The 136,186-nt window shown below is 33.5% G+C and overlaps 18 protein-coding genes and 1 long non-coding RNA gene across 41 annotated transcripts in view; 9 read left to right on the forward strand and 10 right to left on the reverse strand.

Moving 5' to 3' along the window:
• Positions 1 to 1,819, reverse strand: part of LOC105972629 (serine/threonine-protein kinase SRK2I) — a 5,068-nt gene extending 3,249 nt beyond the window's left edge. The window contains exon 1 of one of the 2 annotated variants that reach the window (XM_012997602.2): positions 1,184 to 1,819. In XM_012997602.2, coding sequence (XP_012853056.1) covers positions 1,184 to 1,360 — 177 coding nt within the window. In that variant the 5' untranslated portion in view covers positions 1,361 to 1,819. Of the gene's footprint in view, positions 104 to 1,183 lie in introns of those variants that run through there. The other variant, XM_088821600.1, reaches the window with a different exon arrangement.
• Positions 1,820 to 3,995: 2,176 nt separating this feature from the next.
• Positions 3,996 to 8,161, forward strand: LOC105972660 (uncharacterized). Its single transcript, XM_012997642.2, has 6 exons — positions 3,996 to 4,442; positions 6,081 to 6,198; positions 6,289 to 6,463; positions 6,796 to 6,846; positions 7,451 to 7,620; positions 7,736 to 8,161. Exons 1-6 carry the CDS (start codon positions 4,126 to 4,128, stop codon positions 7,859 to 7,861), a joined length of 957 nt encoding a protein of 318 aa, XP_012853096.2. The 5' UTR covers positions 3,996 to 4,125; the 3' UTR covers positions 7,862 to 8,161.
• A 4,484-nt stretch (positions 8,162 to 12,645) lies between these two features.
• On the forward strand, positions 12,646 to 16,161 carry LOC105975554 (transcription factor HHO2). Its single transcript, XM_013000757.2, has 5 exons — positions 12,646 to 12,959; positions 13,188 to 13,417; positions 13,520 to 13,922; positions 15,393 to 15,469; positions 15,631 to 16,161. Exons 1-5 carry the CDS (start codon positions 12,647 to 12,649, stop codon positions 15,940 to 15,942), a joined length of 1,335 nt encoding a protein of 444 aa, XP_012856211.2. The 5' UTR covers position 12,646; the 3' UTR covers positions 15,943 to 16,161.
• A 6,262-nt stretch (positions 16,162 to 22,423) lies between these two features.
• ASL1 (ASYMMETRIC LEAVES 2-like 1) lies at positions 22,424 to 25,943 on the reverse strand. 2 transcript variants are annotated; one of them, XM_088821605.1, is made up of 4 exons: positions 25,738 to 25,943; positions 25,558 to 25,620; positions 23,618 to 24,813; positions 22,424 to 22,742 (listed from the first exon to the last, which is right to left on the reverse strand). In XM_088821605.1, exon 3 carries the CDS (start codon positions 24,776 to 24,778, stop codon positions 23,702 to 23,704), a length of 1,077 nt encoding a protein of 358 aa, XP_088677731.1. In that variant the 5' UTR covers positions 24,779 to 24,813; positions 25,558 to 25,620; positions 25,738 to 25,943; the 3' UTR covers positions 22,424 to 22,742; positions 23,618 to 23,701. The 2 variants fall into 2 exon arrangements, with proteins under 2 accessions (XP_088677731.1, XP_088677732.1); XM_088821606.1 differs by having other exon boundaries at positions 25,558 to 25,621; positions 25,741 to 25,793.
• Positions 25,944 to 31,499: 5,556 nt separating this feature from the next.
• On the forward strand, positions 31,500 to 35,969 carry LOC105972686 (mitogen-activated protein kinase kinase kinase 5). Of its 7 annotated transcripts, none has more exons than XM_012997679.2 (11): positions 31,500 to 32,254; positions 32,486 to 33,157; positions 33,240 to 33,327; positions 33,442 to 33,504; positions 33,589 to 33,752; positions 34,015 to 34,090; positions 34,497 to 34,556; positions 34,659 to 34,784; positions 34,888 to 35,064; positions 35,174 to 35,271; positions 35,370 to 35,969. In XM_012997679.2, exons 1-11 carry the CDS (start codon positions 31,812 to 31,814, stop codon positions 35,434 to 35,436), a joined length of 2,034 nt encoding a protein of 677 aa, XP_012853133.1. In that variant the 5' UTR covers positions 31,500 to 31,811; the 3' UTR covers positions 35,437 to 35,969. The 7 variants fall into 7 exon arrangements, with proteins under 7 accessions (XP_012853133.1, XP_088677728.1, XP_088677730.1 ...); XM_088821602.1 differs by having other exon boundaries at positions 31,502 to 32,254; positions 32,489 to 33,157; XM_088821604.1 differs by having other exon boundaries at positions 31,506 to 32,254; positions 32,489 to 33,157; positions 35,186 to 35,271.
• A 455-nt stretch (positions 35,970 to 36,424) lies between these two features.
• On the forward strand, positions 36,425 to 39,340 carry LOC105972718 (peroxidase 10). Its single transcript, XM_012997699.2, has 4 exons — positions 36,425 to 37,558; positions 37,745 to 37,936; positions 38,027 to 38,192; positions 38,776 to 39,340. Exons 1-4 carry the CDS (start codon positions 37,343 to 37,345, stop codon positions 39,180 to 39,182), a joined length of 981 nt encoding a protein of 326 aa, XP_012853153.2. The 5' UTR covers positions 36,425 to 37,342; the 3' UTR covers positions 39,183 to 39,340.
• A 106-nt stretch (positions 39,341 to 39,446) lies between these two features.
• LOC105972708 (peptidyl-prolyl cis-trans isomerase CYP40) lies at positions 39,447 to 43,167 on the forward strand. Its single transcript, XM_012997691.2, has 9 exons — positions 39,447 to 40,027; positions 40,642 to 41,142; positions 41,250 to 41,337; positions 41,444 to 41,487; positions 42,175 to 42,279; positions 42,372 to 42,447; positions 42,655 to 42,692; positions 42,769 to 42,840; positions 42,937 to 43,167. Exons 1-8 carry the CDS (start codon positions 39,857 to 39,859, stop codon positions 42,820 to 42,822), a joined length of 1,077 nt encoding a protein of 358 aa, XP_012853145.2. The 5' UTR covers positions 39,447 to 39,856; the 3' UTR covers positions 42,823 to 42,840; positions 42,937 to 43,167.
• LOC148768303 (uncharacterized) lies at positions 43,087 to 44,108 on the reverse strand. The gene has a single exon (XM_088821607.1). The coding sequence runs from the start codon at positions 44,041 to 44,043 to the stop codon at positions 43,087 to 43,089; it is 957 nt and encodes a 318-aa protein (XP_088677733.1). The 5' UTR covers positions 44,044 to 44,108.
• Positions 44,109 to 44,675: 567 nt separating this feature from the next.
• Positions 44,676 to 46,869, reverse strand: LOC105975564 (patatin-like protein 3). Its single transcript, XM_013000768.2, has 6 exons — positions 46,524 to 46,869; positions 46,261 to 46,442; positions 45,957 to 46,140; positions 45,669 to 45,830; positions 45,227 to 45,529; positions 44,676 to 45,095 (listed from the first exon to the last, which is right to left on the reverse strand). The coding sequence occupies exons 1-6, from the start codon at positions 46,704 to 46,706 to the stop codon at positions 44,868 to 44,870; spliced, it is 1,242 nt and encodes a 413-aa protein (XP_012856222.2). The 5' UTR covers positions 46,707 to 46,869; the 3' UTR covers positions 44,676 to 44,867.
• A 3,027-nt stretch (positions 46,870 to 49,896) lies between these two features.
• On the forward strand, positions 49,897 to 54,113 carry LOC105972724 (Phosphoglycerate mutase family protein). Of its 2 annotated transcripts, XM_088821608.1 has the most exons (8): positions 49,922 to 50,207; positions 50,466 to 50,568; positions 50,879 to 50,929; positions 51,031 to 51,141; positions 51,770 to 51,901; positions 52,376 to 52,451; positions 52,542 to 52,820; positions 53,705 to 54,113. In XM_088821608.1, the coding sequence occupies exons 1-7, from the start codon at positions 50,029 to 50,031 to the stop codon at positions 52,763 to 52,765; spliced, it is 876 nt and encodes a 291-aa protein (XP_088677734.1). In that variant the 5' UTR covers positions 49,922 to 50,028; the 3' UTR covers positions 52,766 to 52,820; positions 53,705 to 54,113. The 2 variants fall into 2 exon arrangements, with proteins under 2 accessions (XP_012853160.2, XP_088677734.1); XM_012997706.2 differs by lacking the exon at positions 53,705 to 54,113 and having other exon boundaries at positions 49,897 to 50,207; positions 52,542 to 52,947.
• A 4,361-nt stretch (positions 54,114 to 58,474) lies between these two features.
• CRK (CDPK-related kinase) lies at positions 58,475 to 62,624 on the forward strand. Its single transcript, XM_012997716.2, has 11 exons — positions 58,475 to 59,503; positions 59,937 to 60,067; positions 60,164 to 60,205; positions 60,326 to 60,434; positions 60,588 to 60,666; positions 60,843 to 61,139; positions 61,260 to 61,372; positions 61,460 to 61,567; positions 61,655 to 61,717; positions 61,821 to 61,988; positions 62,088 to 62,624. Exons 1-11 carry the CDS (start codon positions 58,904 to 58,906, stop codon positions 62,226 to 62,228), a joined length of 1,851 nt encoding a protein of 616 aa, XP_012853170.1. The 5' UTR covers positions 58,475 to 58,903; the 3' UTR covers positions 62,229 to 62,624.
• Positions 62,625 to 62,969: 345 nt separating this feature from the next.
• Positions 62,970 to 65,722, forward strand: LOC105972742 (zinc finger CCCH domain-containing protein 62). Of its 9 annotated transcripts, XM_088821615.1 has the most exons (11): positions 62,970 to 63,193; positions 63,284 to 63,414; positions 63,566 to 63,683; positions 63,937 to 63,998; positions 64,091 to 64,142; positions 64,237 to 64,339; positions 64,479 to 64,577; positions 64,680 to 64,812; positions 64,937 to 65,157; positions 65,238 to 65,291; positions 65,382 to 65,722. In XM_088821615.1, exons 1-10 carry the CDS (start codon positions 63,075 to 63,077, stop codon positions 65,262 to 65,264), a joined length of 1,065 nt encoding a protein of 354 aa, XP_088677741.1. In that variant the 5' UTR covers positions 62,970 to 63,074; the 3' UTR covers positions 65,265 to 65,291; positions 65,382 to 65,722. The 9 variants fall into 9 exon arrangements, with proteins under 9 accessions (XP_088677741.1, XP_088677738.1, XP_012853177.2 ...); XM_088821612.1 differs by having other exon boundaries at positions 64,937 to 65,291; XM_088821614.1 differs by having other exon boundaries at positions 62,974 to 63,414; positions 64,228 to 64,339; positions 65,382 to 65,518.
• Positions 65,723 to 66,735: 1,013 nt separating this feature from the next.
• LOC105972767 (NAD(P)-binding Rossmann-fold superfamily protein) lies at positions 66,736 to 69,164 on the reverse strand. The gene is made up of 5 exons (XM_012997749.2): positions 68,772 to 69,164; positions 68,433 to 68,692; positions 68,250 to 68,343; positions 68,052 to 68,163; positions 66,736 to 67,268 (listed from the first exon to the last, which is right to left on the reverse strand). Exons 1-5 carry the CDS (start codon positions 68,905 to 68,907, stop codon positions 67,061 to 67,063), a joined length of 810 nt encoding a protein of 269 aa, XP_012853203.2. The 5' UTR covers positions 68,908 to 69,164; the 3' UTR covers positions 66,736 to 67,060.
• Positions 69,165 to 75,267: 6,103 nt separating this feature from the next.
• LOC105972773 (Transducin/WD40 repeat-like superfamily protein) lies at positions 75,268 to 89,058 on the forward strand. 2 transcript variants are annotated; one of them, XM_088821616.1, is made up of 25 exons: positions 75,268 to 75,480; positions 75,566 to 76,011; positions 76,116 to 76,225; positions 76,947 to 77,112; positions 77,563 to 77,663; positions 77,791 to 77,863; positions 78,007 to 78,142; positions 78,620 to 78,780; positions 79,469 to 79,593; positions 79,677 to 79,776; positions 80,338 to 80,434; positions 80,572 to 80,623; positions 81,399 to 81,500; positions 81,571 to 81,717; positions 81,812 to 81,974; positions 82,055 to 82,285; positions 82,367 to 82,521; positions 82,971 to 83,099; positions 83,246 to 83,363; positions 83,454 to 83,649; positions 83,814 to 83,925; positions 84,004 to 84,158; positions 85,286 to 86,702; positions 86,958 to 87,152; positions 88,149 to 89,058. In XM_088821616.1, the coding sequence occupies exons 2-25, from the start codon at positions 75,879 to 75,881 to the stop codon at positions 88,617 to 88,619; spliced, it is 4,845 nt and encodes a 1,614-aa protein (XP_088677742.1). In that variant the 5' UTR covers positions 75,268 to 75,480; positions 75,566 to 75,878; the 3' UTR covers positions 88,620 to 89,058. The 2 variants fall into 2 exon arrangements, with proteins under 2 accessions (XP_088677742.1, XP_012853209.2); XM_012997755.2 differs by lacking the exon at positions 75,268 to 75,480 and having other exon boundaries at positions 75,488 to 76,011.
• A 411-nt stretch (positions 89,059 to 89,469) lies between these two features.
• On the reverse strand, positions 89,470 to 96,924 carry IMP4 (Ribosomal RNA processing Brix domain protein). Its single transcript, XM_088821618.1, has 11 exons — positions 96,481 to 96,924; positions 94,361 to 94,626; positions 93,786 to 93,931; positions 93,594 to 93,677; positions 93,252 to 93,361; positions 92,640 to 92,690; positions 92,036 to 92,179; positions 91,864 to 91,953; positions 90,920 to 91,026; positions 90,274 to 90,355; positions 89,470 to 89,832 (listed from the first exon to the last, which is right to left on the reverse strand). The coding sequence occupies exons 3-11, from the start codon at positions 93,895 to 93,897 to the stop codon at positions 89,734 to 89,736; spliced, it is 879 nt and encodes a 292-aa protein (XP_088677744.1). The 5' UTR covers positions 93,898 to 93,931; positions 94,361 to 94,626; positions 96,481 to 96,924; the 3' UTR covers positions 89,470 to 89,733.
• On the reverse strand, positions 95,100 to 96,270 carry LOC148768304 (uncharacterized). The gene has a single exon (XM_088822622.1). The coding sequence runs from the start codon at positions 96,268 to 96,270 to the stop codon at positions 95,212 to 95,214; it is 1,059 nt and encodes a 352-aa protein (XP_088678748.1). The 3' UTR covers positions 95,100 to 95,211.
• LOC105972790 (ternary complex factor MIP1 leucine-zipper protein (Protein of unknown function, DUF547)) lies at positions 96,803 to 100,211 on the reverse strand. Of its 5 annotated transcripts, none has more exons than XM_088821617.1 (10): positions 100,066 to 100,211; positions 99,437 to 99,549; positions 99,239 to 99,343; positions 99,039 to 99,155; positions 98,615 to 98,938; positions 98,191 to 98,534; positions 98,002 to 98,104; positions 97,757 to 97,903; positions 97,540 to 97,650; positions 96,803 to 97,278 (listed from the first exon to the last, which is right to left on the reverse strand). In XM_088821617.1, the coding sequence occupies exons 2-10, from the start codon at positions 99,497 to 99,499 to the stop codon at positions 96,976 to 96,978; spliced, it is 1,617 nt and encodes a 538-aa protein (XP_088677743.1). In that variant the 5' UTR covers positions 99,500 to 99,549; positions 100,066 to 100,211; the 3' UTR covers positions 96,803 to 96,975. The 5 variants fall into 5 exon arrangements, with proteins under 5 accessions (XP_088677743.1, XP_012853225.2, XP_012853227.2 ...); XM_012997771.2 differs by lacking the exon at positions 100,066 to 100,211 and adding an exon at positions 99,678 to 99,911; XM_012997773.2 differs by lacking the exon at positions 100,066 to 100,211 and adding an exon at positions 99,641 to 99,836.
• Positions 100,212 to 102,328: 2,117 nt separating this feature from the next.
• Positions 102,329 to 102,856, reverse strand: LOC105972822 (uncharacterized). The gene is made up of 3 exons (XR_001174197.2): positions 102,772 to 102,856; positions 102,583 to 102,662; positions 102,329 to 102,461 (listed from the first exon to the last, which is right to left on the reverse strand). It is a non-coding gene; the product is annotated as an uncharacterized LOC105972822 (long non-coding RNA).
• Positions 102,857 to 104,093: 1,237 nt separating this feature from the next.
• On the reverse strand, positions 104,094 to 109,570 carry LOC105972828 (uncharacterized). Its single transcript, XM_012997813.2, has 3 exons — positions 109,321 to 109,570; positions 106,793 to 108,539; positions 104,094 to 106,036 (listed from the first exon to the last, which is right to left on the reverse strand). The coding sequence occupies exons 1-3, from the start codon at positions 109,368 to 109,370 to the stop codon at positions 104,129 to 104,131; spliced, it is 3,705 nt and encodes a 1,234-aa protein (XP_012853267.2). The 5' UTR covers positions 109,371 to 109,570; the 3' UTR covers positions 104,094 to 104,128.
• Positions 109,571 to 136,186: the final 26,616 nt, after the last annotated feature.

The raw sequence follows: 136,186 nt of genomic DNA on the forward strand, positions 1-136,186 counted from the left end.
AAAGTATCAGTAGGTAGGAGAGATTGGTGAATAATGAGACGGTTTTGCACTCGGTGCGACTCAGCTACTTTTTAGCTACCACTTTGTAGAGAGAGATATATTTGTTTTCAGCGCTCAGAAACGGATGGGATTTATTGCAAGCAATAGGATGAAAAAAAGTAAGTGATGACGACGATGATAGTGTCCTTTTGCGCTAGTTGAAATTCAGTAGATACGACAATTTTTTCTCAGCTAACGGTGATGTATTCTAATTTATTATCTTTGTATTCACTGAGAATTCCGAAAGGCAACAAAGAAAACAATGACCTCAAACAATAGTGCGAAATAGCTTCCCCGTAGTAAATGACAATTGTGCCCTTGCTCAAATAACCTTGAAGCGAGTGCTCAAGGTCAATCAATGATCCTAAACCATATATTAGGTCTTGCTCAACATATAAGATCAACTGCATTTTCAATAATCTAAAGTGATTTCAGCATTTTTTTTTTCTGTTAGTCCCTCGTCTAGAAAGCAAGGGTACCTCAAACAATTTTTTTTTCTCTGATCTTCTTTACACAGCAAATTACCTATATGTCCTTCTATCGATGTTCACAAACGACTTTGCATTGATTTAAATTCATTAGTCCTAAGAACTATATATCAACTTGTTCATGTTCATGTTCATGTTCATGCATATGCAGTAGGCCTTTTGGGAGAAACTCTTGGTGTATTCGTAATTACTCTGGCTAATATTTTACATGCATGAATTGAGCATCATTTCTTATTAACAAACATGGAACACCATTGATTAATTAATTAATATGTTCAGGCTGTGTTTCTCTGTAACAGGAAATAATCAGAAATGTTAATCTCATCCAAATGCAAGCTTCGCATCAATTATCCCCAAAAATGGAAATTGTATATCTATAAATCCGCCAAACACCAATCACATACCGGGGGGAATCAGCAAAATTCCCCAAAATAGCCATTCCTTATTTGTGCAGACAAAATTAATTGCATGCTTAACAATACCAGCTTTAATACCAACTCAAAAGCGGTTTCATGAAAAAAGGCAATAGAGACAAGCTAAAGCAACACACACACACACACACACACACACACACACACACACACACACACACACACACACACACACACACACACACACAAAATTATCAAATTGGCGAATATAATCACGGAACTAACCTTGTCGCCTCGCTCAATATACTTAACCGCAACAAGCTCTTTTGTCTGTTTATCTCTCATCAACCGGGCCACACCGAAGTTACCCGACCCGATATCCCGGACGAAGTCGTACCGATCACTGTCGTGCATGATCGGCATATCCATACCCGGCCCGACTGTTATCGCCGACCGATCCATTTTTCACCCAACACCACCAGGCAGTAAAACCTAAACCCCCGGATTCGAGAATTCAAACTCAGTTAACTCACATTACTCCGCCCTCTAAACGACAGCGTACTGTTTGTCGGCGGATAACCGGCAGTTGACCCGACGGGGAAGAGCAGATCGGCGAGCAATAAGTCTGTTTTGCCCTCGGGCGTCGCTAGATAAAACAGAGTTGGAAGGGGGCTGTTTGCGTACTTTTACATGTGTGGAATAACAGTGAGATTATTGTTTCTGGTGCATCAGCGGTTGGCGAATGATGGAATTGTGTGTGCTCTGTAAATAGCAGTGGGGGACGATGGAGAAGAAAGTGAAGCTGGTGGTACGGCGTCGTTTGGTCGAAGTTGCATACGACGACGTTTGAGCCAACGCGATGCTTTCCTCTGTAATCCGATTGGTCACAGAGTTTTGCAGTTTAAACATTTTGTGTGGAATGACAAAATTAACCCTTATTCGGATAAACTTTGGCGTGAGAATCGATGATGGGCAAAACTCGTAATTTTGCTTCCACTTCCGAGTTACTGTCAAGTCAATGAGTCATTACCAAATTTTGTGAAAAGTCTTAATTAACCTTGCCGTCTCTAGTATAGAGTTGACTAATATTATTTATAACAGTTGACAATTTAAAATGGTTATGTATATAAAATTGTTTTAATCATGACATAAATTTATCCTCTTCAGTTTTATAGAATAGGTCACTTATAAAAAAAAATAAGTTTGGTAACTCAATTTTGTTATTTTCAAAAATAAAAAAGAGCAAATAGGAAAATAAGTTTTAAGTGTATTTATTCACATTAAAATGAAATGTTTATATTTTAAATAATAATATTTCAGATTATGATGTAGGCAATTGGGCATGGTGCCAAGTCCAGCCCATACATTAGTGATGAATATTACGTGTAAGTTGTAAGTATGGCCTTCCTTTCTTTTAAAGTCATGTATATAAGGCTTTAAAAGAAAGGAACATGAATATTGTGGCCCAAAATAATTATATATATATATATATATATATATATGATTTTAGCTAGTAAATTATTTTTGACCTGGTTTAGTTTTCTATATGTCTTGAACTATCTTGAATGTCTTTCACTTTATATCAGAATGACAACTGAACTTGATTTCCATTTAAAAAAAAACATTACTAGTCATAAAACGTGTTCTACCGACAGAACATGTTCCAACAAACTTTTTTGAAAAAAATGTGTCCGACAACGTATTCAGGCAACATCGACTTTATATTTGTATTCGTTTTGTTTTGAAATCACTATACGTCACAACGTTCTATCCAAGGAGAGACATTGACGACGAGAAAAGACATAAAGATCAAATAAGAAGAAATAGGAGAAGAAGGAGACTTCCACAAACTCATGTTGCAGTTAGAGCCGTTGGGTATCCTATTTCAAAGGGTCGAAATTTTGTTCTTAACAAATTGCTTGGTTGTTGAAAAATAGTTTGACCAGCGAAGTTTGGTATGTAGCTCCACACTTTTCTCCTAAAGTAGCAAGAAACTCCTGCAGAGTTTCATAGTTCATGATTGAAATGACAATGAGGTGATGATTCTTTGGCGACAACATCATAGCACTTCAACTAATGGTTGTTGACTATCACCAGATACGTCCATTTTTTCAGGCATAAGTAGAGATCTAAAATGATCGCAGTGTAGAGAGGTTGAGCTACGGTGGCTCAAAAGTGGGGCATATGTTAAAAAAAGTTAAAAAGAAAAAAAACAAAGGTCCAAACAAGATAAAAGCCCTCATAATGGGTTAGGCCCATTTTCATGAAAGTGTAGTGGGGGGATGCTTAAAAGCCCAGCACAAAAGGTTCCTTGATTCGGCAAAAAGCAAGTCCCAAGCCGCTTTAGAATCACGTGATTCAGCTGCCCTTTTTTCCCAACGGCAATTTGGCTGCGGGAGACGGGCATCTCTCGCCGTAGGGCTTAAGGCTGCGTTTGGCTCGATATATAATTGAAAGCGCACCGAAAGAAAAAAAAAAAAGAACATGGACAAAATCGTAATAAGTTGGTTATATTTCATTTATGTACATTATATATTATAAAGGGAAATTCCAATTTCCTCCTTTTTATTTGGGTAGGCAACACTTTATCTTATTTTATTCTTAATCGCATCGATTTGCTATATTGTTTTTGAAAATTGTTTTAATGTGGTCTTTCGCTGTTAGTTGTTAGACATTTGACATTAACATTATTTTATTTATGCTCTGAAATTACATAAACGCCACATCTGCTAGTTTAAATAATTATTAAAAAAACAATTAAAAATGAAAAACAGAAAAAAATAACAAAAAAATTCAAGACAACGAGAAAATATAGTCCACGATGCCACAATTTATTTTTATTTTTTAATTTTATAATAATTATTTAAACTAGGAGTGGTGAATTTTTGATAATCTAAAAGCGATGGCCATATTTATACAATTTTTTAAGTACATGGGATAAATCGATGCAATAAAAAATAGAAGGGGTAGATTGATATCGCGTCAAATAAAGGGGGAAAGTTAAATTTACCGTATTATAAATTGCTAAAATAGATAGATACTACGACTGTAATTTTGTCAGAATTAAATTGTAAATAACTGTAGCAATTAAATTCCCAAAGTAACCCCCAAAAGCCTGAAAAATCCACAAACGAACCGGTGGCATTTCGAAAGCAGCGATAGATACCCGTATCCAAACCTAGAGAAAACCGGAAAAAACAGCAGAGCACGAACCGGAGGGGGGGAAAATGGTATCGGATTCGGAGCTGATCGAGCGGCTGCGGGAATTCCTGAGCACGTCGGACCTGAACACGACCACAACTGCTATCGTACGCCGGCGGCTCGAGCAGGAGTTCGACATCGATTTGTCGGATAGGAAGGCGTTTATCAGAGAACAGGTCGATGTTTACATGCAGAGCCAATTCGAAAGTGTAGCCAATAATGAAGATGAAATTAATGATGAAGGAGCGGCGGAATTGGCGGAGGAGGAAGAAGTAGAAGAAGAAGAGGAAGGAGAAGAAGAATCGGTTTCCTCTAGTAACCCAAAAGCTTCCACCAAAAAACGGTTGGTTTCTGAAATTTTCGATTTTTTTTTGTCATTTTCGATGTAGTAGTTCAGTTGCCGTTCCTTTTTCAGAAATTTTTGAGTTTAATTTCTTATATGAAATTGAATAAATTAATTTCGGTTTATATTTTCCGTGTTTACTGCCGATGAATATATGGGAACTATCTATTTTGCAAAATATTAGGGAATTTAATTAATTGTTGGTTAAGGTTGGGTTATGAATTAATTAACTGAAGATGCATGTTCTTGAAGTTGTGCTTATACACACACATACACACACACTCTCACGTTTGTTGCACTTTTGGAGCTTAAGTGGTTAACTTGGATCACTCTGTGCGTTAATGTTTTCGAAGTTTGTTTTTGGTTTACTGCTTAGAGTTCTTCACTGATTTAGTTTACTTATTTTTCATACTTGGCAACTCTGATTATCTATATAATCTATCTGCATTTGGGTGCCTTTGAGTTTTCTTGGTCCTTTTAAGTTTTGACTTTGTCCTCACCTTTTCAATAAGTTGATAAAAGCTACTTAAGCCAGCACTGAAGCACGTATTGTAGGATACCTTGTTCACATTTGAATTAATATTAGGCAACTCCAGTTTGAAGTTCCATCTGCTGAAAATTCAAGCATTTGGATTCAATAGACAGATGTTCTTGTTTTTAGCTATAATGATTTTCCCAGAATTTTGTTTCCTGCATATGTAAACCAAGTCATATGTAAACGTAGTTTACTTGAAATAGATTCCCTCTCACCATAGGTGATTGAGGATCTTGATCTTTTCCTCTCATGGCACAACGACAAGCCAATACACCAATGAAAATTCTGACTAAGGGGAGTGGATACCTTTCTGACCAGGGAATAGATCTTTTGATGACAGGAAGTTTTGGCTCCTCGTGTTTCTAGGATGAGTCCAATTGCATAATATTATTTTTAGCCTGTATTCCATTTTTTTTCAACATTTTAGTTGGTCGAACGATTTTGACAAAAATATCTTTTTGTTTTCATTTAGTGAGTTCAATGTACCTCTTTGGTAATACAATACCCAGCCCTTGCAGAATACATACACGATAGCTTCTTGATTGCATGCATTCAAACAGAGATATAGTATCAGCAACAGTTGGATTGCCTCAAAATTGGTTTACTCTAGTTGTATATTGCATTTGAATCAGATGTGGGTGGATAGCAGCTTCTCGAGTGTGTACATGTCCAAACAACCTAATCGTGTATCCAGACAGAGACATAGTTTTTGCAGCACGTGAATTGCCTCAAAATCGGCTTACTGTATTTTTATATTTCACTGTGCTACTATTATTGCTTATATATTTCAATGTGTTCAAGGCAAATGAAAATTTCTCTTTCGAACACACATTGATTGTCGTTTACATAATTTAATTTGTTAACACTTGAATGATGAGAACACCTTGCCAGCCTGCCATGTACTAATTTACAAAAAGATATATACTACTGATATCTGCAATGTCATATAATGCTCAGATTTTTTAGTAGCTGCAGTCCCTATTCTGCCATCTGTTCTTTGGATCGTGACTTGTTACATTTGGTAGAATTATGACTTATTATATTTTGTAGAATTACGATTCCTTTGCATATGAAAGCTTACATATGTACTCTTATCTTGTTAGATCTAAAAAGAAAAAGGAGGTCAAGAAAAGAAGTGGAGGAGGAGGGTTTACCAAGTTATGCACCCTTTCCCCAGAGCTTCAGAAATTTACGGGAGTACCTGAATTGGCTCGTACCGAGGTATAACAAATTATGGTGCTTTGTACTTTTTCATAGCTATTTGGGGTAAAATTCTGGGTTAATGTACCTGCTTATACTGTTTTATAACAGGTTGTGAGGCAGCTGTGGAGTTATATTAAAGAGAACAATTTGCAAGATCCGTCAAATAGGAGAACTATCATTTGTGACGATACATTGCGCAACCTTTTTGAGGTAGATTCCATAGATATGTTCCAAATGAACAAGTCCCTGGCAAAGCACATATGGCCCTTGGGTTCTGATAGTGGTATGATTTTCTCACATCAAATTTACTTAAGTGACAGTATCTGCTCAATATAAATTTATTCCGTTCTTGAATGTTTTTGTAGAAAATTGTTTTTAATATAAAAAAGTGTTTGATACCATTGTTTTGGTTAGTTATATCATTGGTATGTGCATGCGAATATGGCTGTAAAATTCTGAAGAACATATTGAATCCCTATGATGTAATGCTTTTCATCACGCAGCAAATTTTCCTTGTTGAGTACTGTTTTGTTATCTATTTAGCCTTTCCATCTTTAGCTGTTTCCTTCGAACTCCACTTGTATGATTTTCTGAAATGTCTTTAATATCAAGCAGCTCCGGTGAATGCTGCACCTGTAGAGAAACGGAAGCAAGAGAGAGATGAAGGTAGGAATTGTGTTCTGAGCTCTTATTATGCTATGTTGTTTCTTAGAGAGTTAATTAATTGTTTCTTCTTGTTGAAATAGTTTTGGGATTATGTTTCATCCACATTCTTACAATGGTTTTAAAATCCGGATCGTCGATTGAACATAGAATGGAACAACCAACTAGGTCACATTTGGATCGGTTCAACTCATTTTTTGTTTTATTTTTAATTCTTTATAAATATTTTTGAAGTAAATGTCTTGTAAAAATACATTAGAAAGAACCTATTTATCGTAAATCATCAACTTATAAAGGTTCCAGTATCAAGTTATTAATAATCCACAATCACACTTCAGAATAAAGGGAATAAAACCGAGTTTTGGTCGTCACATTCCGTCCTGTTGTCTATAAAGGGAAAATGATAAGAGTAGAGGAAGAAATGGAACGAGATATGTTCCTGTATGGTTCAATTCATTTTCTGTATCAATTATCAAAGAGTATTAATTAGATAAATATGGACCGAGCTAATGCTTCTTCATTGATCCTGCTCTTTATTTAAGAGTTACTGAACTCTATTAAAATTGTGCCTTTATTTATTTTCTCCCCCTTATTCTGTCTGTATCAGATGAAGAAGAGCCAGAGAGAAAAGAAAAGCGTCCAAGGGGTGCAGCTTTTCTTGTTCCTCTAAAACTGTCTGATGCTTTGGTGAAGTTTCTTGGCACCGGAGAAAGTGAACTACCTCGTTCAAATGTTGTTAAGAGGATCTGGGATTACATCAAGTTAAATAACTTGCAGGTACTCATTTACATCATTTTTCAGTCTTTTTTAAGTTTCGTCTTAATAGTATTTTTGAGCTTATTGTTTTACGAAATCTAAAATTTTCTCTCTCCATTCCTTTATTTCCTCGAAGGATCCGTCTGACAAAAGACAAATATTATGTGACGAGAAGTTGAAAGAACTTTTTAACGTGGACACGTTCCATGGGTTTACAGTTGCGAAACTCCTAACTGCTCATATCATAAAGCCAGAAAAGTGAGTTGCTCGTATGTAATTCTGCACTGACAGCCAATGAAGCACTCGTTTTTTTTTCTTGTTTTTTTTTTTTTTGGTCGAGTAAAGATGTTGTATGAGGCTGTCCTCGTTTTTGTTCTTCCCTTAATTTATAGCACAAAAGAAAGATTTGAAAAAAAAGAAAATCCAAATTTCCCCTGTCAACTTCTTGAAATGTCATCTTGTAACTTCTCTCGGTGCTAAGCCACCTATCTAATGAGAAATGTAATTACAATGTATCACTGTATTGCTCTAATTCTCATTTCACATTTTCATGTTTCTTCTATTTTATAAGACTTGAAGTTTTTGAATTGTAGTGATATACAGACGTAACGTATTTTACGGAATCTATACATCAAGAAATGTAGGTCAACTTTATCATTTCGACCTGTTTTCATCTCAAGCATGAAGAAGGATAAAAACACTTGAAGGTTTGCACTTTTTCCTTGTACTTGACATTTCTTCATCTCTGCAGCTACTGCATATTATATTTCCTCATTCTATGATTCAGCTCCTGCTTCAGTTGCCTACATTTGATGATTTTATCTATATTGATCTTACGAGGCTTCCGATTAATGGTAAGTACGTTTCTTGAAAATTCGGAAAGATGGTTAACGATTATTAGTGACCGTTACTAGAATCGTCTTTCTTATGAATCATTGGCTGAGATTTTTTTTTAGAGTGCAAGACACTAAAGCGTGACAGAAGATTATGTCTGCAATTAAGAGCTACTCAAGATTTAGTTAACTTGAGCGAGCATAGAATTTTATTTCCTTACGGTGGATAAATTAGAATACGAGCTTTGTTCTTTGACTGTTCAAATTTGATGATATGAAAACAGATGCAAAGTGGGAAACCACGTATTTTTTTCATACAAAAGAGCAGGCACGAGGGAATCAAAAGCCATAGATCCTTTCTACTGGTATCGTACGCCACTGCTTTGCTATGTGGCGAATTGATTGTGTTTGAAAATCTTAAATCGTTTTCTTTTTTCTGGGACTTATCGTGTTGTCTGATTTTTAGTGGATCACGAATCACCAAATAGGATTGGTTCTTAGGCTAAGAATTCTACTGAAAAGACGATCAGGAAATTCTGTGCCATTGGTGGTGGTACTGAGAAAATATTCTGCCGTAAGGAGGAATTTTCGAAAAGATTTATCCATCTTTATTTTGCATCAAATTATGCTTTCGGGCTAATCCCTTTTAACTAGATGGGAAGATTAATCTATTACGTTAAGAATCCGAGTACGAATTTGAGGTGGGAAAGTAATATTAAGACAGGATTAAGAATAAATACAGTTTCTTTAGTACAGCTTCTAACACATAACCTCGTTTCAGATATAAAGATCTGATTCTGCTTCATCCACATTTGACTTTCTCCACCATGATTTAAGCAAAGGTTAGTTTAAATAGCATTTTAATTTATGAATTCTTGGTTGCATTAACTAAATTAAATAAAGTGTGATAGAGTCGGCATTTATTTACATATATATTCAGCAAAATATACCTTTTATTGCCAAAAGGGAATAATAAAGTTTAAGTAATGGTTAAAGAAAGGTAGAAATTGATACTATTTTGCACCGTACAAAACTTATAAAAATGCACTTTTTTTAGCACCATTACTGTGTGTATATTGAATAAAAGAAAGAATCACTGACAGCCGTCCGATTTTGCCAAGGCAGAATCATGTACCAAGACACGATTTGCCATTATAAAGTTCGCATACATATGCATTTGTAGCAATAGTTTTAATTTATTTTTATTTTTATTTTTATTTTTCTACTGAAAACTATTAGTATTAATTTTTTTTTATAAATTTTTCATGTTTACGGAAGAATATTTTTGGATGCCATATTGTGGGGTTTAGCCAATGGAATATCTAGATATCATATGAATGGTAAAGACTAAAGACTTCAATATTTCATTTTTTTGAATGAAAATTATATCGGCCACCCTTGAGATAAGGTCAAATTACAAAAAAATCCTTGTTGTTTGAATAATTACAACTAGGCTCCTCTATTATGAATCTTCTTACACGTTCACACTTATGGTGTCAAATTCAATAGAATATTCTAGATTTTGTGAAATGTTCTCTAGTATGTACTGATTTTGTGTAAAAGTGCAGTTTTTGATGTACCGCAATTTGATATTTTACACGCCAAGAGACACATTGTATGATCACCTTGTTTCAAAATATGGAGCTCGAGTGGGGTAAAACGAGTACAAACTGGAGAATATTTCACATAATCTAGAAAATTCCGCTTAATTTGACGACGTGTAAAAAGATCCATAATTGATGGGGTGGTTGCAATTACTCAAACATTAGGGATTTTTTTCGTAATTTATGCTTATTATTATTAATATTATTATTGTTGTTGTTATTATTATTATTATTATTATTATTATTATTATTATTATTATTATTATTAAGTTATTATTATTATTATAAAAGTTGAATAGGGAGTACAGTTTCAGTTATGAAAAAACACGAGGGATTCTGGAAGGAACGATTATTCCCTGGAGAGAGAAAAAAGCTGTAACAGGACAAACAAAGACTTGTAAAGAATCTCAGACCCCCACCCAGTGACCCAACTACGTGTCAAGTTTTTATTGGTCTAAACAATGGTTTTATTTATGCTTTTTAGAGATCCACGGTTAAGGAAAATCTGATTCCAAAATGGATAGTGCTAAATATTTCGTTAAACAAAAAAAAAAAAGTAAAGCCCATAAAGAATTGGTGTGCTCCAAAGAATCTTTTTGTGTGTGATCATGAAGAAACCCTAATTGTGCGTGTGTGTGTGTGTGTGAGAGAGAGAGAGAGAGAGAGAGAGAGAGAGAGAGAGAGAGAGAGAGAGAGAATATTGGTATTAAACCCCAAAATCGTAAATAGCAATTCTTTTATTTATTTATTCATGACTGCATGTAAATTAGGGTTTCTGAATTGATGATTCCTATATAGCTTGAGTTAGATTCAATAGTTTCTGTATTTTTGCCGAGTTACCGAGTTAAGATTAGATCATTAGTGATTCAATCCTCAACAATTATTACTAACTAAAGTGAACCAAAATTAAATTATATTACATGCAAATACCTATTTTTACATTTCGCGCAATTTTCGAATCAAATACTATACATAAGATCACTTGATTATCAAGAGCAATTCACACATTGAAACTAGTGTTGAATTGCCATGTTGAAATTGAACAATTTTATATTATTATTAGTATGTGATAATGGGATATTATTATCAAGATTAAATCTACACAAATTAAATATCACTAATTTTGGGATTTAAAAATGGGATCAAAAATTATATATGTAGCTTTCAATTTCATATAAAAAGTAACAAAATAAAAATTATAAATAATAATATATAAACATTTGTGGCTTAGTACCCTTATTACATAGGGCCGGGCCGGGTTAGATACACTATTTCTTTTTTTCCTTTTTTTCTGAGTGCGATCCGACCTGTATTGCTCTGTACGCTTACGGATAAACATGCCATGTATCACAGGTAATCGGCATTTATTTTTATTGCCGTTGTATATTTAAAATATACTAAAAACGGCTATAATTAAATCACGTGAGATTTGAGATAGGGTAAAACGGAGTGACAGCCAAAACGTGCAAAATTCAAAATTAATGCGGAATATGTCATTATAATTACTTGGCTTATCAACACAATCGAATCCGAAAATTTGGAAGGTAAATTGAAACTAATTTCATTAATGACTATTTGTATTGATCGAGTGAGATATATATTATGAATTAGTGAAAAAAGGTCTTAAAATAATTTATATTTCATGCATAAAATTATAAAAGGTGACTAGAAATTCAATAACTCATTGTCTTTGAGATAATCTAGAGATTATTCATTAATAAAAAGTTACAAGAAAGCTTCATTAATTCCTTCAATGAGAGCCACTCAACTATTAGCCATTTTATTCCTTTTTCCAAATTATTAATTTATTTATTTTGAGGGGACAAATTTTATTTAATTTGACCACCCAAATTCTCCTTTATTTTATTGTATCCATCCATTTGTTTCAAGGAATGAAACTTTAAAAATAAATAAATTTGATTATATCCCTTCAATTTTCCTGCATATCTATTGAATCGTCAATCATCAATGATAACTAGATTATGCACATAAATGCAATAATCCTATTCAACAAAGTTGAGATTAAAAATAAATAGAATAAAATAAACATATATAATCCTAGAAAAAGTGATTATCTTATGAAACTGATTTCTCTTTTTTAAATGGTTTGTTTGTTGGAAAAGTGAACCTAAAAAGTTACAAAGAATCTGATCTCTAATAAAATCAAACAAAGTTTCATTAATCCAAATAACCAAAGATTAACATGAGCAAAAATCAAATAATTAAATTATATTTCATTTTTTTTAATTGAGTTAAATCTTTTCTCAGTCCAAAAAGACATCTTTCTCCTCATCATATGCAGCGTGGACCAGCAAAAATACCCCCACTATCCCTACCCTTTTGGGAATCTTCAAAAATCATGTAATTAGAATCCAACCCCATGCGAAAAAAATATATTACAAAAGAACCCCAAAATTTGAATAGGCAAAAGAACACGCTTACCACATTACAAAAATTATGCGACGAGCCGAATGTGTGAATTCATAACATAGAACACATCGAATCTTTTTTTCTTTTTTTATTCGAGAAGAATCACTTGTCCCAAACTTTTTGTTATTTACATTTTTGCCCCGCTATCCTCCCACTCACCCTCACTGTACGCCTATATAAATGATTCTCCACCCACACCCTCTCCATGCATATTTATCTGGGCTGTGTAATAACAAAACCACACACACACACACACACACACACAGAATGGGTGAGAATTATTTGAAGCAAGTGAATGATTCTTCTTGTGATGGGGGATCAATTTTTTTAGCGAAGACCATTTCAGATATTCTGACAGAGTTGTCAATGATTCATGATTTTTCCAAGAAAATGTCGAAGCTTGATTTTTATGTCCACTCTTTTCAAGAAGAAATGAGAAAGATCCATGTTTTCCAACGCGAGCTTCCTCTCTCCATGCATCTCCTGAAAGATGGTATCTCTCTCTCTCTCTCTCTCTCTCTCTCTCTCTCTCTCTCTCTCTCTCTCTCTCTCTCTCTCTCTCTCTCTCTCTCTCTCTCTCTCTCTCTCTCTCTCTCTCTCTCTCTCTCTCTCTCTCTCTCTCTCTCTCTCTCTCTCTCTCTCTCTCTCTCTCCACCCTTGTATAATTTTTTTCATGATTTTTTTGTATGTTCATGGATTATTTAATTATTTGTTTATGAAGCAATTGAGAGATTGAAGAAGGAAAGTTTGAAGTGGGAGGAGAGAGAAAGGGTACCAGTGATGGAGGAGTTCATACCGCTGAAGAGTGAATCTTCTTACGATGAAGGAAGGGCAAAACCGTCAAATATCAGTCAACAAGAGGCGAAGAAATGGATGAGTTCTCTTCACCTCTGGATCACCCCTGTTCAGTACGAGGAAGACAACAATAATCAACACTCATCCTTCAAATCTGTATTCATTATTAACTCTTAATCTCTAATTAACCCCCCTAATTTTTTTTAATGAATCTGAATCTTATTTAATTTTTGTTGCCTTATTTGCCCTTGAGTTCAGAGGAACAAAGAAGAGGAATCCAGTGAGAGCCAGAGCATATTCAGGAACAGGGAGGGAGGGGCATTTTCGCCATTTAAGAAACCATCCGGTGTGGGTGTGGGTGTGGGAGTGACAATTAAGGAAGAGAAAAAGGCGGTGGCTGTTGTCAATCCAACGGTCCACGGAGGCGGCGGCGGCGGTTTAACGCTGTCGATTCCAGTGGAGGCTGACGTGGCAGAACATACGACGACAGCAGCTCAAGATTCGATTGTGAAAGATGCTCCTGATCAGGGTTTCATGATTAAGAAGACGAAACTGAAGGAACCGCACCAGGACGAACAGCAGAGGAAGCAGCGGCGCTGCTGGTCGCCGGAGCTCCACCGGGTCTTCATAGACGCGCTGCAGCAGCTCGGAGGCGCACAGGGTAAGTGTTTATTTTTAAACCCTTAATTAATTCTAATTTAATTCATCCCATTAAATTCAAATGAAATAATTAAGAAAAAAATCTAATGTGTATATTAATTGTGAAAATTTGTGAATTTGGTCATGTATATTGGCTCCTTATCAATTTAGTCCTCTTAAGTTGTCTTATTTCAATTTTACATGCAATAACTATGCAAAATTTAGCAATTTTAGTCATATTTCACTTGAACTCGAATTTTACCTGTTGTTAAATGATGTAGCAAACAAACTCGTCGATTTTTTATTTGTATGGACATTATAAAACACAAATGCTATCACATAATCAAAATTCTATTAAGCGCCCGTATTAAAATCCATGAAGTTTATGTCTAACTTCATAAAATTAAAAATTCATGCGAACATAGGACCAAAATTACTAAAATTTCAAAGTAATTGCATGGAAAACTAAAACATGAAAAATTAGAGGACTATATCCCTAAATAGACCAATATAGAGGACCAAAACTACAATTTTCGTATATTACTTCTCTTTACCCACATTTGGTTGCGAAAAACATTTGTCTAAAAATTAAGAGATTATTTATTTAACCTCGCTTCTCGCTCGTGCAACATATAAATGGATTTTCATAAAATTATTCAATCTTATTTTTTGCTTAATCCTTTTTAATTTGGCTTAATTCCACTTTGCACCCTTGAAATATACCATTTTGGCACTTTGCACCCTCGAAATAAATTAATAGCACTTTGCACCCTCGAAATACAATAAATCATGCATAATGCACCCCAAATGATTTTTTAAAGCTAAAAAATATAAATTTAATATTTGTAGTTATATTTTTTTAGGATGCCAAATGTCAAATATTTTTTTTATTCATCAATCATTTTGAAACTATAAAGTTCAAAATTAAAAATACATTCCATCAACATATTTAAAAATTATATTGTTTTATCAAAATAAAATATTTTACGAAAAAAAATCATTCAGCTATTACGTTATCAAGTTATCTGAAAATTATTTTTTCTTCCAAATATTTTCACCTAATATTTTACAAACAGTGACATAAAAGATCCACAATCGAATAATTTAGTGATAAGAGATTATTTTTTTAATTTTTCTTTTGTAAGATAATGTAGTTTTTTTTTAAATAATCCGGAGTAATTTTTATTTTTTCGCACTTTGTCCGCTCGAAATTAGGTTTGAGGTTCAAGAAAACAACAATTTTTTTTTTATTTTGTACCCCAAAAAGAAAAACACCAATGAAAAATAAAATTGCCTTTATTATTCAATTGAGGGTGCATTGTGAATGATTTATTGTGTTTTGAGGGTGCAAAGTGCTATTATTATTTTTCGAGGGTGCAAAGTGCCAAAATGGTATATTTCAAGGGTGCAAAGTGGAATTAAGCCTTTTTAATTTCTTAGTAACCAAACAAGTCCTTAATATAATAAACATTTGAGTGTGTCCATTTTGCAGTTGCCACACCTAAGCAGATTAGGGAAGTGATGAAAGTTGAAGGCCTCACAAATGATGAAGTCAAAAGCCACTTGCAGGTGTGTGTGTGTATATATACATGTATATATATATATATATATATATATATATATATATATATATATATATATATATATATATACATAATTGATTCAAATTTAATTAGGGCACATTTTTTTTCATGCAAAGTTTAATTTGTGTGTGTTATATATAAATAAAGAAATACAGGCTCCACGTAAGAAAGGTGCCGGATCCATCGTCTGCCCCGGCGGCCAGGATGAATATGATGGGAATAATCCCATGGTTCCGACAAGACTACGAACATGGAGAATCGTCCAATCGAGCAAAGACAAATTGTTTCTCACCGCAGCAACATTTGCGTGATGACATGGCAGGGGGATCCACGTCAGCTGCTCAAGTGGGGTCCGCTACAACTACCGAAGAAGGTGAAAGCATCGAAGAAGCCGATGAGGATGATCAGAAGTCGAAGAGCTGTAGCTGGAAGGGAAAATCGGCCGAGCACCCGTTTTAGGAGATTGAAAAAGAAAAAAACATGAGATCGATTTTTTTGCAGGTACAATTAACATAGGAGAAATCGAAATCATTTACCGAAAATTCGGATAATAAATCTGGATATTTTTATTGCGGAATTATCATCAAACTATTTTGGGAGTTTAAGTTTTTGTAGTATAAATTTTATGGTGAAAACTTAATTTATGGATTAAAGTTATATGGTTTGGTTTTGAAAGTTTATGTGGTTTGTTTGATATTGTTTTTTTCTTTTTCTTTTTTTTTTTTAACTTTTTTATTTAGTTGTTTATTTATTTAATAATAATTATTATAATCTAATGTTTTTGTTTACATCTTACTGTAGAGTTACATGTAATATCTATTTAAATCTAAGAGCATCTCCAACCGGACACCGTAACACCATTTTTTCATCTAATTTAGGTGTTTTTAGCCTCCCACCTAAAATTCATATATCACCATTACACCTAAAATTATAGAGATTTGGTTTTAGCCTCCAACCGTGGTCAACCCCCATATCACCAAATACTCAAATCCTATTTTTCCACCAAAATTTTTGGTGAAGAAATTTTCATCTCCCACCGGTTCACCATTTTCCTATTTTTTCCACCAAATCCTATTTTTCCTACCAAATATAGAGGTGAAAATAGGATTTGCCGTAATTAACACCATTTTATTAAGTACCATATAAAATGACGATTTTAACTAATTGCACCCGATTACCAACTTATTAGCATACTTATCGTAAATACATTGGTATTAATTATTAAATTAGTTTTTAAAATATAAATACATTTGTTATTATTAACAAAACATTAACTCTAAAAATATAAATATGCTTATTTTTAATTAATTTGTTTATTTTGTTGGTATCAACGTTTATTAGTTCGTTTCTTTACTTAACTAATACGCTAATTGCTATTAATAAAATACAATAAACAATAATAGAATAATTAACAAAACACACTTTAATTGATGAAATGCAGGACAGGACATTTAAATTGAAATACATAACTCATAAAATAACAAACAACATAACGTGATAACAAAACATGATAAACAATAACACAAATTATATAAATTTAAATCATAATAAACTGCTTATTTAAGTTCTCATGCCGTACTTAATAGTCTCTATTGTCATAGTTGTTGTCGTTTGGAGATTCCGGGACATAAACATCTTCATCGGTTCCTCCACTTCCCCATGTACTTAATAGTCTCTGTTTATGTATGATTTTATTATATTTAAAATAATTTGAGTTCATGTTATTTCTTGTTTAGACAATTTTTTAAGATTAATAACATAATTTTTAAATTATTTAGTTGAGAAAATTTATTACTTAGCATTGGTTCTATAATTAATATTTACGAAATAAAATTTTATAAAATTACGATTAACATTAGATTTATAGTTTTGGGGTATATATGGTGAAATGTTATTAGAGACCAAACCAAATTCCATTTCCTATAAGTGGTGAAATGGTGAAATATTATTATTTTAATATTTGGTCTAAATTTTGGTGATAGCCATTGGAGACCAAAACCACCATTTTTCCACTAAAAATGGTGGAAGAGTAAAATGGTGTGCTACCGGTGGGAGATGAACCAATTTTTTCACCACCATAAATAGGATTTGGTGAAAAAATGGTGAAACCGGTTGGAGATGCTCTAAGGCAAATTATGGCCGCCCATTAGTTATGGTTAAATTACGAAAAATCTCCTCATGTTTGTGTAATTCACATCCTTAACTATGTAAATTTATGGATATTAATCCGGTAAACCGAACCGAAATTTCGGTACGCCAACATTTCATACCGTTTACCAAACTATATATACAATTTGGTTCGGTAAATAACCGAATTACATAAATTTTATGTAAAAATATTGAAAAGGAAGGGGTGATGTAATTTCCTAAACAATAGGTTTTTTTTTTTCTCATAATTTGGTCGTATCTCATGGAGGTGACCATAATTTGCCCTAAAATCTATTTATCTGTTATTTAATTTATTTACGAACAAAGTCCAGATTGACCATGCAAATCAATGGGCTTAATAAATTGGGCCCATATAAATTTTTATCCAATACATATTCGGCCTGTTTTAAATGAAAGCCCAAAAATTGATTCAGGGATCTTTTCTCCAGGCCCATATTAAAATATATATAATCTCTCAATATTTTTCATATGTAGGTATTTCTAAATATATTATAAATATATAAAATATTGAAGGGAGGAAAAAAAAAAGCCCAACAAGGACAACCCAAAGATCAAAGTCCGGTTTCGGTAAAAGGGCACATAGAACCTTGACAAGGAGAAAGGCGTCTTTTAATCCTTAGTCCGGTTTCGGTAAAATTCAAGATACGGTTTCTAACTTGACCGTAATATCTACGTCAGGAAATCATTTCAGGTGTTGTAGGAACCGCGTCCAGTCGATGATCCTCAGCAAAAGATAAAGATTTGACGTCGTTCCTGCGACACTAGGAAATAAGGCTGACGTCGTAACACTGACGAACAAAGTTCGATCACCGATACAAATGGATGGATCAACTCATTGTCAAAGCTTTAAAACATTAGGATAGAGAAAACATATATTTTTTAAAATAAATATTGGCAAAATGATACTTTTGGTTTCCTTGTACAATGGGAAGTATATCTTTTATTTTTATTTTGTTTCTAGCTTTGAAATTAGGGATTTTTATGCAAAAGTCCCCAACCAAGCATGTTTATTATTCTAGGTTTAGGGGACATATCTCTTTTACCAATAAGCCCATCCCTTTAATATTTATTATAACTAAAGGAAACATTCATGTATATCCCAATATTACCCTCAACCATTTATACCCAATTCTTAATTGTAATCCAAATTAATCAATTTTGTCCATAAAAGTTCAATTTTGACCACAAAAATTCAATTTTGACTTTTTTTTGGAGTATAATTTAATATGCTCCAATTTCATCCTTAACTTAATTTAATCTCAATTTGACCCCAAATTTCACAAATTATTAAATTTTGACCCACAAATTTTTTTTTCAAAAAATATTTTTTTTTTCAAAAACTTTTTTTTTGCCGCCGGATTCCGGCGTTGACTTTTTTAATTTTTTTTTTTTTTTTTTTTTTTTTTTCTTTCTTCCGGATTTTTTCGCCGGTTTCCAGCGTTGACCGGCGGTCAACGCCGGTCTCCGGCGTTGACTTTTTTTTTTTTTTTTTTTTTTCTTTTTTCTTTTTTTTTTTCTTTTCTTTTCTTCCGGATTTTTTCGCCGGTTTCCGGCGGTCTCTTTTTTTAGTGTTTTTTTAAGTTTTTTGTTTTGTTTTGTTTGGTTTGTTTTGTTTTTTCCACGTCCGCCGCTAAACGTTGACCGTAATTGTGCTGTCACTGACAGTAAATTAACGTAATTATACTGTCAATGATAGTTAATTAACGTAATTGTACTGCCGTTGACATTACATTTATGTAATTGTGTTGCCGTTGACAGTAAATTAATGCAATATTATATTTTTTTATTTATTATTATTTTTTTTTATTTTTTTTTTATTTGTTGACAAGTCAACGTAATTATATTACTGTCGTTGACAGTAAAATAACTGTAAACACAATAATATTACTGTCAACAACATCAATATTATTATTTTTTTGTGGTGTTTGTATTAATATTACTGTCTATTATTGTAATATTACTGTAAACACAATAATATTACTGTGGTTGACGGTAATATTACTGTTTGTTATAGTAATATTCCTGTCAACCACATCAATATTATTCTTTTGTTTGGATATTTTGTTTGTTTGAGTTATTCACGGAGTAACGTAATAATATTACTGTCTACTATTGTAATATTACTGTTGCTATAGTAATATTACTGTTGCTATAGTAATATTACTGTCACTCACAGTAATATTAATTTCTTTTGGTTTTTTTTATTTTGTTTACATTTGTTGAACGGACAACATAGTAATATTACTTTATTATACAATAATAATGAATTTTGTTGTGTTAATATTAATGTGCTAGAGATTAATATAGCAATATCACTGTGTTAAACTATAGTTTAGTTATTTTTACTGTGTTTAACAGTAATATAGTTAATATTACTGTCATTCAAAGCAATATTGTTGTTTAAACGGAAAAAAAAGTTACAGAAAAAAAAATTAAAAAAAAAATAAAAAAAGTCAACGCCGGAGACTGGTGTTTACCGCCGGTCAACGCCGGAATCCGGAAAAAAAATCCGGAAGAAAAAAAAAAAAATAAAATAAAATAAAAAAAAAAAAATTAAAAGTCAACGCCGGAATCCGGAAAAAAAAATCCGGAAGAAAAAAAAATAAAAAAAAAAAAATAAATAAAAGTCAACGCCGGAGATTGGCGTTGACCGCCGGTCAACGCCGGAATCCGGAAAAAAAAAATCCGGAAGAAAAAAAAAAAAAAAAAAAAAAAAAAAAAGTCAACGCCGGAGACCGGCGTTGACCGCCGGTCAACGCCGGAATCCGGCGGAAAAAAAAGTTTTTGAAAAAAAAAATTTGTGAAAAAAAAAAGTTTTGGGTCAAAATTGAATAATTTGTGAAATTTGAGGTCAAATTGAAGTTAAATTAAGTTAAGGATGAAATTGGAGCATATAAAAGTAAGAGGGGTTATTTTAGTTCTTTACATAAATCTGGACCATGTGTGGACTTATTGGTAAAGGAGAATATTGTCTGGATCTCTTTATGAATAAGTTCCCACTGATGGGCTTATTTGTAATATGCCCTTGAAATTAATGTTGTTCTTTTATATATTGAAATCTTCTGCTCTCATATTTATCTGAATTTTATGTACGAAATAGATTTATAATTTAGAAAATAGTCTTTTTTTTTTTTTTTTTTTTAATTCACACTTTGTCACACTCATGTGACATGGGCCAGGTACCACCATTAAATGGTCACATACTATAGTCCAGATTGAAAGTGAAAGGAGGGCATTTATTGTGTGTTCAGATATATATATATATATATATATACTTCTTTTTGTCCCTGCCACAATCAAATAGTAGTTAGTCACTTAGGCAATTGTCATAAGGGCATCTCCTATCGATGGGGGCGGCTCCCCCGGGGCTCCCCGACCCCGACCCCGACCCCAACCCATTTTTTGTCCAACCGAACAATCTCTTTCTTCTAATTTTTTCCAACACCACTCTCACCATATAATAATAATAATAATAATAATAATAATAATAATAATAATAATAATAATAATAATAATAATAATAATAATAATAATAATAATAATTTCTTATTTTTTGGGCCAATTAAAATAAATAAAGAAAATATACAAAGAAAAAAAAGAAAAAAAAGAAAAATACTAAAATGAAAAGAAAAGAAAAAAAGAATTAATGTGGAAGAAAAAAAAAAAAAAAAAAAAATGGAACAAAGCCTCATACGTGAAACACACGTGAGGCACTGGAGAGTGAGAGCCCAGGGCTTCTCCCTGGGCTCAAATGACACCCCCAGCCACCCCAACCCCTCACCCCAGTCCCACCCCAGCTCCCACCCCTACTCATTAAACATATCAGCCCCTCCCCCACCCCACCCCAACCCCACACATAGGAGATGGCCTAAGGGCCACTGTCTTTTTTAAAAATTATTTTAAACAAATATACACGTAAGCATAATTTGTTTGAGTAGATAAACTTTAATTTGATGAGAATTCTTGTCACTTTATATTTCTAATATGTCATTAAATGTTAATTTTTTTTTCTGTTTTGACCTTGTTATTTGAATTCTCAAAATATTTAATCTCTTTCATAAATTATCAAATGATAAAGGTTATTTTAATTATTTTATATAATTGTACTAAAATCAAGCCACGTTTATTCGACTTCTAAATACTTGTGTCAAAGATGAAAAGAGATTAGTATGCCATTGTTAAGAGTTTCTTTTATCTTCCGCGGCACGTGCGGGTAAACATAAAACAAATGCCTATAGCATTATATTAGTAACGACTACTAGACTCGTTAAAAGGCCATTAGTCAATGATTTTCAGGTGATTTACTTAATTACGAAAATAAAAATAAAAAATAAAAAATAAAAAATAAAAAAATGAAGGTCAACCATCCAAATCAGCAACGAAATAACACCTCTCACATGGGAATCCCTATTTACCAACTCAAATCTCATCTTCTTGGACCGTACAATTTTTATAATGTTTGCTATTAAATTCTTGTCCATTGTCAACACGCACTCCCATACTAATTGCAACCATCAAGAACCAAAAAAGCCTATAAATTACCTCCAACTTTTTTAATTAATAAAATTAAGTAATACTATTAGTCTATTTTATCTTTACAACAAAATGAAATTATTAATATAGTGAAATATTAATATAGTTGGACTAGTACAATTCTATTAATATAGCGAAATATTAAATTATCAAATTAATAATTTAATATATTTTCATTCAATCGAAATTATAAAAACAAAATATTATTTAAGCGAGATTATTAATTATCAATAGTAACTTCGAAGAAAAGCAATAGTTAGTATAAAAAAAATGGAGAATGTACCGGCAAAAAGAAGTAACCTTTAGAATGTAAACGGAAAGAGAACAACTATTGTTTGAAATCAACGCTGCTCCTACGTTTTTTTTTTCAAATGTATTTTTCCTCCAGAAATTTGTCTTTTTCGAAGTTCCAAAAAAAAAAAAAAGAAAAAAAAAAACTGGTAATTACGTACAAGTGACAAAATTACAAGATTTGTTTCTCTCTCTATCCCGATCTGATGAGTCTTTCTCTCTCTCTTTCTTTTTCCTCGCTACGCTAATCTCCGCCCTAAGCTTTGCTGAAAATAGAATTCAAGTTATTATTATACATCTCCATACTATATGAAACAAGAAATATTATTCTATACAATTTCAATGCAACAGGACAAAGTTTTTCTACTATAATTATATATGTATATATACACGTTGACAAATTGATCAAACATGAGGGTTTCAGTATTTCAGATCTAGCTAGCATTAAAAATAGAATAATAATAATAACTTTAAAAAAAAATAATATTGTAATAAATTATGATGAGAAACGAAAAGGAGCATTCGTGTACAAAAAATATATTCAGGAGGTTATTTCACTATCTAGATGTGACATTTTGAGCATATTATTATAGACTAGGGCAAAATCCAGCAGAATCATAACAACACCCTATTGCTAATTCATTTTTCTTAGTGAATGTGGCCAGGCAGCATAGCATGTAGTGGGAAGAACTAGCTTTCTTTTAACAATTAATATACATATTTTTGACCCATTTATTACACAACTGCATCTCTCTCTCTCTCTCTCTCTGCAGAATAAAATATGCCTAAATATGGCTCCAAAAACTAGCATCCTCACTAAAATGCAAGAAAACAAAGAAAAAGTGAAATTAGGGTTCATAGGGTTTGCAAGAGTTATGATTACTGAATTTGTGACATGTCATCTAAAAGGGGCAGTGACAAGACAATAATTCTCATAGCCAACCCACCTGCTTGAAATTTAAACCAGGTAGTTAATTTTGTGCCTGCCTTTTCAATTAATGCAGTAAAGCCCTATTCATGTTACGTTACACAAGAACAATAATCACAAGAGACAAACCCCAATTCTTCCCCGGCATTAATAATGCGTGATCAAGATATTGACAAAAATTAATAAATAAATAAAGTAAGGGAAAGTAGTTACCTGGATGGAATATTTCCGTTTGATGAACAAAAGCTCGGAGGAAGATATATGGAAATTATGGAACCAATTACAAAAATTAATGATTTAAATGCTCCTGCCCTCCTCGCTCTTAGCTCTCATTGGCTGCTGCTGCTGTTGTGATTGTGTGGCATGCGTTTGAGCTGCTGCTGCTGCTAATTGGTGCTGCTGCTGCTGCTGTTGATGATGGTGAGCTGCAACGATATGTTGTTGTTGTTGCTGCAAAAGATCTTGCGGCTGAAGTTGAATCTGGTGTGGGTGATGAGAGAGCATGTGTGTTTGATTATGAGAGTGCTCTTGCTGCTGATGTTGAATCTGGTGATAAGGGATTGTTTCGTAAGCATTTCCAAGGGCTAACGACGGCTGCGCCGCCACTGGCGCCGCCGCCGTCACCATCTGGTTGAATCCGGTGGCTGTGACTGGACCACCCACTTCGTCGTCGTCAAACCCATTGTTGAACCTCACTAACTCACTGTGCTGCTGCTGCTGATGATGATGATTCTGTTGGTGCTCGAAGGTTCTCAGCATCTCCTGCTCTCTAGCGGCGGCGGCCGCCGCCATTGCTAACTGCTGCGCCTCAAGAAACTGCTGCTGTTGCTGTTGGTGGTGCTGGTGGTGGGGGTGGTGAGGGTCGCCGCCGCGAATCATGAGCTGGGCGGCACCGTGTGGGACCCCAGTCGGAGGGCCCATCATTTGCTGGACATTGTAGGGCACCATCTGGTAGGCGGCGGCGGCCGCCGCCGGGTTGAAGTTGGAGTGGTGTTGCAGGAAACCCTGGTTGTTCAACATGGGCATTAGGGCGGCGGGGCCGATGTAGGCGGAGAGTTCCTTCTTGGCGGAGTCCAACTCAATCTGGACTTGCTTCAGCCGCTGCTGGAGGATTGAGATTTGTCCCACGCAGCCGTACACCGGGTCGCGGAGGCGCTGCTCCGCCTCATACGCCAGCGAGTTAACGGCGTCCTCGCGGTGGGCGGCGTTCAGCTCGTTCAGCAGCTTGGCCACGTTGCTGGCGCCGAACACCTTGTGGACGTTGGTGAACTTCTGAGGATTATCCGGCGGAAAATACGGCGCGAACACGCACTCCTGCGTGCACTTCCGCCGGAGGCACTTGCACGCTGCACATGGGGAGTTTGACGACGACATTTTCTTCGTCTTCTTCTTCTTTAAAGCTTCTTCAACTGAAGAAGACAACACCATTATTTTTTATTATTATTATAATCAGTCAAACACACACAAAATTTTCATCAATGCGCCTCTGTGACTTTTTTTTTTTAACGTTACACTGAAATCTTGAAAAATGATTTAATTATATCGAAGAATATATATATAGAGATGCACATGCGTAAGAGATTTAAATAAAAATAAAATAAAAATAATTAGTACTATTTAATAGGGTTTGGTTCACCGATTAAAGAGAAGGGTTCTGAAGCAATTAAAGAGGAGAGCTGTTAAAGCCGACATGGAAAGTCAATAAACTCATTCTTAAAATCAAGTCACCGTTTTATATAAGGTAAGTTCAGAAGAATAAAATTAATTAAAAATTAAAAAAATTAAAAATTAAATGGAAAAGTTGGAGGAGATGAATAGATGATGATGATGGCGACGAAACATAGGGTTGATTATGAAAAGATTTTTGTTTCTCTCTCTTCTCTTTCTCTCTCTAAATCGAAATCAACTTGGAATGCAAGACAGACCTGGTTTAGTACTGAAGAATTTTCCAGATCCAAAAAAGGTAATTAAAATTAAAAAAATCAAAATTTAAAAATTAAAAAAAATCCGTATAATCTTTTCGTTACGCTGAATCAAAACGACGAGATCTTTCTCTGTCTTTGAAAAACCTAATCTCACATTCAAATCGACAAATCAAAAAAAAAAAATTGGGAAAAACAAACAATTTCAGAAAAAAAAAAAAATAATCATACCGTCTTCGATTAATTGAAGGAAACACTCGAAGAAATGACTCTCTCCGCGAGTGTTTACGACATCTGCAAAAAACGAAAAATAAATATATTTGAAGAAGAAAAAAAACACAGAAGAAAACTGCTACAGAACGGTTTGTTCGACGTGAAAAAAAAAAAATTGGAAGAACAAAAAAAACGAACCTTTTTTTTTTATCGGAGAGAGTGAAACCTAGGGTTTGAGTTCGATCCGATCTTCAGCTTTCGCGATCCCGAAACAACGAAATGGTTGAACAATTTAAAATTATATATAATATATATATATGAACTTTTGTATGGAAATTACAGACTGAGAAAGGGAGGAAACATATTGAATGAGAGAGAGAGAGAGAGAGAGAGAGAGAGATCATAACCGGAGGGCGGAGAGTCTACGTCATTTTTATATGTGTGTGCGTGCGTGTACGTGTGTGTGGGGTGCGCGCGTGTGTAAGTAATTTGTAAGTATATATGGTGTGTGTGTGTGTGTTGCATTTTTTATGGATTAATCTGGGCCGTGGGTGAGTTCAGTGAAAGCATGCTCTGACCGTTGGATTATAACGGTGGGTTAGGGTCCCTGTTAGCAATATTTTACTCTGAAGGAATGTTAAATGTATGCTCTGCGAGTTGCCTCATTGTCCCTCTGTGCTGTCTCTTACTCTGTTAATTTCCAAAACTGCCCCTTTTGTTGTTCACTTTAACGCCCTTATATTTCACTTATTTACAATTTTGGCATTGTTCTTTTTTTTTTAATTACTATTTTTTTTTTATCATGATATTATATGTGATAAACTTTTCTTTTAATAAAAATTACAATTGAATTTTATAACACACAACTAATAAAATTTGTTATTAGTTGTTTAGAACCGGTGATGGAGGTGATCGAGTTTGTACGAGTCGTTCTGCGTAACTGAATTATGAAATATCGTCCAACTGTGTATTAAGTACTTATAACTGTCAAGCTCTTAAGAGCCGTTATACATAATTGGATTGTGAAACGGTTATCCATTGATATAATAATTGAAGATTTAACCGAGTCGAGCTTTTGCGATCGATGAAATCTATAGAAGTCGTTATACGTGATTGGATCATGAAACGGTTATTAGTTGATATAGCTATAGATTAATTAAAGGTGTAACGAAGTCGATCTCTTAAGCTCGATGAAATCTATAAAAGTCGTTATACATAATTGAATTATAGGTATGTTGGTTTATTGGTTTATTTCCAAAGTCATCAATTATGTATAACGACTTTTTAATATAGATTCCATCGAGGTCAAGAGGTCGAATCAGTTACACCTTTAATTAATCCATCAACGGATAACCGTTTCATAATTCACTTACGTATATAACGACTCTTAGTTAAACTTAATAGATCTATGTAATCAATACACTTTTGGATGATATTTCATAATTTAGTCAAGCATAACGACTTTTGTGATTTCATTGAGCTCAAGAGCTCGAATCAGTTAAACCTTTAATTAATCCATCAGTTAAACTTGATCGCTTCCAGCACTACCTCTAAACCAAATAACAAATATTTTCTTTTTAAATAATTTTTTTTATCAATACTTTCAAATCTTATAGTAGTTCGACTTATTTACACATTTGCGTCGACTTAATGTAAATAAATCGAACTTTGGAAAGCTCGAGCTTGAACTTATTTCTTGGATATAATTGATGGCTTGGTAAAGCATAAATTATAAAATGATATAATGAGAACTATTGTATTAGTAAAAAGTAAAAATGTAGATATTATATATTTATATATATTGGAAATTGCAAAATGTTTAATATATGTGTGTAAAAATAAGAGTATCAAAAACTATGGGTGAAATTGTCTAATATTAGGAAATGTAGGGAGCACAAAATAAATATAAAACAATTGATCTATATTATGTAGGGCCCATGATAGGGGGAGACAAAAAGGACGTAGTGAGTCTGAAACAGTGGCTCAGCGATTGCGTGCAGACTCACCACATTACATTCAATGCGCAACGTACAACTCACTTTCTTTCAGACAAAATGTTTTCAGACGTTAATTGCAATTTAATTCCCTCCCTTTTCATCTCACACTTTTGCCTTTCATTTCAAATTTGTGCTATCAAATTTTTTTCCTTACAAAGAAATTTAAAATTAAAATTACAAATCATGCGAATCGGATCAATAATCTAATATTAGGATTCTTTTTTAATATTTATTCAATGATTTATTTGAATTTAGGATCTCAACAGCCATAATCGTAATAGTTCAATCAATCTCATTAATTCCATACACACTTACTAAAACAAGCCATTCATACATGTGATTTTGGAAATTAACTTATTTTTTTGTAACTTGGTCAAAGATGAAGAATTTTATTTATTTATTTATTTATTTATATAATTTAGCATTTAATTTATCCAACATTTTATTTATTAAATTTCATTAGATCTAAATTAGTATAGAGATAATTACGTCTGGTCAATTTTTGACCCATCAAATACATTGTCAATCTAATTGTTTTTAGTTTTGACTTTTGACTATAGGTTTTTTAATTAATCCAGATTAGTAATTAGATGACTAAACGCATAATTGGTCATGGTTATATATATATATATATATATATATATATATATATATATATATATATATATATATATATATATATATATATATATATATATATATATATATAATATATATATATATACACACACAGGGAAATACGTCGAATAATTTTGAATCATCATTCAACACATACACTCATGTGTATTTGTGTTTAGTGCATGATAAATTATATTAATCTATAATTCAAATAATTCAGTGTATTATATTAGATGTAGCATTTCATAACCCGTTTGTTGTATAGAAAATAAATTAGTGTTTTGTAATGGGCCAACCCAAGGGGTAAGCCACACGGCCTACACCGTTGGCCTCCGAAAAATATGGGTTTTTATTTTCAATAATTTTTTGTTTAATATTTTGCCAATCAAAAAAATTAAATTCAAGTTTTTTTTTTTTAAATTAAAAGTTGATAGGGTATATAGAAATAAAGTCTTTTATTGCGTAAAGTGGAATTACCTTTATGGGTTTGCTAAAATCATTTTTCACCTATTTGACTTTTGATAATACCCCGGGGACTGCGAGGGTAAGTTGAGTCACTCACGTGCATGGATTCATCTTCAAACTATTTTATTTATTTTTTTAATTAATTAATTAATTTTTTTTTTTTTTTTTTAATAATTTCTTCAATGCATTTTCATGAAGGGAAACAAGGTACACACGATTCACTATTGTTTAAGTAAGATGTTTTATTAAATTATACTTGAAATCTTTCGTTTTTAAGTAAGATGTTTTTATTAGAATTGCTAGTATTTTTCCCGCGATGTGCAGGCTATTATTTCAAAAGTAAAAATTAGAGAATTTGTAGGGAGAAAAAAAAAACAAAAATAACAATAATTACAAAAATGCTATCGAAAAAACTGGAATAACAAAATAAAAATGGCAAACCATAAGAAAGAAAGAAAAAAAAAATAGAAAATAGAAAATCAGTAGGGAATTTTTTTAAATTTTTTTTATACAAAAACAAATTAGCGTTGGGCTAGCGTTAACTGGGTTTTGGATTAAAGTTATTTTTCAAGAAAATGAATAAAACAAAAACAAATTTAATTTTTATAATTTTTAATCATAAAAATAAATAAATTAGGCTAGGATACTACTACCATCTTCTTGATTTCCTAATAAAAAAATAAAAAAATAAAAAATAAAAAAATCTATTTATAGGGTGTGAAGGACCTACTTAATTTGGTCATTTCTTAATCAGTTGAAATAAGCTGCGATGCAGACGGGACTTTTCAAGTAGGAAAGCATAAAACATCCTCAATTATCACATCACCTCTTTTATTGCAACATTTCACACACACACACACACACACACACACTTCCACTACGTGACAGGACGAGGGTCAATTAATTAATTAATTCGGCGCTGATTAATTAATTATTGTCCTACGTGTAAATATAATTTGAAAGAAAAGAGTACATCTAATTTTATTACAGTTTCTTTTTAGGAGATGCTAGTAAACTAGGGGTCCAAATTAAGTAGTACCACAAAGTACAACCCTTACCCGATTGGTCAATTCATGTTTTGTGGGAGAGTTCGTGGATGTAGATTGAATCACTCATACACCCGATATGGCATAACTCTTTTTCCACTTATTAATTTATTTATTTTAAAATTTAAATGGCTTAATTTCACTTTGCATCTTTTAATAAAATTAACAGTACTTTACACCCTCAAAATACTATAAATCAATCACAATGCACCATATGCGTACTTTTATTTTTCAGGTTGCATGATAACAAATTAAATTGTTATTTTCTTTTACGTCGGATATAATTCTTTTTGTATTTTTCGGAATTTGTTTTGCAATCTTCATAATATTATCAATTAAGTTTTTAATGCACACAAAGAATTATAAATGCCCACAATTTAAGTCCAATGGCCCAAACGTATGTTGCAATACTACTGGATTTTGGGCTTCACCTGTGGACTTGGTCAGATTTTGTGTCTTTCTTTTTTAATTATATTTTAATGTTTTATTATTTATTATAATGGTAAAATATTAGGCGGTGGAAATTGGTCGCGCAATCGAGTTTGAATCAATACTATTAAAAAAAATTATTTGTAAAACTAATTATTTTTTTCCAATTTTCGGGCCAAACAGTTTTCGAAAAGTCGGAAATCAAAATTTCAGAAATCACAACGAACAATCTGTTTGAAAATAGAAAAAAAAAACTGACGAGAATCGAAAATTCCATTTTTTATTGCACTCATAATATAAAAAAAAAATTATATATATATATATATATATATATATATATATATAATAACATTGGTATGATAAATGCATTATTTTGGAGAAAAATATTTTAATAATTTATTTTTTATTTATTAATAATTATTTTTAGGCCACAAATTAACTCTGATGGACCAATCGTTGTAGCTTACTCGTGATTCGTGGGCTTGAGCTGGGTGGACTCGGTCAGATATGGAGTATTTTTTATTTTTTTTTCTTTTATAAAGGAAAAATTCTGGATTTTGACCATAGTCAACGAGCGCAATAACCATAGTGTTGGACCGGAGATCTGTTTAAATGGTCAAACTTAAGTAAAGATTTATTTCATTTGGAGGTGAAGTCTTATGTGATGTAATATATATATATGAAATTCTAATTTTATTTTATAATTTGATGACGTAAAAAATAAATCACCTAGTGTGTTGAAGCTGGGAGAGCAAAGTAGGTCACGTGCTCACGAGCTAGATAGTCCTGAGAACTTTAATTTACTCTAGGATCCTGCGAACAGAAAACACGTAATCTAAGCCGGGGGTTGATCCGGCGGAAACCCCTCCGACGCTCAAGTCAGACGTGAAGATTGTTGGTAATTGTAGAGAGAATTCCAAAAGAGGAATTGATTGAATAAATATAAAGTACCTTCATTCAATGAATTTAAGTTCTATTTATACTTTATTGATTGGGTCGAGACAATTTATCGGGTCCAACCTTATTTGGGTTTGATTGGGCCTCTGTAGAAATAACTATTAAGTTGGGCCTGTGGTCCAGTAAATGTGGGCTATTGGGCTGGGCCAATAGGCATATCATTATAATTATTATTTCCCATTCAAATAATGTAATTTATTAGTTACTAGATTTATGAGTAGGTTTTATTATTATATATTTATTTAACAAATATATATATATACACCCCAAAAAATAATAAAAGTGAAATTAGATGTTGACCTTAACAAAGAATATTTTCTTCCTTCAAATTCTCTTATTAATTTCTGACCAAAAAATAGAAAACAGAAAAAGAAAAAGAAAAAAAAACATATATATATATATATATATATATATATATATATATATATATATATATATATATATATATATATATATATATATTGTTTTACGTATGCTGTAAACCGCGTTTCTGCAGCGTTAACATTTTTTGGAGAAAATTACAACGGCCCCACCCCCACCACCACCCCCGGTGGGGTTTTCTTCTTCATTATCGGCCATATGAAATTCCTATTTCCTCAATTCCGACGGAAACAGGAAATTCATTTGGCCGGTAAACTATTCCTCCCGGCCACCGTGCTAATTATGTAAAATCACTATTAATCCAACATTGTAAAAAAAAAAATTAAAAAAAAAAATAAAAACAAACCGTTTGATTTTGTGATCGGCACCTATAAAAACCATGCATTGGTGGCAGGGCGCGTTTACTTCTACGTCGAAGTCGCAATCCAACGACGACAGCGTCATCGGCGGCGGTGGTTCCGCCGGAGCCAGCAGCTACCCCGCGAAGCCAGGCTTCTTCTCCTCGCGGCGGAACCGCCTCCTCAGCCGCGCCAGGAAATTGCGGCAGGTGACAGAGAACGACGTCGAGATGTGGCGGTCCCCCGACCATTTGCAGAATATGCCCGCCAGGTCAGCATTGGCGTCCACGTCGCCGTCGCCTCAGCCGCTGCCGCTGCCGGAATTGCACGTGCTGCTGCAGCGCGACCCCAAATTCGCCTCCTCCAGCTCCTGCAGCGTGCCCCTTCCGTCTCCAGACGCTATTCAGATAACGAGAGGATCCGATGACAAGGAGAGGGAAAGAGAAAAGGAAAAGGAGTCATCGGAGATTGACGGAGTTAAAAGGTAGCCTGTAAATAATGGAAATTATCATTTGTTGTGGAATGACTTCTACGTGTTCGATGAAATGCGTGTGCGAAACCTGATGAACTTTTTTTCTTTGAGCCAAAACGTTTTTAAATTCTTGCATGCAATTATATTATGTTGATGCAAAGCTTGTCCAAGCATTCATCATTACAACTCTGTGTGGCATAATATTAATTCACTGTTACGTTTCCCTTCATTCACATGTTTCAGCAGATTAGTACGCCAAGATTCAAGAACAAATACAGAGAATTCGGAAAATCGGCAATCTAGGAAGTCACGGCACAATCAGAAACAAAAATCCTCGGACGGGTACAACTTCAACATTCCCATCAGCGCTCCGACCAGTCCTTATTCAAGCCTTGTTGTGTCTCCCCCAAGGAGTGATATGTGGGCATCTCACTACCTGACCCCACCCGGAGTTTTCCAAGTTTGGTCAGCACCGGAGATGCCACATTCAGATGGGAATGTAGGCCTAGGTTTCTCTTACCAAACGCCTTACGAGAAAGTTGCATCTAGTGTTGATAGTTCTCCTCTTCAGAGTCCAAGAATTAGTACTCACAAGCCGGCCTCACCGTTAACACGGTGGGAAAGTAATGTTCAGGCCTCTGTACATCCCTTACCTCTTCCTCCAGGGGCTGCCGTTTCTTCTTCACCGCCCACTCCAATATCCCCTGTCAGATGTAAATCCGAATTTTCAGGAGCTTCGTTACCTTCACAGCTCACAGTTAGACATGAATTTACAGGAGCTAACATTCCTTCACTGCCCTCTCCGATTTCCCCTGTTGGGAATAAAATTGAATTGATGCCCATTAAATCTCAATGGCAGAAAGGAAAGCTCATTGGGAGGGGGACGTTTGGAAGTGTTTATGTAGCTTCCAACAGGTATGCATGGCTAAATATAAACTTTCAACCTGCGAAAAGTTACGTGCACTATTGACGAATGAATGCTTGTTCTTGTCAATAGAGAGACTGGAGCATTATGTGCCATGAAAGAAGTCGAGATTTTACCTGATGATTCGAAATCTGCAGAGTGTATGCGGCAATTGGAGCAGGTTTTCTTCTACTTTATTTGCATCTCATGATTCAAACTTTTGGTATTGGTTTTTTTTTTTTTTTTTTCCCCCCCTTTAATGCATGATTTGCACTTATTTTTTTATTCTTTTCAGGAAATTAAAGTTCTTAGCCATCTAAAGCATCCGAATATCGTGCAGTATTTTGGTAGTGAAATAGTAAGTAAAGTTTATTCACGAAGATGGATTGAAACTATTGCTTTTCTGCTGCTGCAGTCAGATTCTCACTTTATGTTGAAACAGGTCGGCGACAAGTTCTACATATACCTGGAATATGTCCATCCTGGTTCAATCAATAGATTCATCCAAGACCATTGTGGAGCTATTACAGAAGCTGTTGTTCGCAATTTTACTCGTCATATTCTCTGTGGATTGGCTTATTTGCATAGTAAAAAAACCATACACAGGTAATAATCCATATGTCTTATGTTTATTCAGAGGCAGAAATATCCTCCATTGGAAAAATAAATTCAAGAGGTAAGCTTATAATTTTGAATGATGGTAATAAAAAGAAAGCAATAACAAAAAAGTGTAGATTAGTGGCTGTAGCTGCAGAACTGATATATATCTGGAATTGTTTGCCGTTCGAAATTTAAGAAATCAGAACATGAAATTAAACTTTTACTTGGATTTTTCGTTCTTACTGGTTTAGTGTCAATTGTTTTCTAGGGATATCAAAGGCGCTAATCTACTGGTTGATGCATATGGGGTTGTCAAGCTTGCTGATTTCGGGATGGCAAAACATGTGAGTTATGATTCACCAAATATGATGCTCTGTCTACCCTTATAAGCTTGCTTGTGTTTTTAAATTTCGCCTTTTAATCTGGAATTTGTCATATCATTTTTGGATCTCACTCATTTCACCAAATATTGAAAATGCTAAATTCAAATATATTCGAATACAGAGTATTGACTACTGACTTTGATATATGCTATAGACCATTTTATTCTTTGTCAATTGTGATTTTGATCTTGAAAAATTAAGGCAACTTAAAGAAATTCTTGCTACTTGCAAAGAAAGCAGCTCTTCTTTTTCGCTTTCCCCCCCATAAATCTTCCCAATTTTCTAGTTGATATAATGTTTTAAAGATTATTTCAACATTTGTACACTTCTGCTACGTGAATTTGAATGTGTAATTTTGTCTTTACAGCTGAACGGGCAAACGGCAAATCTGTCATTGAAGGGGAGTCCATATTGGATGGCTCCAGAGGTACAAAGATACTGCAACATCAAACCTTTTTCTGTTTTTTTATCTTTTCTTAATAATTCAATCGTTGCTCAAATATGCTAACACCCTCTTAACTCGTTGTAGCTCTTGCAATCCGCAATGCAAACAGATGCCAGCTCAGATGTTGCTTTAGCAGTTGATATATGGAGTTTGGGTTGTACAATAATCGAAATGATGAACGGAAAGCCTCCTTGGAGCGAATATGAAGGGGTATGCAAGCACCACATATTTGGTTCAATGTGCTCATTCTCATGATTTAGCATTTCACTTTATAATTCACAAATATAATATATACATATCAATTCTTTTTTAGGCGGCAGCATTATTCAAGGTTCTAAAGGAGACTCCACCGATACCACAAATAATGTCGGCAGAGGGCAAAGATTTCTTGCAATGCTGCTTTCGTAGAAATCCAGCTGAAAGGCCAACCGCCAGCCAGTTACTAGATCATCCATTCTTGAGCAACAACACTAAAGAGACAAAAAACACGGTAATTTACATTTCACTCTCCTGTTAGTTTTTTGAAATGCAAAAAGCTCCTTATGTTTATAATGATAATTGTGATTTATGCAATAATTCACAACAATAATTCACAACAGGACAATTTGCAGCTTTCGAGGGAGCGGCCGAGGCAAAAAGTAGACCAATTGTCGGTTCCATTTGACACACAGATGAGGAAGGGGAAACTTAGTAACAAGTAAGAATTTCTCTCACGAAAATTTGGTTTGTCGTGTTTGGGAAATTCGAAAAAAGTTGGCATTTTTTTTTAACTATGGGATATATGTGGCGTAACAGATTCACGCACGATTCTTTTACTCCGGTAAGAATATCCAACGATGCCATCTTCAGATACCCCATTTAGCAGTGGCTCCACTTCCTCTTTTTATCCCCACGGAAGCTCTCGGAAAGTTATCTGGTTAGAATGAAGAACACATGAAAACGCATATTTATATATATGGGTGGAGTAGGGGTGGGGGATTTAGGTGTAGATATAATAGGCTTTGTATAACCCCTTGGAGAAAGAACAAACAAGCTGCAAAATTTGCTGCTCTGAGTTTGAAAAAAAAAATGTACAAATAGTGTATATTATTTATACGTTGATCTTTCACCAGCTTGCTGAATGAAATCAAGTTGATGCATAGGAATTGTTTCTGAAACAAGTTTTTTTTTTTTTTTTTAATTTACTGTGTGTAGTAGTGTGTGTGCTGGTGTAAGGTGAGTTTTTAGACTACTTAGTTTTTTTTTTCTTTTTTTTCTGCTTTGTTGTTTTTGTACATGATATACACTGTAGGCAGTTTTCAAGGGGACAGATTTTCCCCTCTACATCTGTGTGGGTACTATTTTCTTGTGTTGAAGAAGATGAATATGAGAAAATAATGAATTTTTAAAAATAAACTAATTATAAATAGGGTATATTACGATAATTACAAATATCACCCTCAACTACGGTCAAATTACCCAAACATGAGGGGTTTTATCGTAATTTGACCATACATCAGGGCTAGTTGTAATTTGACCCTAAATACTAATGATATTTGTGTTCTATAAGCTTCATAATAAATTTAATTTGGGCCATGATTTTATCTTAAAAAAGTTTGAGCGGCCCAATTACAATTTGAAAAAATATTCCCCCGATTCCTGAAAATTCGCTCCTCGTTTGGGTTTTTGTTCTCCCAAAACCCTAATGAATGAAGAACGAAATTATCCCCAAATTTCCAGAAAGTTGGAGATGTCTGTCACTTACTCCCCAGCTCCAATTGAAACGGTAGCTATCAACCGCGGGTGGTGGTGTTCGAATTTCCGGTACGTCTCCACTTCCCTTACCTTTTTCAAATTTTCCCACGTTTTTTTTTTATAATAAATCAAAATCCGTTTTGTTTTCACTGAGTTGGTGCCAAATGCTCCACTTGGTGGCTTTTGTTTCGAAATTTTATACCAAATTCACTGTCCCTGTATCGCCGCCGCCGCCGCCTGGTTGACTTATGTCTGCAAATGGCTGACATCATTATGCACTGTGTTCAACTAGTGATAGTGTGTCGACCTTTTTTAATTTTTTTTTTATTTTTTTATTCGATATTATTAGCTTTTTACAAGCAGTTTGTGTTTTGGGTAGGAGTTTAGCTACGATGAACTTTTTTATCAAGGTCAACTGAGTGGGGCTTAATCTCCTGAATTATCATCTGTGTTGTGTGGTGTGGCAGAAAAAAAAATGTTGGTTTCAATTATTTACCAAGTTCAGTATTTCGCATTTTATCTGTGTCGATTGATTCACTGTTGTGTTTCCATCGCTTGAAACTCAGTTAGATCGACTCTAATGATTAACATTCTTTAATCTAATCACGAGTGTCTTAATTAAAAGACTGTTAATTAGATTTCTGAAACTCACTACAGTATAATACATAGAGGATTATAATCCAGTACGTTTCAATGTGTGTCTGTGTGTTTTATTTTCGATGAAATGACTAGGTCCCTTCTTTTCACCTCGACTCACTGGAGTCATCAAATATCACGAATCACTCTTTTTTGTAATTTTTCAAGAGATATAGTTAGTCAATGCGAGTCTTTCCTGTAAGCCACTACTCGTGACTTGCTTTTACCATATTTTATATGTCACTTGATAATTTTATAACTCATCGAGTTCGTGGAATTTCGCCAAACTTAATTGAAAGGGACATACATCTTAAGTTGATCCTCCTATAAATTGCAGCTATTGCTGCTTGTTAAATACTATCCACTAAAATTTGGCATTTCCTAATTCCTTTGAAAATATGAATAGGAACGCTTCTACACGTTTCGTTATTCCTCTTATTTGCCTTCTGTCTCTGCTCGCGTTTGGGAGCAGTCAACTTGATTACAAATTTTACGATAATAGTTGCCCTAACCTGTCAAAAATTATCAGATACGGAGTTTGGTCCGCCATAGCTAATGAAACAAGAATTGCTGCCTCCCTTTTGCGCCTTCATTTCCATGACTGTTTCGTTAATGTAACTAAATCATCCCCATATGGTTCTTTGATGTTGAGATTTTCTTACGACCAGAAAAATATTGAAACAAAACGAAAAAATTGCGTTTCCTTTAACTGACCAATTTTTTTTTAATAGATCAATTTGGCTTGTTACAGGCTCGTGTACTTATCTCATGTATAGATTTTCTATCTTTTGCGCATGTAGGGTTGTGAAGGATCTATCTTACTTGATGATAGCAGCAACTTCACGGGAGAGAAGAATGCATTTCCGAATCGAAATTCAGTTCGCGGGTTTGAAGTGATCGATGCAATAAAACAAAACCTCGAGAAAGCTTGCCCATCCACTGTCTCTTGTACTGATATATTGACTCTTGCTACAAGGGATGCTGTATTTCTGGTATAAAAAAATCTAACTGCTCGAAAGTTTTTTTGAAGTCTCGTTTTTTTTTTCTTTCCTTGATTATTACTTCTGTTTCAATGTCATTAGAGTGGTGGGCCCTTTTGGCCTGTGTCATTGGGTCGTAGAGATGGCTTAACAGCAAGCGAGGCTTCGGCAAACACAGACCTCCCTTCACCTTTCGAGCCCTTGGAAAATATTACTGCAAAGTTCATCTCGAAGGGGCTCGATGTCAAAGATATGGTAGCTCTTTCAGGTATTGATTATGAATTATTTAATTCTTTGAACTTAGTAAAATAATTTAATCATGTGCTCCCTCCGTTTCAAAATAAATTGTACTCATACATATTAAGAAACCTAATAAACAGCCTCCTTTTTAATGGAGAATCCCCAAATTGCCCTTTACAAACCTTGAAGAAACATAATTTAGTTGTACAAAGAACAATCAACGATAAAAGGGCAAAATTGGTAAAAAAAATATTTTGCCTTCAAATTCTGAAGTGACAATTAATATTGGAATTTTTTTCGGCCTTCTTATTGGACGATCATCATACATCCCGAAAATCGACATTCTTGATCAATGAAGAAACACCCTTTTTTGTTGGTGGCACTTATTTTTGAAACGGAAAGAGTATTGAAAATGAGTATTGCAGGTTTTCGAAACTCCTTTTTATCTCTTAAACCAAACTGATTTACCTCTGTCCTACTTTCTCGGGGTTTAAAATTCAAAGACGAACGATAAGCTTTTGTTGTTCTAATCCCATAATGCAGATATACATATATATTCAAAAACCAATAATGTAATTTGACAAGTAAAGGCTTATTGAAACCCTGTGCAGGTGGCCACACAATCGGCTTCGCTCAATGCTCAACATTTAAGCAAAGGCTTTTCGACTTTGACGGGGCCGGAAATCCCGACCCATTACTCGACGCAGCACTGTTGGGCAATTTACGCGGCATTTGTCCGAATCAAGACAATTCGGACACGAATTTAGCTCCCTTCGATTCTACATCGGCCAAGTTCGATAACAGCTATTTCAAAAGCCTTGCAAATAATTCCGGGCTTCTACAGTCAGACCAAGCTCTCATGGGTGACAATAAAACTGCTGCTGTAGTTTTGAATTACAGCAAATTCCCCTTTTTATTTATGAGGGATTTTTCTTCCTCTATGGTCAAAATGGGTAATATTGCTGTTCTTACAGGGCAGGATGGGGAGATTCGTAAGAATTGTAGAGTGGTTAATTAAATTAAAATAAAAATAAAAAATGCCAGCGTGGAATTTAAGTTATTAAGATGAAATCGATTTTCATATTTCTAATAAATGATAAAAATACAGGTAATTATGATGTATTTATTTATTAAAAAAAAAAACGGCTTATTATGATTATTTATTGAAATCTGCAATTTATGAGTATTGAATATTCATTTAATATAATAAAAAAAAAAAGGAGAAATGAAATAAATGTAAAGTTTGTGTGGATAAAAACAAAAAACTCTTTTCATGCTGTTTGTGGGCTACGTGACAAACAAACCCATGATCGCGTACGGATAGTGACCTTTCAGCCCGCCTATATAATAATAAATAAAAAAACAGTTTGTACGTACAGCTGTACAAGGTTGTACCTCACACAAAAACACACAGTACACACAGTGACTGACAGTGAGGAGTACCTTCCCCATTTCCGCGCCTCTCCGTTTTACATTCTGCGCAAAAGCTATACTACCAAACAAAGAATGTTCGCCTTTGCTTTTCCCTTTCTGCTTTTCGTCTCCTACACCTGAAAACCTCGTTCCTCTTTTTCGCCTTTTTCCGCCTTCGTTAATCCTACCGCTCGCTTTCGGCCGCGGCGGCGCTTCATCGGCAGCGTGGGGAAGGTTTTGTCGGTTCGGTGTTTTTTTTTTAACGGCGGCGGAGAGAAAATGGTGAATCCGCGGTGCTATTTGGATATCAGCATTGACGGAGAAATGGAGGGGAGGATAGTGGTGGAGTTGTACAGCGATGTGGTGCCGAGAACCGCCGAGAATTTTAGAGCCCTATGTACCGCAGAGAAGGGCATCAGCCCTCGCAGCGGCGTTCCCCTCCATTACAAGGTCTTCTTTTTTTTTTTTTTTTTTTTTATATCTACTTCTGTATTTGATGGTGTGCATGTTTTTTTACAGTTGATGCTTCTTTTTAGAACATATAAATCACTTATTTGTTTTTTTTTTTTTTTGGGGTTGGAGATTCGTTTTGCGTGAGTTTTCTCCATACAAGTTATGCCTTGGAGTAAAAGGCAATGTGAATGTGATTTTTGCTGTGCAAAAAAATCCAGATATTACCTAGGGATTTCAGAAGTTATCCGAATGGTTTGTTTCTAAGATATCGACTACATTTCGATTTTAGGTAGCCATCCATTCAGAGCAGTTGTTGTAGGAAAGTGATCCACAGTATTTCTGTTCACGCATTTGAAAGGGAAAGTGAAAATCAAGTGTGTTATTGCTGATTTTTATTTTATTTTATGGTTTCAATTGAGTATTAGTAAAATATTAATCTCTACATTCTCTGTTATCCCTAGCAATTGAAGCTTTCAGCATCTTTTCTAATTTTTTTATAAAGCATGGAACAATTTAATTTTCAGACTGTGAAAGCTCTATCTATTGCTTCCTTCGATAATAATGCTTATAAACTTGTTACAAATGTGATTTAGTTCAATGTTTGAATACAGGGCTCACACTTTAATAGTATTATCAGAGGTTTAATGGTGCAAGGAGGTGATATATCTGCTGAAGAGGGAGTGCCTGGAGAATCCATTTACGGGGAGAAATTCGAAGACGAAAATTTTGAGCTGAAACACTCGAGGAAAGGGATGTTGTCAATGGCTAACTCGGGTCCGAATAGTAACGGGTCTAAATTTGCCATTCTCACAAACCAGGCTACTCATCTGGATGGAAAGCACGTTGTCTTTGGCAAGGTTATCAAAGGATTAGGGGTCGTTCGCTCGATTGAGTATGTCGCGACAGTGGGGGAGTACTATCCAACTGTCGATGTTGTCATTGCCGACTGTGGAGAAATTCCCGAGGGAGCAGATGATGGGACAATTAACTTCTATGGAGATGGTGACGTGTACCCTGATTGGCCAGTGGATTTCGATGCTAAAGTAGACGATGTCTCGTTGATTATTAATGCTGTTGACTTTATCAAACTCCTTGGAAATGAGTGGTTCAAGGTAGTTTTTTTTTTTGTTTCATTTTTCTCTTTTACTACCGAATCAGCTTTTATGTTGTTATAAGCTTCTTCAAGTTGTCAATGCTATTGGTATTTTTGCATGTACAGAAGCATGACTATAAGATGGCTATCAGAAAGTATCGTAAGGCTCTCAAATATCTGGATTTATGCTGGGAGATGGAAGGCATTGATTCAGGTTTATCTCATATCTGCTGCAGAATGCTAATTTAAGAATGTTTAATTACTGAATATGCATAAGATGATTGTATTAGCCTAATTGTGTTATATATATGTTTGTACAGCATCTCTGATGAAAACAAAGTCTCAAATCCTTACAAATAGTTCTGTAAGTAGTTGCTCTCTCTCTCTCTCTCTCTCTCTCTCTCTCTCTCTCTCTCTCTCTCTCTCTCTCTCTCTCACACACACACACACACACACACACACACACACACACACACGCACGCATGAGCTGTCAATGGTCAAACTTCATAATCTATGCTATATATAAATCACTGATTGTGAGATTCCGTGACAACAATTTGGTGGATTCTTAATGAGATCTGTAGCTGTCTGAATTGCTTGATTTCTGTGGTTTCTCTATTCCGAGTTTAGATTACTCCTTAATCTTCTGTGTTTTCAAAGCCATAGTATTGATAAATATGTGCTGTCTATTATATTAAAATATGTTCCCCCTAAACTATGCGATTGCACGCTAGAATAGATCAAGATAATGAAATTACGTGACACCTGAAAAGATCAATTTATCTACTTGTATTTTCCAGCATAAAGCATAATAAAAACTCAACTAGTTCAATTACCCTGATTATGTAGTTAAGCAGATTTCCGTAATTACGTTAATTTTATGTCGTGATAAATGGTTATATAGCAGGTGATCAGAGTTTTATTAAGCCATTTGGATATTTCTTACTGAACTATGCATAGTGGAGTGCTTTAATCGTCACTTATTTTTTTCCTGGTAGTTCAGCATTGCTCGTTTTGTTGTGCCATAAAATATTTGGCTTCCTCACTTCAGGTCTGCAAGTTGAAATTAGGAGATCTTAGAGGAGCATTGATGGATTCGGACTGTGCAACTCGTGATGGGAAAGATAATGCTAAAGCTTTCTATCGCCAAGGCCAGGTCAGCAACTCGATTTTTAATAGTGTCCCCTGTATTTTTTCTCTTATGGGGAAAGTCGTGCGTAATTGTTGGTTAAAATTTAATTCCTTCAGGTACATATGGCACTCAATGACATAGATTCAGCAGTTCAAAGTTTTCGGAGAGCTTTAGAATTGCAGCCAGATGATGGTAAGAAGCATGTGCTGTCTTTTTGTATTAATAGGATAAAAATCATCTATATTCTGAACCATACATTGTGTTGCAAGAATTCTTCTGATTTACATTGCAGTTTTTTGAAGAATTTTTTTAGAACTGTTTAACAATTTATTAGTATTTTAGTAACTAAACACTTCTACATGACCGGAAGAAATGAAAGCTTATTTTTCGTTTTTTTAGGTGGCATAAAGAAAGAGCTCTCTATTGCAAAGAAAAAGGTAAGAACCAACTTTGCACGTACAATTTCGTCAATCGCATGTAGTCAGCTGTTTTAAATGGTTAAAATGTTAGCAGATTGCTGATAGGCGCGACATGGAGAAAAAAGCTTTCTCGAGAATATTCCTGTAGAGAAGCGTTGCATTTTGGGTAGGTATCTTTCATTGATTTTCACTTTTTTTTCCCTTTCTCCGAGTATTCTCGACACAAACTGATGTTCCCGGTCACCTTTATCTGTAAATGCAGGTTACTGATATCTTTTGGACTCGTGCTGAAAATTCTCTTACTTGTTAGATGAATTTCAAGACGACGTTGTAATACATTCCCGAACCAAATTTTGTCACAGTAATTACTTCTAAGCTTAGGGATTATGTCTGAAAGAGAAAACATGATCAATCATTTAAAGTATTTTGTTAGATTTCGGACTAAAAACTTCTTCATTCGAACAAAAAAGGACGATTTCCTTTTCTTGACTAAGTTTCTGTTGTTATTATTTACGTATTGCTGTTCTTGATTCATCTTACTCACTCCGTCGTTGGATTTAGTTCCTACTCTGGTATTTACCTTTCTTGACTTTTCGTTACGAATTGTTTGCTCCATCATATTCCTTTGGCGATATTGATTCTGCAGTCTCCTAAAAGCCGAGTCTCGACTTTTCTCCGCTGCAACTTTTTCCTCCACAGATACCGAAATCCGCCTCTCTGCTAGAGAAGTTTGTTCGCTAGCATCTCTTCTTAAATAATCGTACTCCCCTCGACTTAGCTGGACCATGACATTAACAGCCTCCGAATTATTGATGTGCCAAAGCGCTCGAGCTGCTGAAGCGGCGAAAGCTTCCGATTCCAGCTGTACGGCTTCGTGAGTGAGCTTCAACGCCTGGAGGCTCTGTCTCTTGAGCCGCAACACAGGTTTTAGGTTCGATCTTCTTCTCCGCTTTTGATCTGTTTTCAATTTCAATTGCTCCATTTCTTGTTGCACTTTGTGAATAGCTTGATTTTTGTCATTGATCATTATACGAAATTTGTCTTCTTCCTCCTTTGTTGACCTGATGCACATTTCTGTAGTTCCTATCTGAGCTTGAATCTCCGAAATTGTATAATTTGCTTTGGAAACTCGTTCTTTTACACTTGCTAAATCCGCCTGCATTTTTTCAAGCTCGTCGATTAAGGGTCGTGAATCTAACCATGACTGCATCGCATCATCTTTAGCCTGTTTGAGATTTTCCTTCATCTTTTCCAGTTCCGTAATTTCGGCTCTCGATAATTCGATGCTATCTCTGATATTATTACCATCCAACTCCATTTTTTTTTCTTGGAAATCTATTAAAGTTTGATTATTATATACTGTGTGCATATATACATCTATGTCTGCCTTTCGATTTTATAGTGTTCTTCGACTTGCATTGTATTTAGTTTCTTGTTTTTTCTACCGATTTATCTGCTAATTGACGAATGAAAAGCTTGTTTCTGTGAATAGCCTGTCGTTGGAATTCTTTGTTATTATAAACATTTGGTTCCATTCATTTGACATTTTGTGCTAATTGTACGGCACCACTGTCTTACTATACTATGATGTTTTTATTTTTTTCCGGGTTTTTTTGTCCAAACGTGTGCAAACTTAGGTCTGAATACCGGTTAGGAAAATACTAAAGCAGTCTCGATTATTTCCTCCATATAGTCCGGACATCCAAGAAAGCTGTTTATTATCTGTCCTCAATAGTTGTCATGAAAAATAAGTTGTCGGAAAACGAAAGCGACTATTATCATTTCACAGTTTGTTGCGCATTATGTAATATAGATTCATACATATTTTACAAACATACATGCGTTTGTGACTGTAAATCGAAGAAGGTAAAAAAATATTCGGTACTAGATGCAGTAGTATCATGAGCTTTGTGCTATGGAAGAATCCTATGTGTTAAGGCCTTGTTTGGTAGGATTTCAATAAGATGTGGTATTTTTTGACTATCTATACATACAAATATAAGCAAAAAGTGACTATGTAATTAGTATTATTATTTGATTTTTTTTTTTAATTATTATCATTTATCTCTGTTTAACCACGCACAATAATAAAAGAAAAATATAAATTTATATATAAAGAAACGCACAATAATAAAAGAAAAATAAGAGTAATAATGTAATTATAATTATTTCCAAAAACAGTACTCTTAAATCTTAATTGTTCGTTTGGCGGGACTTTCTTTCATCAGATAGAAGCTTAGCGAACCGGGCCAGAGCCTCTGCATTAGTCCCCTCTCCTTGAACCGGTTCTTGCCTGCCGGTTTCCAAATTCACTCTAGAAACCGGTTTTTTCAGCAAGCTCTGACCAATCTGTACAAGCGTCTGCATATTCTTCACCGTCGCAATATCAACAGAGGATGTATCCCCCGCCAAATTATCCTCCTTTTTTTTTTTTTTTTTTTTTTTTTTGTCCAAAATAAATAAATTAATTAAGGGGGAAAAAAAACATAAATATCAACCATGTCAGCGGAATACGAAGATAATAATAATAATAACAATAATATTAGTCACACCTGAATACGAAGATAATTCTGCTCGTTGCGGCGAGATTGAAAAATGGTGGAGACATGAATATCAACCATGTCAGCGGAACCATCTCCGTAAATATTGACCAATGGCGAGTCACCGTCATAGAATACCCAGCTAAGTACCCCCCACTTGGAGGCATCTTTCGCGTTGTACTTTTCTGCCATTTTAGCAACGCCGGAGCCCAAAGACAGCACCAGCATTCTGGTGCTGTCCATTGGCTCCATGTCTGCCACTTCAAATTTCCCCGACAATATTTCTTTCGATACTTCCGTTATAGCCACAAGCGTCTGTAATAATAACGGTTTACCACAATTAGTACACACGTGTTATTTTACTGGCAAAAATATGAGGGGGAAAAAATATAGAAAGTGGCTAAAATACCCTTCACGTAAGAGCGATATTGAGTTATTAGAAACAAATACGTACAGGATTGTTGGCTGCCATGGCACCATCGATGAGATTGAACTCTCGTACATTCCCTTGCGGGTCCCTCGTTTCGAAATAATGAGCCGGGAAATAAGTTGGAGCAGCTGACGTACCAAGGGCGACATCCGACATTAAAGCATTCTTGGATGCATTTGCTTTCCCCTGATTTTTTTTTTTTTTTTCAAAATTAATCATATATATAATTATTTGTCTGGTTTAAGATAAGATGATCATATATATAAAGATAATTTGATGTAATATAATAAGATGAATTAATATTTTACTTACATCTTTGGTGGTGAAGATAGTAGGTTGAAGGCGCTTGATATCAAATGAAGGAATAACCACATTGGTTAATGCCTGGCTCACTGTGATATTACCTAATAGCCCCTCTACCAATGTTTTCAGGTACTTCCCGTCGTACTTTGGCCCCGCGAATAAATTCGTAAGTGTCCCAACAAAGTTGTTCCGTCTATCATATTCAAAAAAATAATATACGATTATTAGTTGATCAATTTTAGAATAGTCGTAATAATTCTTGATCGAAATACGCAATGTTTTTTTTTTTTTATCAATATTACAAACGACGAACCGGCTCTCGGGGAAAATCTTGGGGCAATTTTCCAAGTAGAAGCTTGTAATATTATTTGCAGCATACATAGGACGATTGTCCGGGCCAGGAGCTGCGAGCATCGTGGTAATAAGACCACCCGTACTCGTTCCGGCAATTACATCGAAATAGTCAACAAGTCTTGCATTTGGACCGTCTAGTTCCTGTATTATATTGAAAAATATTGTTACGAATCGACGAAAATACGAACGATCGTAGAATAAAAATAATATACGATTAATTACCTGGAGTTTGGATTCGAGGTGGCCGAGGATTGTGCCAGGGATGATGCCTCTAACACCACCACCATCAATGCTTAATATTGTCACCTTTCTTGATTTTGTTTGAGCATTTGAAATTGGAATTAATTGTGAAATTTGGATAATTATTAGCAGATTAAGTGCTAATATGAGAGCCCTTTTCTCCATTTTTTTTTCTTCTTCTTCTTCTTCCTGTCAAGGTAATGATGATTAGTGAGGTGTAATTAACCTCAATTACCTGTTGAACAAAGGAAGAGAAAGAAATTAACTGAGTTGCTAATGATTAATTAGCAGATGTGAGTAAAGAGTTAGCCTCTAGATTATTTATAGTAAGTGTATGCAGGCCAATAGAGCACTATTTATTGGCAGGAAATAAAGCATTATCCTGTCATTGTTTGGTGCATGTTGTCAATTATAATAATAATAATAATAATAATAATAATAATAATAATAATAATAATAATAATAATAATAATAATAATAATAATAATAATAATAATAATAATAATAATAATAATAATAATAATAATAATAATAATAATAATAATAATAATAATAATAATAATAATAATAATAAAAGAAATATTATTATTATTATTATTATTATTATTATTATTATTATTATTATTATTATTATTATTATTATTATTATTATTATTAGTATTATTATTATTATTATTATTATTATTATTATTATTATTATTATTATTATTATTATTATTATTATTATTATTATTATTATTCTTCTTCCACAAAATATGAAAATTTTGTGAAACCTAAAATTAAATGTTGATGAATGTGTACGGAAGAAGAAATTGAAGGAAGATATTCAAAGAAGTTTGGTTTTGCAAACAAGAAGAGCATTAAAATGGTTTGGTCGTTTCTTTTCTTCATTAAATTTTAAATAACAGAATTTTAACAAAAAAGGAGTTGTTAAAAAACACAGAAGACTTGTATCTAATTAAACGAATCAATTTCGAGAAGATTGAATATTCGTGCATACTCGAACTCTAACCAAACTTCATAATTTATTGAACGAAAATTACGTGTTCAAACTCTGATTCGCCAATATATATTATACTAACAAATCGAACTCAAACGAGTTTTTAATAAACGACTTCAGTGTGGGCATCGAGTAATTTAGTTCAATATTCATCATTAGAAATATGGGTGTGTGATCGTGTGTGTGTGTGTGTGTGTACATCTTACTATTATAACATAATATTCGATATATTTCATTTTCACCGAATACAACATCTACGATAAATTCGTCCACTAAAATGATTTCCACACCAACTTTAGTGATTTGAAATGTGAATTGGAACTAACATAGTTGACGAAGGAGTCGATGCCAATAAAATGTGCACATCAAATCGAACAATTTAATTTCTATATCCAATAATCAGTTTACATGTATTTTTTCTCCTTCGTTGAAGAGATAAGAACCTAAATTCGGTTTACTTTAATCATTCAAGAAATTAAGTGGATGAATACCTAAGTAAATATGTTAGAATTTTGAACATTTTGAACAAATTGATTGACTAATAACTTACTTCAAAATTTGAGAAACAATTATTTCTTGAGTAAATTACAACCACCACCACTGAGGTATGGTCAAATTACGAAAATCCCTCTCTTATTTGGGGTAATTATAACTACTCCTCAACTATAAATATTCTTACACGTCCATCCTTGCGGTTTCAAATTTAAAGGAATCTTCTAAATTATATGGAATATTCTCAATTTTATACCCGTTTTATCCCATTTGAGTTCCACATTTTGAAGCAAGATGATCATAAGATGTGTTTTTTGACTTGTATATATCAGATTGTGGTGCATCAAAAGTGTATTTTTTTCACTAAACGAGTACAAAGTAGAGAACATTCCACGGAATCTAGATAATTATGTTGAATTTGACACCATAATGGTGGAGGTGTAAGAAAATTCATAATTGAGGGGTAGATGTAATTATCCAAACAAGAGGGTTTTTTGTAATTTGATCATAACTCAGGAGATGGTTGTAATTTACCCTTATTTCTTATATAGTACTCCCTCTGTTCCACAATATCTGTCTCTTTTTAAAAATATTTTTGTTCCATATTATCTGTCACTTTAGATTTCCAATACTGGATTAAATGCATTTTTCCTGTTTTAACCTTATTAATGAAACTCTATTCATTAATTTTCTCTTATAAATCATTAAATATTAAAGGTTGTTTTAGGTATTTTTATATGATTTTTCTAAAATCAAGATATATTTATTGAGTTTTTTAATCTTTGTGAAAAGTGAAAAGTGACAATTATCTAGGAACGGAGGGGAATATTTGATTGTTGTCAAGATTATTTATGTAATTAATTGGAAATTAAATGGTAAATACTGCAAATAGTTCTGGTTTCTAGATTGCAATAATAATTCTAAATCCTTTTTCATACATAAATAAATTTGTAATAACATTCCCATGGTGGCGTTGTGCATTCTTTCTATTTTGAGTCGGACAGTAGAACGTTCCGACACAGAGATTTAATTGAAGTCAACAAAACGCGCTTTCTCGGGTGACAATTAAAAGCGTGCTACACATGAAGACCACTTATTTTTTTCAACGTTTTTAATTTTCAAGATAAATCCATTTACCAAGTTCTTATAATTTTATCATGGTTTAATTTTTCATTGACCTAATTCTACTTTGCATTTTTAAAATGTAATTTTGGTATTTTACATCTCTAAAAAATTAATAACATTTGGACCCTTGAAACATAGTAAGTTATTCATAATGCACATCAATTTTTTTTTAAATATTAATGAGGGCAAATATATTTGTTTAGTGGTGTTATTTTCCATCAAATTAAAATATTATATTTCTCCGTTTTTAGTTATGAGACGTTTCGAAAGTGAAAAATTAGAGAATTAGTAGAAAAATATAAAAAAAAAAAAATTGACGAATATGCCGCCTAGATATTGTTTGTTGGTAACAAACTATTTGACTGGAAAATTGGAGATAACAAAAATATTTGAGTGAATTAGGATTCTTGCGGGCAAATTTGATTTGCTATGAACCCGTATTAGAGAAAAAAAAAATTGAAAATAGGAAATTAAAAAAAAAAGAAAGAAAGAGAGAAACGAAAATTAAAAAAAAAAAATTAAAAAAAATGAATATGCATTAGGGTAAATAATTTTAAAAAAGAATTTAAACGTTTACGTGACTATATATAAGAATAAAAATTGAAACTCTGTTAGCCTGGCCCAGATGAAGTGGTAAATGTCAAAACTCGTACCTTGTCCGGCCCAACTCTAATAATTTTGTATTATTTATTTATTTTTTTGATAAATCAAATAATATTGTATTTGGACTTTCAATATGAATTTTGATAATGAAATGACAAAATAATAGGCCTCAAACAGGCCTGCACAAAATGGCTCGGCCCGGCCCGTAATTGTAGAATCCCGGTACTGCACAACGTACAAACCTGTGAAGCACTCGATTCTCATGCCATGAACGCACTAAGCTTGAGTAGCGTAAAATCTCCGAACCATTACCCCATTCCTCCGCCGCTGCCCACTATCCTCCGTCGCCTGAAACCGCTGTTCTTCAGAAGAAGCCCCAAAATCTACCAGCCGTTCTCCCCAAACTTGTTGATCGCCTCCAGTTTCATGGCTGACTCAAACTCCAGGTCCGTATTTATCTCGGTAAATAGTGAAATTGTTCAATTCCGATTGTTAACGATGCTTGTTTCCATATTTGTTCCATTTATTAATCGTTCCAGACGCGGAACGATGATTGTTTTTGTTTTCTGTAACCTGCTAATTTCTGATTTTGGTTCGATCGAAATAGCTCGACTCCCTAAAATTGGGGAATCGATGATTTTAAACTTTTTTTGAAAGTTTCGCCGGAAGCAAAATAAGAGTTGTTGATTTTGAAATTTCTCCAGGGCTTCTGTTTTGGCTGATTCCGCAGAGAATGGTCCAAAATATGCGGAGATTATTGTAATTCGTCACGGTGAAACGGAATGGAATGCTGATCGTAGAATTCAGGTGTTGTTTCCTTGCACTTTCTCTATAGATTTCTCGTGTCATTGTGTAAACGGCATTCAGTAGAGTAGACAGATGAAGCAAAGCAAATAACTGCAGTTTCATTGAAAATACTCCTGTTGTTGAAATTGGATTACGAATTGTAGTGCACTAAATATGCAGAAATCTGTAGGATTTTTCAAATGTTTTATTGCAAATAAACTTTCCTGAGAAATTAAACTGAAATAAGAATCGGTATACGAGCATTTTCACGTTCCAGTTGATAGTATTTCGTCGATACTTTTGTTACAATTATTGTATTTATTTTTCGTAGGGGCACTTGGATGTGGACTTAAACGATGCTGGGAGACAGCAAGCAGTTGCGGTATGTCATGATTCTTGCAATCTCTGGTGTACCTTTTTTTTTTTTTTGATAATTAAAATATAGGTATTGCATGATTTTGAATATTTTATTACTTGATTAAGGTGGCTGATCGGCTTTCAAGGGAGCCTAACATATCTGCAGTATATTCATCTGACCTGAAGCGAGCATCTGAAACTGCCGAGACAATAGCAAAAGGCTGTGGTATAATTGAGGTATGAATTCAGGATCAACTTTAGCTTTGGATGCCATCACTTTTATCCTTTTGAACTAAAGCAATGGAGATACGTAAGCACTTCTTTTTACAGCCAATCAGTAGCCCTGGAAAAGGTCAAACTGATCTTTTGCTAATTTTGATTGAGACAATTTCTTTGAGTTTCGGAGTTCATTGCCATATTTAACCATGTGAATGGTGTTAGTATTCAGTGCATAAACAAAGGGGATTACCTGGTGAAACCATGTTCGTTTCAAAATGCAGTAACGTAATAATTTTATGATATTTCTTACCTTACTTTTTCACAAATATTTTACTTAGGTCATGAAATCTATCAGTTCTTTGATTGGTTGTTTAAGTTTGAAAGGTCATTTGTGTTTTGTCTAAATTACAACACTTCTTAATGGATGTTGTCATCGAAGAGAGCTTTTGCTATATATCACATTAATCAAAGATGGGGAATGTATTTAACCATTGCAACACCACTAGGATTTCATGTTCAACACTCTCTTGCTATGTATATGTTGTTACACACAGACATGCTATATATATATATATATACTCCTTTCGTATGTGGGTGCTGTTAGTGGTAATGGATCATTCTGAATGATCTGTGTCGATGTAATCAGGTTACCAAAGATCCAGCCTTCCGTGAAAGACATCTTGGATACCTTCAAGGCGCTGTGTTACACGAAGCTGCCAAAGTTAATCCAGATGCTTACCAAGCATTTTTATCTAACCGAGACGATCAAGAAATCCCAGTATGCTCTCTCTCTCTCTCTAAAATGTATTTCTCATAAATTGCTATACTATCTTCCAATCTCCTTACGTTTAATGTAAATTTGCCTTTGAAGGTTCTTTCTATTTTAGGGAATTTCATTTGTATATTAAGTGCAAGAGAGCTATTTGGTTCGCAATTATTTGTCTTGCAGATACAGTGTTTCCTTAGTTTAAAGTTAATTCATCCAGTTAGGCAGAGGATTAGCTATCCATCCTACTGTAAACTACTTTTATCTTATAAACTATATGAAATAATCCTTGATCCACTCAATCAAAATGATTATAAACCCAGTGCTATGTGGTTTCGTTACATGAAATAATCCTTGTTCGGTTATGCAGTATTTGTAGCTAAATTTGTGGGAAAACCATCTTAACAATGGATATATTTATTTTAATTTTTGTGGCAATTAAGTTCCGATTGCTTCTTTTTGCACATAATCCACCGACACATGCAGGGTGGTGGAGAGAGTTTTAATCAACTATACGAGCGTTCCACATCAGCTCTGCAAAAGATTGCAAAGAAACACATCGGTAAGTTTTTTGCTCAATCCACAACATTAACACGAAACCTTTCGCCAGCCGTTTTTCAATTTCTGAACAATCGAGGAATAAATAATGCAGGTGAGAGAATCGTTGTAGTCTCGCACGGTGGTACGATTAGAGCCCTTCACAAAAGGGCTTCGCCACATAGGCGCTGTGCTGCGAAGGTTTTAAATACTTCCGTCAATGTATTTCACCTGTCTGATGAAGGCAAATGGAGCATTAAATCGTGGGGTGATGTGAGTCACCTTAACCAGACAGAATTTCTTGAGTCGGGTTTTGGCGGGGATAGAAATTCTGGCTAAGTTAAGTTCCATTTGCTTGATCGATTTGCAGATTATTGATGAAGCCACTCAAAAGGTATGAATTTTTTAGACTCTATTATATTGGTTCTCCTTGTTCATTTCTAGTTATGTATGTAAGAATACACAACCATTCATCATGAATATTAACTAGAGTTAAGTTATTTACCTTTATGATTCGGAAACGAGAGAGAGACCTAGGGGTGGGAATCGGACGGATTAATCAGCCCTTCAGAATTTCTTTATATTTTGCAAGTGAAAAACTAATTTCAATTTTCATTCCAAAATTTTTGGAAAAATCGAAAATTAAATATGAAAACCAAAATTTCAGAAATTGGAACAAATGAACTTGTTCCGAAATCAAAAAATTCCGGATCCGAATCGGTAAATAGGGAATTTTTGTTTTTCTTAGTCATCTATAATAGAAAATACATAATAATATCGATATTATAATTTTTCTTTTTTTTTTTTGATGAGTTCCGTTTCAAAATAAATTTGAAAATGGAAAATCGGAAGTTAGAACTTTTGGAATTCAGAATGAAAAATATTTCGAATCGATTTTGTTTACTAATTAAAGTTTAATAAATTAAGGTTATGATGAAGTTTTATAGAGTCAAATTTCTAATGGAATGTTCTTATAAAACATAAAAATAAAAATAAAAATAAAAAATCGAATGGAATTGAAAAAAAAAATATATGAATTTTGTTGAAATTTGAGGGTTGGGCCCATTAAGGTAAGTGGGGTGTGTGTGTGTGAGTGCAATGTAACAGTAGAGAGGATGAGGAGGGAAGGTTTGCATGCGCGTCGTTTTAAAAAATGGGGCCAAGACAGCCATAGGTACATAGTTATGTTACCACCATTTAAGGTTCTTTATTTATTATTTGGTCCCTCTCTAAGATGTTGACATCTTTTTATGTTTCCCATCACATATGTTTTTTCAGTTAACTTTCTCTGCCTTGTACTGACAAAGAGGGTCTCTTTGGTTTTTATGGTGGTGGGTCCCATTTAAAATTACTCTTTATTTTGACTTTGAATTCCAATACCCCAAGCACAAATCATTCAACATAATTGCCACTTTTTTTCTTTTTCTCCCTCAAGTCAATTGCAATATAAAGACAGATTAGCGTGCAAGGAATCTATTATATCGTGATTAATGGACTAATTCAGGATCTTTTAGCTGTTGTTGGGTTGCGATTTTGTTCATCTGAAATGTTAAATGTCGTTTCAATTTTATTAATTCCATTTTGATTTCGAATGTGATTTTGACCATTTTCTATTCCGAGTTTGGCAAAATTCAGAAAATGAAAATTGTAGTCCTTTTAAACAGCTTTCTATGACAACTTGAATCAACTAGATCTGATATCACGTGACAAAGTTATACATCGAATGAGTTACATTTTGAATTTTAGAGAACTAATAACATCAAAATGTTGGTGGTGTTCGTTGGTTTGTCCATATCTTTCTCACCCGACATCCAATCTTGGTGATTCAAGTTGGATTAGAAAACTAACTTACACAACTACAAATTATGTATTTTAGGTTTTGCCAAATTCAGTCCCAAAAATGATCAAGATTACTTTTGAAGTCGAGACGGTATTATTTAAGTTAAAACGACATTTATCACGTCTCTTTGTTAATTTGTTTTTACATACCTTTCATTCTTAATTTGATGATTGTTGATAGTGAAGCATGCGGTAATGCATAAGCCGGACAACTATTTTTTTACTACTTGATTATAGAGTATGTGATATTGAATAAAGAAAGTCAACGAAATAAATAAAATAAGCATCATATAAGTTCAATGTATAACTTTGTAAAAACGAGTTACTCAACTGAGTTGTGTATATATAATTTTACCAGAATATTTGGCTTTTGTAACTGATTTTTTGTTAATTAGGGCTCTCTTTATCGTTAAGCTAGAGAAGTACGCACAGTTAATTAAATTTTGTTAATTTAAATCATTTATTTTAATATTTTAAATTGAATATTTATCAATTGATGATATCTTGACGTAATAATGCATTTTTATCTTATTTATTATTCGACTAAAATAGGTACGTAATTATTTATATTTCCAAATCGGATTCCAATAAGAGTGTTGCTTGTTTGGTGAAAGTTATGAGATGATTGAATGGAATGGAGAAAAATTAAAATTGGATGACTAAAGGAAAAGTGAAAGGAAAAAGGTGTCAATTTAGAATTCATGAGGTTTGCCACTTCTAAGAAGTTGTGGCTAAATTGCAAGTAATTTAAAATATTTTATATCAAAATTGAAATTATATATGAATTTGATTTTTGACTAGTTTTAATTATGGAAAACACTAATCGTGATATTATCATAAAAGCATGTGATAAAGGTGTTTCAGTTTTAATAATATCGTTTCGACTTCAAACACGATTTTAACAATTTCTTAGTTCAAATTTAGCAAAACCTAAAGCACATCTCAGAGTTACTATTTTAATCCAACTTAAATCACCAAAATTGGATGACGGGTGCGAAAGATATACACTAGATGAGTGAACACTGCCTATCGATATTTTGAGTTATCTAAAATTCAAAATGCGACTCATTCATGCATAACTTTGTCACACGACATTCAATCTAACTTATTCAAGTTGGACTACAAAGCTAACTCATAGGACTACAGTTTTCTTATTTCAAACTTTGCCAAAATCAAGCTAAAAATTAGTCAAAATCAGATTCGAAATTAAAATAATATTAATAAAATTAAAATGACATTTAACAATTTCCGTTGTCATAAACCACCCATATAGAACAAAAACGGCATACATCAAGTCTTCATGAAGATTATGTCCGAAAATACCTAATCCACAAGACAGTAGTTAGATTTTTTTTCCAACTTAGAATAGAAAATAGAAGATGCCGCCATCATGCCAATCGTATTATGTAAGAATTTTCCTTTTTTTCTTTTTAATATTAAATTAAATGTCGGCTTCCGATTAGCAAAACATGAGATTCAGCAATTATATTATTATATATTGTGTAAATAAAAAAAAATAAAAAAGAGAGAAAACTCATGCTCAAAAAATTCGAGTTCGAGCTTTTGTCGAGCCGACTCATCGAGCTCACGAGTAGGCTCAATTCATTTACACCTCTACTCATGAGCATTGAAAAAGTACCGGTCCAATTTAGACATAAATTTAAAATGGAAACATGCGTCTTCTTACCCAATTCTCTTCGATTTAATGGCAAACAAAGTACATGGACCAAAAATTTACTCCATTTATTAGGTCGTGAATAGCTTGAATAAGTGGTTATATACAATTAAAAACTAGGTCTATTAGTGAACATGGAGTAGACCAAAATACTGCAAACATAGGTCTTGGGTTAATAAAATACTATACTTATTAAAAAAAAAATGATGTGATAAGGAACATCAAATTGGATTCGAATTGCAAAAGAACTACTTGATTCGGAGAAGAGTTATTTATGGGCATTGGTGGAAATATCGAAAGAAATTATGGAAAAATAAGGGTTTTCTACGAACTCAAATTGTATTTGAGTACGAAACGAACTCTATCTCAAGTGAAACGGCGCAAGGAACAAAACTCATCAGCAAAGCTCATGAATCACGTCAAATTTCAGCAATCCAACGCCGTTTAGACTCCTAAAAGTTCGTTTTTGCTATTTTAGGTAAATTTTAGAAAATTAATATCAAATCATAAAAAAATCGGATTAAGATTCCGTAAATTGGGTTGTTTCCAAACTTATGAGATCTACTAGAATCAGACTCTAACTCGTTTTTTCCGGTTTTGGTAATTTTTAGTATCATCTTAGTTTAATTAGGGTTTTCAGATTTTTAGTATAAATAGCTACCTTAGGACTTTATTTTGAGAAGAATTTCGAATTTTAATAAAATATTTAGAGTTTTCTCTATTTTCTGGTGATTCCAGAGTTTTCGGTGGATTCCGAATGTTATTTTGTTCTATAGAATTAATTCGTAGAAATTAATTCTTTACCGTGCTTCCGTTTGGCGTCATGATGTTACAAATAATTAGATTCTCCGGCAAATTTTACAATCGAATATGCATATCAATGGATCAATAACACTACAAATATATAAGATTACATTAATAAAACTGGTTTATTTTATGTTACACCTGATGAACTTCACCAAGTTATATCATATCATACATGTGTATGTATTGATGTGTACATATTTGACACACATTCGAATATGTGTGACTCTATGTAAATCAAACATGAAAAAATTAACTCGTATTCCTCTGAATGTACCATCTATAATCCCGAATAAAACCACTCTAGTATATACTATATCCTATAATAATACCATTGGCATTTGCAATATTTCTTGGATCACAAAAAATTCTTACAATTTGTAAACTTGCAACCAAAACCTATGTTCTTGCCTAGGATAGATCACACATAAGCCCACGTGGTGTGAAGATTGTAATTAGGGGTATAAGCGAGGTGAGTTCGGTTGTTTTGTCGAGCTCGAACTTGAAAAATTCGAGCTCGATTTTGTTGAGTCAACTCAACTCATTTACATTTCTAATTGTAATAATATTGTAAGTACCCTATTATGAGTATGTTATCCACCATGTGTCTTGAAAAGTCAATTAAACCATTGTAATCATGTAATGTGCTTAGTAGCAAATACACAAATCAAGGTAATTTATTAACAATATTATATTATATAGAATTCAAAAATTAACCAATAGGAAAGCAAAGATAGAAAAGTAAAATTTGAATAATAAAATGATTCCTGCAAGGCAAGATGAAGACAAGTCGAATTGTCTATTCTTCCATCCCCTTTTGTTTTTGGCCCAAATATATCAGACAAAACCTTACTCATTTTCAAGATTTTAAGCCTGTCTTATATTGCCCACTTTCCACCGTCTTTCATAATACTATATTCATATTTTATTTTATTTTGGATTAATTAATAATTTTACAATACCTCCCAAAAGTGCTTAGGTCACAACAATTCAATCATCTACATGTAGTTTGAAAATTGTTTTATTTTTCAATTTTGGCAATATTCCGTTTGAAATGACAAGATAATAAATGTCGTTTTCAAATTTACGATTACTGTTTTAACTTCAAACTTGATTTTTTTTTACCATTTTCGAGTTTAAATTTGGCAAAACTCAAAACACGAAATTTGTAATCATTTGATTTAGCTCTTTTAATCCAATATGAATCAACAAGATTGGATGTTGGACGAGAAAAATATGAATGAATAAATATGTCACCCGACACTCTATCTAACCGATTCAAGTTGGATTAGAAAGTTAAGTAAATGGACTACAAGTTATGTGCTTTAAATTCTGCAAAAACCAGATTCGAAAATGGTTAAAATCACGTCTTACGTCCGAACAGTATTAGTAGAATTGATGCGACGTTTAGCATTTCAGTTTCTTCCAATATTTTCCGAGAGTGAAAAACTAATTTCAATTCCGTCCAACGAAAATTGAAGATCAAAATTTCGGAAATTGAAATGTAAAAAGCTTGTTCAAAAATCGATATTTTTTGTTACATATAATATAAAAATAAATAATCTAATATGCATTTCAGTCCGCTTAAAAATTCGAAAAAAATCAAAATTTCCAAATTCAGAAAGAAAAATATTATTCCATAATCGAAAATATTCGAATCGGCATGGGTGAAATTCGCCGTTAGAAATTTCATCCCTAGTTAGAAATTTCATCCCTAGTCGTGTGACTTCTCTTATTAATTAAAAAATAAAAATAAAAATAAAAAACAAAAAAATCAGTTAATAATCCAATCAAATCCAGCATATCCTCGCCACGTGGAATTTCCAACTGTACAGGCTGGACCACACTGCCCCTACATTCATGATCTTTAATTATATGACAACTTTTTCATTAAACCAAAATTAATTACCAAATTCTATATGTTATTTCATTTTCCGCCCTCTTTTTTCCTATTTCTTGACAAAAACACCCATCTTCTTCTACTTTTATCATCTTCTTCAACAGATCCTTCCTCCAGACAAAATTTCAACCCCCAAATATAATGTATTCAAATAATTGAGAATTTTTTCTTGGGTTTGCGCATACAAACCTAATTTAAAATCAATCAGAGGGCAAAATTATTAGCATTGTTTGTTGTAATTTTTATTTTTGAAGTGAAAATGGGAATATGTACTTCAAAACCCAAATCCTCCCCAAAACCCAATTTTCATTCATCAGATGAAATCAAACCCGCCGGCGTTCGAATTCAGGATAAGGAGAACACAGTTTCGTCGGAGAATGGTAATAACAACGACGGCAACGCAACAAGTTCTGGCAATTTTGAGGAGAAGAAAAGGAGCGAGGGGAATCACGAAGGAGGTAAAAAATCGCCGTTTTTCCCGTTCTACAGCCCTAGCCCGGCTCATTACCTCTTCTCGAAGAAGTCTCCGGCGAGATCTCCGGCTCCGGGGTCCGGTACGCCCAGGAGATTCTTCAAGCGGCCGTTTCCTCCGCCGTCTCCGGCGAAGCACATCAAGGCGGTGCTGGCGCGTCGCCATGGCTCCGTGAAGCCGAACGAGGCGGCGATACCGGAGGGGAAGGAGGTTTCCGATGGGGCGGGGTTGGACAGAAGCTTTGGGTTTTCGAAGAAGTTTTACGACAAGTATGAATTGGGGGAGGAGGTTGGTAGAGGGCATTTTGGATATACCTGCCGGGCCAAGTTCAAGAAAGGGGAGCTCAAAGGGCAGGAAGTTGCCGTTAAGGTTATTCCAAAAGCAAAGGTTCTGACAATTTTTTTTTTTAATTTTTTTTTTAATTGTTGTTTGGTGTTGTTTAGTGATTATCTGCTTGATCTTGATCGTGTACTGTGGATTATAGGATTACTTGTTGATTCAGACTTGAAAAGAGATCTGATCTGTAGGTTTACTTTTGTTTCTGTATATATTTTTGTTGAAATAATTTCAATCTATATAGGTTACTTATGAATTTTGATGCACCTTCGATTCTAGCTAAGGACTGAAATAATCGATGTATCTTATATGTAGACTGTACCGCCTAAATTCGATTCATTCATTTAGTGTTGCGAATCGTGTCTTACGGAATCCCATTAACAAGTATATCATAGTTTTCAATAGGAAAAACCTTACGGTAGATGACGGGCAGTAATATCCAAATTTTTTTTCACTGATTGTATTTCGACTTTTGCTTTTGTAGATGACGACTGCTATTGCTATTGAAGACGTGAGAAAAGAGGTGAAAATATTGAGAGCTTTGACTGGACATAGCAATCTAATACAGTTTTACGATGCGTATGAGGACCAAGAAAATGTCTACGTTGTGATGGAGTAAGCTTCCACTGTTGATTTTTAATATCGACCAATAATATTTCGGAATCATCTCGTTGAAAGCAGTTCCTCACTTGTAGACTTTGATATATCCAGGTTATGTGAAGGAGGCGAGCTTTTAGATAAAATACTCTCGAGGTACTTCTTTGATTTTCAAGGGAAATTGTTCTTCAGCTAGGAAAACAAAGTTTTAGTTGGTTCTTTAGTTTTAGTTTTATATATTTCAGCAAAATAAAATAAATCAATTTTGTCTTACAGAGGTGGGAAATATGCCGAAGATGATGCGAAAATTGTGATGATACAAATACTGAATGTTGTTTCATTCTGCCATCTCCAAGGAGTTGTGCACCGCGATCTTAAACCCGAGGTAGGATTTTGTAGGGTAAATGCTTATTAATTCGACATGTGGCGTTATTGCAAGGACAGTTTAATATTTCAAGAATCTTGCATATTTTGTTATGTTGGATTTGAAGCTATTCTTTGTAGCTTGTTTTAACTACAGCGTGTTTTACTTTATCAGAATTTCTTGTTCACAACCAAGGAAGACACTTCACCATTGAAGGCCATTGATTTCGGTTTATCAGATTTTGTGAAACCAGGTTCGTCCCTATTTATCCATCCCAACCCTCGTCTGTTTGTCAAGATAGGATTAACCAAGATAAATTTACACAATCGTACAAGATTAACCAAACATCAAATAACGCACGATAATGTAATTAATCATGGATTAAAACAAAAAAGAGAGCCCTCATAGTGTAAAGTTGTTTTGCTGCAGATGAAAGGCTCAACGACATTGTTGGAAGTGCATATTACGTAGCACCAGAAGTATTACATAGAGCATATAGTACAGAGGCAGATGTTTGGAGTGTTGGTGTAATAGCATATATCCTTTTATGTGGGAGCCGCCCTTTTTGGGCCCGAACGGAATCTGGAATATTCCGTGCCGTTGTGAAAGCCGAACCGACGTATGACGAACAACCCTGGCCCACCATGTCTTCCGAGGCAAAAGACTTTGTCAAACGTCTTTTGAATAAGGACCCTAGGAAAAGAATGACTGCTGCTCAAGCCATTTGTGAGAATCCTTTTTTAATTCTTTTTCGCTAAATAAATTAAACAAAAAAAAAAGTTTGATTTAATAAGGTTCAGAAATTCATGAATCAAAAAAGTGTGTTTTTTTTTTTTGGTGTTTTAGGTCATCCATGGATCAGAAATACTAGTGAAGTGAAAGTGCCGTTGGATATACTCATATTTAAACTTATGAAGGCTTATATGAGGTCGTCTCCCCTCAGAAAAGCTGCTTTACGGGTGTGTAATGCAATCATGTTTACTTTCCTCCGTCATACATTATTTTTGTTTTATTTTTTTAAATTTATTTGGCTGGATTAAATGCAGGCATTATCGAAGACGCTGACAGTTGACGAACTTTTCTATTTGAAGGAGCAATTTGCTCATTTGGAGCCAAACAAAAACGGCACTATAAATTTAGACAATATCAAAGCGGTCGGTGATATTTTTCGATTTTTCAGAGTCTATTAGTAATTAGTAACTAATTAAAGTGGTCTCAGCCTTTTCTTTTCATTTTGCCAGGCCTTAAAGAAGAATGCAACCGATGCCATGAACGAGTCACGCATTTACGATTTTCTTGCTTCAGTACGCTCCTTATATAACCCATTGTCTCCACTTTGCTGTGATAATTTTCTTTTTTTAATTATAATTCTGAATTTATCGTGTTTTTTTTTTTTTATCATGACAGCTTAACGCACTTCAGTACAGACGAATGGATTTTGAGGAATTCTGTGGTGCCACATTAAGCGTTTATCAGTTAGAAGCCCTCGACAGATGGGAGCAACATGCTCGTTGTGCCTATGAACTCTTCGAGAAAGATGGAAACAGAACCATCATGATTGAGGAATTAGCTTCGGTAATAACAATTTTATTTATTTATTTCCAAAAAATTAGCCAGTCTCGGTTTTCTGTTTTTTAAAACATATATATAATTTTTTTTAAATCTTTTTTTCAGGAACTTGGACTGGGGCCATCTGTTCCTGTACATGCTGTACTTCATGATTGGATAAGACACACAGACGGAAAACTCAGTTTCCTCGGATTTGTCAAATTACTGCACGGTGTTTCGAGCAGGTCTCTTGCTAAAGTACATTGACACTTGTGAGAATTCGACTTTCAGACACAATTACCGTTGTACCCCTACATGCCTGATAATCTTCTCCATGCAAGAATAGGAAAAAAGGCGGATAAGAGAGGAGACAAAACGAGATTAGTCGGGCTGATTGATTAGCCCTAAGTAGTTGCAGTACAATTTGCATCCATTGTGAGATGAATAGGGAGGAGGGCTATTAGAAGGCTTTTGCTTGATATTGATGAAGCTGAAGAAGTCATTCGATTTTTTATTATTTTTATTTTTATTTTTATTTAGCATGGTGGTAACGAAAGGGCTGTAATAAGAGGCTCTGTAGTAGTTAATTAGTGTTGTGTTTTATTGCAGCTGTAAGAGCATACAGATGAGCTGGTTAATGAACATTCTTATTTGATCCTCTAACACACACACACACACACACACACACACACACACATATATATCTATATATATATTGTATCTATCTTCTAGCTGTTGATCTTTTTATTCTCCTTCCCCATCTGTCATTGTGGAAAGTTTAAATTCATAAATACTGAATATACTGCACTATTGTTCAAACATTTTTTTTTTCTTTTTAAGATTTAAAAATAAAAAATAAAAATATATTTTAGATCAAATAATAGAATATGTTCTTCAAAAAATATATATAATAAGATATAATCCAAAATTTTAAAAACAATATCAATTTCATTTGGTTTAATTAAGAATACCGAATTAATTAATGAAAAGAAATTATGACGCAGAATTCAAAAACCGGTCCACGGCGCCACCCATGGCAGAATTCAATTCCTTTGATTTATTTCGGGACAATTATTACACTGAAACAAGTGATCGCCTCGCTTGGTAATTTGAATGGCTGGTGAGACATCCAGGAAACGCAGTTACATCGAAATCTCATCGGAATCGGAATCATCTCCGCCGGTGAGCGATGACGACGCCGACGAGGAGTTCAGTTCTTCTTCCACTTCTCGGTATTTTACGCCTCTCGATAGTTTTTCCCACACAGATATGCGCAATTTCGTATGCCGGACCGATTTGATTTTTCCCCCCTTCTTCTTCAGAGATGATGATAGTGATGGGAGTGAGTGGGATTATTCAGCAGACGAAGATGCAAAGGACGACGATGAAGATGAAGATGAAGATTGTGCTGACGTAGATTCCATGTGCAATAAAGTCACTCATCTCGTTCGAGGTCTCTGCATCTTTCTAATTAACCATGATAATAGTGAAAAACTCATTTAATTGTTGTATAAAACAGTATTTTCTGTTAAAAAAATTGAATTCGCCGGATGTAAGAGTATGTGCATTTCGGTTTATTGGCTTGTTTTGTGTGGGTGATGCAGGGGGGAGTGATCTCCAAGAACTAAAGTTGGTGGAATGTAAAGCATATCTTCGAAGACATGGCTTGAGACTGACAGGATCTAAAGGAGAGTGCATTGGAAGAATTAAGGAGCATTGGAGGTCAGTTTTGGGTTGTATCGATGAGTTTTGGCCAAACGTATTGTGCGGATAGGTTCTTAACTGCATAAGGTGTTCGTTTGAGTAGTCTTCTTATCGATTGCTGTGGACAAAGTGTTAATTCATACTTAGCCATTTTTGGAGTTGAATTCCTCATAAGAGTGCCTATAGTTTGTTTTAGGCCACGGTGGCTTTAAAAGTGTCGTATTAACGGTATAATGTATTGCATTGAGAGACGTGAATTTTCTCACCGCAGGGTGAAAGATGGAAGCGGTGAAGCATTCTATCCCAGATCATCATTCATAATTAACTGCACTGGTCTGCCTTTTCAGTCCATACATTTTGATTTATCTGGAAACTTTAGTTTGAATTTATTAGGTTTTTCAGTTCCTTGGTATTTTTCTTCTCAGGTGATGTGTGCATGGGAGATGTCGTCTTGTTCAAGCAGAAAGTACATCAGAAGTACCAAATCTCACCTAGTTTGTAGTTGTTTTACGGTTTGGTTTGATTTGATTTAGTTTCTTCTTGATTGATAACATTACATTAGTTGGAACAGTTCTGACAAGATTCCGAGAAGCAGAAGTCTTCGGTGGAGGACTGTTGCTGGGAGGGTTATCAAAGAAAGTTATGGTGCTGCCAAACAACAACATACTTTCACGGTAAAAGACTTTTTTAATAGTAGATGGTACTTGTTGAAAAAACAATTAAAGCCTAGAAGGTTAATTAATATGGTTGAGGAACTACTATTTGATCCTTTTCGCTATCCTTTTTTTTTTTTTTTTGTGGTTATTAAACCAGGTTGAAGTGCTGTGGAGCAGAGGGACGAAGATGCTTGATCCACTTTTCCCTTTACTAGTGAAGGGCCGCAACCTCTATAGAATGAAAACTTTTAGACAGGTTAATTCATCTTCGACTTCTAGAAAATCCAACCAATATAGTTCAATATACTACTCAATATATATATACATATATATATTTTAAATCCTTCTGTTGTATCAGCGTTGGAAAAATGAGGAAGAAAGACTGGAAGTACTTTCTGAAAAGCATAAACGAGGAGCTGCAGCAAGAACTGTAAGAGATACGAGAAAGAAAAAAGCTGTCTCGAATAAAGATAAATCCTCTGCATACAAAGGTATACATACACATCTTACCTTCTTGTCCAAAGGGAGTAACCATATGTATCTTGCTTTTTTGTCTCTTATATACATCACCTCAAATATGACTAGTTTACGTAGAGTTATTGTTGGTGGTGATAGGTGCCAAACGTTGTAAGAATTTGCATCACTCAGGTCCATCTCGAACAAGAGAGACGACTCACTCGAAGAAGAATTGTCTAAACAAACACGGAAAGGCAGCCAAAAACAAGACCCACAGTCCTGGTCAAAGTTCCGCTACTTCTGAAAAGTTTAGTTCAAAACAAAACGGAGGTCCATCTGCACCTAACTGGAGACATCCGAACTTTATTCAACCTGTCCAAGTAAGAGAACCCCCTTATTTGGAATATAATAATTACCCTTCCCAAAATATTTACCATTTCCGCCCCGATTTTTTCCCAAGTGGACTGCATCAATTTCCTCCTCATAGATTACCTCACTCCAATCATCTGCCAAGGTATGGACCGAACCCTATTTCAGAGCGGAATGAATTTATTCAGGGCAGTTTCATTGACCCTCGTTATTCACATTCTAATGAGTTTTACAGACCAACGGGATCCCCTAGGCAAATGAACAATGACCGAACATTTTATTCCTCAGCTAATGACACTCGTAGATGGAGATGAGTGATTATACGGTTTAAATCTCTGATGCAATCCCTGATCTACACATCTACAAAGGTACTGAATTTGGGCAGTTATTGAAAATTCTACTCTCTTTTTTATTCCCTGAAAAAATGTATTTTACTAGAACTTGTATTTTACTGTATACAAGTTCTAGTAAACTGATACATTATGGTCTGAATAGTTGAAAACTAGTAGAATGTCCAGGAACCAGGTGAAAACATTAATCGGTAATTCCACAATAGGTTCTTTTACTTGTTAAAAATCGATTATGATTCATTTTGAACATTAAAGATGTGTAGTCCGTTGGGTCGAAAAAGTAACATATTTTTAACTGAGTAGTGAACAATTTTTACGAGTACCGTTTTTAGGAGAGGTTAACATGAAAAAGAAGAGTTGGTTATGTACATCAATAATGGTAATTAAAAGCACAAGTGTCATAAAAAAGACACAAAACTGTGCCAATTAATCTACGACAAGAAGAAACCCACATAATCATAAATTCGAGATTGTGAGTGAGTGATTGCAATTTGCACATGGATTATATATTCGGCAGCCCCCCCTCTTTGTAATGTTGCTCTCAGATTCACCGTAGCATAATCATCTTTAGAGGGGCCCCTACCCCCCACCCCAACAGAAATGACGGCTCTTAATCATACAACATTTCCCAGTACAATTTGTTATACATCCCCCCTCTTCCTTTTTTTCTTTCCTTTTCTCAGTACAATTCATCATATGAAAATTGAAAATAGTTCATCATATATATATACACATACAAGTCCAAAAGTTATCTCATAACTCAATAACTAAAGCCTCCTGTGTAATTACATATCACCCCTTTGAGGTCAAACCTTACCGGCTATTGTCACTCGATAAACTACGCTCTCGTGCAACAGTTTACAAACCACAAAAAAATTCGTACTTTTACTTTTGAATCATTACTTTGGCATTGATCCAAAGTTAGAAACAATACAAGTGTTGCAACCAATAATTGATTAGGCCAAAACCAGTCGACAAATATTGAGGTAGTGGTCCATGTGTGTGTGTGTGTGTGTGTGAATACTTTGATATGGTATCAAGTGAATCGAAGATTGAGTGAACCAAATTGCAACACGAATACATACTCAGTCCACCCACCCAAGCATGCCCCGTTTCTGGGCCCCACGTCACTTTCTCACCCTATCATGAAATACTTCGTCACATCATTCATACATACTACCCATATTAGGAAACAAGTTAATTACACAAGAGGGGCCTCTCCCCACATGCCACGAGCACTGATCATCAAATTAAATTACTCGATATTCGATTCAAATACATTTGTCGAAACAAACTTCACGCAAAGTCTACATATGAATATTTGCTTATATAATGTAAGTGTTCAAACTAATCCAAACTGACTCGAGGAGTCGAGTGACGTGGGAGCAAATTTGGATTACATATTATATGCTATATATATATATATAAATTATGTCACATGATGCTTAATTTAGTTGCTCATGGATCATATTATGAGATGACAATTTTGTTAATTTATAACGTACAGCCAAATGAAGTAGATAGGTTCATGAATGGGAATATGTTTTGATGATCTAATCGGAACTCAGACGAGCCTGGGCCCACCTGGACGAAGATCGATCTCTTGGGTCCACGTGGACCTGTCCTGAACATGCAACTGCCAATAAGTTTGCGCCAGCACATCAGGGTCCATTACACCATCCCCACCTCCTCCTCCTCCTCCATGTTCCCCTACTGAAGAAGATGAAGATGAGGTCCACCTAATTTGCTGTGGGGTCGATGACACTGTGCTCCTGCCCATTTAAAAATAATAATTATTACATACTAGAAAAGCTTGTAAGATTCTAACATATAATAAATTAAATAAATAAATAAAATAAAAAATAAAAATAGGATAATTTTGGGACTTTATTCGACAGCATAAAGTCCGATTGTGGCAATTCATCATTTGTTTTCTTTCTATATTTTTTTTTTGGTGTGGAATTCAGACACTATATATGAGTCAAGAGGAATCAATGACAATGAATTGACAGTACTTGATCTACCTTGGTATGAGAAATACAAAAAAAAATAAAAAAATAAAATAAAAATCTAAATCCCGTTTGGGGGTGGATTTAACTTTACACCCCCCAAAAAAATCTTTTTGGTGGATCTTATCCACAAGAAAACTAGATGTGGATATCTTTGCTACACATCTACAAAAGTAAGAAACATCATATATAGATACTAGATTGTTTTATTTTGATTTTATTTTTGTATTATTTTGAGAAATTTCAATTGGTTAGGAGAAAAGAGTAACGAGATTCTCACAGGATCTCTCATACATCAAGAATCTTTCAAAGTTTTGAATATGCAAAAGTTTTTGGAAGAAAATAAAAAGTCAATTAGGGTGAGAAAAACTTGATGAATTGTCTCAAAATGCACTTACAACTTTGAAGTTAGATATCAATAATAATAATAATATGTTTGGTTTGGGCAAACACCACCTAACTAAAATCTAAAAATGAAAGTAGTTAAAAATGAGAGAGAGAGAGAGAGAGAGAGAAATAGAGAGAGAGAGAGAGAGAGAGAGAAACCTAGGTGCACCGATAACGCCGTCAATGATGACGTGAGCAACGTGGACTCCCATGGGTTGGAACTCTCTAGCAAGGCATTGTGATAAGGCTCTCGTTGCAAACTTGCCACAACCTTTATTTAATTAAATCCAAATCCAAAACCAATAATTAACGTTGGTAAGCATGATTAGTGTTTATTATATAAGGATTAGTACTTACATAAATCGGAGTAACCGGCAATGCCGTTAAGCGAAGCCGAACACCCCGTGAAGAGAATAGTCCCTTTCCTTCTATCCACCATCCCCGGCAGCACCTTAACATGTATTTTTTTAATATTATTAAAAAATTGAAACACGGTTTATGGAGAGAGAGAGAGAGAGAGAGAGAGAGAGAGAGAGAGACCTGTTGGGCGCAGTGGAAGGCGCCGACGGAGGAAACGGCGAGGGATTTCTCGAAGCGGTCGAGGCGTATGTCGGCGAAGCAGGTGGGGTTCCACGATATCGGGTGGTACGCGTTGTAGACTAAAACTTCCACGAAACCTAGAGAGAGAACACCCTCGAACGCCTCCTTGATGCTCCTGGATTCCGAGCAGTCGATCCGGATCGCGAATACCTGCGCCTTCTCTTCTCTCGCTATCTCATCCGCGAATATCGACAGCCTACCTGCTTGTTTATTTTGTGTGTGTGTGTGTATCAGTGTGTGTATCAGTGTGTGTGTATCAGTGTGTGTAAATGAACAGACCTAGGTCTCGAGCGAGGATGGCGACGGTGTAGCCTTCGTGGGCGAATTTCCGGGCGATTGAGCGGCCGAGCTTGGGGCCCACGCCGACAATGGCGGCGATTCCTTTCTGCGAGGCTGAACTCGCCATGTTTCGCATCTTCAATTTTATATTTTTTTTATATATGTATATATAGGCGGCAATATATATAACGGTCAGAAAACAGTGAAATCCAGGATATATTCCGAAAAATCAAAATAAATAAAATAAATTAAGAGCGAAAATCGGTTAATTTCTGGATTGAAGCATTTGGCGATGGGGGAGAATTATGTTTATATATATAATATAGTGATGGTGAATCTTTTCTACACTAGCTTTTCTTCTTCCTTTTTTTCTGCAATTGCTTTCTGAGTGACAATTATATACGGTTCAGAGGCATTTATATATATACTAGTAATGATTGATGAATGGACTTTTCTCTCTCTCACACACACACACAAAGAGAGCGAGGAGAGAGAGAGTGTGTCAATGTCAAAACTCAAATGACACGGCAGATTATATATAATATGAGTAAACTGCAAAAACTACCCCTGTGTAATCTCGAAATAGCAAAAACCCCCCTGTGATAAATAAACTAGCAAAAACCCCCCTGTGAAATTATTTAAATAGCAAAAACCCCCCTATGGAACTATTTGAGGGTTGACTTGATATAAAAAGACACAAATACCCCTGGAGTCTTGTAATTAATAAATTCTTATATTTTATAAATATTTTAATTATTTTATTTAAAAAATAATCAATTTAGTTGTTTACTATTTTTTTTAATTTCTAAACAAATAAATTAAAAAGAATAAATATACATATAATATGTATATATATAAATACATTTTGAGGGACAATTTTGTCATTTCAAGTCTAAAAAATCAGCTGGGGGGGATTCTGCCTTTGACTAAATTTCACAGGGGGGTTTTTGCTAGTTTATTTATCACAGGGGGGTTTTTGCTATTTCGAGATAACACAGGGGTAGTATTTGCAATTTATTCTATATAATATATATGTTGGTTTTAGCTTTACTTTGACATGACTATTAGTGAGCTAATTATATATATTAATATATGGGGATTAATTAAATAGCATAATCATCAAATCAATTATATGTCATGACTGTTGTGTTTAGATTTTGTGTGAGGTTGAGTTGGCGAACGTGTCGTTTGTCTGGGCATCCACGTCGGCAACTAAACGACAGCTGGACTTTGCCCTTCATTTCTTTTTTCTTTTTCTTTTTTTTCTTTATTTGTGGGAATTAGGAATTTGGCAGGGCTCTTCGGTCACGGGGAAAATATAACAGATCCCTACATCTTATTTGGAGTGAGACGCTACACATAATTATTTATATCGAGTGTATTTAAATCGTAAATTTAATTAAATATTTTTGCAAATAGAGTCTAACGATTGCATTTTATTTTATACAATTTTAATGTTATTTCATTATCTCAAGTGCAACAATATATACATATATGTAACCCCTTCCAAATATTTTATCGAACCCCATAAATGAACTCCCATAATATATGCGCACCGGATAAAAAATTCGTTCTCGTAACCAAGGCGAGCGCGGCGCGGGATAGGGCTCCAATTATTTATTTATCTACAGTTATTTAAGATTATTTACCCTTAAAAAATCTAAAAAAATAAATTTACTTAGCTTATTGTTTTTTTTTTTTTCGAAATATTTGTCAAAGTTGAATACAACAACTAATTCAACTTATTGCACAATTAAGTAGTTGCTTTCCTTTTAATCCTTCCATCAAACATGTCGAACCACTGCACAAAAGTTCCGAGGGCGAGAGGGATTTTGCGTTTTGATACAAATAGTTGCTTTCTTATTATACTAAAGAAAATGTTTTTTCAAGGCTAAATATGCTTATTGTTTCTAAAAAAAAATAGACATATTATATTGGATTTTTAATACACTCGATAAACATTTCTATCCAATATATATATATATATATATATATATATATATATATATATATATATATATATATATATATATATATATATATATATATGCCTCTCCTAGGTAAATATGAATGGGGACAAGTTTCCTACTTTGGTACATTAGTTTTGTCTTAATGTAATAAAAATATTTGGGAAATGGGAGAGAGTCTGTTCTTCCAGTTTCAGTTCTGCTGCTGGTTATTACACTAATGTCTTTTTATGGGTCTTTTTTCTTTTATTTTTTTCTTCTTTTCTTAACATATTTCCTTTTTTGGATAAGTATCACATTATTATTATTATATAGGATCGATCTTTGATTCTTCATATCATATCTCTCTATATTTTATATATATAATATTCTCCATACTTTCCAGCTAGCTGCCTCCCTCTTTATTTTCCTTCTTTTATATGATTATTATTATTTTGTGTGTGTTTTTTTGGTGTTAAGGTTTATAACAATTGTAAGAATTGAAAATTCATTTATTATTTATTATTATTATTATTACCTATGATGGAGCATTCAAGTCTTTCGATACTCGGTGTAACATACAATGTAATGCAATAACTACACTGTTAGTCATGCATTATGTGATAACAAAACACTAAATGAATTTCTCGTAATTCAAAAGGATATGAACACTTGAAATTTGCATGATTAATTAATTCAAATTAAAAATAAAAAATTATATATACATACATATTCGGACCAACACTTGATAATATTGAGTCGTTTTCAATTTCATTGCATATTTTTTTTTCCGTTACTTTTGAGCAGTGAAGCAAATGATTTGAGATGCAATAGAGGGGAAAAAAAATATGGATTGGGTGTACGGTCACTCTCAGCATATTCGACATGATTAAAGGCGTCTCTTTCCCTTTGTTATCCACATCGATATTATTAATAATAATAAATATATAAAAGTGAAATAATATTAAAATGGTAGGAGAATTTATTTTATTATTATTATATATATATATACACCTGGCATGTATGAGCTGGAGAGCAGAGTCCGATGATAAGGGGCACCGCCATATATATATATATCTATCTCTTCATTGAATTCACATGGTGGCACGAGTCATTCTCGTGGCGGTTTGTCAGCCGTGGCGGTGGTTCAAGAAGCATAAACCACCGTGGTCATCTTCTTATTTAAGAAATCCATCTCTAGCTTTGGGATATTAAAATTCATAATTTAACATTATTAGTTTTTATAAGTATTTTCTAGAATAATTTTAATGAAAAATGTGGCTTTTTTAATCTCAATAATAGAAATTTCACTTTAATTTCATGTTATAAGAAGTAGGGTGAATTATGAAAAAACCCCTACACTTAGATATTAAATTACAAAAACCGCCTCCACCTATTCGTAATTACCAAAAACCCCCTGAGGTTTGTTTCCGTCTTACACCAACCCCTTACGATGTGACTTTTCACACATTTTTTTTGTCATTACAGGGAATAGACTTTTTACTCAATTTCAGATATTTTCTTTTATTTCTTACATATTTAACAGAATGTATAATAGATTGTCCATATTTTCTGTTAAAAAAACTCGATCAACAGTTAATCAGATGGGAATTTTGGTTATATGGATAAGTAGGGTATTTTTTGTTATTTAGCCTAAGTTCAGGGTTTCGTAATTTACCCTAAAAAGTATTCCCACAACTAAATTGAAACGAATAAAATTAATTGTGTGAAGGGTTGACTGGGACATGTTGACACTATGATCTTTACACTTTATGATCGAATCAATATCATTTGTGATTTTTTAGACTATCAACGTGTATTAAGGACGAACCTTTAACTATAGTATTTTGAATCCCATCCTTTATATACTATTTTTGTGGTGCCAATATGCATATATATTACACAAAATTAGGGGTAGAAATGGAATGGAATATTCGAATTATGTTAAATCCAAATCGAAAATATTCACACACAGTTAAACCAATAAGTTCTATATGTTACGTTCGATAGCCATCCCTACACAAAAATATTCACACATAGCTATTTCCGACTACATACTACAGTATCTCAAGTCTTGTTACTTGGTAATGTTAGTCGCAGTGAATTAATTAATTAGAACTTATTCAATATGTAGTAAATCCAATTAATTTTTAGATTCGCAAACACTTGCAGAAAAAACGAGTTCTTATCAATTTTATCATCTAGCTATTTTAGGTATACAATTGCTTGCATAATCTTATTTTGGTTAACTAATTATATTTTGGCAACCAAACAAAGTCGTAACATATTATAAATCTTCAAATAATTACTTGCCCATAAAAATATTTTGTTACCAATATATTTCAAATTTATTGTCACTATATTCTTTATTAAATAACTATTGTAATTATAAAATTGGTACAATATAGGTCAAACGACTTCTAGACCTGAGATCCAAAAGGATTACTCTTAAAAATAAATAAAAATAAAAATAAAGAAAGCTTATGATTGGCATTTGAATACAAATGATTGGGGGAGCACATGTAATGTAAGTACACCACTTGGTATTTATTATTTAATTTCCATTGGTTGTAAAGTTGTTTCTTTATAATTGGTAGTTGAATATATAAAATGGGCAAATGTTCCCTCTTTTACCCTCCTTACTTTCCATTGTAGGGCTAACGTATATATCAACATCGCTATTGTGCTTTAAAGTAGCCTGCAATACAGTGACATGCACACAAAAATATAAAATATAAAATAAATAAAAATTAAATTGATTATTAGATAACACGTAATAAAGTATTGATAAAACTTATAAAACATAGTATTGTTTTTCTATTCCTTTTCACTTTTTCAATACACTATTGTAAAGTAAAAGTATTCCCTTTTCCTTAAATTATATAAACTAGCATTTTTTACTGTGCGATGCACGGGATATTATCTAAATAGTAAAAAACAAACAATTTAATACATAATAAGAAAATATAGTACACTAATATACTAAAATTTAATAATGCAGTATTATTCATAGTTTATATAACATTAGTTTTTTTAAATCTTACATATTAAGATTTATAATCCAAATAAATAGACTAAGATTTAACAAATCGAATTTCTAGCTTTATCTCTTAAATTTTTGAGATATATTGATGAAAAATAGGAGATTAATAATTGTTGAAAATTATAGTTAAAAAATTAATAGAGAAAAAAATATTAAAAATAAATAATTACATAAGTACAAATAAGGTAGGATTCGGGTTAGTTTTAATTTTGATAATTGTTAAAAATTATAGTTAGAAATTAGTAGGGAAAAAATATTAAAAATAAATAATTACAGAATTACTATTAGGGTTTTTTAGGATTGTCGAGCGTTTCTTTTTTTTTATATATATATATATATATATATATATATATATATATATATATATATATTGTTGTTTTTTATATATTTTATTTTTTCAATTGATGCGCGGCGGCCACTTTAAGCTTGGTTTTAGAAGTCTTTCGAGTCAAAAAATTGACCAGGAGCGTCCAAGTCACTGCATACGAGCTCGACATTGATCGAAAGAAACTTATTTGTTCATCTGACCTGCAGCACAATAACATTAATTGTCACACTAAAATAATAAAATTGGCTCGACTCATTTACATCTCTAATGGTATGTAATACTCAAAAGCCATGACACGTGCCTCTTGAAAACATAAACTATTTTTTGGGTTCTCTCTTTCCATTTCTTTTTTATGTGGGCTCGGTGAAAAATAGCTTGAATACAAATCTTTTGATTTAATGACATAAACCCCATAGTAAAGTCCAAAATTCGATTCCATATATAAATTTTTAGACCCAAATTCTTACAGAATCCTACAAAAGTATATTTACTTGGGCAATCATTGTATTAAATTTACAAATTGTCCAATAACATAGGTCCTTGTAACAACTCCATTTGGGCCCAATAGTAGAGGTCCAAATAATTTTGTATTAAAAAAACAAGTACAAATAATTTAAATTTTGGACTTACTACGATATAATTTTGGAACTATAACTATAACTACAGTATTAAGAAATTGGGAATTATAACTATATATTGGGAGAAACGAGCAACTACAATGGAGTTATTAAATGGGGTATCAAAACCCTTAACTATCATTTTGATAATTCAAGTTAGAAATTTTTCACTCCAGCGAATTTATCAAATGAGTTTCTATTTAGATATTTTAATTTTTGGGATGTAAAAATACACCCGGAAGAAATAATACCAATTGGAAGTTACACAACTTAACCACTTAAATAATCAATTAGAAAATGACATGTGTTAATTAAAATATATAATCACATTATTTATTTTTTATTATCAACTATTTGATATCTATGGTTGGAGCAAATAAATTTATTTAGGTATCAAACTAAAATATAAAATATCAAATAAATATTTGATAATTCATTTTGATATTTATGGGTTGGAGTTGCTCATATATATATATATATATATATATATATATATATATATATATATAATGGAGAAGAAAACGAAAGTACAAGATGAATTGATGAAAGATATTTCAGACATTTCGAATGGGTCGGGAGCTAATTGTAATCGAAATTTAAAATAAATGAAAATTACGGCCATCCCCTGGGGTATGACAACTCCTTTTAAATATTTTCACATAAAATTTATGTAATTCGGTTATTTACCGAACTCGTATATTCAGTTCGTTAAACGAATTAAAGAAAGAGTGTAGTGTTCAAAATGAATTTACTATCTAAAACACACATTACTTTTGTAAGTCATGCTTACTTTTTCCGTTGTAATAATTAAAATAAAAAATGGCTGAAGGGCATAATTGTCTTCTAATTTACATGTGCAGAAAATTTCTCATCATTCAAGCTTCGCCAACCAGGCTTCGACGCCATTAGAGAAAACCTTCAAGATTAGTGGATCCAGAACAACTGCCAAATATACCCCGATTCTTCATTTGGGGATCATCTCTATTAATTTCTGGCCGGAGAAATCCTTTTTAGCACTTCCCAAAAACCCTAGCATTTCCGATCTCCCTTTATTCCGATCGGAGATCCTTCATCACTGGTTCTCGAGTTCGTAATTCAATTGTATATGTTTCGATTGGATTTGTAGTTGTTGTTGTTGTATCGACGTAGTGTAGGGAATTGATACCCCTTCTCATGGAGTGGGCGACGGTGCAGCACTTGGATCTCCGGCATGCGGGTCGGAGCTCCAAACCCTTACAACCTCACGCCGCCGCATTCCACCCGACTCAGGCACTCGTCTCCGCCGCGATTGGCACTCACATCATCGGTACGCTTTCTTCAATGTCCCTCCATTTTTCTTCTTCTTGGAAGTATCAAATATAAACGCGGACAAGTAAATTGAAATTATTATTGTTGCGTGTGTGTGTACAGAGTTTGATGCTTATACCGGAAGCAAGATCGCATCCGTGGATATAGGCTCACCTGTTGTTCGTATGGCGTATAGCCCCACCGCTGGCCATTCACTGATTGCTATACTTGAGGTCGGTGTTCAGTCCTTTTTACCTTGCAAAAACCCCAATAAGTATGAACAGATGTAGAACTGAGAATGAGAAGAAAAAGTTTTTGTTTGATTAGGTGTGAATGCTTAGATTGACCTTAATTGAAGTTCTGAGACTAACTAGGGTAAGTACTTGAATTATTTTGATTGTTGTGGTGGCATGAAATATCTTTGTTTCAGATAAATTAATTGATTAACTAGTTAAGGGTGAATGGAATGGATCAATTGTGTAACATAATTAACTGAGATAGTGTCAGAGAGTTTAACTTCCCGTTCCACTTGTCCAAACACAATACTGAAAACATTTCTGTCCCTTTTCTTCTCCTCAAACTGGACGTTGAACAAGTGAGAGAATTATAGATAATGATCGATTTAAAGACTTGTAGTTTTCTTACATCAGATCTCGTGCTCAATACTCTCTCTATCTCTCTCCCCCTTTCTCCTTGTTAATATTATGTTATAGTATTCAATTATGCTGGCAGACTTTTGCTTTCTTCTCATTAGTATGCTATTTCAATGGCCACTGATTGTAGAGCTTCAACAATATTCAAGTCTTTCTAATTCTGTTTATCTTCGTCGAACTATATTTTTATAATTATTTTTTTAATGATTTTTTTGCTTTGCTATTTGTACTTATCGATACAGGATATAATTGTCAATATGATCTCCCCTTTACATGTTGATGTCATCTGTGTTACATACAGGATTGCACGATCCGGTCTTGTGACTTTGACAGTGAACAAACATGTGTGTTACACTCACCTGAAAAGCGGACGGAACAAATATCTATTGATACAGAAGTTCATCTTGCCTTGACTCCTCTTCAGCCTGTTGTATTTTTTGGTTTCCATAAGAAGATGAGTGTAACAGGTTTGGCAAATCTGATCTAGCTTCTTTTAAACATTTTCTGTTTCCTGAGTGGATAAGGATATTTCTTTCCTTACAAATGCTCATAGGAAAGAGGGGTTGTGGGTGAGATAAGCGGTAGACCAAAACTGTTGTTTCCCACAAATAAGTTCACATTAGTCACATGGTGGATTAGTACATAGCTTTGGCTTGCCACATTGTGTTGTGCGACAATTCCAAAGATTAATGGTAACTGGGAACAGGATGATGAAGAAGCTATTACTACATTCTCTTTTCTGTTTCTTTAATGATAAAAGTATGATGATCTATAGATGCAAGTGGATGTTCATACCATGTCAGTTACTGAATTTGTCACTAAAGAGGACTATGGCAATGTTACTCTGTGCAGTAGTCATTACTCAGAGTTACTTATGTACATTTTTTTCTGAATGCATTCATTATTGGTTGTGCCAGTTGTCGGAACTGTTGTGGGCGGGAAAGCACCAACCAAGATAAAGACTGACCTGAAGAAACCTATAGTCAACCTGGCTTGCCATCCTCGCCTTCCTGCTTTGGTAAGAGTTCTAATTGGAACGTGACATCTCAAAATACCGCATAGTTTATGTTATTTTTATTTGCCTATTTCAAAACAGTAACCAGAGTTTATGGAGCTGATGTTTGTCTCATTCCTTCTGTGACCAGTATGTGGCTTATCAAGATGGTTTAATTCGAGCTTATAATATCCACACATATGCTGTTCACTACACCCTACAGCGTAAGAGTTGAACAGCGCTTCTATGCCTGTATATATTTTTTTTCTGCCAAAGTGCATGATGGTTTAGCTTCACCTTTGATTATCAGTGAAATGTTCACTAACTTTCATATTGGAAATCTAATTTGTTGATGATGCCTTTTCAGTTGATAACACAATCAGGCTACAGGGTGCTGGAGCATTTGCATTTCATCCAACTCTGGAATGGATTTTTGTTGGTGATAGACGAGGTACAGTTTTGGCATGGGATGTATCCACCGAAAGACCTTTGATGATTGGAATGTAAGTTAAACATACATCTGTCTGTATCAGCCTCCTCCCAATCACAACATTTTTTTTCCTATTACTACGTTTTTATCACCCAGTTATCTAGCTGAGACGGAATCAATACACCCTTCATAAATCTGTTCACCCTCATTGTATGATGACTCTCATTATTGACTCCATTAATTGTGTTTGTCATCCTCCATATTTTATGTTGGCATTTTTTTCCTTTATTAATTGTGATTGACTGATAAGAAGTAGAGACTGTATATTAGTTGAGATGGCATAAGCACGACTCTTGTCTGCCAGCTTATTTATAAGTTGGGATGGCATAAACATAACTTGTGGCTTTCAGCTTATGTTGGAATTTTTCACACCTTGACAATTTGCAAGATTCGGTATTTTGAGAATATTATTGTTCAACTGTATTTGGAACTTTAATGTGTATTCTTTGTTCTTGAGTAATGGTGTTGTGGTTTTGACATTACATTCTAGTACACAAGTGGGTTCACAACCAATCACATCAATTGCTTGGCTCCCAATATTGCGGTTGCTTGTTACTTTGTCAAAAGATGGATCCGTTCAAGTTTGGAAGACCCGAGTAGTTGTGAATCCTAACAGACCTCCAATGCAAGCAAATTTTTTCGAGCCTGCTGGTTAGTTGAATATTATATTTTTCTCCTTTGAACGGTAGTATTAATACTGTATAATGGTGTAGCAATGGTATTATTTTAGTGGTCAATATCCAAATATCATATTTTTTAGAAGTTCAGTAAGCATTGCATTATTTCTTGCACGGTCCCTTTTGACAAGTTTACTCTTGTATTAGAGTATTTTTGGATGTCCTTTTTTGTAGACAAAGGTAAGCTTTTATTGTCTTGATGAAAGAAATTTCAGTTTGAAGATACGATGATATTTTCACAGTCAGATAAGGAAGCCGCAGCTTCTACGTGATCTAGTTTCTAGTAATTGAGACTTGGTCAATGAAGTAAAGAACATTTTGATGTGATGAATCTTGAAATATACTACTGTAATCTTGATGAGCTTAAGTATTAAGATATAGAAAATCGAAATACTTTCCCCTATCTAAAAATATTCACATGATTACTTTTCCCTTCGAAGGTACTTCTACCCAAAGTTTAGTGGTCTATATTAAAAAGAAGTAAAAGCAATATTTCATGTCCGTTGTTTTAACTTTTGCTAAATTCAGATAATCCTGACATTTTAATTGAACTACGGTCAAACATCAATTTCTGATTCCTCCCTCTTAATAATCTACCATTTCTTTCAAACTTATGGTGTGTGTGTATATATCATTGATTCTGCTCATATTTTATCTGGCAGCTATCGAATCTATCGACATCCCTCGCATTCTATCTCAGCAAGGAGGAGAGGCTGTTTATCCGCTCCCGCGAATAAGGGGTTTGGAAGTGCACCCAAAGTTGAATCTAGCAACAATACTTTTTGCAGTAAGTATGTTTGTACTCCTCAGATGTGGATCTCATAATCAGAAGAATTGAAATGTTATAAATAGACTTATGATTCTTAATAGGGCATGGGTGGGGGAGACAACCGCAAAAACAGAGCTGCATACACTAGAGAGGGACGGAAACAACTCTTTGCTGTTCTGCAAAGTGCAAGGGGGTCCTCAGGTGATTGTTTGGATTTTTATACTTGATTGATAGTTTATTTTTATACTTGATTGATAGTTTATTTTTATACTTGATTGGTAGATTGCACTTAGTTTTGGTGATTGGACTCGATTTCTTGTGGATGCATGTCGTTACTGATATTGATATCTGATTTGCTTTTGTTGTTATTTCTTTTGAACACTCTGCTGTATGAGGAACTTCATTTTGAGTTTGATATATTTCTGTGGAGAGTGTTACTCAACTCCTGATGCATTATACATGTATTGTCTTGTCTGCAGGTAGGTTCTCAACTATGAGAACAATTGTTATTTTTTATGTCACTAATGCTTGTGTGTCAACTTTAAAACCCGAGCCGGATTGTCATTTAGCTGGATTTTGCTTTGCCAATGAATATAATAATTGTACCAATATTCTGTCACGACATACTGCTTCATGGTCTGACATTTCTGAGAAACAATTCAGCCTTAATCATTTGCTTGGATCTTTAGATGGTATCTTTTACCTTTCAATTGTTAAAAGTGCAGTTTTTCTTTTTGTTGCTAACTCCGATTTGTTGAGCAGCGTCTGTATTGAAGGAAAAACTTGTCTCCCTTGGTTCATCGGGTATATTAGCTGATCATCAACTGCAGGCACAGCTGCAAGAGCAGAACGTGAAAGGGTGAGTAAATCAATTGGCATGATTTACGCACCAAAATTTATCATTGTTTCACCAAATGTCATTACTCATGAATAGACTTTTCTGGACTGTAAGACATCTTCTTATCTCATTATTGACATCCTGTTTTGTTTTGTCAGCCAAAATCAGTTAACAATCGCAGACATAGCAAGAAAGGCTTTTCTTTACAGTGTACGCTAGTTTTCTCCCCGACGCTATTCTGTTTTGCAGTTTCAATTTTTTAATATCTAGGGCAAGGGCATCAGAGTAGTTGAGTAAATGGTCCTCAAAGTCGAATTTCGTCTTAAAATTCAGACTGATATAAGTTTGCATTAAATTATTACGGTACCAAATCTAGGTCCTGGTGTCAAATTCATACTTTGTCTGCTGATGACTTCATTTTAAGGTATAGACAAGGGCAATGTGCTCAATCTTAGAGTTAATAAAACATAAAATTGGGTTTTTGTATCTTAAAATGTTAGAAAATAATATACGTAGAACTATGGTTGATCTCTGTAGAGAAATAAAGATAATATATAGTTTTTGGATAAAGATAGACTGGTTTTTGCAGAAATATATAAGTACTCTAATTTGAATATAATATTATTTTTTTCTATTTTAAATAAACTTGTGAGTAGGTAACATCAATAAATTCATCAGAAATATTGCAGGATCTTTGTTTGCGTCAATCTCTTAATCAATTAAAATAACAACTCAAAACAACAGTAGAAGTTATCAAATTAAAGGTCATTGTTATTCATAATGGTCACTTCTATAATTATTGGGTATCAAGTAAATGTTTGTACTATCCACATTATCTAATTGATACGTCTTCCAAATTTATAGTGTAACTAACCAGTAAAGAATAAGTTGAACTTATAGATAGCTGAACTCATTACACATAATATTTTGCTTGTGTACATATTTTCTGCGACATTGAGTTATCAGCTCGTCCTGGTTGTTGCAGCATTTTATGGAAGGCCATGCAAAGAGTGCTCCAATATCTCGATTACCTCTGCTTACTGTATTGGATACTAAACATCAATTAAAAGACTTTCCTGTTTGCCAGGTAGTTACACATATATTATTTGTACCATTACATGTATAAATAAGAGACTCTGATTATCTCAATTTTGCAGCCACTTCACCTGGAGCTAAATTTCTTCAGTAAAGAGAACCGTGTTCTTCACTATCCTGTCAGGGCTTTTTATGTAGAAGGACCAAACCTCATGGCTTATAATATTACATCTGGAGGTGAAAATATCTACAAAAAGCTTTATACTTCGGTAATATTCAAATTCAAGTTAGTTATTTCTTAACTATTGTTCATGGTCATACCACTGGCCTATGAGGATCTGAACCTCATCTTTCTATTTTCAGCTTCCTGGAAATGTAGAAATCCATCAGAAACACATTATTTACAGTAAAAAGCAGCACATATTTCTTGTAGTTTATGAGTTCAGTGGTGGTGCAAATGAGGTAGTTCTATACTGGGAAAACACGGACCCCCAATTCGCAAATAGTAAAGTCACAACAATTAAAGGTATGTACTGTCTTTGTGCATTCTTATTGAATCTGAGTGCATACTAAGTGATTAGTTCGATACATTTTGTGAATTTTCAGGTGCAGATGGAGCGTTTATTGGTCCTAATGAAAATCAATTTGCCATTCTTGATGAAGACAAAACTGCAGTTTCCTTATATATGCTACCAGGAGCCGTCTCACAAGAATCCTTAGAAAAAAATGCAGCAGTTCGTGAAAACCAGTCTGTGGAAACCGAAGCTACTTCTATTAAGGGCCCCGTGCAGTTTATGTTCGAAAGTGAAATTGATCGTATCTTTTCTACCCCACTAGGTGTTTAGTGAAGACCTCTGTTTATATTTTTCTATACTCGAATAACTTGACTAGTTCTGATTCAGACCTTTTCTTTTGTAGAGTCAACTGTGATGTTTGCTTCTCATGGCGATCAGATTAGCTTGGGAAAACTCATCCTAGGATACCGTCTTCCTAGTAATGATGGGCATTACATCTCAACAAAAGCTGAAGGGCGAAAATTCATTAAATTGAAAGTAAATGAGAGTGTACTTCAGGTATTATTCAGGTTCTAGTCTTGACTTACTGAGAAAGAATATTTCCTTCTGTCTTAAGTGTCTTCCGGGCCTTCTAAAAATCTTGTAAGATGTTGCCGGACCTGTTCTGTTTTGTGGCTTGAAGATATTGTTACTGACTCAAGAAACATACAAGAGGAGGATATTAATTGCACACCCACGTTGCAACTGGCGCATGACCAAAATCAAAATTGTTGATTAGGAGTTTGCTAGTAGCACTAATAGATTCATTGCTGGTATTTTTTGTAACCACGAATTCTGATATCCGTCAAGTAATTTTGTTCAAAAAGATATTGATCTTCAAAAAGTTTTGGTTTGAATTAACCAACTTCCAACAGCTTCTAGGTCATGTCCATCAAAGTGTTTTTAATATAACTGAATATAATTAGTTTGATGCTTCTTATATACTGTTCAAAATGGTCTTGTTTTAGGTACAATGGCAAGAAACGCTCAGGGGCTTTGTAGCTGGAATATTGACGACACAACGGGTCCTCATTGTTACAGCTGACTTGGACGTATTGGCTAGTAGTTCTGCAAAATTTGATAAAGGACTTCCTTCAATATCCTTTGTGCCTTCTGATCTCTGTTAACACAAACTCCCCACCCCAAAAGAAAAAAAAAGAAAAACTTATTTGCAATTGCTAACTGTTTGTTCTTATAGTATTCATGTTTTTTTAATACATATGGGCCCTTAACCATTGATTACTTCAGATCCCTGCTATGGCTTGGTCCGGCACTTCTCTTTTCTACTTCTACTTCTATTAACGTTCTTGGTTGGGATGGAAAAGTTAGGACCATCCTCTCAATCAGTATGCCTAATGCAGGTTGATTACTTACCTGTGGCCCAAAATGAGTAGATGTCTATAATTCAAGTTTTTGACTATTTTCTATTTCGTGATTGTGCCTCCATATAGTGCTGCTTGGAGCTTTGAATGACCGTCTGCTTCTCGCAAACCCTACTGATATAAATGTTAGACAAAAGAAGAAATTTGAGATCAAGAACTGTCTTGTTGGGCTTCTTGAACCTCTTCTCATTGGCTTTGCCACAATGCAGCAACACTTCGAGCAGAAGCTTGATCTGTCGGAAGTCCTATATCAAATAACTTCAAGGTTCGTTTTCGTCTCAAAGATTAACTTTAATAATTAACACTATTATTGGCTTGTACGCATAATTGATAATAGGCTGACTTTGTTGCAATTTTTGTCTTTGTTATGCCGAAGTTTTTATCTTAAACACTTTGGAAATCTGACATATTGAGTACTGTCAAGTGAAGGTTTGATAGCCTGCGTATTACTCCAAGATCACTCGATATTCTTGCCAGAGGTTCTCCAGTTTGTGGTGATCTTGCTGTATCACTATCACAATCAGGCCTGCAATTCACCCAGGTGCATTTTTTAACATTGCTTTGTATATCAGTATCAGCAAATCACCGTGTTAGCCAACCTTTTGCTTTTCTGACTCAGGTGTCAAGAGGAATTTATGCAATCAAAGCACTCCGCTTTTCTACTGCTTTATCTTCTTTGAAAGATGAGTTTCTGCGATCAAGAGATTATCCTCGATGCCCCCCAACTTCACATTTGTTCCAACGATTCCGCCAGTTGGGATATGCATGTATCAGGTTCTTAGCTACAACTATCCTTTGCTAGCTTATGAAAAATCTAGGGCCATTCTTTGGAGGATCAATTAGCTAAATTCAACCAAGTTTGTAGTATTCTATTTTTTTTTTTTGATCGGTAAATGTGAAATATATAGATCAAAACGGACTTTACAAATACACTGGGCATACCCAGGTAGTGTAATCAAAAAATATATATCAATGCCTATACATGAACAAGACCCCACAGGTCAAATGCAAAACAAAGATCAAAAAAAAAAAAACAATCAGGGATGCACGATTTGCAACGCTGATTGCGGAAACAAGGCAAAAACCGTCTTGTAAACGAGTATCTTGATCTTACGCACCATCTCAGCAATCCTAGGCGTCTCGTTCTCAATAATTTTCCGGTTGCGAGCACTCCAAATCTAAAAGTTTGTAGTATTCTAATTTGCCCTTGAAATGGCTACAAGGGTGTACTACATGCAGTTTTGGTTTAGATCATTTTACATTTTTGATCATGATGAATGTTTGAAATGACATTTTCATTATTCTTTTAGCTAGACAAAATCTTATGCTTGGGTATTTCATACATTTTTTCCTTTTTAAAAAAAAAAACCCTACTATATAGCTTCTATAATAGATCGGGTGTTTTAGCAAATATGGCAAGTTGAATATGGGAATCATGTGTTTTATAATGCTTGCCATGATCTATAGGTCTAGAATTTGTTTTCACATAAAAACATCGATGTTGAATTGAATCACTGTCATAACATCCCTGCATTTCTTTTGGGTGATGTTAGTTGAAGGATAACGTGGAAACAACTTGATGCAAGTACCTTCTTTTAGATTAATGTGTATTATTTTAACTAACGAAATCTTATAAGGTATTTAGTTTTGTTAATTATTTTTTTCCCTAAATTGCCGTAAATTGGAACAAATGGTGACTTAAAGTGTATAGCTTTCTTCTATGTATCTCCAGTGGTGTCAGTATCTTTCATATAGCTTTAATCTTGCTTCTAAATGTTCAGTGGTTTCATCTGCTCAGTTATTAGTATGCAAGTTTATATCTTCTGCTATTATGTGCTTCGTTAGCTTTGCTCTATAATGTTAATCCACTTCTCACTGTATGATAATGTCTAATTGCGCAGATATGGTCAATTTGATAGTGCAAAAGAAACTTTTGAAGTTATATCAGACTTTGAAAGTATGCTTGGTCTGTTCATATGCCACCTTAACCCCAGTGCAATGCGGCATCTCGCCCAAAAATTAGAAGAAGAGAGCAGTGATCCAGAGTTGAGGAGATGCTGTGAGAGGATCTTGAGAATCCGTACAGGTGGGTGGACACAAGGCATTTTTGCGAACTTTGCTGCTGAAAGTATTGTCCCTAAAGAACGTGAATGGGGTGGTGGGAACTGGGAAATTAAGACGCCTACAAATTTGAAGGACATACCTCAGTGGGCACTGGCTGCAGAGGTGATGCCTTACATGAGAACTGATGATGGTACTATCCCTTCCATTATTACAGACCATATTGGTGTTTATCTTGGTTTGGTCAAGGGAAGAGGTAATGTTGTTGAAGTGAGAGAAGACAGTTTAGTGAAAGCAATTAAAGCTGAAGGTGGTATCAAATCAAATGGAGTTCAGACATCTCTTACTACCTCGATTTCTAACCCGCCCAAAGGCGTCACTGCTCCTGAATCTATGGGTGGTTCGCTGATGGGTCTCGAAACTCTCTCCCAACAGTTTTCAGTTTCCAATGCTACCGATGCTCAGATAAAGGCTGAAGAAGAATTTAAGAAGTCACTATATGGTCCTGCTGATGGAAGCAGCAGTGACGAGGAAGAAACCTCGAAAACCAAAAAGTTACGTATAAGGATCCGTGACAAACCAGTTGCATCTGCTACAGTTGATGTCAACAAAATTAAAGAAGCCACAAAACAGCTGGGTCTCCCTATGAGTAGGACCAAGTCATTAACTGGTTCATCACCAGAGCTTAGCCTACTTGGACCTCAACCTTCAACCACTGGAACCGTGAAATCTCAAAATTCTCTTCCTGCTGATATTTTCGGAACCAATGCACTGGTTCAACCACCACCTCTCTCACATTCTAATGCCACAGGACCAGGTGTTGGGGTTACTGTTGGGCCAATACCAGAGGACTTTTTCCAGAACACAATATCATCCCTTCAGGTTGCGGCATCGCTCCGTCCACCTGCGCCGTTTCTGTCAAGAATGGATCAAAACTCTCAAGGCGTTGAAAATAACAAGGTCCCATCTAACCAGGGTAGTACACCTGCACCTGAGATTGGCCTACCTGATGGTGGGGTACCTCCTCAAGCTACTCAACAAACTGTTCCATATGAGTCGATTGGGCTTCCAGGTGGTGGTATTCCTCCACAATATTTGCCTCAACCTGCTGCTCCATCACAACCACATATGCAAACGGTACAACCTCCTGTCTCTGCTCAGCCCCTTGATCTCAGTTCACTTGGACCCGGGTCAGAACCATCTGGAAAACCTCCTGCGCGTTCAGCTTCGCCTCCAAAATCTGTGCGTCCTGGGCAGGTAAATATTTCCCCCAATTGTCGTGCATGGATTGTATATCACTTCTTGAAAGTTTACAGCAAATACAAATTTACTGGTGTATTATGTGTGTTGAAGCTCTGACATAGTTGTGAACTTTCAGATTCATTTATTTGTTACTTTGTGGGATTCTAAAATTCTACAGCTCTTTTGGGGGTGGGAGGAGGGGGAGAGGTGATAACTGGTTTGATTGAATCAAAGTACACTCGAAATATTTAAGGTTTCCTTTTGTTCCAGGTTCCACGTGGTGCTGCTGCTGCAGTTTGTTTTAAGACTGGACTTGCTCACCTGGAGCAGAATCAACTTTCAGATGCACTATCTTGTTTTGACGAGGCTTTCCTAGCTTTGGCCAAGGATCAATCTCGTGGAGCTGATATCAAGGCACAAGCTACAATTTGTGCCCAATACAAGATTGCTGTTGCTCTTCTTCAGGTATCACCTTTTTCTGTTTGCTGTTAATTTTTTTTGTATATAAATATCTAGTTTCCTCATCCACACTTTCTTTGGACATGTCAAGGAAAATCACGTGTCAGAAGAAATTTTATTAGGGTCACGAAGGATGGGTTAACTTTGATGGTTAGGCTAATGCTATGTAATGCCAAGTTTTTAAGATCTTGGAAATTAATATAACCTTATGCATGAATTTCGTCTAATCAGCTGTCATTACATAGCATCTACGTTCTTACTGAACAACAACGTACGAGCAATATCCAGTTTTGGTCTCTGGTCAAAAAACCTAAAAAATTTAAAGAACAAACAAAAAGATGTTAATTCCTCTATAAGATTTTGAAAAACATTTGAATGTGTTCAATTCACTGTTGTGGGTAAACGTGAATGACTTTTCCGTTCCTTTCTAATGCCTCTTCACAGCCTCCAGCATCACCTCCCCTTGTTCCGTGTACATCTCTTCTTAACCTGACACCAACTTCAAAAAGTCTTCCAACATTGTTGGCCGTGCTAATAAATGAGTCCTTGTTTGAAATCACTCGTGGACAAATGTTTTCATATATTTAAATCTAACATCAGTAACTAATAAACTAAGACGATTGAATTTAACTAGAAAAACCATCTCTGCATATATTGGAACATTTGTCAATCACTGCTTGTGCATTATTAGTTTATAAAAACTTGTTTATCCATAGTATAAAATATCAGGTTTAGTTGCATGGAGTATGTACATTTCTACTGGACAAACAATCATCCACCGCACACCCACAATAACAGCATATATATATATATATGCTCGTATCCTGGATACAAATTATATTGATCTTTGTATATTTAGTCTCGAACTCTCCTTCTATCCAGATACTAGATCAAAATGAGTTTTATATCTTTGATATTAGTTAGAAAGATTGTAAAGAAAAAAAGGAATATTTTCTGCCTCAACTTTTCTAAATGCTGTATTATTTTTACGTCATACCGCAGGAAATAAACCGACTGCAAAGAGTCCAAGGCCCAAGCGCCATAAGCGCAAAAGAAGAGATGGCTAGATTATCACGCCATTTGGGTTCATTGCCTCTTCTTGCACAGCACAGGATAAATTGCATTCGCACGGCAATTAAGAAAAACATGGATGTGCAGAATTACGGATATGCCAAACAGATGCTCGAATTACTCCTGTCCAAAGCACCTCCAGGCAAACAAGACGAATTGAGAAGCCTAATTGACATGTGTGTTCAAAGAGGCTTGTCCAATAAATCAATCGATCCGCTCGAAGATCCCTCGCAATTTTGTGCTGCTACACTAAGCCGTTTATCGACAATTGGATACGATGTGTGTGATCTCTGTGGTGCGAAATTCTCTGCCCTGTCAGCACCTGGGTGTATTATATGTGGCATGGGAAGTATTAAAAGATCCGATGCAATTGCTGGACCTGTTCCTTCACCGTTCGGTTGAGGTTTAACGTATGCTGGACTTCTCTGAAACCTGCATTCACACACAATGAAGGCACTTCATACTAGAGTCTGAAAAAGAAAAATTCCGAGTGTTCTGAAATTTCCTCGCAGTATTTAATTTTTATCTCTGTTGTACATTTTTTTGTATTGTTTTGTTATATTGTTCCTCACTTCCTCTCTCACTAAATTTGCCTATAGTTTGTAATATTCTTTATGCCCATATTTTTATTATGCTTTGTCTGTAAGCAGTTGTTTGCAGGTTCCGGCTATTTGTACGAAAGGCGTGTTTTTGTATGTGTTTTGAGGTTTGATGTAACTAGTAGAGGTATAGGTTGGTTTGTTTGTTTTTATTTTCTTTTTTCCTTCGACTTTTTCTTTGCAGGATGGGTTGGTTTTTTTTGTTTTTCATTTGATTTGATGATCTATTTTTCTGGACAAAAGTATAATTTATTTTCGAAAATAATAAAAATGTAATCTATAAAATGCATGTTATTATAAAAATATCTTAATGGGCCTAATAAAAATGACGTAATGGGCCTAAAATACCGTTATATATCGCTCGGCCCATTTAAGATATCTTACTGGGCCTACTGAAGAGTACACCGCCCATTAAAGATTTCGTAATTAGACCATAAAGTGTAATTATTGGCCCATTTATCTTTGTGGGCCTGTCCGATTATGCTGGCCCATTAAAAAATGTCATAAGTAACAATGAAAATGCTCGGCCCATTTCAAAGTCGTAATGGGCCAACTTTGGTGATTTTTGGCCCAATAAAAATAGTCAACGGGCCTTATTATTGGTACTTGGGCCCATTTCAGAATTTCTTAATGTATTGTACAGACTATAGAGATTCCTGGCAATTAAAAAATTTCATATTGGGCCTGCCTCAGCCACTAAAAACTAAATCTTTTAAAATTCACGATACAGAACAATTTTTTTATGCTAATAAATTAATAATCTTTAACTTCAATTTTTTCTACCCCAAAATTGAGAATGGCGGAAATTAAAAAAAAAATAAGCTTGGTCCTCCATACCACTCTTGAAAATATAATACATTAACTCAGCATTGCCTTTTTTATGCATGCAATGAAAAACGAATACACTCGTGTCGTAATCATTCTCCAAGAAACTGGCGTTTTCTTGATGTGTTCATGTAAGGCCTGATGACCCATTCCGTCTGAGCTTCATTTTGATCCATTGTTCCTAGCTTGATCTGCAACATAAAAAATGTTGGTATAAACAAATCAAAACAACTAATAAATGACATTTTGCTATCCGGAAAATATTGAAAATATTTCAAAATTCCAAACTATTTTTCACTTGCGAGTTACCCTGTCAAAGTTCAGACTATTTTTCTAATATCAAATCACCATCATTGAAAACAAAAGTTTGCTGATATAACTGCTAGAAGAAACATATATCCAGATAAATTGTTTGGACATGCAAACACTCGGTGAATACATACTAAGCAACAGAAAGATGTCGGGATGTGATCAATTAGAATTAGAATTAGAATTTAAAATCACCCAATAAATGCTCTACTATAAAGAAGGAACATATTATAATGAATCGAATTCCAGACCTAACACTCTCCAGCAGCAGCATCTGTTAGATAACATAAGATTAAGTCAATTGTCTCAGTTAATCACAATACCTGGTACAGCCGCATCTCAAAGCGAGGGCCAACCTCTCTGAGATCAACTGATTTGGGACCATCACTTTTATAATTATGATGCCTGCATAATTTATAGAGCAAGATTATCAGGAATATAAATAATCATGACAAACCCAATAAGGATATATAAATTGTGGTTTCGTTTTTAAGATTTCATATTATTTTTTTCCGTTCCATTTGAATGTTTGCTGATGTAAAAATTCCTTGACCCATCAGTGAAGTCAATGGTGCATATGCCACGAAGAAAGAAAAGCATGCTTGAATAAGCTGTTTCAGATAAGTTTTCGTGAAGTTCAGAATTCAAGATGAGGGAAACATATAAAGCTTGAATGAAAAGATAGGACTGTATCGAAAATAAAAGATTTTTTTTTCAGAAAAAGAAATAAACTGGTGATAGATTAGCACATTCTTTCATCGTCCAAAAATACATACACAACCATAAAAATCAATAAATGAATACGAATTTTTTTTTAACAAGCTACAACTCCCTTTGGGTACATGTGTTGTAAATTGTAATTACCATTTATACGGACACTTTTTAAGAAAAAGGAAGAAAAATAGTTTTTAAATGCTAACGAAAAATGGGTTATAACTTCCGAGCAACAGTTAGGCAAAAGATACGAACCTGAATGATATATAATCAGACTCATTGGCGAAAGTGAGAACGCGTTTCGAATCTGGTTTGGGTACTGGAAAGAGATATTTTAAAATGTTTGCTGTCCTTTGACCAAGCTGCCAAGCATTAAAGAAATCAAAGATAATCAGAACAAGTCTTTCACAGCATAACAGAACTGAGACAACAGAATCAAACACGTGTTTCAATTCTCAATAATCTTTCACTAGACAAGATTAACCTACACAATAAACTTTCATACTTCTAAATGTCGAACTCCAAATATAACTTATAGTTATAGTTACTTAAAAATATAGTTATAAATCTAGGAAACCGGGAGAAAAAAATTCCATCAGAAGAAAACCTGCATTATCTTCTTATTCTATGAAGGCTGGCGCAATGTAATCTAAAAATTAAAAATCTTAATAGAGTTAATAACAAAGTTAATGGTTGAGTTTCTATTGGAACAAAAAGGCTGTGCAATAAGTTGTTTGAATTTGAAAATTTATGCATGGCTAGAAAAGTTCATAAAAAAGGATTTGATAGGTATTTTCCTAAAAAAAATATAAGGAACATGAAATAAATGTGAAATGTCGTGAGTTTCTCGATCTTTAAGCAGTTCATGTAAAAATACCCACAGGCTACATTTAAATATTAATAGTACCCGTTTTAACACAGTATCGAGATTCGAAATAATTGATATCAAACTTCAATACTAGAAAGTTTATGAAGGCGAAGTGCTCAACCTTGTTAACTGAAAGGACTGCTTCAGTTTTCGAAAAATTAATTAGTAACATATAATTGCATTGAGAATCATTAGACCTATCCAAGACTATGCCACGAGGCGACGAACTTACAGTTGTGGGCAACAGAAACAAGTTCCAATTTCTCATTTAATTAGTTTCAGAAATCAAAATTTAGACAAACAGATGTCTGAATCGTAAATGAAATATTACCTTAGTAGAAAAGTTGTTAAAAATCAAGTGTGGGTAAGCCTCAGACATTGGTCCCAAAAGATCCTTGTCCTTGTTATCATGTCTTGTGACCTACATGAGATTTTTTAAATCAGAATCTTGAATGCAAAATAAAACTACAGAAATCTGCAAGACCAGAAACCAATAAACTTACCACATTGAGCAATCCAAAGTACGCAGTCGGGCCAAAAGGTAAATGGCTTATGACCATGCCATCTGGCACACCACGGTGTTCATGAACTAAAATAACATCTGTAAAATCATGAGCTCGGCAGGTTTCAATTATTTCTGATATAACCTGCACCATAAGTAGCAAATCATAATTTACGGACTACACATAGTATGCACAATAAAATTACCATATCGGCCTTGTCCACATACAGTTCAAGTTAAACATTTAAACCAAATAGTACTTTGAGTTAATAGTTTCTTAAATCAAATTAGTTTGCAAGTCACCATTTATCATTGTTTCACCTGTCATGTGAGTACGAGATTTCCGCAATTGAGATTTATAACTGAGACTAATATAAATCAAATTTATTTTTCTTATTATAATTCACAGTGCAGCTATCTCACTGAAAATGATATCAATATACAGTATTCTATCTTTGATTTATTCTGAAAGCAGCCCCCATATAATCGCATAAGAAAGATGAACATATCATTCTATCTACCAATTGCCAGTTCCAAAATTGACAAGAAAATGGATTAAACGAGCAAAAAGAAGTTAAGTAAAGCGAAGTTTGCAGTGGGCCAACCTGACCACCACGATTCATCCGTTGTGCATTGGGAAAAACAAACTTCAATTCCTATAAAAAAAACAAATATAACACCATTGAGATGAAATCCAAGTGATAACGTCGGCAACTGTCTGTCACATGAAATGAAAGATGACAGCCCAACTACTTAATTTTTTTTAATTGTTTGTATTTCATTTGTGGACAATATTTCTCAGGTCATTTCGTCTTTTTTTCCTCGGGAAAACCCGATTGAAAATCATTTCGAAATCAGCCCGTCTGAACACAGTCTAGGAAAAAACATGGGATATGCTGGATACTCACAGAGCAAAGTAGAAGGTAAGAGAAACTCAAATTATTTTAGAATGAAATAAAAAAAAATGGTTCTGCCTTACTTATTTGATTTGACAATTGTTTGAACATCAGCATTGAGACTAATTCACAGTAACTGCTAAAAGGAAGATAAGAAAGCCAAGAGCTTGGAAACATCCACAGCCAATCACAAAATTTTTTAGCAAACCACAAACAAATATAACACCATTGAACGTATGACACAAACAATATCACAAATCCCATTCGAGGCTCAAAAAATATAGATATTTAGTACAAGTAAAGACTCGAGACTTGACAAACCTTCACAAATTGTGTAAGGGGAGCACTAGGGCTGCGAGAAGTTGTAAGCAAAATCTTGGGATCTCTATCGAATGCACTTGCATATTCATCATCAATGGTCGAATGGGGAACTACACCCAAGCAAAAAAAAGTTAGCATGATAATTTGAATTCACAAAATCCACACCCGTAAATGAACCCAATAGTTACAATTATCAATTATTCTAAATAAATAAATAAAATCAACCAAGAAAAGCCACATTTATTCAACACAAATACACTAAAACCCTGGAGTCGAAAAGACGACATGAGGAAACAATTCAAAAGCAAAATTGCAAAAGTGTAAAGTAAGTTTATATAATACCAGCAGTATGCTCATCTTCGAGGTCGATTTCTCGGCGAAGGCCGGCCTCTTCGTTTCTTAGCTCAGTAGGAATAGGCTTTCCCTCTATTGAAAATAATCAAATTCAGAACAACATAAAAATACAGGAAGCAAAAGATTTAGCCTCTGTTCACAACAATCGAAATTCGAAAAATAAAAAACGATAGCTCGTACCTTCCAAGGCCTCGCGGATTTTGAGTTTCTTCTCGTAATCCAAACGCTGCTGTCCTTCCAAATTCTTGCGATAAAGATACTCTCTCCTCAGCCTCACATTTCTTTTCAACATACTGTAGAATGGATAGAAAAGGATCGACAAAACCCTAGAACAGAAAATTATGGACTTGAGGTGAGTGACAAAACCCTACAAAAAGATTGCGGTTAGGGTTTTAAATAAGTGAGTCGGGTAAAACCGCGTAAATCATCGGGTCGGGTTTTAGGGTTTCGTTTTTTGATAAATAAACAAAATTTCAAACGGTAGAGAGTTTTATATTTCCGTCAAAATGGAGAGAAACGATGTCGCATCGGAACCCACACAAACTTTTTGGCCAATTACAGGGGAAAATGAGAAAGGAAGAAATTAGAAACAGAAAAGTCGAATTTGTTTTAAGTTGAAATTACCAATTTTACCAATACTCCATTGAAGTGCCCAAATTCAATTAAATAGCTCTACAGAAAATTGAAATAAAGTGAAGCGGTTGCAAAAGGGGCGACGAGTTCGAATAAAAACAAAACAAAGTAACTGTTCTTACAATTTGAAAGAAGGCTTCACTTCTTTCTTCTAACGGCGGGCGCGGCTGGTGGCGGAAGTATCCGGCGGCGGTACGCGACGGAGGAAAATATATGAAAGTGAGAAGGACGCACTGTTGGTGTTTGGAGCCGCAAAGAAAGAGAGAGAGAGAGAGAGAGAGAACCCTAGAAGAAAAGACCTAAATGATACCCGACCCGCAATTATCCGGGGCACCCGAACCAAATAAAACCTAACTTTGTCTTAAATTAATTAAAGTAATATAAATAACTAGTAATACACCCGTGCGATGCACGGTGAATATTATGATAAATGTTTCGTCATATTGTAACACATAATCGAATGCATAGAGAAAAGGTGCAAAATAATTCTAACAAATTTAGAAAAAAATATGGTTTTTTTATTGTGAATATATATATATATATATATATATATATATATATATATATATATATATATATATATATATATATGGAGTGAATATTAGCAGTGGTCGTTGAAACAAATATGATGGATATTTGTCAATGATATTAGAAAGTTATATGAAATAATATAAATACTTATATGGTACACTTAAAATACATATATTGTTATAACCAAATGATACAACACTTCTTCAATGCACCTACATCATCAATAAATATAACATCACAATGATAATAAATTTTGGGTTCAAATCAACCATTACTATTAAAGTAACATCCACCAAAAAATATTTTTAGTAAATTACCTTGGGAGAAAGTATGTTGGAGAGTACTTATTGGCAATAGACCTGTACGTGCATGAAATGTATTAATAAAAATAATAAAAAAGATACCATATTGTTTGAAAATGTGATGTTAATAAATATGTACCTCAAATTCGTTGAAACACTTCTTTGTACACAACATTATTAGTGAAATTGCATAGTTCTCCCGATTCAGAGGAGATGAGTATTTTTATGCCAGACCTACTTTTTACTCTAGACAATGCCACATATAATTGTCCGTGGCTGAAAACAGGGCGTGGAAGGTATAGTCCGATATGTGAAAGTGTTTGTCCTTGACTTTTGTTAATCGTCATGCCAAATGAAACAATCACCGGAAATTGTCGCCGTTGAAAGTTGATTGGCAATGTGCAATTTGAAGGTATCAAAGTCATTCGAGGAATGAATACCATATCACCAACATGTTTACCAGAAAGAATCTTACGGTTAATAACGTGGGTTCCCATTTGAGTAACTTGAAGCCTAGTTCCATTGCACAATCCTCTAGCTTGATCAATATTTCTTATGAGCATAACCGGAACCCCAATTTTTAATCTCAACTTATGTGAAGGAAGTCCGGAGCATTTTATGGTATTGAGGAATTCTGCTGAATAAATTTCCGCGTTAACTTCAGAAGTTGCCTCATCTTTGCAAATACTATCTGAGCTTAAATATTCCTTCTCTTCTCCAGGGATGAGTGACGACAAATAATCATTAATAAAATCCACACTTTCATTAGTCGGTCCAAGAATCGCCCTACCTTGAAAGTAATCTGGAGTAAAAATATTACTTAAGAAATCTGGATAAACAAACTGCAACAACTTTGAAAAGGGGTCGTCCGAATCATGAATTAACATATCATGTGGAATTTCAATTGAAACTTCACCATCATTTTCCTCTCCAACCTCACCATTACCAATTTTTAATATCCAATCTGCAAATTCCTTTATTTCCTCTATAGTAGAGGAAGAAGCAGAAGATTGAAGTCTCATATTCTTGTGTAACGTTAGGACTTTACAATTTTTCCACAAAGGTGATGAATTGATCGTGGCATGAACAATATCTTGTCTGGATGCTTTTAAAATAACCGGCAAAACTTGCCTAAAATCCCCTCCAAGAACGACCACCTTACCACCAAAAGGTTCGTCCGACTGTAAGATAGATCTCATGGTGCTATCTAGTGCTTCGAAACAATATCTATGCATCATTGGCGCTTCATCCCATATAATAAGATTTGCTTTCATCAATAACTCTGCCTGTGGACTTTGTTGACTGATGCTGCAAGTGGAACCCTCATGCACAATTATTGGGAGTCCAAATCTAGAATGGGCTGTTCTACCGCCGGGAAGTAGTAGGGATGCAATACCACTTGATGCAACATTAAAGTGTTTTGAAAACCGGGGACCGGTCCGGTTCAACCGGTCCAATCCAATTTAAAAACCGAAAATCATACAAACCGGGTGGAAGGCTAACCCGCTTTCTTCTCATTTTGTCATTTAAGAAAATAATATTATTATTTCTTCTGCGAAATTTTAGCTTTATTAATCTAACTGCTATATCAGTTCTAGTATATATATATTTTTTTTCTGTTATTGCTATTTTATATAGAATGATGTTATGAATCTTATGATAAAAAAAATTGTTTACAAAAAAACTTAAATGTATATATTTTTCACATAGTTATTTTATAACTATAAATAATTAAAAATCAAAAACCCGATTGGACCCGGATTGAACCCTCTTCATAATCTATACTAGGTATACAACTCTGCATTTATCAATGTTCAAATGCCAAAAAAAAAAAAAAAAAAAAAAAAAAAAAACTTCGTATTTTTATTTTTATTTTTATTTTTATTTTCCCTTTTTCTTATTAATCATCGATGCACAAGGTATCTGAAACTAAAATTGTACGGCATCACTTGTACTAATTTCGACAAAGGTTGTTTCCCTTTCGTCTCGAGGCATTTGAGTGCTTCGTTTCTTTGCTCGTTCGGTAGCTGCATGCAAATCCAATCGACCAACCCGTCCAAGTCCTTTGCAAAATCGAGAAGGTACCAATCCAATATCTTTGGAATAACTAACTTATTTGATGCTGAGATGGCAACCGCTGCTTGTAAATAGTCCCGTTTCGCCGTTTCCAATTCCGTTTCGATTTGAGATGCCGTGTATATCCTCACCTGTAAATGAACCATATTAATGGATAATAATTTATTTTTTTAAATGTAAATAAAATCATGGATTTCGAAATGAGGAAAATTAAAATGCCAAGAAAAATAAAATCAAGAGAATATTACAAATTCCAATTATGTTTGGTTCACACTAGGAATCAATAGCCGACGAAAATTTATTTTACGTATCATTTTCATTGATCCAAACAGAGCCTAAACTGAATATTTGTTCCGAAAAACGCAATAATAAATGTGATGAATGAAACTCACAGCAGGGGAGGACCAGCTTCCACAGGATAGGGCAAACGTGACGAGTGGTTCGCACCATTCAAGACCAAGCCCTTTCGTCTTTTCATCGTTCTTTGTTGGTTTCGAGCAAGTCTACGACAAAATTACGAGAAAACTTCAAACACAAATAATTTCAACCTTCGACAAACTGTAATGGAAAAAAAAAAAAAAGTAAATAAATCCGCTGGCAAATACTTACATATTTCAAGTGATACGGAAGTCTCAAGATAAGGTGTTCGATCATAAGTGCATTTAGCACATGCCCCCCAACTTTTATTGCCGCCTTCTGCATTTGCACCATGATCGCATCCGAACTTTCGTCGGATATTCCATGCTCCAAAAATGCCTGAAAAAATTAATGTAAATATAATAACATTAAATAAACAGAATATATACATACATCATATATGTATATATATATATATATATATAGTGGTTGCTTACATTCATGATACAAGAGTTGTAGATGTTTATCCAGAATGCAAGCTTCTGCTGATGGCTTATTAGACCATCTAATCCAACATTTGCTAGCTTGTCTAGTAGAATCCTGAATTTTAATTACAAATATTAAAAGAAAAAATGATGGTAATAATGATTAAAAAAATTAAATGTAGAGACGGTCTTAATTCTTACTTAAGTCTACGGATCAAGAACGAGGCGTTTTTTCTTCGGCTGAGATCGACAGATCGTGATTCTATTACGTAAAGATGTTTATACGGCCCGATTTCCCTCCTCTTGTACTCTGTAAAATTGCAATAAGGATCACGAAAATCGGAATCCTCGTTGGATGATTTTGCTGCCAAAGAAGAACAAAAGGAATATTCCAAATCCATCGTCTTCGCATTCGATGGGCTCAATCTTACAAAGATGTTGATCAAGCACTTTAAAATATCTTCAGACAATTTATTCGCCTCACTCTCGACATCGACATCACAAGAACCGAACGAACTCTCTTGTGCTTGCTCTACATTCCTACACTGAACCGAAACATTTTTCGAATTTATATTTTTTCAATCAATATGCTTTTTTTTTATATCGTGCAACGACTAAATTAAACCTGGATCTTCGTGGGATTCGGCTGCGGCCTCGATTTCGATACGTCCGATGAGAGAGAAGCAATTCTAGAGAGAGAAGGCGAAGGTTGCGGATCGAAGGATCCAAAATTGAGATTGATTTGCGATGATGATTTCGAGTGCCTATGTTTGGGATGATTCGTATTCGAAACCTCGGTTTTTTTCGAGGGTGTCGAATTTTCGGAACTCTTTGTGGAGGATATAGATACAGCTTCTTTATATAAACCTTGTCTGAATATCACAATCTGTTCTTCAAGCCTAATTACCTCCTCCTCCAATACAGCCACTTCTGCTAGAAGCTCAAGTGTCTGCAATTTTCATATTAACCAAAATTAAAAACAATAATAAATTACTAAAAAATAATAAATAAATTAAAAAAAAAAAAAAAAAAGAAAGATGTGAATTTACATATTGAGGGAGATAAGAAGGAAGACGAGGTAGGGCACCCAAGGGTCTGGTGAAAGCTCTTTCCAGAGCTCTGTGCACATTTTCTTCGTATTTCAGCTTCTTCTTTAGGTTATCAACCTGCCATTTTTTTTAATTGAATAATTAAATAAATTGAAATAATTAAAAAAAATGAAGAAAATAAAATAAAATAAAATTGTTACATCTTGGAGCAAGGCCAATTTTCTTTCTCGTGTTGAACGGCGCTTGTTATTATTACTGTGCGGAGGTGGTTGTGATTTGTGCCCCTGCAATTCCATCTTCTTCCCCTGCCAATTTTTAATTTTTGATTTTTTTCAGATTGAACAATTAGTTAGAGAGAGAGAGAGAGAGAGAGAGAGAGAGAGAGAATTGGAGGTTACATATTGAGGATGCAAAGGGGCTTTGTTGGAGGTAATGTTAATAATGGCAGCTCTTTTATTCATCGGTGGTTCTTCTTCTTCTTCACTTTGCCGGAAACACCATCGATCAGGATCTGCAGCACAACTTTTTTTTATAATTTAAAATTAATATTTAATTTAATTTAATTAATCAAAAGAAAACAGAGAGAAAACGAAACACAGTACATTAATTGAAAAAGAATAAGGTAATTAAACTGACAACCCTTCATCCAGAAAGAAGGTTAGAGAGCGGGAAAAAAAGCTGAAAGGCGAAAATGATATAGAGAGAGAGAGAGAGAGAGGAGAGAGAAACACTTTTTCCGAGGGAGCATAGAGCAAGGTATCTTTTGTAGTGTGTGGATAAAGAAAGAATGTGGCTGGCGAAAAATAAAACTATACATAATTATGATAAATCAGTGTATTTTAGTGAAAATAAAGATTATAGTAAAATTGATATAAGAAGGAAGGAATATAAAATAACAAATAAATAGTTGCAAGTGGCATGCAGTAAACAACAAAAGACCCCAAAAACTGTGTAAATTGATTGACTGAGAGAGGAGGAACAAAAGGACGAGGTTTATTTTACACACATTCAATGTCAGTTCACTCACCTTGAATTCAGCTCAATTCAACCTCAAAACAAGACTTTTTTTTTTTTTTAAAATATTATTTGGCTAGTAGAAATATATGCTAAAAAGTGGTTTGCATTGTATAAAATGAAAAGGATTATAAAGGTAAAGACTAAAGTATTGGTGATTTTTAACATATATATATATATATATATATATATATATATATATATATATATATATATATATATATATGTATCGAATTAAATGTTGTTGATAATCAAGAGAGGAATCGAAATAAGTTTCCGAGTAAAGCAATAAAATTAAGTATAAATTACGGTCACCCGTGAGATAAGTTCAAATTTATGTAAGAACCCCTCATCTTTGGATAATTGCAACTAGCTCCCTCAACTATGAATCTCTAGACAAAATCTTCTAGACTCGTGAAATGTTCTCTAATTTGTACTCGATTTCATTCTAAAATGCAATTTCTGATGCATCACAATCTTATATTTACAAGCCAAGAGACACATCTCATTATCATCTTGTTTCAAAATATGAAGTTAGAATGGGGTAAAACCGGGACAAGCTGAAGAATATTCCACATAATAATCTAGAAGATTCTACTGAATTTGACACAACTACAGTTGGTTGACGTGTAAGAAGATTCATTGTTGAGGGGTTAGTGCAATTATCAAAATATGAGAGTTTTTTTTTATAATTTAACCTTACCTCAAGGAGGAGGCCGTAATTTAATTTAGCATAAAATTAAATGAAATTAAAAATAAAAGAAAAAAAAAAAAAACAGAGGAAATGCTCCGGTGGAAAAATGATGAATAGAGGAAATGGAGTAGTGGGGGTAGGGAAAGTGGAAACCACTGGCAGGGACAACCTGCTTTCATCATGATTGAACGTGCTCTTTTCCAAATATATATATATATATATATATATATATATATATATATATATATATATATATATATATATATATATATATATTTTTTTTTAATTATCAAATAAGATGAAAAACTGTAAGACAAAAAAAAACAAATTAAATTAAATTAAATAATAGGACAAAAGGAGTTGGTTATAAAAGCAAAAATGAAAGAGAACTACATTAATATAGTAACGTTGCAAATCAAGCAAGTTTTTTCTCTCTCTTTTTTTAAATAAGTAGTAATTAATATAATATCCATTAATAAAATCAAAATTAGTGATTAGATGCCAAAAGGAGGTTTGCTTAAACTAGAGTGTGAGACATTCCCAATGCACTAAAAATATGATTAATTAACAGAACAAAGTACCATGATTAGTTGCATGAGATCAGTTTTATATTAGGAAGCACGTGGATATATCTCATGCATGTACAGCTTTGTGGATTTAATATTATATTATATATATACTAATTAATGCACCACGCGCAGCTTCGTAAATGATTTTTCTTTTTTTTTTTTGCAAAAGAATATCCGACGTAAATAAATATAATTAATTGTTAAGAGAACAAGATTTAAAATTCAAATTATAGCTGCTGCAGTCTGGAGGAAATTCTTTCGTACAATAAATAAGATCTAATTGCCCCCACTTATTATATCATCTACACCATTCAATTTATTTGATTCAAGTTAAATTAGAAAGTTAGCTCAAAGAACTACAGTTTTCGAGTTTTAAATTTTGCCAAAGTCAAAATAAAAAATAGTCAAAATTACATTAGAAGTCGAAATCATGTTTATAAAATTGAAACGATATTTAACATTTCAGTTATTTTAAAACACCATTTTAATTCTAAAGGTATGTTATATGACATTTAGAAATTGGGGTGGTAAATGAGTTGAGCCAGCTCGTGAACTCGATGAGCCGACTCGATAAAAACTCGAACTCGAGCTCGAACCCGATTATAGTTGTTCGACAGCTCGCGAGCTTCTTATTTAATTATTTTTATTTGAATAATACACATAATAATAAAAATAATAATAATTAAATACATATACAAATTAAAAGATATATATTTTGATAATATTTTTTTAAATTTATAGTCATGTAAATAATTTATACTTATAAAATAAAGCAATATTAATATAAAACTTAGAAAAAAAATGAAAAATTAACAAAATGAGTGGATGAGCTGAGCTCGATGAATCCACTTGGACTTGAGCTTGAGCCTGGAAATTCTGGCAAGCTCGACTCTTTCACACCTCTACTTATAAAAGTCCAAAAAAATTGTAAATGTAGACAAATATAAAGTCAACCACATAAACAATTAGTACACATATGTAACCAATAATAATCTTCATTGTCCTTCCTACAATAATAAATAGGCCAAGATTGAGTGTGATTTCTTACATTTGACTTGTCACCTTCATTTGCTGTCTCTTATTGTGGTCACAGCTTGGCTCTTTGGACCACCCTGCCCATCCCATCACCACCCCCAAACGCCACCTCTTATTAAAAAAAAAAAAAATAACTACACTAATTACTAATAAAGATCGACCTCGTCGTATGGTAAACGAATAGCAAAACCAAGCAAAATAAATCAGATACAACAAGGATAAGAGACGATACCCGGACATCAACTCAAGGTAAAGGCAGTCACTGGAAAATGATTCGAGGTTATTATTACCATAGTCATCTCACTTTCAAAGCTGCAAACAAAACAAAAAACAAAGGCTTGGTGGTTAGAGAGTATTTAATTGGTCCCCCATAAAACCATGCACGAAAACGATAGATCAAAAAGCTACTAACCTCACTCACCTCGCCTTGATTGGCGGCCCATTTTGCCAATTCCTCCGGCCACCCCCACCACCACCACCGGTCCACCGCTCATCTTTCGTCAACATCAGTTTTAAAAGAGGAACCACGCCTGCCTTATCTTAAGCTGTCCCAACAGTTATAGTAAATGTAATAAAAATCCATGCCTTGTCACTACCTAGGCTATATTTATTGTTAACATGAAAATCACAGCATCCGAACAATGTCAAAAGGGCCTATATACACATATAGGCATTAGAACTCTAGCAATTGTACTTACAAGTATCGTCATAATATTTATTCTCTTACGCGACATCTATTTAACTTACTCATCAATTCCAACCACATGGTGCACGTTACAAGAATCTTCGAGAATGGAAAAAAGAATAAAATGACAGAACAGACAAAAGTAGTTCGGGTCTTACAAGATTGCCAAACATCATAAACTTTTTTCGAGTTATCTTACCAGTCTCACATAGGAGATAAGGGACACAAAAGTAATAAAAATTGCAGCCAAGGGCATTATAGTCACAAACTATTTGACAAGGAGTATAATATTTGCATAATCCAGCATGTAAGCCTTCAAAAAGATACATAATTATCTGTCAGTGGACAAATCGAAATCATATGCACATAATATCGGTATTACGAAAATCAAGATGCTTCTTTGTACTAGAATAGGCATATTGCTGTCTTAAGCACAAACTGATTTTGTCATCAGGAATACTTCTTTGTACAATAATATTGAATAAACAGGAATAAATGTTACTGCAGTTGTAGAATATTTAGACGACAGTCGTACAATAAAGTAAAAGGTCTTTAGAATTACATATGCCCTATTGGACTTGGAAAATATGTAAATGGAAGAAACAAAGATAAAAATTCAGTACGAGCACTTACCGTAGAAGTGAAGGGATTCCGAATTGAAAAAGGGAGCAACCTGCCATCTAAATTCCGACACATGAACCATATATATTGAAAGCAGAAAGCATAAATCTTCATCCATTGTATCAACTTCACAATTTTTAAATATCTTAATAGTTGACGGACCATGTTACGTAAAAGTCACAAGTCATTTAGCAGGGGAAAGTTTATTAAAGTTTTTTTTTTTAATAACCAAAGTCCAAAATCTATGACCGAATAATTTACTTTACTCATTAAGAGGGGTTCACTAAATCTATAACGGAATAATCTCATGAAAAACCAAGATAACTTTTGATATATGGTGTTACTTTTTCGGTTTATGCGCCTTAACTGGGATGGTTTATGTAATTATGTTATAATAATATGCAACTTAACCAAACCAAAAAAACAGAGAAAAAAAATGGCGAAACTGCACGAAGATTTATGCAGAACTTATTTATTCATTACTCTCCACATCAGAGACTGGAGGTAGCAGCAGAGAATTTTTCATTAGGGTTTGCGGGCCCCTTACAAAGAAGCTCTCGTAATCATTCTCAATGCAAGACAAAGGTTTACTAGGTACCTCTTTTGACTGGGAAGCCAAAGGAAGCCCAAAGAGATGATCACCCCAAATATCATAAGTATATTTCTGCTCAACAACAGCCATTTTTTCCTCAGTTCCACCGTTTTTTGGGCTCTGAACCTTTTTCCCTGGAGCTCGTGCATGAGGAGCAATAGTAGATTTCGGAGCCAAAAACGGAGAATTGCACTTCCAAGCAGGGACCGCTCTAACAGCACTAGGAAAAGTTGCAGAAGGTAACAGAACAGCTTTGCCAGCCACTTTCTTGGTCAAACTAGGCTTCTCTGGTGCACAATTCGAACGAACCTCGTTATCCAAGATATTCACTTTAGGAGAGCATTTACTTTTATCAGTTTTCTGAGAAAATGGGCTTTTAGCTTCCACAGGTGATAGCGGCCATGGTCGTTTTGGTGGAGGTGATGTCACAGGTGACAAAGGTGATGACGGGGTAGAATTGCCGCTCTGACTGCTTGAAACTTCAAAGAGTAATGCTGGGGCGCCACTATTCTTCTTTTTCCTCTGCCTTTTTCCCTTCTCTTTTCCAACTTTAACCTTCAGATTTTGCGACTCTAATTTTTCTTGCGTATCCAAGTTCTCAACTGATGCTAATCTGGTTTGTGGCTGTTTATCCAATAGGGATTTAGTCTGCTTCTCATGTTCTGAAGATGGATCCACATCAGCACTTGATTTTACAAAACCCTTCATTTGGGGACCAATCTTTTTCCAATTAAAACGCGTATGCAGAGAATTCAGCAAATGGATCAAGGGCGAAACAGGGTTTTCCCTATTTTTGAGTTCTTGATCATGTGCAAATGCTGCCACATGTGGAAGCACGAAAAAAACCACTAAACACAGCAAAGAAGCCGCAAAAAACAACCCTACCGTAGCTTTCTTCACCCTCATCCAGAACATTATTTTTTTGCATGAGTGGAGCAAACACATCGGTATACTCGCTTTCATTGGAATGACAAGAACGCCACTCGCCAAAGTCAGTTCGAGGTCCCTCTGGACTGTCTCTGCTGAAAAATCAGTCTGGTACGATATGTAAAGCCTCGCAGATTCTCCAGGTTGAAGAGAAAACCCAGTACAATTACGCACAATAAACCCATCCAAGCCACATCTTACCCCTGAAACCTCGATTCGTAAGACCTCTAAAGGAAGGTCACCCGTGTTCTTGGCATAAACCTCTTTTTTCAAGGGCTGAGAACAAGACTGAGTTTTGCGCGGAGAAGAAAAATTTAACCTATTCGATAAATTCAAATTAAATTCCAAACTCTGCACAGGATCATAACCCTCGTGCAATGCTAACGAAAGTGAGCCCCCAAATCCTCTAAGAGATAACCACTCTACACCAGATATGTTATTCCTAATTAGCACCGAGCTTCTCCATTCGCATCTATTCGAGGGCTGAAAGAGGATTGGGCCGAGAATTGCACTCCCATATGGATGTATAAAAGCTTCGGTCACTGCATTTTTTCCTATTGAGAAACCATACCGAGTAGGAGCAAATGATTTATTAACTACCATAACACTGGATGTTAATGGTTGTAAGAGCTTTTCTGGTTCGCTGCACTTGTCAATTACTTGGCCCGGGTTTAATATGAGCTGCATTACAACTGGTTCTTGGCTTGGGTTTTTGACATTTATCCACTGAGAACAATAATTACCGACCAGAACTATTGGAAATAGTAGTTCGTTCTTATCAAGAACGGACATGGAGCTCACAGTGGCTTGGGATTTCCAGTTCCTCAGTATCGATTCATCTGCTTCTCCAGTGTCTACTGCCTTCAAATAAGGATCAAGAAATTGTAAGGATTATTGGAACAACAACTTGATCAAATATGTAATTAGATTGAAAAGATTTATTTAAATAAGGCAACAAGATATCACATTGAAACTAAACAGATAGCACTCATTGCTGTACACTAGGCATGGGCTACTTAAGACAGTTCTGGAGAATTTCTGATATTAGATTTTATGATCAACGAAAAACTTAAAAGGACAAGAGGTTGATGTAGAACAATTAATCTTATTGTGAGTGCTGATCTTTTTTTTTTTTCTGGATTAAAATTTCATTTCGACTTTGCAAAGTTGGAGGAGAAAACTATAGGAAAGAATATTCGGAATACCAAAATTTTCGTTCTAAAACCTCTACTTTGCAGAACTTGACCAAAGTCGACCTTGTTAGGTTAAATGGTTATCCTTTCTTACAGAAAAATGACACAAACTAATGAATTAATTTACTCTAAACATCATATACTGGTGTAACAAACTATCTCGAAGAATTTTTTTTCATCAATTCAAGATTTGAAATACAACTAACATTGTGTCCAGACCTATCTATATGTTCTTATTTCACTGCCTATCTCAACTGATTATCAAACAAGCAACTTCCAAATCTCACTTGAGCTCTTGCGACATGTATTTGAAAAGTAAAATGATAAAATAAAATAAAAATGATTGTTGAAGAATAAGTCTGAAAATTAAAGAACTAAATAAAAGTTCCTTCAGAGATAAAACACGAAGCAGAATCTCGTATACCTTGATCTCAGAAAGTGGCTGCACACTGCTGCTGAAAAATCTCTGTCTTCCATTCACATAATCAACGTTATTGGCCCTCTTCGTATATCCAACAGAAGAATCAAATCGATGCCCTGAGCAAACACTGATTACATCAACACAAGGGATTTCCATCGGATTACTCGTGTCGTTCATCACTACGATTATTTTGCAGTTCACACTTACTTCACGAGTTTCCAAATGAGCATAATCGAAAGAAGCAACTTGGGTGACTGTACCGGGGAAAAGAACGAGTCCTTCAACAGACTTGATTCGAAACGTCTCTATATGTTCCCCTATTTGGGCCACTTTGATAACACTCAACAGATATGGGCCATCATTTCGGACAAACAACGCAACATTAATTGATCCACTTGTACTGCATGGAACTAAGGCCTCAATAGATAAGGAAACTTGCCCTGTATCTGGAGCACTGTTTGGATGCAGTTCAGCCTCGAGAGGTACCATTACAGTATCAATATCACTGGTCAGAGATCTAAGCAATCGCATACAGAAAGCTGCAGCAACTTTCCCTTCATACTGGTCCGAAATATCTAACTCCACAACCGTCTCTGTCTTTTTAGGACCAATCTCCCAATTCTTTCTTGGCCTCAATGAAATTTGTGGTCTACCAGCTTCAGCTCTTTCCACGACAAACCAATCTTTAGCACTCAACATATTGTAGTTGCTGGTATCTTCAATAGTGTGAGTATGGCAAATAGATTTCGACGAGCGGGACGTATTTCCGGAGGAAGTGGATATCCAAGCAGTTATTTCCTCCACGTAAAGGGCTTCATCGAAAGGATTAAACAAGGACAAATTCTTTCTCCACCTCCCATTGGATGAAATATCGAGACCACTTAGAGGCTTTATCAAATAAGGTGACTCAACAGCAAAGCCTTTGACCTGAATCAAGAACCCACCGAAACTTGTCTGCAAAACTAGTTGAGCCGATGATAAGCCAAGCTGTGTAGGGAAAAAGACGAAACATAACGATGCAGCTTGTCCAGGAGCCAACGATATTTCACTAAAATTGCAGGGATAAAACTGTGAGTTGCTGCTATACGGATCGTAGACACTCAAAACACTATCAACGTCTACATTCTTCACTGATAAAAAGGCTACGGAAGGATTATACATATTCTTATGGCCCCAATCCAGCAGAGATGGTTTTATTTCCACAGGTGGAGTGGAAAATCCATCCGAAAAGCCAACTTTGACAGTCTCGATATTCTCCACCGATTTTGAAGTCCTTCTGTCAAATGATGGGCTTACACAAGAAGAAACATCACTTCTTTGATCAGTAAAACCATCTTGCAGGTACAAAGAACACGAGATAATCTTCCCACTATGCTGAGCTGCCCAGCTTAGATTGTGCTTTAATTCAGATGAATGAACCCCATAAGAATCTGGCGCCTCTGATTCAGCACTAATTTCAGTGTCTACTAACCCAGACAATGTTGATGGGAAACAAAACGAATTCGAAGGCGGACATACATTTTCAAGACTGTGTTGCCGAACAGAATGCCTTGCCACCGATTCTGAGCCAACGATATCATTAGATATGTCCGACGAGTTCTCCAAATTGCTCCTATATGACCTGGACACCTGAAATGCTAACTGGTTTTGCACTTCTTTTACCGAACACTGCTTGCATGTAACAAGAATGGAAATAGCAGATAACAGAACCACCACAAGGCACAAATCCATGGTAGAGAAAAAGAGCCTCCTAAGAAAGATGAAACGAAACAGCCGATATCAAGATGCAAATTCACACAATTACTTGTAATGATAAACTAATGAAAATAAAATAAAAATTTTGCAATTAAAAAAAAAAAAAGCAATTCACAAAAGACAAAAAAAATAAACATTAAGAAGTAAGAACTGAAAATCTGAGGCCACTTATCGGAATGAAATGAAATGACTGCAATTATCAACACATATGAAATCCCAACAGCACGTGATTTCATTTGCATTAAATACACAAACAAACTCATTACTAAAAAAGGAGTTCTTTGATAGCCAGAAAATATTAGAAGAAAAACGTCAAGATTTTCCCATATATAACGCAATTAACAGCCAAATCATTAATTAATTAGCTATCACTATAATTAAGTAACATCATCTCTAAATATCGATAGAACCCACGAGAAAAAAGAAAAATAAAATCCAGCCATAAACAGAACGTCGTCAGACGCCACTTTATTGATAGTAAATCACAAAAATATTTCCAACAAAACATCTTCAAATTGAAAAAAAAAAAAATCATAAGCGGCAAGCTTTTTTATCTCTTAAACTTGGCTGAACTGTAAACCCAAATAAATAAAATATATATATTTATTTATTTTTATCTTAATACACCATAAACGTTACCAAACGACGATTGAAACAACATTCGACAGTTTTCCGATTAAAAAAAACAGAGAGAGAGAGAGAGAGAGAGAGAGAGAGAGGTAGAGAGAGAAAGTACTGGTGGCAAAGAGTTATTTTTACAGTAAAAATGAAGTTACCGGAGGAGCTGCTGCTTGAGAGCTTTGATCATTAGGGTTCGAGACGCCATTTTTTAGAGATGGAAACTACCATCTACTGTAAACATTTAAAATTTATTTTCTCTCTCTAAAATTTCTTCAACTTTTAGGGCTTTGGATTTTTGCCCAAATTAATGTATGCTGGTACACAAATGAACACACCTGATAAACAACGAATGAATGGCGTCGGCCCTCCGAGGACGAAAGACTTATATATATAATATATAAAATATAAAATAATAATAAAGAGAAAGAAAATGCGCCCATGTAAAGTTACTATTTTGCCCTAATGGCAACCATGCATGTCAATTATTTTTTAAATACAAGAGGGGTTTTTAAATATATATTAAGATGGGAAATTAGAGAATTACATTCTTTTTTGTGCTCATAAGAATTTTTTTTTTTTTAAAACGAAAGTCCTTTTTCGTAATTTCCACCATCGGTATAGATTCGAGAAATACTGGTATTGGATTGTCGTAATTTATGATGAGCTGGAAAGAAAAAAAAGCCGCTCACGGCCTTAATGTGTTCATATCTGGAATTACAAAACGTAACGGTAGGAAAAATAAAAAGAAAAGCAATATCGCGGTGGCTGAGTATTTAACAGCTGGTGGGGGGATTTTGAAATTTGAATTTCTTTTTGAAACATTTTAAACACGTAGCGAGTGTCGTTTTCTATTACTTCAGGGGCAAAAAGGGAATAATAGTAAGAACATTCTTAAATAAACAAATATAATGGGCAAATTGTGTCATTTATTTTATTTTTATTTTTCTTTAAAAAAAAATTTAGAAGACCACCTTATTAAAATTAAAATTTGAAATGAAATAGGTTTGTTGAAGTATAGTAGAGAAGGAATTAATGCCTTGTGTTTAGGTGGTGGGCCGTGCATGAAATATTCTTTTCTAGGTTAAGTATTTTATGGCCACTGAATTGACACTCAAATGGATTCTTATATATCAAAAAAGAATAAAACGATTTCGGCTATGATTGGTTTATTCGTCACCCTTTATTTATTTATTTATTAATTAATTAATTTTTTCTTTTTTTTTTATATAGATTAAATAGAGATGCCACAAACAAGAGAAATATGCGAATTGAATTATTATAGGATAGTATAAACTATAAAGTAGCAATATCTAGAATTTTATCTATTTCTTATTTATAGTGATAAAACTGAATTTTAAGAATCTGAAGCATTTGTATTTATTTATTTTCTTAGATTTTTTTACAAAAGAAATCCACTAGTCAAATTATATTTTTTGTCTAATGGCTCGCAAAATACACGAAAAATATTGTCATTGAAATTTAAACTCGTGTATTTGGACACTAGGGCCATTTTTATTTATTATTTCTTTGTTTGACGATCATCGCTAAACAGGAGCGAGTCCAATGGGTCGATAGGGTTGGCTCGAGTCCATCCTCAAATACAAAATTTTCTATCATATTATTTACCCAAATTCCGAAAAATTAAATTCATCCTATAATAAAATTATGAACTTGTCACTGTCACTAAGTTATAATTTACGGTTTTTTTGTTAAACCGGAGGACTATTTCAGGCCCTTTCGTAAAAAAAAAAAAAAAGAATTATTCATTCATTTTTCAAAGTGTACAACCTTTACTGTAAATGATGATGTTTAATATACAATGAGTGTGTAGGGTAATAGATAATTAGTTAGGTAATTACTTGAATTTAGTGAGGAAAAACCATAGAGCTTTCTTGGGGGTAATTTTGGAAATTACATGAATATGTAAATGAGTTCGTCGAATATTGATTATTTAGTTAAAGATTGTTCTAGCTCGATTACTAAAACTAAAAGCTTATGAGATCCTACACCTGATAAAATACAATATGTAATTTTAAAATAATTTTTTTCTTTCTTAAAAAATACTAATTATTTCGATTTGATTCGTCTGGTTATGTAAGCAAAATATGCAAGAAAGCATAAAGAAAACAAAATTGATGAAGTCAAATATTTGGCACCATACTAAATAATTGACTCATATGACCCCAAAATTAGCCTGTCAAGTGTTGACACGTACTGCTCACAAGAGCAATTTTGTGTGACGGCTGTATATAATTGAATATTACTATCTCTCTTGGAAATTAATCAGAATTAGAAATTTAATATTCATATAAATTTAACGTAAGGATTCAAGAGTCAATGAGTAATAATAATAAATATTAAAAATATTGAACATATTTGCCTAAGTCAAGTACCATTTACATCAAAATTAATAGTAAGGTATAGTGAGAGATGAGTTAATTTATAGGGTTATCAATTATCAATGGGCCTAGGTATATTCTGGACCTGTGCTAAACCCATTCCATATTAATATTTTGTAATTAAAAGAGGCGCGTAGCAACAGTTTCGAGTGGCAGAAAAGAGGCGCGTGGGGCAGTAACAAAAGGCAAGGCCCTGACGGAAAATCTACGAATCGGGATATTAAATAAAAACTGGGAGTGGGATGTTAGAATCTCCGTTCCGTTAGGAGGGGGAAATAAGGAATTGAAACGGCCGTTAAATTTAAACGGCGGCCCCAAATTGTGTTTTGACAACGGAGATTGTAGTATCAAAAAAGTGGGACCCACCATTTATAATGTATAGCCTACTACCGTCCATTTCGGACTTTTTAAATGAAAAAAATGATAAGAGGCGTGTATATTGATTTTTGTACATGATCCTCCTCTTATGGTATGAAATTATGCACATAACCCTCTCGAGATTTTGATAATTTGTATATGAGCCCCTTATGATATGAAATTATACACATAACCCCCTTAAATAAAAAACTGGAAAAGACTAAATTACCCCTAAAATTTAACCAAATTGCAACCATACCAACTGTTTGTTGGTTACTCGCAAGTCAAAATTTCTTGTTTTAATTTAAAAATAATTATTCTATAAAATAAAAAGTTTAATGTATTTTTTTTGTAAAATGAGAAATATAATATATTATTGTGTCTTTTTAATTTTACAACACAAAAGGTATATAATACTAGTTATTGTACGATTGAAAATTTATTCAATTTTGGAAACCAATTTGAAAATCTCATATGTTACAAATCAAATATGAAATGATTAAACTCGATATAAAATTATGAACTATCCATTTCTTTGTTCAATTATAATTCAGTAAAATAATTCTACACATTTCAAACTTTAATATTGTTCTTAATTATGATTATTATTTATTATTTTATATATAATATATTATATTATAGTTGTTATCGAATTTTAATTTATTAATAAATAAAATCTTTATTATTTAGGGGTAATTTAGTCTTTTTTCAATTTTCTATTCAAGGGGATTATGTGCCTAATTTAATACCATAAGGGGGTCATGTGCAAAATGTCAAAACCACAAGTGGATTATGTGCCTGACTTCCTACTATAATGGGGTCATGTGCAAAAAATCAAAACCACAAAGGGGTTATATACGTAATTTCAAACCACAAGGGGGTCATGTGCAAATATCCAAACCACAACGAGGTTAAGTGTTATTTACCCTTAAAAAAATTTGATAGTTGATATTGAAATACTCATAAATAATATGGTTAAATACAAACACACTCCCTGTACTACACATAAATACAAAAATCCTTCTACTGTTACATTTTTCCGAAAATATGACGAAAATGTTCCTGCTAAAGCATATATATATATATGGGTTTGTTTGAGCCATTTTCCACTATATTTTTTTTTACCATTTTCAGTCCATTTTACTTGGTATATTTTTTTTCTCCAAAAACATCAATTGCTTATTTTTTTTTTAATTTTATGAATAAAACCTTTTATTTTTGTCATTTTGAGTTCTTAATGTTTTTTCTTAAATGTCTTCCGATATTTCAAACATACTAAGATTACAAACATATTTACAATCCTATGATTGTTGAGAATATGAACTACCGAAGACATTTAAGAAATAAATGAACAAATTCAAAACGATAAAAATAAAAGGTTTTATTCATAAAATAAAAAAAAAAAATCTAGGCAATTAGATGTTTTGTAGAAAAAAAATAAAATACCAAATTTTTCCAAGTAAAATTGACCGAAAATGTTAAAAAATGTACGTATTGGAAAATGGCTCAAACAAATTAATCCTTATATTTATAGGCTTTCGCAGGTGTATTTTCGTCAAATTTTGGAAAAAATGTAAGAGTAGGGAGATTTTTATGTTTATGTGTAGTACAAGGGATATATGTTACCAATCTATAGTAAATGAGTGTTTTGTATTTAACCCTAAAAAATATGTTCGAATCTCTCATTATTTCAGGCATTAAGTACTGGTAAATAATCCCCGAGTTCAATTTTGTGCATCATATTTTATCAAATAAATTGTCCATTTTTTTTTATTTAACTATTTGGTTGATCTACTGATGACTATTTTTTTGAAACCTCATTTAATTATATTGGCTGCTTAATCTCTATTGCCATGCCAATAGCTAGCTGATGGATGTTAAATATGCAGAGATGCTAAACTATATATGCCCAATAATGACATTTATGCATCGTAAAATTTGATCAAGATCGTTTTATGGAAGGATGGCTCACCGATCTTCACAAGCATTTCTGATCTCGATCGAAACTATGTTGATTGTCATATTCATTTCTGTTGCCCCTTAAAACAGAGCCTCATTAGATGAGACCTAGCTAGCTAAATTTATTTTTAATGCAAATTATATTTTGTTTTCCATGTTCGGTTTACAAGAGAAAGTCGAGCCCGTAACTTTTCCTGCATCATCACGTATATCCATCAGCCATAAGGAATTCCTATCTATCCATCGTGCATGCACGTACACTTCACCGAATTTAATCTAGTGTTGACTGACATAAATTCTCTTCACAACTCCAAAATGTAAATCTTCCGAAGTTACAAATTATATAAAAGAAAAAAAAAAGTACAAATCTGAAATCCCCTTTGGTTCGAGAAGAAGTTCGTACGTACATGATTCAAGTAAGCACGTTTTTACAAACAAAAGGAGTACTTCCTATAAAATCATCAAAGCTTTGTCCAATTAAGAACAACTGAAAAAAGGGGAAATTAAAAGAAACAAAAACAATTTTAAGGTAGTCGTCTTGAATCTTGATCATCGATTTGATCCAACGGTGGTTTATCCAGCATGCCCTATGCCTGGACTATGACCAGGGACCGTTGATTTGGAATCATCCATTTTTGGTGCAGTAGTAGTACTCTTGTATTCTTTTCTTGAAAATTCTATCATTTTCCTCTTGATCATCATCATGAAATTCCCATGCATTGCGAATTCTCCCGAGCCTGAAAGGCCACGTGCTGAGCACGAGACTACAAGCCAAAAGATCAATATAAGTGTAATTAGCAGAAGAAACTGTGTTTTCTTCATTAATGCTGCCATTAACTGAGCTGTATGTAGTACACTTCCTGACACTCAGAGTAATGTTATATATATATATATATATATATATATATATATATATATATATATATATATATATATATATATATATATATATATATATATATATATATATATATAGCTGCTTGAATTTAGTGTGCTAATATTATAATAAGAAAGCAATCATGGAGAGAGAGTGAATGTTGGTTCCATAAACAAATTAATAACAACAATGGTTGTTCTAAGACCGACGATTTTAGAAGATAGACAAAGATTTTTTTTTTTTGGTATTACTTTAAATTTTGGGTGAATTAAATAATAAAATCAGGTTAATTTTGATAAATATATAGGTCTAATATAGTCTAAGTTTTTTCAATTGAGTATGTGCTTGAGTCCATCATTTTCAAATGCCTTAGAATTAAAATTTGAGGGGGGGCATGCCCCCCAACCCGATAGTAGAAATGGGAAATCAAATTAATTCGAAAAAAAAAACCCTACTCGAGCTAGAGTACTCAACACCTCTTAATTAGATATATTGTTTAACGAAAAAAGTAAAAAATATTGAAGACAAGAATCTGAAAAGAAGAGGTGCTCAAATGGCTTGGTAATATACTAATATTCAATTATTACTAAATGAAATAAAAAACTTTAGTTAAGACAATGCTCAAAAGCATACGACGCCGTACAATATTGTAATTAAATCGACCCACGAATCTCTGTCTCCGTACTATTATAGTTAACTATACCACCATTGCCAAAAACACCCACGAACTATTGAACCCTACTGAATATTATATTCTTTTTGTGTGTTGAAAATCTGATTTGGGAATCAAATTAAAGTGAGAATAAACAGAATCAACTACCACCGTTGTATGAATTGTGGGTCCCATATAATATGGACCTTCTGAATTTGAATCGAATATTCCACCCTCTAAGAGCAACTCCAATGACAGGTATTAAAATGAGACATCTAAACCATTAATTGATACTTGAAATAATACTTTGGTACTTCGAAAAAACTTATATGCTCCAATCCGTAGAAATCAAATAAATTATTTTATTTTAAAAAAATGTATTAAACATAAATTAAAAGATATGTTTGGTCCCTATTCCATAGGAATTTGTTAGAAGATTTTTTTTTTTTACGTTGAAATTGCAGTTCCTAATTTCTAGGAACATTTGATACTTGGTTTTTTTGGGTGCATTTTTGCACCTCTAGGAGATAAAGTATAAAAAAAACTACCCCTTTGGTGCTTCCGGTGGAGAAGAAATTTTGAGTTTTGGGAATCAAAATGGAAGTTTTATCATTTCGTACTCCATTTGATTCCCCCATTGGAGTTGTTCTAACTTTGTTTTATAATTTTGAACTTTATTTTTTCTCTTCTTTCACTATGTTTTGTCTTTAACCGTCAAATTTTAGAGCCATGAGTAGTGGGAGAGGGATCAATTAGGGTTGCAAATTTTTTTAGGACAAACCAATTTATGAATTTCGATGTTGTATCACTCACCTTAGGGTAAATTAAACAGGGATTGGATGGGAACACGCTATAAGTTTCTGCACGCGAGTAGATGATTCGATCAAGTAGAACATCTGAGTCGCAAACCCGCAAAACTAAAACACGTGAACTAAGTCGTGAGAGTTGATCGGCTGAAACTCCATTAGAAAATGGAGATTGGATGGGAACACGGGGTAGGTCTCCGCACGTAGGTAGATGGTCTGATCACGTAGGACGAACACTTGGGTCACAAACCTGCAAAACTAAAGCACGCGAACTAAGTCGAGGGTTAATCCACGGAAACTCCTCTGACGCTCAAGTCAGATGCTCGGACAAAGAGAAGGGTAGAGAGCAAGAACACAGTAGAACTCGAGATATTATTTGAACGTACATTTTCCCATGAACCTGATTAGTGGTGGAATCGTAATTAGAGTTCTGCTAATTATGACTTAGGTGATGTTTGTAAACGTTTTTCCAAAGTGAACATGAGCTTTTTTTTTTGGTTCAAAATCAGTTTTTTTCAAATATTAAAAAGCTCATAATGACTTTGAAAAAACGTTTGCAAACACCACCTTAATTAGTATGCTGAGCCAAAACACCACCTTAGTGGGCTTGGGCCCGAGTAACATTTTCTTAGTTTTGGGCCTTCAGTTTTAGGGCCCAATACCGAGATATAATGGTCAAATTGTAGGCCCAAAATGTTGGCCCTTTCTTTCTAATGGGCTCAATTTTATTTATTTTTCTTGATTATTTAAAGGAAACGTCATAGGGGAAATAAGAAAGAAAGTTATTGAACCCATATATATGTATTCTATTAAAAAAAAATAAGCATTACGTATTGAAAATACCCAAATAGTTAATTAATTATAAACATCAAGGAATATATATATATAACATTATTTTCAATGTCATTTTACAATTTCAATCTGAAATGAGTAATTTTGTCAAATAAGATTTCTTTTTTTAAGGTTAAAAATGAAAACTATTTATTAGGTAGAGATACCGGTAATAGAACATGAGAAGTATGTATGCACATGCATATGGTTGAACGTAGCCTATTATATTTAAGTACGTACTTGTAAAAACGTCCAGATGCATTATCACCTTAGAACATGCACAATCACGTGATTTACAACTCGACGTGCAATTTGTTTTGGGGGATATTGGCTGTACATCATCTTCAATTAATAACTAAATTAATTAAGAGTGCAACATTTAAAAAAAAAATTAATAATAAAAAAAAAATTAATAATAAAAAGTTTCTAGTGTTGATTGCTGACCACGAGAAAAAAGCAAGTCCAGGAAATTGAAATACAGATTATTTTTTGGCTAATAATAATAATAGTTATGCTTAATATTAGATATAAGTATGAATTGCACTTTGTTATTTACAGATCAAAAATCGAAAATTCCAATAGTTATAGTAATTTATTTAGTATTGTACGTTCAATTTTGATAATGCATATAATGTAATGAATCAATATATTTAAATTAAAATCTTTTTTTCTTTTTCTCAAATCCGGCTCCATTATTTCGTCGAAATACAACCTTACGGTTAATGAATTAATAACTCTAAATTTTCTCGCTGTCGAACGACATTTACGACATATTTTACTACTAAACTTTAGTTAAAAGAGCCGTCGCCATCATTGTAGCAATATTAGTAGTAGTATATTAGTATATAGTAAACAAACAAATAAATAAATAATTTGGAAAGACAAAAAACATTCTACTGAACAAGATCTTTTCCAAGGTGATTGGATCTTTGATAAATTATCAATTCTTTATTAGATTAAATTATTCCAAATGACCTAAAAACTGCCTTTCAAGACCTTCAAGGGCTACTTAATTAATTAAATCCATTATTTAATGTGCTAACAGTTGGGTTTTCCTAACCGCTAAGCGTTAATTAACCATTAATTAGAATATAAATATGGTACGGCACCCACTACACTAGTTGCATGCGCCTTCCCACTGATCACCACCATTTATATTTTGATATCTGATACTGTTTTATTTATGACCGTCAATTTGAGGGATTTTTTTAATTATATATTTATTTTAATTTATGTTTATTTAATTTCTCATGTGTGGGTGTTAGACAATCCCTACTTTACAGCCATCTTTGCATTTGCTCCCTTCAAACTAAAGGACGATTCTTTCTTTCTGCTTTTTCCATTTGTTTTATTCTTTTTTTATTTTTATTTTTATTTTTATTATTTATATCGAGTACACATATATCGAGTGTGATTCGAGGTTGTACGTTCCAAATTAACCTAACATATTAATACATTTTTTTTTCCTAATTATTTGTCACTTTAGAATTTGAACGATGGAGTAAATGTTTTTTTTATTTCTTTTGCTCTTTATCACTATAAAATAGTCGAAATATAGTTATTTGAGAAACGACAGTCAATGATAACAGTATTTTAGTAGCTTCGTGGTTTTTGCTATGATCCATTTATATTTCTTATTAGTTATTCTTGGCTAATCTTGTCAACCAAACAAGACCTTAATACGTGAGCAACAATCCAAAACGATAAATATCTTGACAAGGAGGGGCATATTAATTCTAATGTAGTAAGAATTAAGTCCAAATAAAAATAATAAAAAAAAGCACTAAAAAGTTGGTCTCCATAGCTTAAGGAGTTAACAATTAGCTAAAAAACCAAAAGACTAGTCTACTTGATATGCAAATTAATTAAATTAATAAAACTCCCCAGACAAAAGTTGGTGGACCCTATTTTAAGTTGGTGTTCTACAAAAAAAAACAATTGAATTTCAGTTAGATTCCAATATATGTTTTTTTAATTGTTGTCGTTGAATTGATATATGAATGGGGTTGGTAAAAGATTTTCATGAGATCTGCAACTTTTTTGGTGCTTGTCCCGACCAACTTATTTTCCAGCTTATAATTTTTTCATGCGCTTTCAGCTTTTCAGCTGCTTTTTCCGCCCAACTTTTCTAGCAAGCCCGGGGAATTAATATTAGAGATATTTATACGTATCAAATGATCTTTTTTTGCTCAAGTTTTTTGATAAGATGCATCAAATAATTCATTTCACTAATATTTTGAATTATGCACATAGCAATATATATAAAACGCAGGGTCGGCTCACATGGCCGTTCCTGAGATTTTGGGGGCCCTAGGCGAGTTTTGAGGACGGTAAGAAAATGGGGCCCTAAAATATAACATAAAACTCATTTGTTTTCTTAAAACTTGATAAACTCGATGTTTAACTCGTTTTTGTAAGGTATATAGCCAATGCCAAGACTAGAAATTTGTGATATAGTGGGATTAAACTTTGCGGAGGTTCAAGGGCAGCGCCCCCGATTTTTTTTTAAGGATAAGTTGCATGAAGTAGCACTAAAACTAGTGACTATATATAAAAATAAATAACTAACACATTGTAAATTTAATAATTAGGGGCCCCATAATTAGAAGAATCATAGATACTAGTAACAATTGTTGATTTATATCAACTAATGAATTAGGGTTCTCAATAATTATATATATAATATAATTTTATTTTGGATAAATGCTAACATATATAAAGGGTATAAAAGAATTTGGGGGCCCTAAATTTTTAAAAAAATCCGGTGGTCCTAGGCGACCGCCTACTTCGCCTCCCCTCAGAACCGGCCCTGTCGGCTGAAGCCCCATATGGGGCCCTAGGCAAATAATTTTTTGGGGGGCCCTTATATTATTTTTTAATTTAAAATTAAATATTTTTTGGTATTTTCTTATTATTTGAAGTGAAAATATTAAAATTATTAGATCTTATATGTTATATTTTCTACAATTTGACTTTTATATAAATATTTTTGTTAAGTTTTATGAAAATATAAAAAAGAATATTTCAAATTTGGGGGCCCTAATTTATAATACACATAATTTTGGGGCCCTATAAATATTACAGATAGTGTGGGGGCCCTAGGCATAGGCCTAAGTTGCCTATGCACTAGAGCCGACCCTGATAAAACGTGTGCACCTTATGGTATATTTGAACGTAATATCGTCAAGACAAGGTAGTCATGCGCAGGGGCATATCCATGTGTAGGCTTGGGGGGCTTCCGCCCCCGAAGAAATTTATTTTCTTACCAATTTTTTGTTATTCTTTTTATTTTATTTTGGTATTTATCTATTCATTAATAGACTTTGAACCACATGATTTAAATTTTGTACATTTTAGCCCAATTTTTTTATTCTTCTCTAAATTCACACCCATATTTTGGTCCCCACCAAAAAGCCTCTGGTCATACGCTAAGACCCATTTGATCATCGGTTCGAGACAGTAGGAGAATAATTGAGGAGCCGGTACTAATAATTAACTATCCATCAAATGATTCAACACCCAACGCCCTAATATCCTCTCAAAGGGCCATACTCAATTTAATTCCTCTTAAAAATTGCTTATTGCACCATTAATATTAATTGTTCTAAAAATTTAGTACGTAGGAGTTGTTGCATGAAATATATACATAACTTATTCGACTTATTTATTTCCCCTTCATATTATATATACAAGCCTAAAATTACTGGGCTTACCGTTATGCAAAGTGTAGTGGGTTTATATATATGAACATTAATGAGGGACGAAAAAAACATGTCGAAACTTGAGACATAATTATTTTACTACACTTTAATATTTTGATTTTATGACGCATCAGGTGGTTGAAATAAAGGCTAATATAGTACCTATGCTATATGCTTGATTATATTGGAGACATATAATTTGTAACTTAGCTTGTCTCCTATATCTCTCTATAATGGTTGTGCATGGAGCAAGCATGATGATAATGTCTAACACTTTAATGGAGAGAGAGAGAGAGAGAGAGAGAGAGAGAGAGAGAGAGAGAGAGAGAGAGAGAGAGAGAGAGAGAGAGAGAGAGAGAGAGAGAGAGATTTCTCAAAAAAATTCAAACTTCAATTATGATTCAAGTACGATGATCTCTACTAGGCAAATTTAATGAAGTGGTAGGAACTCAATGTATAATGGTGGGGCAAATAGTACTATACTATCAATTCTCCAAGCATGCATGAGTGATAAACATTGCTACTAATATAAGCATGCAAGTAGTGCATAACAAAAAATTGCTACTAGTATAAACGTAGACCAATTAATGAACAAAATAAAAATAAAAATCAATTTAATTAATTAAGTACAAAACATTACAACAAAGAAATTAATGCAAGTTACATAAAAAAAAAAAAAAAAGGAATGCGAAATTTACAAGTTACGGAATGTAAAAAAAAACCTGGAAAAAAAAAAGAAAATAAACTAATTAATCCAAACAACAACCGATTAAATTTTCCTTGCAACGATAACAAATACAACTTTTCTAGTCATGCTTAGAATGACCTATGCCGGGGCTGTGACCGGGAGTAGTAGGTCTATATGAATCCATATATCCTTCATCGAATCTAAACCGATGACTCCCAATCTCTTTATTAGGGCTCTTGATATTCTCACCCCTCGCCTCTGCATTACTGGCATTTTCTCTCACAAACAAATTTCGCCCTTCGATATGAAAAACTTGATTCGATAGTATAGCAAAGATGAAAACCAAACATGCAAAAACTTTGGCAGCCATTTTTTTTTTCTAAGTAGCTAGAGATTAAAGGAAGAGAAGAAGATTATAAATAAGTTACTAGAGAGGAAAACAATATGAATATTTGTTGTAGTTGTAGAGATTGTTGCAATAGTTGTGGGTATTTATAGAGTTAAAAAGTTGAAGGAATGCATGTGAGCCCCCCCCCCCAACTCCAAGGAGAAGATTCCTTTATGTTAGTAACTTTAGTACAAGAAAGATAGATTAATTGCATCTTAAGTACTATGTTATTACAACTGTATGTAATATTTAATTTATTTTTTTAACAAAGTAACCCACAACCAACCATATAGCTGGGTGCACTGGGTAAACATGCACTCTCGTATAATAGTTTGCATACCATACGAGAGACGCAAACCACACTAAGTTAACCACGTGTGACAAACTGCTCGACCTAGCGACCAATGGGATTCGGACATGTGTCAATTGATACAGATTCACTTGCGTTACATGTACGAAAAGCAGGAAAAAAAAAGGGAAATGTTGTGAACAACAATGGAGGTTGAGTGTGACTTTGTCAAGGCTAAAAATGAAATACGTAAATTTGTGAATGTTTTCGACATTTTTGGTGAAACAGAAGAGAGACATAAAACATAAACTGGATGCTGCATTTGCATTCTGCATGCAACCACTTATTTATGTCTTCTCAGTGCTGCTGATTTATCCTCGTAATCGATTTACATCACTCGGTGGTGTCCAATCTCGTTTCGTATACGAAACACATCCCGTGTACCAGTAATACTTGCCTTTGCTTCCAAAAAATCAAATAAACTTTTGCATATCATATTCATATCATATTCACTTATTGTCTTCATGCTTATAACTAGTTACTATAACCGGGTCATTTTCTTTTTTTTCAAATAAAAAAATTCGAAGAGTAGTTTTGTAGTTACCAGGCACACCAAGAAACGAATATAATTCGATAAAATTAAGAATATGTATAAAAACTCAAAATCAAAATTCAAGAAAAAAGATATAGAAATTTATTATATTTAAAACAAAAAGGTTAATTAAGAAGCCGCGGTTTAGCTGTTAAGCCGCGAAAAGGCCAAGCAAGTCGGGCAGCCTCTTCCCAACTCCCAGCTCTTCCGTCGGGACAATAACCAAATTCTTACCTAATTAATTAATTCATTGAATATTAACTAATTAAGTACTAATTAATTAAGTACTATATATTATATAAATATATCACAATATATATTTAACATATACATACACGAGGTTGCGAGATTCTCTGCCTGAATATTTGATCTGGCATGTCTTTTTCCGATGACAGTGGTACAAAAGATACTCAATGTATAAATTATGGGGTTATTTTACATACCCCTAGCCACCAAATAAATTAGGGATAAACCCAATCCCAAATCATCCTTTGACATACCCCCTGGGAAAGCGAAAGTACTATACTACCCTTATGTGCAATTTTCGGCCAAACTGCATTCAACATTTATGGTCCTGCATTTATCATTTTCGATGGTTTATTTATTATTATTATTATTATTTTTTTATAAATCTGTTTGTTAAATATATATATATATATATATATATATATATATATATATATATATTTTTTTTAATTTTTTTTATTTTTTTTTTTATTTTTTTTTTTATTTATTTTTTATTTTATTTTTAATTTTCAAAACAATATGTTTACAGTATTGAAAATAACTACATGTAACTATAGTACCTATAGTAATTCATAGTTATGTTCGTTTTTTCCCCATATTTTTAGTCGATCAATTGTATACAAACACGAATACTGACTTATACAAAATAAATTCATAAAACCCCAACAAAAATTTACAAATTTAAATATTTTTATTACAAATCACATCAGAACCAATAAAATACAAATCGAAAATACATAAATATACGCATATGTAACTACATGTAACTACATGTTACTATAGTAATGTATAGTAATGTATACAGTCTGTTGAACAGATCTGATGTAACTTAAAAAAACAAAAAATTGACACCTTCAAGGAAAGGATCAATGGCCTTCATTAAGCTGCAATTGCAAAATCAAAACAAAAAGAAATTACTTTAGTGCAAATCAACAAATTTGAATAAAAACATCAAAACACTCAAAAATCACCAAACATTAAGAGATCGAGAGATAGAGAGAGAGGTTATTGCTGGGAAATGCAAAAAAATATAGAAATAAATCTGAAAAGATAAAAATAAACGAAATTACCATCAAAATATAGATCCCGACGAGAGGAATCCAACGGTGGATGACTCGTCAAATTTCGACGGGTGGAACACAAAATAAAGCTCCGGCAAGACCACCGTCCTCGAATGAAAAAAAATTGCAGAAACAGATCCGCGCTCGAAACTGAATGAAATCACCACCAAAAGAAAGAGCTTGACGAGAGGAATCCAACGGTAGTTAAACCATCGAATTCCGACCACCGGAGAGAGATCTAGTTATGGCTCCGGGAAGCAATTTCGCCGGTGAGAGGTTTGTAGAGGCGGGATTTTGAATCTGGGAGAAGAAGAGAGAGACCGTGAGTGGCCAGGGGGTATGTCAAAATATTTTCGAAATGAGGGAGGTTTCACCTAGAGTGTAATCCACTTGGTAGTTAGTTCTATATAATTTGGAAATGAGGGGTCTACAAAATAATCCAATAAATTATACTGTTGAACAAACTTTACCTCCTTATCTTTTGGTTTTGTAGTTTTATATCAAAACGCCCATGTAATTATATAAAACTTTTAAAATATCCTCTTAAATAACCCAAAAAAAAAATATTATATTGACAAAATACCCTTAAATAAGATTTTTTATTTATTTTTATTTTTGTAAAATTCGATTGCTCGATTTCTATAAATAAAAATACCCATCATTTGATTTCCAAGTTAATTAGTTAGTTATATTGAGGGCACATTTTCTTTTAATTACCTTTTATTTAATTTAATTAAGGGCACATTTTCTAATATTTTGGCCTATCAAGTATCAATATACATTTTATATTATGATTGGTTGAGGCCAGGGGACACTTACAAGTTATAAGTGCACACATTATTTCACACAAAATCAATAGTATGGGGTGTTAAATTGAAGTGTAGAAAATCCTAATTTCTAATCTTTTTAAATAAAAAAATAAAATAATAATAATAATAATGAACGGCCGTCATTTGAGCAGAGCAATATACCATATATGTAAAAGCTGCTGTTATGCAATAAAAAAAAAAAAAAAAAAAATCTGCAAATTAAGTTCAGTACCACATGTATATGTACATTTGTTTATTGCTGGCAGTTTAGTTTGCACATGAACTGAATCCAACAGCCGCCTTTCAGACAGCATGGGAGGCTTAAGTACTTGAAGCTTTTTCTCACATTTGAGGCTGCCTCGTGATATTTAATCTCCAATTATTTATTTAATTAATTATATATTTATTAATTAATTAATTCTGACCTAATATTATTTTTGGTTAGCTGTTGCAATCTCCAAGAATATGCTATAAGACATCCACCACCAATTTTGTTTAGCCTAATTAAGTAGTATGCATGAGAAAATATCAATATTAATATTAAAGAAATTATTTAAGAAAATATAATTTTATTTAAACAAATGATAATACAGAATTTGATGATCACTTAATTAATTTATCTCACATGAAACAAAATAGGGGTATTAGCAAATTGTAGCTACAGGACAAAATTGTAAATAAAAGTAAGCAGCATATTCTTCAAGGAATCCACTAAGACAGCTACACCATATTAAACCTGCGAGATTCCTCAAGATTCAATTCTTTTCACCCCCAGTCAAACAGTCAAACCCATTATAATTAATTATATTTTAAAATCTTTTCAGCATCTACAATATTTTTCAGACTTTAATTATATATTTAACTTGTCATATTTTATTATTTTAATTTATTATATACAGATGAGAGTTGAATTAAGATATATTAATAATTTTAATATATGGGTTGCATGTGGGATTGATATCTACCTGTATAAGTGCAAATGTAGAAAGTGGGCGGTGGTAGGTTGGCTTTAATTTTGCCAAAAGGAAAAAAGAGTTTTATTATTTAATTATTTTATTTTATTTAATTATCAAAGTTATATATATATATATATTTCTTTGAGTGGGAGTGCTTCGGTTAGGGATTTTTCTTCCCTCATTTGGAAACCTATGGTGGCAGCTGGTAATAATTAATTAATTGAGATGTAGTTTTATTGTTTATAATCTCTCTCACGCATGCACTTTTTTTATTATTTTTATTTATTAGTTAATTACTTTTGTAAACACTGTGAAATATGACATTTAATTTGAATTTTATTCATAAAAATAAAACTAAACCATTTTTCACTACATGGGAATAGTTCGTTGAGATTGACATTCGCAATGTAATGTACGTACTAGTGCTTCATCATATCGTGTTACTAGCTCCTAATATTCTACTAAGATACTACGACAGTCCTGCATGCAAATAGTTGATTTATTTATTTATTTTTATAAATCGAGTGTACGAGTTTCACCGAAGCTAATTAACTAACTCCGATATAAGGACGACATTACCAGTTACCACATTAATTGGTTCGTCTCTCGGGTAAATTTTCATTCGTATATATGCTTAATTAGCATCTTCATTTTTTGAAGTATAGTTCTTTAAATTGCAATTTCAATAAAGTAGATAATATAATTTTATAACCAAGATTCCTAATAAAATTTGTCACAGTTTCATTAAATTAATTAAGAACTCTTAACACACACACACACATACGCACAAGTATTGCATGCATGACAAATCAGATATAATAGATGCTTAAAAACATTCATTAAAGGATTTATTGCAAATTATCAAAATATACATCATTTCTTGGATTACGTACATGAAAAACAATAACCCTAATGGTGAAATTAAATTCTATCATATTCAAATCTATGCATGATAATTACAAGTTCATCATATACGTGTATATGGGCCATTTTTTTTTCTACAACATGTGGCCCAATTTTTTGCAAAATTAGGACACATTTCAAAGCTATTTCACAAATACCATAATGCGTCATTTATAATGACGCGTTTTAAAATGCTGACATGTGTCAAGGTGAGATGTGGGCCATTTTGTATTTTTAATATAAAAAAATGAAGTAAAAATTTTTAAATCTGTGGGCCCCGCGGCTTAAAACAATTCGGATGGTTGGGTTGGGTGGGTGGGGTGGGTTTTATAGAAGGGGTTGGTGGGCCCAGCCACATTTGTATATTAATTAATAATTTATACTTATTTCCTCTGTTCGTACGTTGTTTTTCCCTTTTTTTCATTTTTAATTTATTTTGGATAACTAAGAAAAAAATAATTAAGTAAACAATTTTTTTTTTGTGTTAAGTAATTTTTGAATACGTAGTTACAATTTTTATTTTATTTTAAGCCCTAATTTAGAATTTGATCATCTATTCTGAAATTCCAAAACATTTTGAAAACTTTTTCAATTTTGAAAAGAAAAAATAATAATATATGCTTTAAAATTTAAACCCTTATTCGAATTTCTGAAATTACAAAATAATTTAAAAAATCCGAAACAATATATTATTTTCGATTTTTTCACAAAATTCAAGAAGTTTTCGAAATTTTAAAGATATTTTTTTCTACTTAATAGTAATAATAATAATAATAATAATAATAATAATAATAATAATAATAATAATAATAATAATAATAATAATAATAAAATTAATATAAAAATCTAAAAAGGTTGCTGGGACCCACCAACTCCTTCCCACAAAACCCCCACCAACCACAATCCATCGGAAGTGTTTTAAGCCGGGGCCCACAGATTTAAAAATTTTTACTTCATTTTTTTATATTAAAAATACAAAATGGCCCACATCTCACCTTGACACATGTCAGCATTTTAAAACGCGTCATTACAAACGACGCATTATGGTATTTGTGAAATAGCTTTGAAATGTGTCCTAATTTTGCAAATAAATGGGCCACATGTTGTAGAAAAAAAAATGGCCCACGTGTATATATATAAAATATATATATACATATATATATGCTTAAACATTGGGTCCTTGTTTTAGGGTTCCGAAAGAATGGCCAACACCGGGGCTGTGTCCAGGTGTCGTGGGCTGAAATGCATCCGCTTTTCCCGCCGGAGAGTTGAAATTAAGATCGGCCTGCTCCTTAATTTGTTGTCCGTTATTACCTTTTTGCCCCTCGAAAGAGTGGCCAACTCCGGGGCTATTTCCCGGCGTCGTCGGTTGAAAACCGTCCTTCTCGTGTTTAGAACCACCGATCGAATTTTCACCTTCTCGATGATCAGCCACCACACTCGTCGTCGTCGCTTTTATTTGCCTTCCCTCAGAGAATTGAATTTTTGTTATGATAAGTGCAAGAATAAGGAAAACAAACATGTGTATGTGTTTGATGCTAGCCATTATTATTAGTCTGAAACTAACTGTTTAATTTCTCTGTTTATGAGAGAGAAACAGGAGGAGAGAGAGAGAGAGATAGAGAGAGAGAGAGAGAAAGAAGGGTTTAGGAGAGGAAGCTGTGTGATGAACTCACTCCTACTTATGGTTATTTATAATAATTAACATTGAATCAGAGATTCTCTTTGATGTGTCTTAATCATTAATATTTGGTAATCATGTATCGAATTGCTACTATGGATGGCTCATAATATTCCCTTTTATTTATATATATATGTATATATATATGTATTGTAAAAAAAAAATTAAAATTAGTGGTGGTGTTGAACATAAAAAATCACATTGGTTGGTCAGATTTATTTAGTTAAGACCTTGTATTGTTGTGCTGTCATTTTTAGTCTTTTTCAGTTTTCTGTTGAAGTATGTGTAGTGCTCTTTCCTAGCTAACCTGACCACCCCACGTGCGCAGTCACAAATTAAGCTCACACGCGCTGTAATAGGTGTCTTTTTTTTTTAAATAAAAAATGAAAAAAAGAAATTCAATTTATATTAGCTATAGGTAAGCTAGGTTGATCACCATTGACCTATAACGGCCTTTCGTTGTGGTCAAGTGTCGCTTTCATTTGTTTATACAATGTAATTTTAAGTGGTTGGTTAATTATTATTTTCAATTATATATTTATATATAGTATTTTTGTCAAATTAAATAAAGAGAAATTTAACTATCCATCACAATTGGCCGTAGCACATAGAAAATTAAATATGGGGTTAAAAAAAAAAGGCATGGATTCTGTGTAGTACTGCCCACTTAGGTATGTCGTTGATCTCTACAATTGTTTATGTTAATGGTTCACATGCAACCTTACTAATTTTCTTAATTTCACATAATTTCAATACGAATTAATTAAACACATCTATAAGTTTTTTTTTGTTTTTTTTTTTAGTAATGCAGGAACCCGCAGCCAACCATATAGGTGCACTGGGTAAATCTACACTCTTGTATAATAGCTTGCAAACCATACGAGAGATGTAAACCACGCTAGGCTAACCATGTGTGACAAGCTCGACCTAGCGACCGTTGGCAAGGGGATTCGAACTTGCATCTATAAGTTTTCTGGTTTAATTAAGCTTAGTTTAGTTTTATCTTATACAATTTATATTTATTCAATAATGTCATGATTACCTACCAGCGGCTGAATGTTTTTGACAATTTAATCAAATTAATCTACACCAACAAATTCTCGATGCTTGATACCAAATATATATACAGTCGAACCTCGATAAACTAATAACCTCGTTTAATTAATAATTTAGTCAGGTTCAATTCAGTAAAAATATATTAAATTATTAGTTCGATAATTTAATAATTACTAATTAATAGAATTTTGTTAATTCTGACTGTATTATAAAGTTTTTAACTGTAGTATTTAATAATGCTAATGACTAAATTAGAGCAATCCTACAACTTAGGGAAAAAGGAGAATCTGCATATTTTCCAATAAAATTGGTGGCTTAGGTTAACAGCCGCAGTTTGACTAAATATAGCAGTAATAGTTAGTGACACAAGATTTGGTTTTGATATGTTGCATTTTTTAGCCTATGCTTTTTTGTATTATATACAATGCCTTTTGCTCATTTATTTTGTTATGGAACTTAATTCCTCAAGAATATATGCCATTATAGGGGTTGATGTTGAACTTGAATTTCCTCTTCTAGTATTAACAATTAAGTGGATACTTAAGTTCATACACAACTTATACGGACAATTTACAAAACTTATTTACGTAGTTTAGTTATATAAATGAGCAAAAGTTTAACAAAAAAAAAATATATTTCATGAAATTTCACTAAGAAGTTTGGGTTAATTAGACAACTTAGAAAGCTTATTTGCATAGTCTAATTAATTACACATCTTAATTACATTGATGAGCAAACTTAGTTAACATAAACTGATGAAAAAAACTTAAATCACTGGTACCTACATTACCACTAACATTACCATCACCAAATAATTCTTCAATGTTTTCCCTTTTGGTTTCCACGATTATTAGGTTACAGCGGAGGCAAATGAGTCCAACCAAATTCGTATGTGTATGTGTGTGTGTGTGTGTATGTAGGTGGGTGATTATGTGTGTGTGGTTGTGAGGCAAAGTTTCGACAATGGCAGCGACAAAGAGAGGGGGTAGAGCAGATTTGACGGAGTGCGACAGAGTTGGACGGACTCTAACGAATTGCAGTCAGATTAGATGGGACGAAGACGAGTCCGAATAATATACGACTTTTAGCAAATTAAAATCTAACTATCATAATCTGAAAGAGTATTAGTGTACACGAGTGTTGAGCAAATTACCCGCAGGCTGAATAAATCCCCCTTCTCTTTTATTTTTTTAATTGGTGAATAAGCTAATTAAATTTTGCTTTTTCGGCTGTTAAAATTCCAAATAAAAGAAGTCAAATTAGGGATATGCAAATTAATGATGAGCTTTATAAAGGGCAATACCTCAACCCTCCATTTTCTTTGACTCTCCATTGAAAAATCAAACTATAAAATAAAATAAAAAGATTCCTCAAAAAGGGCACAAAATCGTTGGCTCCCCAAGCCTCGGAACCCTCAGTGAGGCTGTCACACTTTGAAAATAAAAATAAATAAATAATACTAATATTGCTAAATGTTAATTAATAATTATATTTGTTGTAAAGCATATATATATAGTTATAATTAATCAATAAGCACGTACCATTTGATTCTCTCTTTGTGCTAGGCTGTAGTGCATTATCAACTTTCTAACGCTTTATTATTATATTATATATATATTATAATGTACAAAGTGCAAAAGCGTGTTTCTTGAAAGCGACCCTCACCACAGATTGATCTTCCCATTTTGAATCTATTAATTAATTATTATTAATTAATGGCATTTGATTGTAATTTCTACATATATACAGTACTTATATGCTAGCTACATTTTTTTTTTTAATTCTGATTTTACTACATATGCATAGTTAAACGTTTGAGACGCAACACATTTTTTTCTTACAAACCTATAACTATTATAACTATTAATTATTAATTTCAGCATATTTTATAACTATTATAAAGCATTTAATTAATTTATATGTAGTAATTAATAAATACAAAAATCACAAAAGTATGAAAACCAACAAAATAATGGTTAAACGAAAACCACAAAAGTACGAATTGTTAACCCGAAAATAGTTAAACCGAATGTATGTTTAGGTCAATAGTAAAATTGTTAACCCGAAAATATTAATTCACACGATCTGATGTATGCATGCATACAAACATTATATTTGTTAATTTTATTCGTGAATTAATGATATTTTAATTATTTCGATAAAGATTAACGATTAATTATGTTAATTGTCTGTGATTTCATCTTCTTGAATAAAATGTAGAATTGCTGGTTCTTCACTTGATGCAATATGAAATGCCATGATCACATCTATCAAATGCATGCATAACCTAGAGTTTGGTCATGCTCGTAGGTGGAAAATTAGATGCTACATCGGGTGGATTTGAACCGTACGTACGTAGGTCTATATATATATAATCACACATGCACACTAGTGTGTTGTGTGCTTAACTTAATTAGTGACTAGTTATTTAATCAAACCTACGACGGTTCAAATCCACCCAGTGAAAATAATTAACCAGATGTACTGTCTCGTATGTTTTTATATGTAAATAACCAGGTGTAACATCGAACATTCATATATTATATAATATGCATGGAAACTGAAACATAATTTAAACGACTTAAAACTTAATTGCATTGATAGTACAGACAGTACAAATAATCTCTCAGAACAAATAAAAACGTAAATTCACGAACACATAAAATGACAGTACGTACTACATTTTCCACAACACACAACAATATAATTATAAAACCCTATATATATAGTTTATAAAGAATGGCCTATTCCTGGGCTGTGACCAGGTGTAGTAGGTCTGAAGTCATCTGCATGGCCTGGCGCCGCCGGTGGCCTAGTATCGGTTGTGACTGGCGGCAGTGGTGGCGGCGGCGTGGGCAGCGTAGATGCTGCAGCCTCGTTTCCACACAATGCCATACTTGAACATTTTGTGGGTAATTTGTTACTAACCTTAAATTTTCTTCCCTCTGTGGATTGAATTTTCAGGGATATTATAATTATAACAAGGAAAAAGAAGCCAATGGACATCTTTTTTTGAGCCATGTGAATCAGTAAGGGCTAAATTAGGGTTTGATGGAATATAATATTAATAGATGTATATATAGAGAGAGAAGGAGAGAGAGAAAGAGAGAGAAAGGAATAATAATAATAATACACTCAGTGAGTAATGCGTTTGAACCCCTAGGTTTTCTGTGTATTTATAGAATCAAATATATATGTTCAAGGGGGTAGGTCCTCCTCATTGGTTGGAGATTCTTATATATATATATATATATATATATATATATATATATATATATATATATATATATATATATATATATATATTGTATTCTCTGTACATAATTAATCTTAATTGTGGAAGTTCTAGGGTTAAGCTTAATTTGATCAATTCAAATTACTTCATATATAATTTATAGGGCATATTACAAATAAGCCCATCAGTGGGAACTTATTCATAAAGAGATCCAGACAATATTCTCCTTTACCAATAAGTCCACACATGGTCCAGATTTATGTAAAGGACTAAAATAACCCCTCTTACTTTTATATGCTCCAATTTCATCCTTAACTTAATTTAACTTCAATTTGACCCCAAATTTCACAAATTATTCAATTTTGACCCAAAACTTTTTTTTTTTTTTCACAAAATTTTTTTTTCAAAAACTTTTTTTTTCCGCCGGATTCCGGCGTTGACTTTTTTTTTTTTTTTTTCTTCCGGATTTTTTTTTCCGGATTCCGGCGTTGACTTTTAATTTTTTTTTTTTTTTTTTTTTTTTTTTTTTTCTTCCGGATTTTTTTTTTCCGGATTCCGGCGTTGACTTTTAATTTTTTTTTTTTTTATTTTTTTTTATTTTTTTTTTTTCTTCCGGATTTTTTTTCCGGATTCCGGCGTTGACCGGCGGTAAACACCGGTCTCCGGCGTTGACTTTTTTTTATTTTTTTTATTTTATTTTTTTTTTAATTTTTTTTTTCTGTAACTTTTTTTTCCGTTTAAACAACAATATTGCTTTGAATGACAGTAATATTAACTATATTACTGTTAAACACAGTAAAAATAACTAAGCTATAGTTTAACACAGTGATATTGCTATATTAATCTATAGTACATTAATATTAACACAACAAAATTCATTATTATTGTATAATAAAGTAATATTACTATGTTGTCCGTTCAACAAATGTAAACAAAATAAAAAAAACCAAAAGAATTAATATTACTGTGAGTGACAGTAATATTACTATAGCAACAGTAATATTACTATAGCAACAGTAATATTACAATAGTAGACAGTAATATTATTACGTTACTCCGTGAATAACTCAAACAAACAAAATATCCAAACAAAAGAATAATATTGATGTGGTTGACAGGAATATTACTATAACAAACAGTAATATTACCGTCAACCACAGTAATATTATTGTGTTTACAGTAATATTACAATAATAGACAGTAATATTAATACAAACACCACAAAAAAATAATAATATTGATGTTGTTGACAGTAATATTATTGTGTTTACAGTTATTTTACTGTCAACGACAGTAATATAATTACGTTGACTTGTCAACAAATCAAAAAAAATAAAAAAAAATAATAATAAATAAAAAAATATAATATTGCATTAATTTACTGTCAACGGCAACACAATTACATAAATGTAATGTCAACGGCAGTACAATTACGTTAATTAACTATCATTGACAGTATAATTACGTTAATTTACTGTCAGTGACAGCACAATTACGGTCAACGTTTAGCGGCGGACGTGGAAAAACAAAACAAACCACACAAAACAAAACAAAAAACTTAAAAAAACACTAAAAAAAGAGACCGCCGGAAACCGGCGAAAAAATCCGGAAGAAAAGAAAAGAAAAAAAAAAAAAAAAAAGTCAACGCCGGAGACCGGCGTTGACCGCCGGTCAACGCTGGAAACCGGCGAAAAAATCCGGAAGAAAGAAAAAAAAAAAAAAAAAAAAAATTTAAAAAAGTCAACGCCGGAATCCGGCGGCAAAAAAAAAGTTTTTGAAAAAAAAAATATTTTTTGAAAAAAAAAAATTTTGGGTCAAAATTTAATAATTTGTGAAATTTGGGGTCAAATTGAGATTAAATTAAGTTAAGGATGAAATTGGAGCATATTAAATTATACTCCAAAAAAAAGTCAAAATTGAATTTTTGTGGTCAAAATTGAACTTTTATGGACAAAATTGATTAATTTGGATTACAATTAAGAATTGGGTATAAATGGTTGAGGGTAATATTGGGATATACATGAATGTTTCCTTTAGTTATAATAAATATTAAATGGATGGGCTAATTGGTAAAATAGATATGTCCCCTAAACCTAGAATAATAAACATGCTTGGTTGGGGACTTTTGCATAAAAATCCCTAATTTATAAATAGATTTACATAGCTAATAAATAAATTAAATAGCACGTACGGAAAAGAGAAAAAAAAAATATAAAATTAAATAAAGTATAGTGTAATATTTTTTCATATGGTGCGGTGGTGGTTGTGTAGTTATAATATATCTGAGAGGCTAACAAAAGTAATATGTATAAGGAGAGATTTAAGGGACAATATGTTCTTTGAGCCCACCATTTTATATATCTTAAATATAATTATATAAATATGATAAATTATATTTTTGTTAATCTAAGATATTAATTCCAAAATTAATGCTATTTAGGGTAAAGATTTGACCTTTCAGTCAGCGAAACAAGTATCTCTGCCAGTTGGCTGCATTTCCAATAGTTGCTGCCAAGTGAGGTTAGATTTGGTGGGGGCATCACAAAGATTTTTGCCTATATTTAAAACTTTTAATATTTATTATTATTATTCTATATATTAGGCTCTCCTTTTTTTTTTTTTTTTTTCCTTTTTATATAATTATAATCTTATATATAAAAGAAAGAATCCAATCACTGGGTAACCCTAAAAAACCCTAATGTATTTCAGTAATTAATTATTTTTAATATTTTTTTTTCTACTTATTTCTAACCATCATTTTTAACAATTATCAAAATTGAAACTAAACCGTGAAAAATTCTACCCTAATGATACTTATGTATTTATTTATTTTTAATATTTTTTCTCTACTATTTTTCAACAATTGTCAATCTCCTTCTTTTCATCAATGTATCTCAAATCTTAAGAGGTAAATCTTAATCTATATATTTGGATTGTAATTCTTAATATGTAAGATTTAAAAAAACTAATGTTATATAAAATATGAATAATACTACATTATTAAATTTTGCTATGTTAGTGTACTATATTTTCTTATTATGTATTAAATTTTTTTTTTTTCATTTCGAAATAATATTCCGTGCATCGCACGGGGAAAAAACGCTAGTAATATTTTAAATAGATGGTCCTAAATGTTATTTTTTTTTTTCAGATGCACGATTATGATTGGGCTCAAATCACTCCCAACTGGGTCTCCAAAATAATAGAGGGTTCATAATTGGGCTCAACCCAATTGGCCCATTATTCCATATTTTGTCGTCAAACTACAATTATTACAACCTACAAAGATATTTATTTTCTTTTATTAATATAATCACAAGTGTTTGGGGTTTATTCCTTGCATTTATAAAATAAATTGATAATTTTAATTCATGCATGTAACCTTTTCGAATTATCTAGTCATAATAAACTTTCCATTGATATAATCAATATTGTGAGCCCTGGACTGGCCGGTTCGACCGCGACTAGGTGATTCGGTGATCCAATCTGACATATAAAACTTAAAAATTTAAAAATCGGGATCAAATGACCAAAA

This window comes from Erythranthe guttata, chromosome 8 (genome assembly GCF_056151865.1).
Source record: "Erythranthe guttata isolate IM_541 chromosome 8, IM_541, whole genome shotgun sequence".
NCBI lineage: Eukaryota > Viridiplantae > Streptophyta > Magnoliopsida > Lamiales > Phrymaceae > Erythranthe > Erythranthe guttata.

Excerpts from the sequence above, each read along its gene's own strand:
- LOC105975554 (XM_013000757.2), top strand. The coding sequence starts at position 12,647 with ATGATTCTCCACCCACACCCTCTCCATGCATATTTATCTGGGCTGTGT. Across the intron at positions 13,418-13,519 it reads AACACTCATCCTTCAAATCT|AGGAACAAAGAAGAGGAATC; the intron begins GTATTCATTATT and ends CCTTGAGTTCAG. Across the intron at positions 15,470-15,630 it reads AAGTCAAAAGCCACTTGCAG|AAATACAGGCTCCACGTAAG; the intron begins GTGTGTGTGTGT and ends ATATAAATAAAG.
- ASL1 (XM_088821605.1), bottom strand. The coding sequence starts at position 24,778 with ATGTCGTCGTCAAACTCCCCATGTGCAGCGTGCAAGTGCCTCCGGCGG.
- LOC105972790 (XM_012997771.2), bottom strand. Across the intron at positions 98,105-98,190 it reads TTCTTGATCCGTAGACTTAA|GATTCTACTAGACAAGCTAG; the intron begins GTAAGAATTAAG and ends ATTAAAATTCAG. Across the intron at positions 97,651-97,756 it reads TTCCGTATCACTTGAAATAT|ACTTGCTCGAAACCAACAAA; the intron begins GTAAGTATTTGC and ends ATTTTGTCGTAG.
- LOC105972742 (XM_088821609.1), top strand. The coding sequence starts at position 63,075 with ATGGCTGGTGAGACATCCAGGAAACGCAGTTACATCGAAATCTCATCG. Across the intron at positions 63,415-63,565 it reads AGTCACTCATCTCGTTCGAG|GGGGGAGTGATCTCCAAGAA; the intron begins GTCTCTGCATCT and ends TGGGTGATGCAG. Across the intron at positions 64,578-64,679 it reads GAATGAAAACTTTTAGACAG|CGTTGGAAAAATGAGGAAGA; the intron begins GTTAATTCATCT and ends CTGTTGTATCAG.
- LOC105972828 (XM_012997813.2), bottom strand. The coding sequence starts at position 109,370 with ATGGCGTCTCGAACCCTAATGATCAAAGCTCTCAAGCAGCAGCTCCTC. Across the intron at positions 108,540-109,320 it reads CTCAAGCAGCAGCTCCTCCG|GAGGCTCTTTTTCTCTACCA; the intron begins GTAACTTCATTT and ends CATCTTTCTTAG. Across the intron at positions 106,037-106,792 it reads AGCCACTTTCTGAGATCAAG|GCAGTAGACACTGGAGAAGC; the intron begins GTATACGAGATT and ends CCTTATTTGAAG.
- LOC105972773 (XM_088821616.1), top strand. The coding sequence starts at position 75,879 with ATGGAGTGGGCGACGGTGCAGCACTTGGATCTCCGGCATGCGGGTCGG. Across the intron at positions 77,864-78,006 it reads TGTTCACTACACCCTACAGC|TTGATAACACAATCAGGCTA; the intron begins GTAAGAGTTGAA and ends ATGCCTTTTCAG. Across the intron at positions 82,286-82,366 it reads TATCTTTTCTACCCCACTAG|AGTCAACTGTGATGTTTGCT; the intron begins GTGTTTAGTGAA and ends TTTCTTTTGTAG.
- LOC105972708 (XM_012997691.2), top strand. The coding sequence starts at position 39,857 with ATGGTGAATCCGCGGTGCTATTTGGATATCAGCATTGACGGAGAAATG. Across the intron at positions 41,338-41,443 it reads GATGGAAGGCATTGATTCAG|CATCTCTGATGAAAACAAAG; the intron begins GTTTATCTCATA and ends ATGTTTGTACAG. Across the intron at positions 42,280-42,371 it reads CTTTCTATCGCCAAGGCCAG|GTACATATGGCACTCAATGA; the intron begins GTCAGCAACTCG and ends TAATTCCTTCAG.
- LOC148768304 (XM_088822622.1), bottom strand. The coding sequence starts at position 96,270 with ATGAGATCTATCTTACAGTCGGACGAACCTTTTGGTGGTAAGGTGGTC.
- LOC105975564 (XM_013000768.2), bottom strand. The coding sequence starts at position 46,706 with ATGGAGAAAAGGGCTCTCATATTAGCACTTAATCTGCTAATAATTATC. Across the intron at positions 46,443-46,523 it reads ACCTCGAATCCAAACTCCAG|GAACTAGACGGTCCAAATGC; the intron begins GTAATTAATCGT and ends AATATAATACAG. Across the intron at positions 45,096-45,226 it reads AGAATTATCTTCGTATTCAG|GAGGATAATTTGGCGGGGGA; the intron begins GTGTGACTAATA and ends AAAAAAAAAAAG.
- LOC148768303 (XM_088821607.1), bottom strand. The coding sequence starts at position 44,043 with ATGCACACAGTATATAATAATCAAACTTTAATAGATTTCCAAGAAAAA.
- IMP4 (XM_088821618.1), bottom strand. The coding sequence starts at position 93,897 with ATGTTGAAAAGAAATGTGAGGCTGAGGAGAGAGTATCTTTATCGCAAG. Across the intron at positions 91,027-91,863 it reads TTAACAACTTTTCTACTAAG|CTTGGTCAAAGGACAGCAAA; the intron begins GTAATATTTCAT and ends AATGCTTGGCAG. Across the intron at positions 89,833-90,273 it reads TTGAGATGCGGCTGTACCAG|ATCAAGCTAGGAACAATGGA; the intron begins GTATTGTGATTA and ends TTTATGTTGCAG.
- LOC105972767 (XM_012997749.2), bottom strand. The coding sequence starts at position 68,907 with ATGCGAAACATGGCGAGTTCAGCCTCGCAGAAAGGAATCGCCGCCATT. Across the intron at positions 68,344-68,432 it reads CCTTCCACTGCGCCCAACAG|GTGCTGCCGGGGATGGTGGA; the intron begins GTCTCTCTCTCT and ends ATACATGTTAAG. Across the intron at positions 68,164-68,249 it reads TGCCGGTTACTCCGATTTAT|GTTGTGGCAAGTTTGCAACG; the intron begins GTAAGTACTAAT and ends AATTAAATAAAG.
- LOC105972718 (XM_012997699.2), top strand. The coding sequence starts at position 37,343 with ATGAATAGGAACGCTTCTACACGTTTCGTTATTCCTCTTATTTGCCTT. Across the intron at positions 37,559-37,744 it reads TCCATGACTGTTTCGTTAAT|GGTTGTGAAGGATCTATCTT; the intron begins GTAACTAAATCA and ends TTGCGCATGTAG. Across the intron at positions 37,937-38,026 it reads CAAGGGATGCTGTATTTCTG|AGTGGTGGGCCCTTTTGGCC; the intron begins GTATAAAAAAAT and ends CAATGTCATTAG.
- LOC105972686 (XM_012997664.2), top strand. The coding sequence starts at position 31,812 with ATGCATTGGTGGCAGGGCGCGTTTACTTCTACGTCGAAGTCGCAATCC. Across the intron at positions 33,753-34,014 it reads AGTAAAAAAACCATACACAG|GGATATCAAAGGCGCTAATC; the intron begins GTAATAATCCAT and ends ATTGTTTTCTAG. Across the intron at positions 34,557-34,658 it reads CATATTGGATGGCTCCAGAG|CTCTTGCAATCCGCAATGCA; the intron begins GTACAAAGATAC and ends AACTCGTTGTAG.
- CRK (XM_012997716.2), top strand. The coding sequence starts at position 58,904 with ATGGGAATATGTACTTCAAAACCCAAATCCTCCCCAAAACCCAATTTT. Across the intron at positions 59,504-59,936 it reads AGGTTATTCCAAAAGCAAAG|ATGACGACTGCTATTGCTAT; the intron begins GTTCTGACAATT and ends TTGCTTTTGTAG. Across the intron at positions 60,667-60,842 it reads ATCAGATTTTGTGAAACCAG|ATGAAAGGCTCAACGACATT; the intron begins GTTCGTCCCTAT and ends GTTTTGCTGCAG.
- LOC105972724 (XM_012997706.2), top strand. The coding sequence starts at position 50,029 with ATGAACGCACTAAGCTTGAGTAGCGTAAAATCTCCGAACCATTACCCC. Across the intron at positions 50,930-51,030 it reads GGAGACAGCAAGCAGTTGCG|GTGGCTGATCGGCTTTCAAG; the intron begins GTATGTCATGAT and ends TACTTGATTAAG. Across the intron at positions 52,452-52,541 it reads GATTGCAAAGAAACACATCG|GTGAGAGAATCGTTGTAGTC; the intron begins GTAAGTTTTTTG and ends TAAATAATGCAG.
- LOC105972660 (XM_012997642.2), top strand. The coding sequence starts at position 4,126 with ATGGTATCGGATTCGGAGCTGATCGAGCGGCTGCGGGAATTCCTGAGC. Across the intron at positions 6,464-6,795 it reads GCCCTTGGGTTCTGATAGTG|CTCCGGTGAATGCTGCACCT; the intron begins GTATGATTTTCT and ends AATATCAAGCAG. Across the intron at positions 7,621-7,735 it reads TCAAGTTAAATAACTTGCAG|GATCCGTCTGACAAAAGACA; the intron begins GTACTCATTTAC and ends ATTTCCTCGAAG.